We start from the raw sequence: 144,179 nt of genomic DNA on the forward strand, positions 1-144,179 counted from the left end.
GTAAAATTTAATGTGTGGAAACATTTAAAATTCCAGCATTTGAAAGAGTAACTTGGAATAATTTGTCAAATGTTCTACTTTGCAACCAAGACAATTACATATATTATTTTAGGTAACTCAAAAGCCCTTATTCAATAAAATTCACTACCAGAATAATAGTTATTTTTAACTCTTGTAAACAACAAATCCTATATAATAAAAGGTTAATATGCAAATCAACCGAACAGCAGAACGACCGGTCACTATGATGCACACTGACCACCAGGGGGCATATGCTCAACACAGGAGCTTCCTCCTGGTGGTCAGTGCGCTCCCACAGGGGGAGCGCCGCTCAGCCAGAAGCTGGGCTCACGGCTGGCCACAACGGGGGTGTCGGGAGCCTCTCCTGCCTCCACAGCAGTGCTAAGGATGTCCATGGGGAGCAGGCCTAAGCCATCAGTCGGACATCCCCCAAGGGCTCCAGAACTGCAAGAGTGCGTAGGCTGTGCTGAGAGACCCCCCAACCCGAGTGCACTAATTCTGTGCACCGGGCCTCTAGTATAACAATAAATAAAAGCATTGCCCAGCCAGTGTGGCTCAACGATTGAGCACTGACCCATGAGCCAAGATGTCCCCAGTTCAGTTTCCTGTCAGGACACACGTTGGGGGCTCAATCCCTAGTAGAGGACGTGCAGGAGGCAACTAATCAATGTTTCTCTCTCATCAATGTTTCTATCTCTCTATCCCTCTCCCTTCCTCTCTCTCTCTAAAAAAAATCAATAAAAAAATATTTTTAAAACACAAGCACAGGACTGAAATAAGTTATATTCATTAATTGAAGTAAGGCAATGAAGTAGAAGACAAAAATCTGACAAATTATTTACTCTCTGAATTAAGGTACTTAAAAAGAAAACATCTCAAAACAGGCAAACCATAAAGATTTTGACTTATTTCTTTGTGTAGGTCTAACAGACCATAAAATAGAATCTTTTTTAAAATATTTTTTAAAATTTGTAAATTACTTTCAATTACAATTTACATTCAATATTAGTTTGTATTAGTTTCAGGTATACAGAATACTGCTGAGACAAATCATATACTTTACAAAGTGTTCCCCCCAATATTTCAAGCACCCACATGGCACCATACATAGTCATTACAATATTACTGATGATATTTTCTATGCTGTACTTTATTTACATCCCAGTGACTACTTTGTAACTAACAATTTGTACTTCTCAATCCCTTCACTTTATCACCCAGTCCTCCAACCCACCCCCCCCCCCAACCATCAGTCTGTTCCCTGTATCTATGAGTCTATTTCTGTTTTGTTTGTTCATTTACATTGTTCTATAGATTACACATATAAGTGAAATCATATGCTATTTGTCTTTGTCTGCCTGACTTATTTCACTTAGCTTAATATCCTCTAGGTTTATCCATGCTTGCTGTAAATGGTAACCCGTAGGGGATTTTAAAGAGGCGGGGTGGGGCTGGCCCGCAGCCTCCACAGCCAAGTGCAGGCCCAGAGAGGAGACGGCAGGTCCGCTCCCACGGAAGCAGCACGGCTCCCTCCCGCCTCCCGCAGAATCGATGCGGGCCCCTCCTGCTCCTGCGGCTGTGGCGTGGCTCCCTCCTGGCTCCCATGGGCGCCGGCGGCTCACTTCCGCCTCCCGCAGAAGCCGCATGGCTCCCGTGGAAGGTTCATGGCTCCCGTGGAAGGCGCATGGCTCCCGTGGAAGCAGCGTGGCTTCCAGTGGCGCTGCAGCTCCCGCCGGCTCCTGCGGAAGCAGCTGGCAGCCTACTGCACACGATATCGCGCAATGGGCTACTAGTTAAAGATAAAAGGCTACAGAAGATTAGAGGGAGAGCTTATTTCCTTTTGGAATTATGGTAGGTTGAATAATGTTCCTCATGCACCAAAAGATAGCAATATGTTCTAATCCCTAAAATCTATTAAATTTACTCTCTATTGAAAAAAATTTTTCAGATGTGATTAAGGATCTGGATGGGCCCTAAATGCAATTATATGTATTTTTTAAAGATAGAGACAGATTTGGATAAACACACAGAAATGGAGGAGGCAATGTAACTATGAAGACAGAGATTGAAGTGATGCAACCACAACCCACGAAATGCCAACAGTCACCAAATGCTGGCAGAAGCAAGAAACAGATTCTCCCTCAGAGCCTGCAGAGGAGTGTGGTCCAGAACTGTAAAAGAATACATTTCTATTGTTTAAAGCCACCAAGTCTGTAATAATTTGTTACAGCAGCCCTAGGAAACTATTAAAGGGATAATAAAGAAAAGCTTTATGGAGTACATAGCATTTGAAGAATAGAGGTAGGATTTACATATATATGGTAACTGGAAAGAAGGAAAAAGAAAAGGAGGAGGGATTACAGGTGAAAGAAAAAGGCCCCGAGACAGGAAATCAAGGTACTTCAATTATGCAGGCATATATGCTACTTGAAAATAAATAATGATGCAGATCGTTAAAGATCTTGAATGCTAATCTAAGAAGTTTGAACTTTAAGAAATTCATTTGTAGGTAATCAAGATCCTCTACAGTTTGTGCGTGATGGGAGTGGGGGTCTGGGAGGGGGAAATAACGTGATAAATCCTTTGCATACTTATGCCACACTCTTCTTTCACTTTTTATTCATCTCCTTCCACCACAAAGCTTCTGGGTTGGAAATGTGTTTCCCCAGTACCAAGCAAAACTTCTGGCATATTTGTATGATGAATCATAATTGAGAGAATGAGAACACTGCATTTTTTGTTTTAGTCATTACCAAGCATGGTATGATAGAGTTGAACAGAATCCTGAAAAGCACTTGAATCACTTTTACTCTTCAAATGTCTTGTTAAATAGGATATGGGTCTCAAGGTCTGGACATTTCTTACTAAATACTATTCTTGGTAAATATTAAAATGTAGCACAGTATTTTGCAGAGGCAGATATAAAGAGGATGAGCTTGACAGGACCCCAACTCGGGCAGCCCACTGCAAATGAAACGGAATTTTTGGACTGGAACACATGGTGTTCCCCTGGGCAGACTGGTTCCCGGGATTCTTTGTCCGTACAAGTCGAAAAATGAATCCACGGATGGAAGGTGGTATAGCAAAGGTGGAAATTTACTGAAGAACAAGTACAGACTCCCACATGGGGAAAGGGAAAGAATCTCACAGAGGGGGAAAGAGTCCCACTGAGTTCCTTTTTCCTATGGCTTATAAAGACTGTAGATCTCTGTGCCTTGATATCCCCTCAGATTGGTCACTATTCCCTTACTGATTACTATAGTAACTTCTGAGCTCAAAGGTTGAACCTCACATGGGATATGTGAGGTTTTCCTCCCCTCCTTCCTTAGTGTTTTCCTATTCCCTTTGGGCTTTCTTCTTCTCCTTCTGGATGAAGGGCCTCCTTCCCTTTATTTTGTAAATATAGACCTTCTGCTGTTCCCAGCTCCCTCATTCTACGGAAATGTACCTATTGCAGCTTTTCAGCTCTCCTATTCTATAGAAATATACCTTCTGCTGCTCTGCAGCCCTGTGCTTCTTCCATAGTCCCTAAATTTCTAAAATTTCCTAAACCTGTCTTTTTTACCCCTAAAAATTCCTGTTTCACAAAGAAGAAGTCAACATGTATTTAACCAAATGGAGTATGTAAGCAGAGCTAGGACTGTGAATACCCAGTTCCTTTATTTGGTGCAAGTAAATGAAACTACCTAGCAACAACTACACGTTCTTGAATAGAACTCAAAGAGGTGAACCCATTGAGTTCAGTAACTGTCTGATTAGGCTTATTTTATTTTAAAAAATATTAATACTGAAAAATAAGAGATTTGAGCTCTGTGTGATTAACCCTAGAAACTACTTCAAAACCAGGACAGCAATTCTAGCCAAATCCAATTAATTTATGAAGATTGTCTGGAGCAGACTTGAGAAGCAAAAAAAGGTTTATGCCATGATAGATTATCAATGTCTGCTAAAGTGCTGCATTGAGAGTAGATATCCAAATGATTTGTGTTTCTCATTCTCCATTGCTCCAGAAGTTAGTAATTTGATTTCTTTAAAACTTTTCATTTTCATATCCTCTATGTGAAGTATAAGGGGGAAAAAAAAAACCAACCTTCATTTCATTTAGCCCAGCATAGCTCATTAAAGATTTACTGCATGGGGGGACGGAGGAGGGGGGGGGGGGGAGAACCAAGGTTGTAGTGTAAAGGGGATAGAGGGCTGGTCTGCTTCCTGTATTAATGATTTCAGAGTACGACTATTCTGGTTGGAAAGGCAGAGCAGATTCAGCTGCCTTCCTTCTAACTCCAGCACACGATTTAAAATGGTGGTGGAGTAAGTGGATGCTGCACGGACATGCTCCCAGGTCCAAACTGGAAATACAACTAAAATCCAGAAAAACTTACTGAATAATCAAGGTAAGTCTCACTGGAAAGAACCCTGATAACCTAGGACCAAAAGTGACGACCACATAGAGACTGGTAGGAGGGATGGAGGTTCGGAAGGGCTGGCCGGGCTCCCACAGACAGCAGCTGAAGTTCTGGAGAGGTATTTCAGCTGTAGGGGGTTGCCACTGAGACTCTGGGGTCTAATTCCCAAGCTGCCCTCCCCTGCCCAGCAGACAGCACCAGAACTGAGAAGTGCACCCACATAATATCTGCTGTCTGCTAGGGAGCAAAGGCTGGAAATTCAGGCACCCTCTTCAAGGGCCAACGCATAAAATTCCCTGTGGAGCAACACATCTTGTTCTCCGACAGAGGAACAGCTGAGTGGACTGGATCTGGGTGAGCAGAAGCCTGGATCCAGGGCTCTGGGATTAGAGCTCAGAAGGCAGACACCGGGTTTCCTGTGCTGGGCCATTCCCTCAGGATGCAGAGGTAACCCTTCTCACCCAGACAATTGCTACACAGGCGACATTGCCTGGGGGGAAGACAGCTGACCCACCCTACTGGAAAACACTTTGCCCCTTCAGAGACTGAGAACAACAATTAGCCTCCAGGCAAAAACAGTTACCCCACCCTGTTGAAAAAAATTCTTACCACAGCTGTGGATGTTGCCTAAGGGACAATCAAGAGGAATCCTATCAATCTGCAGCCAGAGGCAGTCTCTGGAGGCTTCCAGGCTTTGCCTGTTTTGAGAGGCATAGCAGGTCCTAATACATAGGCACAAACCCAAACAGGCAGCCAAAATGAGGAAACAAAGAAATAACCCACAAATGAAAGGACAAGAGAATTCTCCAGAAGAGATAAATGAAATGGAGATAAGAAATTTACCTGAAACAGACTTCAGAATAATGATAGTAAAGATGCTCCATAGCATGAGAAAAGATATAGCAACTGTGAAAAAAAGAACAGTCGGAAAGAAAGAATGACATAGCACAAATAAAGAACACGTACTGGAAGGAATATTCAGCGGATTAGGGAAAGCTGAGGACTGAATCAGTGAATTAGAAGACAGAGTTGAAAAAAAAATCACTCAATCAGAGAACCAAAAAGAAAAAAACAACTAACTCCAGTACATGTTTTACAAAATACTCAGTAGGGCCTTGGAGAGAAGGAAAACCAGCACATAGGTCAGTGGAATCCCACCTGGGGGGGGGGGTGTTGTAGGGGGATGTAAATACAGAATTCCAACGTTTACATTGGGAGTTTTGAGACTGGACCCTGAGAGGGGAAACATCAGTGGCTGAAAATGAGATCAAAGCTGAAGCCGACTGCACAATCCTCCCTGACCACATGTAGCACCCACACCTCACCTGAGGAGTACCAAAATAATTGCCTTTTACAGTTTTAAAATGTAACTCGTGAAGCAGGATAGAAACACAAATACTACCATACACATTTTGTAATCCTCGTTGCTGTTGTATGGGACGGTAGAAGTTTCCTTTTTGTTTACTGCTGCTCGGATGGCCATTTTTGTAGCCGTCGGAAGGAGTACCAGGGCCAGTGTGGGCTGCTCTTTCCTAAAGCCCTTAAAACACACTGAGGCCCTGAGGATCCAAACCTTCTAGATCTGCTCGCAACCACCAAAATGCGTAGAAAATTCTGGAAACGTTCCAGAGAAGCAAAGACAACACCCCCGCCCTCCACGCCGCACACAAACCCCCCACCCCCACCAGGTGCAGGCGCACTCTGGGGTCTGGAGAACCAACTTACAACAGGTACAGGAAAACCTTGATATAACAGACTAATTCAAATGGACAAATTAGTTTACCTGTTTCTACTTATGCAGACACCTTTGTGAGGTTAAAATTAAGTATGTATACGGGCAGCGGCTCCGCGGTTGGACTCCCAATCCGGCACCTGCGGGTTGTGGCGGGATCTCCAGGCGGGGAGAGGCCTCGAAGGGGGGCGGTGCAGAGGGCGGCCAATCAGTGATCCTCTCTCATCAAGGATGTTTCTACGGTTCTACCTCTCCCCATCTCCCTTCCTCTCTGGAATCAATAACAATCTATTTTTTTAAAAAATTATGTATGAAAAGTTTAATGTCACGGAGAAGTTTTCTACCTGTATTACTGTAATTTTAAATTTACACTGGACGGGTCTAGTAACCGCGTGCACCCACCAGTCACCTGGGTGCTGGGCGCGGCTCCGCCCACGTGCACCTCGGGTCCAGGTGTGAAAGCCTCCCCAGGTGACCACAGAGGCAATCACCGGGCCACTCAGTGTGATCACATGCTAATCATTTGCAGAACATCGTTTACCAGAGGTGGCTTGGATTTAAATATGTAAACTATAGTTGTCGATACGTAATATTTGTTTAGGTCAGTGAAATTACTACTGTTTTTTCCAACATATGGCCTCTTCGCTAAAAATTGTTAAAATAACAGTGAATTAATAACAAAATAATAAGCCGTTAATTTCGTTATAAGCAAATCTTGGTTTAAAATATATAAAAATTAAGAGGGTGTTAATTTGTTCATATGACATAGAGACCACAAATGTGTCTCTTAAATCCGAAGTCCGTTAAACGGAGGTCGGAAACCGAGGGTTGACTGAGCCGAGCAGGTGCGAGAGGATCCGCGATCACCACGCCTTCTCCTGCCGGGAGCGGCCCGGGAGACCCGGGACTGCGTGTGTGATTGCCATCGTTTTTATCTTCAGGACCCTGATCGTCTAGCGTCCCGCTCGGGTTCATTTTCCTCCTCTGCTGTTGGAATTCGCTTTGCTGCTTGGGGATAAAACTTGGTAAAAATTAACACTCTATGCCAGTGATGGCGAACCTATGACATGCGGGTGACACGCGAACTCATTTTTTTGGTTGATTTTTCTTTGTTAAATGGCATTTAAGTATATAAAATAAATATCAAAAATATAAATCTTTGTTTTACTATGGTTGCAAATATCAAAAAATTTCTATATGTGACTCGGCACCAGAGTTAAGTTAGGGTTTCGCTTAGAGGTCCTTTAAGCGGTGGGTCCTGACAGATATGAAAAATAAAACGTCATTATTACAGCGTATACTTAGAATCCGCCAACTCATATACATGTAAAAAAACACTTTAAAATGCACTCTGCTTTTTCCATACTAGGGTCTCCATAAGACCCAGAAGACGTTTTACTGTCCCGTGCCAGTGGGAGTCGCATGTCTACTTATCAGCAAGGACCTGAGGGAAAAAAGGCGCGTGCGCGAGAGGCGGAGTCCCACGACCCTTGCGCGCTCCGGTTGTCTCCGCAGAGGCTGTGGCTCCGGCCTGGGGCAGCCATGGGGAAGGTGAACGTGGCCAAGTTGCGGTACATGAGCCGGGATGACTTCAGGGTCCTGACCGCGGTAAGGCACTCGCGGATCACCCCTTCCCCTGCCCGTCCCGGCCGTGCGTCCTGTTCCCGGAAGTTTCCCGGGAGCGGAGCGTGCTCTGGGCCCTGGAACGCGGCCGAGGTTGGGACTGGGGAAGAGAAGACCAGAGAGCAGAATTTTTCAAAAGCTTTTGTTCGGAAGCCTTGATCGTCTCCCAAGCGAGGACGGCAGAGTCCCCTCTTCTGATTGTGTCCTTCCTTTCTGCTCTCCCGGCGCGGTGGCCGCACGCATCTCCGCGGCCCGGGAAGTCATTCTGACCCCGGACTTCCGACCAGCAGAGAAGAGCTCAAGGCTCCTGAGAATTCATAGCCTTGAGCTCCCCACGCACAGACTCGGGCTCACGGCCTCCTTTCAGATCCATTCAATCCACACATTTGTCGGGTTTTTAGTACACTATTAGGGAATTCATCGGGGCACAGACAAGACAAGGGAGACTGGTCACCAAGTAAACGAATGAGTAAATAACAAGGATAACATCAGACAGTACGTCCTGTGAACAGGATAAAGGGGTAGGAGCCTTTGCTAGGGGCGCGGGAGAACGAGTGCTGTTGTGTAGCTGGAGAAGACCTGCTGCTGCGTGCAAGAGTCTCATCTGTTTACTGGTGTAACCAAACTTTTTCAAGAAGTTCCTGGGGCTCATTGGGTACTGAATGAATGCTTGCTAAGTAAAGAAAAGAGAGGAAGGATAGCAGGAGCTGAAGGAGAAGTAGCTGGAGGCAGAGGAAACCCAGGAGTAAGTGAGACGGCTCTGAGGCGGAAACAGTTTTTAAGGAATGGAAAGGCCAGTGTGGCTGGAACGTAATGGGCAAGAGGCTCAGTGGTTGGGGGTGTAACTGGAAAGGCTGAGGGGCTAATCAGGCTTACTAAAGAATTTGGGATATATTCTAAGTGTAGGGAAGCCACTGAATGTTTTCAAGCAGGGAAATTAAATTAAAAAACTTTTTATGGTCTTAGTTTCTGGCACAGAAAGCAACACATAGATTGGGCATTTGCAGAATAAAACAATACATTTATTTTAAGAGCTGTTACTAAACTCTCAAATGCAAATTCAGAATGAAATTTGGAAGACGCTTTTCTTTTTCCTCCAATAGATTCAATTCAGCTGGACTTTCTCTACCTACTATCACTTCTCTCTCTCTCTCTCTCTCTCTAATTGATTTCAGAGAGGAAGGGAGAGGGAGAGAGACAGAAACATCAATTATGAGAGAGAGTCATTGATCGGCTGTCTCCTGCTTGCCCTACACTGGGGATTGAACCTGCAACCCAGGCATGTGCCCTCACCAGGAATTGAACCGTGACCTCCTGGTTCATAGGTCAATGCTCAACCACTGAGCCATACTGGTCGGGCCCTACTGTCACTTTCTTCTCTACCTCAGCACATTCACTTATTCCCCTAAGGGAGTCAAGAGAAAGAATGTTAGAGGCTGGGAGAGATAGAACAAAGCATGGAAGATGAGTTAAGTGTAAAGTGTGAGGTTTTTGTTGGGGCATCAAAAGGATGCTAGATTTATCTTCTAAAACTTTGTCTCTGCAATATTTAAGTTCTTTTTTGAAGCTCATTAAGGAATGACCTCATTAAATATCATATTTCAGTCTCAGTTGTCTCTGACCAACATTGGTATTAGTGGCACCTCTCGGTCTTCCTTGGCACATCCTCTATCGATAATCATGCTTTCACTGGCTGCCCTTAACCTTTCAATGTAAACTTCCCCCAAAATTCTGCCCCTCAATGCTCCCTTTTCTGCCATTATCTCTTGCTTGATGAGCTCATCTACTTCATGGCTTCATCTCTTACCTTTATCAAATAATTGACAGTTTTTTCCCTCTAATTATGACTTCATTCCTGATTATAGATCTGCTTTTCTAATTTTCCTTAAACATCTTTATTTGAAGGACCTTCCAACACCTCAAACTCATTGTCAACTTTGTCAATCCCCTCTTTTCCCAAGCTCCATTAAATAATTATTACCATTATAATTTTAAAACCTGCTCTTCATCTTCACTTCAGCTTTAATTCATCTCCTTACTTTCCCACTTCCAATGCCAATTCCATATTGCTTTCAAAGATCTTTAGTTCTTTCCTTCTATTACCACTACCTCTTCCCTGTTAATGGCTTCTATTTCCTACGGCTTAGACTGTCATCTTAATTCTCCAATATACCACCTCCAGTGTTTGCTTTCTCTCACCACTTTTCATAGTTCTGCTAGATCAACGGTTCTCAACCTGTGGGCCGCGACCCCTTTGGGGATCGAACAACCCTTTCACAGGGGTCGCCTAAGACCATCGGAAAACACATATAATTACATATTGTTTTTGTGATTAATCACTACGCTTTAATTATGTTCAATTTGTAACAATGAAAATACATCCTGCATATCAGATATTTACATTACGATTCATAACAGTAGCAAAATTACAGTTATGAAGTAGCAATGAAATAATTTTATGGTTGGGAGTCACCACAACATGAGGAACTGTATTAAAGGGTCGCAGCATTAGGAAGGTTGAGAACCACTGTGCTAGATTAATGTTCTTAAAACAACCCTTCATATATCTGCCTTGCCTAAACATCTTCAAGAGTTTCCTACTTTCCTCTGTATAAAATCTAAAACTCCTTTTCTGTATTCACGGCCTTCCATATCTTACTCCAAAGCATTTTCCAGCCTTTCCATGAACTCTACATGCCATCCCATCTGAGCTACCACTGCAATAGCTGTTCCTGTGCTTTGTGTTTTCTTGCCTATGTGCCATATCCAAATCTTTTATTGTCTTTTCCTGGTATTCCCTTGTCTGCTTTTTCTATAATCCTGTATCTCAAAGTCTCAAGTGCTGCTACTTTTTGAAGCTGATCCCTCAGCTAAAAGTATTCTTATTCGGCCCTGAGCTACCTCCTTTTTTACCTTCTAATAGAATTAGACGTGCACATTCTTATTTCCACAGGTAGATAATATATTTTCCAGGGGTGGAGAGTATTTTTATATATTTTTTAATCTTTTACAATACTACATATGATACTTTCTCATTAATTCTTTCTTAATAAATATCTAGAATATCTGTAATTTTTAAAGACAAATATTTGGATGTCAAATATTTTAGTATTTACCACATGTCAGTAACTGTGTTAAGCACTCACATTCTTTTCTCTTAAAGTACATATCATTTAGTAGAGAGGTGGAATATGAATATCAGTGATTATATATCAAATCGTGATTTAACATATATCCAGAGAACATAGTAATTATGTCTCAGAATCGGATGGGGAACTGCATGGTCAGAGAAGTTTGAAGGAGAAGTTAATTTCTTAGCAAAGTTTGATAGCAGCTCTGTGTTGATTATGTTTACATAATAATTCCTTTAATTTCAGGTTGAAATGGGCATGAAGAATCATGAAATAGTTCCCTGCAGTTTGGTTGCTTCGATAGCCAGCCTTAAACATGGTGGTTGTAATAAAGTTTTAAGAGAATTAGTGAAACATAAACTCATAGCTTGGGAGCGAACCAAAAGTAAGTATTTGAGGCACCATTTGTGATTTTTCATTGTAACTGGCTTCCACCAGAGCAAGCCTTCCAGGACACAGGAAGTGGAAGTTGCCAAACCGAAACTTCCACAGTATACTTTTGTGGTCTATTGGTTAGAGCAATCAGAGGGCCCACCCACATCCAAGAGGGTGGAAAAATAGTCTGTACCTCCTGGCAGAGGATTAGCAATTCCAGTCACATAAGAGCAAGCAGGATATAGATATTGACACTGCCATCTTTGGAAAATACCCTCTGCCACAAGATTCTGTAGAACATTACTTCTTAACACTATTTGTGGTGAGGGATGAGTTTCTATTTTTTAGCCTATCGTGGATCTATACTTTCATAAAATAACACTAAAAAAGTCATTACTAGAAAAATGAAACTGATAAAATGTAGGTACAAATTCCTTATTAGAGTTGAAGACATAAAATAATTTGGTCAAATTGATATAAAATTGTTTAACCACTTCATTTCAGTTTCTGTATCTTGTCACAGACTAGTAACATAGACTGGTGTCAGTCTGTGGTCACACTTTGAGTAACACAACTCTAGAGAAGGAACACAAATTATAGGAAGAAATACTAAACTTGTAAAACTGGATAGCTAATCTTTTCCAGCTAAGATTTCCCATGTTTAAATTCTCATGACTTGAACGGATGTGACTTAGTGGTACAATGTAACTAAAATATGGTCTTTCTCATTTGCTTTTCTCTAGCTGTCCAGGGCTATCGGTTGACAAACGCAGGCTATGACTACCTAGCTTTGAAAACACTTTCTTCTAGACAGGTAGTTGAATCTGTTGGAAACCAGATGGGTGTTGGCAAAGAATCAGGTAAGTGCTAATGGTACTATTGAATGCATTTTCATTACCCTGAGTATAGTGGATCATTACTTTGTCATAAGTATTGAAAATTAAGTATACCAAGAATGAGTTTTCCTCTAATAGTTGAAATCTTTGGCAAATATTAATCTGTTAAATTGGATGTTTGTAATAGCTAAAATATATAATAACATAAGGAAGTACTAGAAGACTGAATATCTAAAAACCACAAACTTTTTCTTCACAGCAATATGATCATTAAGGCAAAGTTGGGTATGAATATTATTCATTGAAGCAATTGTAGAAATGAACTTATTTTTGAACAGGAAAATATTATTATTAAGTCACTTCTTGTACATATAGGACACTAAGGAACAATTAGATGTTTTCCCACTAAATTGAGTTGAGCATTGATCTCCTTTAGAAATGATATCCTTGGATGAGGACACATTTGTAATACCTTAACTAATAAAAAAAATGTGGAAAAAAAAAGAAAGAAAAAGAAAAAAAAAACAAAAAAAAAGAAATGATATCCTTTGACACATTGCATCCCTGTTTGTTTGGTTGTAGTAGATATCAAATACATGTCATCATATCATTTTGGATTGTAATTAAATAAAGAAAAATTTGCTGGCTGGTAAGTATTTCTGGTATTTAGGAAAGATAAAATTTGATACCTATAAAATCAGACAAAGTTAGAAATTTGAATTGCTTCAACTTTTTAGCATAAATAATAATGTGTTTTTTTTTTAAATCTTGGCTTTAGATATTTATATTGTTGCAAATGAAGAAGGCCAGCAATTTGCATTAAAGCTTCACAGACTGGGAAGAACCTCCTTTCGAAATCTGAAAAACAAGCGTGATTACCATAAACACAGGCATAACATGTCTTGGCTTTATTTATCTCGTCTCTCTGCCATGAAAGAATTTGCCTATATGAAGGTATTTTTTAAATAATTGTTCATTTTTTAACCAAATAATACCTGAAGCTGAAAAGCTATAGTGACAAGCATCAGTCTGCTGCCCCTATATCTAGCTCCCTACCTCCAGTCCCAATCCTTACAGTCACTTTTAACTCTTACTGATTCGTTTCTGCTGTTTCTCTGGTGATTTCCTAGGTGTTTTTCTAGGTGAAGGTTTCAATTGTTATAAATGTATAAAGGCAACATATAATTGACAATATTAACATGATAGAGTAAGGTAAAATACATTTATGATGTGATAGTCTCACAAGGTGTTATGTGTGAATGTTTATTTAAACTGTACGTATGTCTATATTTGATAACATATCTTCAGTAATATTTAAATTAAACAGAAAATAACATTACATTTTTTTATTACTCAGTGGGATTTATTTGCTATAACATCTTCATTTTTAAAAAAATTAAATTACTAAAAGTCATCTAATGGATGACCACTATTTCCTGGAAGTTTCAGTTCGGTGTTAGTAGGTTATTTTAATTCATGTGCTTTAATGTTTAGTGATCATGAGGGAAAATTCTCAACACAGTATAAATGATACTGATACCATACATGTTATATATTTCTTGTCTTATACTAATGGTTTAATATCCTGCGTTGGTCAATAAGTAAGTAGGCATTTTGGTAGGAATCATTACATAATTTCCCAAAACTATATTAAGTATATTCTCAAGGTGTGTACATGAAGATACAGCAACAAAACTTGATTGTGTTTAAACATGTTCTTAAATACATTAATATTTTCCTAACAGAATAAGATAAAATTGAGCTATAGCTTAAGGGTTAAGCTGCGGTCTTGGGCTATGACAATAGTTAACATTACTATATGCTATTGAGCTGCCAGGGAGTGCTCAAAATCACTTGCTTTGAAGAAAAAATTTTTTTAAGCCAAGCAACCAATTTAAGTATATATTGAGTTTCAGCTGTGTGCCTGTCACTCTATTAAGTACTAGGGTAGGATGGGGTATCAGGCTAGATACCGAAAGAATAACCAATGCAGTCTGTCTTAAAGTTCGGAAGATAACATGAACACACATAAAGCAAAGAACAATTTAAAAATCAAATTATATGTGTTTAGAGAAGGAGGTTTCATAAAGTGAGTGGGAATTGGGTAAAGTTAAGCATGCATATGATTTGGCGGTAAAGAGAAGACAGTAAATCAGTACGTTTTGCAAAGGAACCACTTTGGGTGAAGACAGCAATATGGGTGTAAGCTCTGTGTGTGTAGGTAATAGTCACTGAGGTAACTGTCCTGATTTCACTCCAGAATGCTTATTGGGAAAAGTAGGACTGGTTAAGTGGATTAAAGAGATTTTTGAAAACTAGAAAAAGTTGTTCAGACTAAAATCAGTATTTATAGCCATTGCAGGTTTTTATATTTATTTTTAATTTGTTGAGGTGACATTGTCAACAAAAATCATAGATTTCAGGTATACAACTCCACAATACATTATCTGTACTGTGTATTCACCACCCCAAGTCAAGTAGCCATTGTAGATTTTAAAAACTGAGCATTTGACACAAGCATCTTAGTTTCCTATTGGTACACAGAATAAAGGTTGGGTATGGTGACAAGAGCTAGAACCATTGGAGTAATTGGGTATCAAGGACAAAAGCCTACTTTGAAATGGTAGCATTTCAAATGGCAGAGGTCATAAATCTAACATTTTGAAGAAAGTAATAACAGGACTTTGTAATTAAAGGATAAAAAAAGTTAAGCATAGGAGGAAAGATGGATCTGTGGATGATCTGAAGTAACTTTCTTTGTTTTGTTAATCCTCATCCAAGTATAGTTTTTCCATTGATTTTTTTCAGAGAGTAGAACGGAGGGAGGGAGGAGGAGGAGAGAGAAAAACATTGATGTGAGAGAGACACTTCAATTGGCTGCCTCCAGCATGCGCCCCAACTGGAGCCGGGGATCGAGCCTGCAACCCATGTACTGCTGGCGACCCTTCAGTGCAAGGGCGGATGCTCTAATCACTGAGCACACCAGCCAGGGCTGAAGTAACATTTGACTCCGACTACTACAATGTGTATATATTAGATTTATATAATATTTGGTCTGAAGGAAAGGTCAGTGCTCTATAAACTAAAATGCCTAATCTATTGGAATATTTCATTTCCTAACGTGTCACAAGACAGAGTCCTTCCTAAGTCACAGTATATTTTTATTTGATTTTTTTAAGCGTGTTCCAATAAATGGCAGAAAACAAAAGTGTACAGGATATATCCTAAAGGCAGAGATTTTTTTCACACTCACTTTTGTAGTCCTAGCACAGTGTAAAATATTTAGTAAATGTTCAATAAATGAGTATTTGAAAATGTGAATTAAGTAAACTGGCTTAATTTTTTTTTATGTACAGCTCATTCTGTGCTGTGAATAAGTCATATACAAATAATCATGTGTTGTGTTAACTGTAATTTTGTAAAGGCTTGGATTTTTTTTCTGGTTGTGAGCAGGTATATTTCTTTCATTGTTCCTTAAAAATTATTGACCTCTCCATTAGTTTATACTGTTTGCTATGTTTTAGGCATTGTATGAGAGGAAATTTCCAGTTCCAAAGCCAATTGATTATAATCGCCATGCAGTGGTCATGGAACTCATAAATGGCTATCCTCTGTAAGTATATATTATTATTATTATTATTATTATTATTATTATTGAAACTGTGGGTCATAACAAATGTAAGGTTTAGTTTTTAAAAGTAAAATCTTTTTAAAACTAAATGGAATATTATTTCTGGGAGGTTAGAAATTAACATATTATCAGTAGACTCAGAGGTAAATTGAAAATGCAGTTTCATTAACTATGTATTTTGTTATCTCTATGATTCATTCAACAAATATTTATTACCAATCTAGTATGTGCCAAGCACTGTTCCAGGGTCAGCAGTAAACCAAATCTCTGCCCTCGCAGAGCTTACATTCTGATGGAAGGAGAATATGTAGTAAATAGCTAAATAAGAAAATATAGGGTGGGGCAAAATAGGTTTACAGTTGTTCATATGGAAAATAAATAATAAATAATAATACAAGACTAAACTCTGTGCCCTGGCTGGTGTGGCTCAGTTGATTGAGCATCATCCCATGCACTAAGGGGTCTTAGGTTCAATTTCCAGTCAGTGCACATGCTCAGGTTTCAAGCTCCATCCCCAATAGGGGGCATGCAAGAGGCAGCTGACCTATGTTTCTCTCTCCCTCTCCTTTCCTCTTTCTAAAATCAATTTAAAAAAATTGAAAGAAAAAGAATAAACTGTTTTGGGTACTCACAACTGTAAACCTACTTTTGCTCCATATGTATATATCAGATGGTAGTAAATGCTATGGGTAAAAATAAAGCAGGGTAAGGGAACAAGAAGGACTGAGATGGGTAAAGGAGGCCGCTGTTTTACATGGGGTGGTCAGGGAAAGTCTCACTGATAAGAATCCTGAATAAAATGAGGGGAAACCATGAGGATACCTAAGAAGATTCCAGCCAGAGGGGACAGCAAGTGCATAATCCATGGGGTGGGGGTATTCCCAGAATTTTAGGGAACAGTGAGGATGATGTCACTGTGGCTGGAACTGAATGAGTAAAGGAGAAATTGTAAGTGATAATATCCTAAAGACAGCAGGGGATCACTTGATCTTAGCCAAAAGGCCGAGAAGCGATGACAGCAGGGGATCAGATCACTAGAATTTGTAGGTCATTTCAAGGCCTTTTAATTTTTTTATTGAAATATATTTGACATATGATAAAAATTATGGTATGTTGACTTGATACTTTTATATATTGTAATATGATTGCCATTGTAGTGATATTTAGCACAAGGACTTTAATTTTGATTGAGATAAGAAGCCATAGGACAGTTTTGAACTGAGAATAGATATGACCTAACTAATGTGTTAATAGGACCGCTGGCTGCTCTATTGAGACTAGACTGAAAGGAGATTAAGGACAGATTAAGACGACAATTGTAATCACCCAGTCAAGAGACAGGTAGTTTAGATCAGTTATAGATGTCAAGGTGAAGAAAAGTGGTCAGATTTTGGAGATGTTTTCCAGGAAGAGCCAACATGACTTATTTAGGATTGGATATTGATATGAAGGAAGGTGCAAGTCAAAGGTAATAACTGGGTTTTGGACCTGAATGATGATGTAATTGAGATAAAGCTGACATTTATAGATGAGCTGGAAAACCTAAAGAACAGTGTGAAGTTAGAGGATGGGGCAGACTCAGAGTTATAGTTTGGGATATAGTAAGTTTGAGATACATAATAGTTCAGAGGAGAAATCTAGATTGAAGTCAGTATTTATGGTGTTTAATGCCATGAGCCTGAATGAGATCACCAGGAGTGATTTTAAGTAAGAAATAGGTAAAATAAGAGGCTCTAGGATTAACCTTTGAGGAACTCCAAAATTTAAAGGTCAGGGGGGAAAAAAGAATTAGCAGAAAAGACTAAGAAGAAATGATTAGTGTAGAAAGAGGACAAAGGGCAACCCAAAGAGTTGGAATACCAGGAGTCAAGTGAAGGCAGTGTTTCAAAGAGGGGGAAGAAGTTAACGGGAAAACCAGAAAGGATGAAGACTGAAAATTGACCATTGGATGTAGCAACATAGAAGTCATTGGTAGTCTTGACAAGGACTATTTTATTGGAACAAAGTGGATGAAGAAATGGTTTGTTAGAGTTGGGGGAAAGCACATGTAGAGGAGTTTGGCTGTAAAGAAGATCAAAGAAAGGATGTGACAATGAAAAGACAATACAGAATCGATGCAGGGTGTGGCTTATTTTTTTTTAATAATAGATGGACGCTGTTGTGTCTAAATGCTGATGGTAATGAAAAGAAAACTTCTAGGGAGACAAATGGAAATAATGTATACACACACTTTCATTAAAATCATAAATGAGTACAAATAACTTATTTTATACTTAAAATATTTTCAGATGTCAGATACACCATGTTGAAGATCCTGCATCAGTATATGATGAAGCCATGGAACTAATTGTTAAACTTGCAAATCATGGATTGATTCATGGAGATTTCAATGAATTCAATCTCATTTTGGATAAAGATGACCACATCACCATGATTGATTTTCCACAAATGGTTTCAACTTCTCATCCCAATGCTGAATGGTATATGCTGAAATTGATTGTGAATGTGGGTGTGCTTATCTGTGATGCAGTCATTTTTTATTCATAATTTCCAACTTTGTAATACTGTCATTTGGGTCAATAACTATTTGGAAGTGGCTGATGTCAGTGTCTAAAATTCTGGGTTTTTTAATATTAAATGATATCAAACTACTAAGATATTTCCCCTGAAAGAATCTTATTCCTCATTATTTTAAAGGGGAATGCACTTTGATCCAGTTTTTAAAACCTGCTCATTAGCTTAAGTTGTGTATTAAACATCTGAAGAAACTGCCTGCCTTTATAAACCATTAAAACAATTTGAATTACTCTTATAATCTGACAGACTTTCAAAAGTCAAATGAACCCTTTATTCAAACCAACATTTAGGTGGAAGCCCAGTTTTTAAAACAAACAAAAGTAGGGACATGGAAGGAACCCCATCTTCTCTGCCTTTCTTTCCCCTCTTCTTCTCTATGGTTGCTTCCAAGAGGGCTTCACCAAGCATAACTTAATAATCGTGATGGCCTTAATAAAAGTTATGGATTTGGATTGGACTCAGTTGCCAAACCAATAATATCTCTCATGTCATTTTTAGCTTTTGTTTTATTATTAGAAAATAATTCCCATAAAACCTCATCCCTGACACAGAGCAGAAACACTTTGTATACCATGGTAATTTTATTCCTCACATTGCTTAACCATTTAAACCAGCCAAATTGTGAAATATGACAATATTTTTCTTTATTTGTATTCCTTAATGCAGTGGAGCATAATTCAATTAAGGGTATTTTTTTCTCCTCTCCTTCCAAGTTATAATGTGAGAAGCTTCCCCTTTTCCCCAAAGATAACTGTTATCACTTATGTAATATGAGCAAAGTTTGAGCTTAAACCAGTTTGTGCTCAGTGAAGCTCTTCTTCCTCCTGATTTTTATTAGAAAATATCTACACTTACTCTAGAGAAAGGTCATTTAAAAATAAACTTAAAGAGTATTCCCAACAAAGGTGGTTAATATATCTTTGGATAATGACAAATTACCATTTTATTAAAGTGGTGCAGCATAGTCACACAGTAAAGGAACATCTAGGAACCCACAGAATTAGAGACAGAAATATAACAGATTATGACATTCCAAGTTAAGGGTGCATTATTCTTGAATACATTGTGATTTAATTTGAATTTTTATGGGCAACTAATTGGGAGAAGGAGTTCTGTTAAGCACAAAATATCAACTTAAAAATTAACTTGCCATATTCAGTCAAACATTTAATTAACTCACCCCTAATGCCTTGGCAGGGCCAGACCAAATGATTTTGTGAGCCTTGTATGGCCCTCAGACTGGACGTTCCTTCCCCACCCCTGCAGAGGATACCTGCTGCTCCCAAATTACAGGCCCATAGTCTTCTTCTCTGATATATATATATATATATATATATATATATATTCATCCTATTGCATTATAGGAAAACCTCATGTTGCATTATGGGAAAATCTTGAGTTTTCTAACCATAATGCTATATGCCTTTAACAGCTTATATTTCTTCTTAGTTCCTCTGCTTTTACTTTTAGTACTTGAAACTTTCAAAGATTTTTTTTTCTTTTTTCTTTTAAGTAACATCCTTTTTCATGGTAAGGAGTAGAAGTGTCATAACAACAAATACTAAGGATATTGTCATTGACTAATAAGGAAAAAATGAAAACCTGTATAAAAATTGATTCTTTATTTTGCAGGTATTTTGACAGAGATGTTAAATGCATTAGAGATTTCTTCATGAAACGTTTCAGCTATGAAAGTGAGCTTTATCCGACCTTTAGTGATATCAGGTTTGTACTTTGCATTGCTGAAAACTAGAACTCTGTTAAATACCTGATTTATTTAGTTTTAAAAGTTAATAGTCTCATCTAAAAGATGTTAAGATAGTGAGTGAGCTTTGACATATTGTAACCATTGTTGAGTATCAACTGTGTGGTATATAAATGAAACTTAAAATCTAGAAAATACCTGGTTTTTATCCATCAAGACAATATTACTGAATTTGGGGAAAGAACACACCTAGTTGCTTATAAATTCAAGAACGTTTATTCATTGTAGGAATGTTATGTGAATAATCCATTTGTAAGGGATCAAGCCAAGTGTTTATCAGAATTTGTGTTTTTCCTTTACTCAGAACTGGAGCCATCTGTAATTGATTCATGGAACCTAATTATAAATACGTTCTGAAAGCCAAATCTTCTCATTTATTTTACACTCTTGGTTAAAATACTGTTTTCTAGTTTGGGATGGTTGACATAACTTAAAAGAAGAAATCTTTAGTCCCTGTTGAAAGTTAGTTTATTAAATCAGTAAAAACCAACAAGTTTCTTTGATCTTTCTATTAATATCTATTACTTTTCACAGTCATATTTTATTTGTAAATAACAGCCAGCATATATTTTTTATATTTGTATACTTAAGTAACTTAAGTATTACATTTAGGGCAAAGGAAAATATTTAAAATACATAAATAAACTCACTTAACAATTACAATTTTTTTCAGAGTAATAAATATTTATCTATATCAAGTAGATTTCACCTGAATGCTTGACATTTCTTTTCCTAGGAGGGAGGACTCTCTTGATGTAGAGGTTTCTGCCAGCGGCTACACAAAGGAAATGCAGGCAGATGATGAACTCCTTCATCCAGTAGGTCCAGATGATATTGAAACAGAAGAAGGATCTGAATTTTCATTTTCTGATGAAGAGGTATCAGAAAAAGCAAAGGTTTATAGATCAGAAAATCAAAGTGAACGAAACTCTGTCAATGAATCAGTTGACTGCTGTGGCCGATTGTCTGGAGACCTTGAACAAATAAAGGAAGATGATGTGTCAGAGGAAAGTGCTGATGCACACAATTTTGACATGACTGAATTCAATCAAGCTTTAGAAGAAATAAAAGGGCAGGTTGTTGAAAACAATTCTGTAACTCATTTTTCTGTGGAGAAAAACAGCACTGAAAATGATACCAGGCAAGATGGCAAGAGAGGTCATGGAGGAAGCCCCACGGGCTCTGAAGAGTATGAAGATGAATGCCCTCATCTGATCGCCTTGTCATCATTAAACAAAGAATTCAGCCCTTTCAGGTATAGATTTCTGTTGATTGATTTTTTTTTACTTTAATCTGGAGACCTGTACTTTCTTCGATTCTGGTAACTGAGTATTTTTTCAAATAACGTGGCAGGATTGTATTCTGAGCTGGCTTTTATGTATAAAATGAAAGCAGATAACCCTTTTGTTAAAATTCCAATTAGCCTCTACAATCGACCTGATGCTAGACAGCATATTGATTCAATTTTAAGCAGTCTATACAAACTGATTACTTTCAAAGAATTAATACAGATCTCATTCAGTTGATCATGTTTTAAATGGATAAGTTATTTGAATCTATCCTATCTAATAATAGACAAACATGGTAATTGACCGTACCTTCGCTACACCTCCCATTGGCTAATCAGCGAGATATGCAAATTAACTGCCAACAAAGATGGTGGTTAATTTGCATGCATAGGCGTGAAGCGGCAGAGCAAAGGCTTGAAGGCAGCTCCGGCCAGAGCCGCGAAGGCTTGAAGGCGGCTCCGGCTAGAGCGAAGGCCTGGGTCCCGGGTGCCGGAGGAAGACCGGTGCCGGTAGCCAGGGGAAGGGAAGGCCTATTGCACAAATATTTTTGTGCAACAGGTCTCTAGTATATATATAAAATCCCAAGCGACCGTTAGGACTTGTCGACCAGTCACTATGACGCACACTGACCACCAGGGGGCAGATGCTCAATGCAGGAACTTCCCCCTGGTAGTCAGTGCACTCCCACAGCCAACCTGTCACAGCTAGCCAACCTCCTGTGGTTCCTCCCCCGGCCAGCAGGCCCTGATTGGCTCCAATAGCCAGCCAGGCCTAGGGACCCCATCTGTGCACAAATTCGTGCACCAAGCCTCTAGTATTTTCATAGTTATATATCTAATATTTGCTCTCTTTATAATGAAATACAGTGAATTTTCTCTGGTATTTTGAACCTTCTTCTGTTCTTATTTGTTCATGTAAAACAATGTTATAACGTTATTATGTTCTTTTTCTTTCGAGAACTTTTTTCCTTGCAAATATTAATCAGTCTCAGCATAGATTAGCAAATGATCTAAAATTTAATTTTTAGATTTGGGATAGTTTATCCAGAATCAAATAACTAGTTTAATGAAATATAGTTTTATTTATTTCAAAATAGTAATATGACAATTAAAATTAAATTAGTACATTTATTAGGCATTTCTCAATACATGTTCTGGCTTACATTCTAAGGCTGCCTTTATTGTTAGTCTCATTATGAAGCAAAATAAAGAATATTGTTTTTTTTTCTATATAACTGTATATTGAGACTTAGGATTATTACCCCTTTCATAATAAACATGTAAAACTTAATATTAAGGCTGCAGGGGTCCAGGATTTATAGTAATAGAAGAAAATCTACATAGCTTAAATAGTCTTGTAAGCACAGAATAATTTGTTCTTACTCTCTAAACACATGTTGGGCAAAATTTTTATTCAAATTAAAAGTATAAGGTGTTTCTGAAAAATATTGACTGTTAAGAATTAATATCATCTGAGTTTCTTATACATTAAAACTTTGAACAATGCATAAAACAAATTAGACAGTTCCTACTGGCATCATTGCAGTTTTGTCAAGGAACTATTCCAAGGATTTAGATTGTAAGAGTCATATTTGTGTATAGTTCAATGAAAGGAAAGGGGAAAAAACATAAATTGTGACTGAGTGATAATAAATTTTGATGGCCAAAATAGTCTACCATTTTGAAATTTTGGTAGTGACTATCAGAATGCTGAAAAATGGAAATTGTTAATATATTTGCCTGAGTTGTGGGTAGTTTTACCTTCACAGAAATGTTAAATATAATGGTATTTCTGAGGAATTTTATGTCTTTAAGTTTTATCATCATGTATGGAATGATATAAATTAATGATATAAATTAATCTAATCTAATAATAAACAAAGATTGAAATTGACCATACCTTCGCTACACCTCCCATTGGCTAATCAGCGAGATATGCAAATTAACTGCCAACAAAGATGGTGGCTAATTTGCATACTGCAGGCAGATCCACTGTGCCGCCCCAGCGCGAGATCCGGGCCTGCTGTGTCTTGGGTGGGGTGGACGGGGCGGGCAGGGCGAGTGGCAGCATGATCCGTGAGAGGGCACAGATTGGGCTGAGGGACCCCCCCCCCTTCCCTGCCAGTGCACAAATTTTTGTGCACGGGCCTTCTAGTATATTTATAATTAATTTATAGTTAACTATAAAAATTAACTAGTTGAATTGTGCTGTTTTAATTTTAGAGATGAAGAAAACATGGAAGATATTAATCGATATAGAACAAGAACTCTGAGTGTTACTTCTGTGGGCAGTGTTTTAAGCTGTTCAACAATTCCTCCGGTAACCATTCCCTCAACGTTTACAAGTGTTTATTAGGTCACTACTATAGTCAGATTGCATGTGAAGGTTACATGCTGTTCAAGACAGTTTCAGCATTTGGGCCTCACATGTTAATAGTATAAAATTATAACAAGTACAAATTTAGTAATATAGGAATGATCAAAGCTTTCAGGAAAAGGGCAGCATGTACGTTAGCTTGAATTTGAAGGATAAGATCATAGAAATTTAAATCAAGGGGGACTTGGCAGTCATTGGCAGCCTGTGTCCTAAGTAATAAGAAATCATTTGAATTTATGGTCATTCACTATGAGAAAGCATTCAGCATCTCCCAAAAACTGTATGTAGACTTTTCCATGCGTAACTGCTGCTATCAGGTCATTTCAGCGGTTCTCAACCTGTGGGTCGTGACCCCTTTGGCGGTCGAACGACCCTTTCACAGGGGTCGCCTAAGACCATCCTGCATGTCAGATATTTACATTATGATTCATAACAGTAGCAACATTACAGTTATGAAGTAGTAACAAAAATAATTTTATGGTTGGGTCACAACATGAGGAACTGTATTTAAAGGGCCAGAAGGTTGAGAACCACTGGGTCATTTCGATACCGGAAGTTATGAAGGAACTATTTTTGATATATTTTTACCAGTAATGAATGCTTTCAAACATAATTTTGTGCCGCAAAGACATGCCTCTAGAAAGCAGAGGAACAAGTAGTTTTTATCTTTGTTTTGATTATTTTGGTTTGAGGGTTTTTTTTCTTTCTTTCTTTAAGTTTTCCTGATGGACACTAGGTGGCACTATAGTAATTTTTTTCAAAGAATTGTGACTACTATAATATGTATTTTTGTTAGGAATGTAATTTATTTCATAACAGTTTTGGTTTTTATTGCTGATTTGTATAATACTGTTAGTATTTGGAATTTTAAAAATACATGCTTTTAACAGAAATTTGAAAAATATTAGCACTTTTACTGAATGTTTACTTTCTATCAAAATGGTTAATTATCAGTGATACTTATTATTGAAATCTTTCCAGGAATTGGTGAAACAGAAGGTGAAACGTCAGTTGACAAAACAGCAAAAATCAGCTGTCAGACGTCGATTGCAGAAAGGAGAAGCAAATATATTCACCAAGCAACGGAGAGAAAATATGCAAAATATTAAGTCAAGCTTGGAAGCAGCTAGCTTTTGGGGAGAGTAATATATTTAAGATCTTAAATATTTTTCAAGAATTTACTGTGACCCCTTTCTAAGCCACCTTTAGTCTTATTTGGACCAACGTAGATAAATAAATAAACAGACTCTCTTTCCTGTATAAATTTGACTCGTTCAATACATGTTTTCTAAAGAATAATTATGGTAATACAATTTTCCAAATAATTTTGATGACCGGTACATTTGCTAAAATCTATTTTTCAGAATAATTTTGAATAGCAATATTTGGGTATTTTTTTTTTTAATCTAAATGTAGTTTCTGTTGTTTTTTTTTGTTCTCTACCAAAAATAGGTAGATTTCTTGCTTTCAGATTATAGCTTTAACACTCACTAGTGGAAACAACCTTAGGCAAGCCATATTTCCTTCCCTCTTTCACCATTATCAGTTTTTCTTACTATTAAAATTAGATTTATATGGACCACATGAAGCAATGCACAGAAAATACGCTTTCAGTAAAGTGTGGGTATTAGAATCATAATTTTAATGATGTTTATCTTTCTGAAATGCTGCTTAACTTGATTACATTATAATTAAACCACTGAAAGAATTCACTGCCATCTTTTTTTTATTCTCTAGTATTAAGGATAAGTCAGTAATGCATAATTGTATTTTCTGCTATTAAATTGGTAATGTCATGGGAACAGAAACTTCAAATAATTCCACTACAGCTTTTACAGTTGCCAGTTTTTATGCAGGCCTGAGTAGAAGTAGAAGAGTTAGGGGTATGGGGAGGGGGAAAAAAGGAGACATATGTACTACTATTTGTAATAACTTAAACAATAAAATAAAATTTTATAAAAATGTAAAAAAATTTTTAAAAAGAAGAAGAGTTAGGGGTATGGGGAGCATGGGGAAGTTAAAAGGAAGAGTAAAAATATTCTTTCTAATAGTCTTATCTGGATGGGTCCAAAACATACCATATTTCACTTCAACATTAACAGATGTTTATTGAGTTTAGTCAAGAAAGAAAATACGTGAGACATGGTTTCTCCCTCAAAGACTATAATACAGTGAGACTTGAAGATGGGCGCTTAAGTATACGCATCTGATGGTATTCAAGTCCCTTCAGCATTGCCCAGGAGGCCAGAGGAACATCACCTGCAGCACAAAAGGACCACTAGATGGCAATGTCACTGCACAGTTACCAGACAGGATGTCCTTAAATTATGTGCATCTGTGATTATAAGCTACCAGAAGCAATATCAGCACTTTTTTTTTTTCAAGATTGATCAGGACAGCAGATTTACTTTCACCTTTTCAAAATTAATTTTACTGGCGATTTGCAGAGTAGCAGTGATAAGTTCACTTCAATATAAGTGCAAGAAAATGTCAAATTTCATTTCCTTGAAAAGTTAATTTTGAAAGTACGTAGCTTTGAATTTAAATTTATGTATTTTTTATAATCTGTCTAAAGCATTTTAACAAAATTATATTGACAGCTTAATAGAACCGTACAATATATATTTTGGAATACGTTTTCTCATTCAGAGTGTCAAAGTGAGTTGGGAATAAAACACATGACTTCATCCTGTCAGCTTTACTGAGTTGACTCAGTCAACTTTGGGGTACCTACTACATAAAAAACTTACTACTATTTGAGGGACTTAGAAGACAAAACAGATCTTTCCCTTAATAGCCTAAAATTTTCTGTGGATCACAGTACAAATTAGTCAAATGCACAAATACAAAATTAATCAGGGTTTGAACCAATGACCTTTCGGTGCATAGAACAATACTCAACCAACTGAGTCACACTGGTCAGGGCTGTATCGTGATCCTTAACAAAGTTTTTTTTTACTCCTGGAGTTCCAAATTTAAATCCTAGTTCTACCACTTCTCAAACTTCTGGTACTGTCTGTAGCCTCCTAACCTCACTTTTTGATTTGCAAAGTGACATTTAAAAGTGCCTGTCTTAGGGTTATAAAGATTAAGTGAAATATAACATCAGTAAGAAGTTTAGCACAGAGCCTGATACATAATGTACACTTGCTTATTAGTTGCTAAATGTGCATTATGTATCACATGACTTAAGATTACCAAAAGGGAGATTTCAAAGACATCTTTCCTGTTTTCAAGGTCACTAATATTTCAATTATGATCCTTTTGGTGTTTTGCTTTTTGTTTTTATAGAGAAGAACACATGCTTTGCTTGTAGCCTTGCATCATCTACTGCCCATTTCTGTTAGATAAGCTCTTTTCTTATTGTCTAAAGTTTTACATATGTCTCCTTTTTCCCCAATTGACCCCCTCCCCCATATTAGATAAGCTTTTGCTACAAGACATGTAGTTTATTCTTGTGCTGATTTGTGGTGTTGGTAGCCATTGCTCTGTTCTTTACCGCACAGCTGGCTTTCCCCAGAACCATAAAGATCTTTAGGTACAAACTAGAAGGTTAGTACAGCTGAGGTAATCATTCTTTTAGTTAAGTATGCAGTAAATTTTCTGGGAAAACACACAATTGCCTAATTAAAGAACTCAGCAGATAAACTTGCTGCCCTACAGACTTATCAGCCACTCCCACAGGTTGGAGGGATGAGTTCTTAGGTTGTCAGGAGAGCACTTCCTGAGGTATAGATTTATTTTCTGTCACATTCAATACTCTGGGTGGGCTAAGGCTCATCATTGTTCACCTCGCCTCAGAACATCTTTAGAGAACATCAGATCATGTCTTAGTTTGACCTTGATTTGCTTAATGAAGTACTAGAACCATCTTATGCAACTGTATAAGGCTGGGGATGAGGTAAAGTTCAGAATAGCCATGAGCTAACAGTTGTATAGGGTGTCCCAAAATTCACGCAAGATTTGCAATTCAATTCAATTGCAAATTGCAAATCTTGCGTGAATTTTGGGACACCCTATATAATAACCAGGAGTGTGGGAATAACTCCAAAGCCTACAACACTCGCAAAGACTAATATAGTATATTTTAAAAATTGCAAGTTTTTTAAACCTTAATATTGCAAATAATGATTACATTAAAATTCTATATAACATTTAGAATCAGATTATTGTAGGCTTAATTCTGTAAGTAGAAACATGCCTCATAATACAAATATGTTATTTGGAATGTCACAATATTATTTGCTTCCATTTTTTAAAAGGAACCACTTGAATTTTTTTTTAGAAATCGTTTACTATTGGTAGAAGAGGTTTGGCCTTCATTAAAAGAAAATATATGTTCACACATCAGTTCTCCAAGTGTTTGGTGTTGTATAAAGTGATATCGGGAGGGAGTACACAGATTTTTTAAGGTAAAATTTCTGTTGGCTAAAAGCCCCACTGCTTCTGAAGAGACAGCAATTACACGACAGTACAAGGTAGTACACCACAGAGCCTCCTCTCATTGATCTAGTGCCTAGGAAACTGTAAGGATAAGTGAAAGGCCAGAGTGATTTGGTGAGTTGTCTGGGGGAAGAGGGATTTGGTTAAATAGGAATACTGACAAAGAGAAATGCAGAAAATGCAAAGGACAGAAGTGAATGTAGAATGCTTGTTATGCTGTAGTTGGGAAATGAGTGTTGTGCTACAAGGGACCAAATTAAAGATGATTTTGAAAACATTTTTAAATCTTTAACTTGATGTATCAGGAAAAAGCTATAATCAATTTTGAGCCGTGCAATGATTTGATTTTAAAGGGAGATGGAGTAGAACTAAGGAAACTATCCCTGTCAGACAATGGATTGATGGGAGGGGGTCTAGAGTCTAAAAGGTTTCCCACCCAGTCAGTTTAAAGATTAGGTTAAAACAATCTGGAATATAATCCTATTATATCATTCTGGAGTTATAGAGATTCTTCGCTAACTTGTTTTTATTTTAGAGATGAGAAGATACCTTTGGATATAAAATTACTTGCCCAGAGTCACTAGAGTGAAATAAGGTTGGGAGTGAGTGGGAGGAAAAGATGGAATCGATATGTTCCAGGGAAGTCAATGGTAGGAAAACCAGCAGTCAGGTGCTTTGGATCTTTGGGGCCCCTTCAAAGTCACTCAGACCCACAAACTCCAGGCTGTCGTCCTGGTCCTGAAACAGGGGACAGCCCTCACAACCAGTCCCAGGTTTTGAGTCCTACTCTCCCCAAAGTTTCCTTCCTTTTAGAAAACGAAGTTTGGTTATTTATCCCCCTGCACCCCTATAATAAGCCTTTTTATCTTCTCACAGGCCAAGAAAACCCATCTCAATAAACAGAAGCCCTGAGTGGAACATTGCTGGTTTCTTGTGGGGAGGTGGGAGAAGAGCAGTGCTGGGAGCAGTTCTCTTTCTTTGAGCTCAAGGCTATGGAGGTACCTTGAGAAGATCAGAAAAATATATTATTCTCTAACTTGGTCTTTCTCCAGTTTTCAATATGTGGAAAAATAGGTCTTTCTATGAAGTTTCCTATTCCTCCTTCTTTAAACAAATTTTGAAAAGTCATATTTCTTCTGTGTCAGCAGGATGCATGCTAAGTGCAGTGCTCTGGTGGTGACTACATAGGAAGTAGAATGGAAATTATAGTTTACAGCGTGAAATGGATGGCACAAGGCTTTTATCTTAATGTAAGCATATCCATAAGTGTAGCCTGAATTGAATTAAGAGCCTACCACTGATGCAGTCTTACAGGAAGCTTCATCTAAAATAAATGGAGCTGTGAAATTACTGGCTTACTTGGGCTTAACCTTTCCATCAACTAACCTCAGATTTAAGTCATTTGTTTAAAACCAATAAACATTCTCCCTAGGTTTGTTTTAATCTAATATTAATTTTTTCAGAGTCTAGATTTTCATTTTAATATGCTCATTATTATTGCAAATATTTCAACATCTCATACAATTCATACCCTCAGAAACATGACTTTATCTAAAGAAGGAAAAAGGTAGCTCTGATTAGCTCTTGTAAAACTGAGTGTGTGTCTCATTTCTCAGCATGCCCCCTATTGAAGACGGATCTCATCTCTTTATTTGAGGAGTGGCTCAACGACTCAGCTAGAGTTCAGATACCTCTTTTACGATCAGTCTGATCACTTTATAGCCACAATTTGTATAATATTTTTTCTGAATACCCAACAAAATAAATTGCTGTTCTGGACAGTAGGATCTGGTGGGTGGGTGGGGGTGGTTTGTGAGAAAATGCAGGAAGAGGGAGAGGAAACAATAGTTACATACATTTTTATGAAAGAGAAAATATTGTAAAGGCACTGGCAAAATCCACTCTAAAACAAAAATTTAAACTTTCTTTTTAAAAATACATATAATGCTGAAGTCAACCAGCTATTGTTAAGATAATTAATTTTCACCAAACACATATCTAATGACCCAAAGGCTTAGTATCATCATCTCCAATCTTGTAAATTTGAGCATCCAAATTCTTCCACCTTTAACTGAATTTATCCTGAAAGTGTTAACCTGTATATTAGCTAAGCCTTCCTTAATGATATCTTTGATCTATAAAGTGTTTCTTAAAGAATCAATTTTACTTCTCTTTGGAAAGCAAATACAGTGGCAGACCTGGATAATTGTTTACACAACACAGTCAAGGTGACAGAAACTTATTCAGGATCCCCTTCCACACATAGAAGGCTCAGGTAAAGGAGGGGCTTGCTTTCATGATGCCTTCTGGTTAAGGGTGCTGACTCTGACGCCCTGGCAAGGGAAAAGGGCAGTTCACTCACGGTTTTTATCTGGTGGGAAGAAAAATTATTTCATGAAAGCATTTTATATAGTTTTCTATAAAAAATGAGGAAATGTACATTCTTTAATCTGTAGATAGGATATTGTTAATTTCTAATTATTCATGTTCTTAAATATAGTGAAATATCAATGAACAAATGTCTGAGATTGTTCTTTTATTTATTTTTTTTTCATTTTAAGTTTTTAATGAAAGTTGTATATAATATTACTTTATTCCTGCATCTTCTCAATTGTTTCTTCCTTGTATTTTCCCTTTTCCTTTCCTACTTGGTGAGATTTGGCTTTACGTTCAAGGATCTTTTTGTGGTCTTTGTCCAGCTTTAGTCTAGTGATAACCACCTTGCTGGGGTGAATGCCCACATGAACAGTTGTCCCATTAGCTTTCTCCCGTTACACTCGTTCAATGTACATGACATATTTCTTCCTGTAAACCTGGACTACTTTGCTAATTTGCTGCCCTTTGTAATGTCCTCAAACAACCTGATCCCCGTCATCCTTTCGGATGGGCGTGGACCGAACACTGTACTTCTGTTTCAGCTCTTTGGAAAGAGGAGACGACATGATCTTCCTTCGAATGTGGGAAGGTGCACTGAAATGCCTTTTACGGTTCTTGCTCCAGTCAGAAGTCACAAAGAGGTTGAACTTCATTTTGACCGCTGGCGATCCTACGATGGCCGCCTGAGATTGTTCTTTTATGTTGCCAGTGTTTTTAAATTTGTTTTGTCACCTAATCTGAAGTTGCCTTTCTAACTGACCCTCTATGAGAATACCTTGATTCAAACTTAGGTCCCTTCCCAGTTGAGAGTAAACAAAGTTGATGCTAAGCAGCCATTCATTCCTTCTACTGTCTTTTCCTCGCTGACACTAAACAGTCATTAGTCATTACCTCTGCAAAGTCAGTTTCTCCATGGCCTTTCTTCATCCTCACACTCCACTTGGACCTTCTTTGCCAATCAGCAGTTAGGCCCTTCCAGTTCCCTCCACCCATCTCCCATTGGCATCTGCAGGGAGCTGCTGTCAGTCATTTCCCATTGCTTTTGTAAACTACTTGCTCTCTGTATTAGTTTATTTAACTGCATGAATTCAATTTTTTTTCATTTTGTTTACTTTATCTTAAGTTATTTAGTTTTTAAGAATAAAGGCATTAGTAAGTAATTGAAAAAATTATTTTAGGGAAGATAATCTTCCTAAATCTCATTCATCAGCTCTCCTTCCCTGAGTCACCTGATGCCTTAGAGATGAGTAGTGATAGATTGGCTCAGGCTCAGTGACTGCAGGCATATTCTATGGAGTCTGCATGCCTTATGCTGAAATCTTTGGGATCTGGAGTCTCACAAAACCTCACTGCAGCCTCACCTACTGGCCCCGCTCCTGCTTCACTTAACCTGATCTCTTCTTCCAGGGCGGAGTGGGTTAGCAAGTGGGGAGGCAAGGAGGATGGTGGGAGTTCCTTCCTGTTTTTAACTAAAGATGTTTCTTTGGTGCATTCATTGTTTTCTAACATTCTGGATGTTATTTCAATTAGTGCCCCCTGCCTTCTTATCATTTTGTACCTGAAATGAACTATTCAACAACAAAAATATCATTGCAATGATAAGAATGAATTTTCTTTACCAGCAAAATTAATGTTTCCATAGACTGTTTGTTACATTGTGCACGAAATGGTACAAAACATACCACCTTGATTTCTCATCTCAAAGAGTTCTGTACTTCCTGGAAGCTTGGTGAGTGTGCTATTGCACTGAGCCTTCCCCTTGCACCATGGGATGACAGCTTGATTGCCGAATATGTCAGTTGGGCGCTGTTTCTCATATTTCTGAGTAGTACTCTAACAGGATTTGTAAAAACATCATTTGGTTTTCACTGTAGTCATGTACCCTTGTCTCAATACTTTGATTTTGCTTTTGACACATTCCTACAGATGATTGAGGCTGACATTGAAATCTAACATATGAATTATATGTAGACTCTGTACCAAAATACAGGGTATCCAAAAAAAATGTATACACACTTTAATGGCTGATAGCTCAATTTTGAAAATGAAATGTATTTTAATAAACACTGCCTTGCCCTACCTGGTTTGGCTCAGTGGATAGAGCATTGCCCTGTGGACTGAAGGGTTCCAGGTTCGATTTCAGTCAAGGGCACATGCCCAGGTTGCGGGCTTGATCCCCAGTGGAGACATGCAAGAGGCAGCCAATCAACGATTCTCTCTCATCATTGATGTTTCTATCTCTCTCTCCATCTCCCTTCCTCTCTAAAATCAATAAAAATGTATTTTTAAAAAATAAAATAAATACTGCCTTTATAATTATTCAAAATGTGTGCGTAAATTTTGGGGGGACACCCTATAGACACACTGCCCAGGGATTTCTCAGGTTCTTCCATCAAAGAGAATGATCAGAAACTGCTGAATTTTTCTAGACTGTCTCACAATGGCACTTTAAGATGAGACATCTTTATGGGTAGACAAGGAAGAAAAAGGGTTTCAGAAAACTGCTGAATGAAAGGGCCTCATGAGATCAAAGAAACTATAGTAACAGACTAATGTTGTATAACCTTCCTTCCTAGAATTCTTATTTTCATTTTTTAAAATATAACATTAAAGAACATGATATTTTTATGAGATTATCTTTGCAAAGCTGGTTTTTGGCTCTCTAATTTGCCTTCTTTAGAAAAATCTTGTAGAGGTTGAAGACTGGTTTATTTAATGAATTCTTGCCTTACACTTTAGTTAGCGTTAGTGGTATCTCTGAATCACCCTATAAATTTGTGTCTCTCATATTGATGCATGGATATGCGGCCGACTGGGGGAATAGAAATGATTTGTTTGAAGACTAGTCCAGCTTTTAGGAAATAAATATATGTCTTTCCAGAAAGCTAGAAAACATTTGAGAATATTTGTGCTCATTTGCTATATTAGATCTGAGAGAGAGCATCCAGCTCAACTCCCTAATTTTCTAGATATGGACTCTGAGCCCAGAGAAGTTGAGTGACTTCTTTAAAGTTATTCAGATAACAAAAGTCAAATTCTAGATCTTATATTTCCAAATCTACACTGCACAACCAAATATTTTTATGTAATTGGGATTAAATTTAAGCCCATAAAAAATCCATTTACCAATTGAAATCCCAGCATCAATCATTTCTAATTTTTGTTTTTGTATTATCAGTCTCAGTCCTTTGAGAATTCATATTTTTCATGTTTCCCTAGTGGGAAACTTAAATATTTTGGTTTCCAATTGAATATCACACTGAAAGTACTTACATTCATTTATACTTTGTGTCCAATCAATGTATAACAGTTTGGGGGGTTTTTGTCTACAAAACATCCAATTTCCCTTTAAGTGATAAACTGGTGGCAAAGCTATTGATGATTTTCTATTTGGTACAGCCCATGATAAGTATACTTTGGGACCCTAAATACGTTTCTTAACATCAAGTGCTACTTCTTTCAAGTTTTTTTTTATAATAATAGGTGTGCACTCTGGGGCAGCCTCATGCCTGTTGTGTGTGGCATATACTCGCTGTGGGCATTTGCTAACTGACCGTCATTATAATAATAATTATTATTACAGCCCATTTCTTCGGTTTCCTTTTATTAAGCCCACCACCCTTCTACCAACTAGCTGAAGAAACTGGTCACATGGAAAACATTTTATTTTTATAGACTTTAAAGGACTGGTTGCAGTTAATCATATAATACAACATAATTGTGGAATCTGAAAATTGGAAAGAACACTGGTAAGCAACCTCTTGTGTCTACTCTGGAAAAATATTTTAAATAAAAGTAAAGAAGTCTTCAACAAGTTTTCAACAACTAACGTAGGTTGTAGCCATTAAAATCAGTTCTTTTATATCTGGTCCAAATCCTTATTATCGCACTGGCAGCTCATGACTTATATTTATGTCTCCTGTGGAAAGATGAATGCTGTGAGTGGTATAAACAGAAAAAGAATCTGTTTTCTTAAGATCTTTTAATAACTACCTATATTCTCTTGAACAATATCTTTTTTTTTCTTCTGCAATTTTTCCCCCTTTGGAAATGGCAAAAAATAACATTTTATTAAAAGGAAAATTTGGAACCCATTAAGTTAATGTACTTATGTGAATCTCCTGCAATTTTTAATAGAAGTAATTATTATGAAATGAAAGGAAGTGAATGATATCAGAATTCATTAACGTCAATCTTGGGAATGATTTGCCTTGAAGGATAAATAGGGTAACAAAGTTCCCAGGCAAGCCGAAAGTCAGTCCGTGAGATTTTGTTTGCCACTGCTCATCAGGCTAAAGTGACTATAATTTGGGCCGGGGGATGGGAAGAGTGGGGGAGGGGGACTAAAAACTAGGCTTCCAAATAGATGCTTCTGAATTCAAATAGAGGCATAATCTGGTGCCTGGCTACATTCACAACCTTTATAGCATTTCTTTACCAAATAAGAATTTAGATTATACTGATTCTGAGCTGGAAGCCTTGAGCTGGAATCTCCTTTGTTACTAAGAAAATGTCCTTGAGAAAGAACCTTCTTGCTTCTACATGCCTGAGAACAGCACATTTGAAGATGGGAGACCAAAAGAAATATCCAAGTCAGAAAGCTGCAAGCCATTCAGGCAAAATCTGGTTGGAGAGGAAAGCTGTTCCCACGATTAAGGAGCTTCCCCAGCTAGCCTGTAGGTGGGTGTGTTTAACAGAAGGAAGCAATGGAAACCTGCCTGTCAGCCAGCCTTTAGAGCTAATTAGCTCAGCACACAACAAAGATAAGTGAGCCTGGGAGGAGGGCCCCCTGAGGGGTCTTTAGAGTCTGGGAAATGTCTGATTGGCAGATGTTAAAAGGGATTCTTTAGTAATCCTGTGCATCAATGAGCTGCACAAATTCAGTCCAGGACTCCAAGAATCCAGGCATGAGGACACTGTGCAGCAGGCTCACACAGGCAGACCCAAGATGGACAGAACCTTGGAATCCCTGAGACACATCATTGCCCAAGTCCTGCCTCACAGAGACCCAGCTCTAGTCTTCAAAGACTGTAAGTACTGAAGGGGAAAAGTTGTTTTACTTTTTTTAGAAAATAGTCCTAAACATCTAGTCACATCCTATTTAAATATGATTTCTTCTAAATCTCTGTAGTCGTGTGCTGTGGTCTAGTGATGTTTAACTTGTTCCTGACTTCAGTCAGAAAAATGATTTCATTTCATTTTACCTACAGGGTATTAGTTGCCGGGTTATTTTGTCAGTGATACATCTTGCGAACGGTTTAGAAGTCTCTCTTAAAAATCTAAGGCTCACCTAAGACTTAATGAACTTTTCCAGATGCTTTTGTAAAATAAAGCAGACTGCTACTAAGGTTAAAATTAAAAATAACTTGCATGTGATAATAAAATATATACTTGCTAATCTGTTTAATCTTTAATAACATATATTAGTTATGTTAAATCAAGTATTGTGCTTGTCTGATATTTTTTTGTTGCAAACAAAAGTTAATAAATCACCACTGAGCTCTTAAATTTTGATAACAAATTGTAACACATTAGTTAAAAGGCCAATGAAATTAGTTGTCTTCCCACCTCTGCAACACCCTTCCCTTCTAAAAAATCTAAACAGCTATGGCAAAGTTATTTAAAAATCTTCTTTTAATGATTATGAAAAATAACTCAATCAAGCTTTCCAAATCTGGCAGTACTATTAAACCATTTGTCATGTAACTTTGTTTCTGGAACCAATTTGATTTCCTGCTGCTGCAAAACAGACTATCTTCCCCCTGTATCTTATCTACAGTGGGTTTCATATTACAAAGAGCTTCTGAAATAGAACTTTGCTATGGAACTGCCCAAAAGGTAAAATGCATATGGATTTTTTTTTTCTTGTGCTTCAATAGGTTACAGCTTTCTTCTTTGTAAATCTTGCTATGTTTGTCTCCATCAAAACTTCAATGGTTTGGATTTTTCCTTTCTGATTGCTGAATAATGTTAGTTTCCAGATGTCCTTTTAGTTTATATTTCTCATATGTGTGATGAAGAAAAAGAAATGTTAGGCCATTTTATTCTATACATTTTTCTTCTTAGAAATTAAATTATAACTAATTTTCCCTTTAAGACATAAAATAAAAGATCTTTCTTTCTTTCTTTCTTTCTTTCTTTCTTTCTTTCTTTCTTTCTTTCTTTCTTTCTTTCTTTCTCCTTATATTGTATTCAAACATGTGTCAATAGCTATGTTAGGACTAATAAAATCACTCCCTACCCTAATCTAGCCTGGAGTCTATTCAGGTTTGGTATGTTTCTTTAAGTGAAAAGGGAAGGAAAGAATGTGTGTCTCATACAATAGCCCTGAATTCACTAGTGAAGGGTAAAGGGCTCTTGTCCTGCCCAGAGCTTTGGATAAATTGTGTAAGACCAGGAGGTCTTATGCTGAGGGCTTGGTTAGTGGAAGCAGTAAAAAATACAGGGAAAATTTTTCACTGAGTTCATTGATCATTGTGAATTTAGGAAGTTTAATCTGAAATCATGGCCCACTTTTTAAGATGAATTAACCCCAAAAATTGTTAACAGTTTAGCATAGAGAATAAAACAGAAGAAGGGTTAAAATAAAGCATACATTATGTTCTTTCTGTCATCTAGGTCTTTGCAGAAACTCTTTTATATGGAAAAATAAAGGAATGTCCCATTGTATGTATTTCACTCATTAACATAGAATAGAAATTTGACCAGATAGCATTGCCTGCTTACCCTAGAATGGGCTGCTACTCTGCAACTGACTGCATTGCTTAAAGGTGTGAATATTACAACCCATCCTCTCCCTCAGGTGTTTCTAATCTGAAAAATGACCAAATGAAAGTGAGCCAAGTGGCAGATTTCTGCACCAGGAGTTTTTATAACATCAAAACATCTAGCCACTCACCATGCTCCTGGCATAAACGGGAACAGGCTTACTACTTTCTGGGGCAGGACATCAAAAGTCCGCCTGGGCCTTTGCCATGCCTCGGCAACCTCCCGTGTGCGTGCCAGAGTTTAGCACACGGACTTATTTTCTTTGGCACACCTGTAAGTTGCTGCCACCACCTTCCTGTTTTACACAGCCTATAGAACGCTGCCGCCAGCCTTGAATGGCAGGTTCTGAGCAGCCTCCTCTCCTCATCCCCCACCCTGGCCCAGGCTCTTCCTTGCAGAAGAAAAGGCTAAGCACTTAAGCACATCACTGCCAATTGCTTAAGAAAAATTGTTACCTTACTTTTCCTGCGAGATGAAAAGGCAATCCAAGAATTTTAAAAGCCCAGCACAGTTGAACAAAGGAGCGTTAAAAAAAAAAAAAAGAAACCAACAACACTGTAAACGTGTTTTTCTAAATTTCTTTTCTATAAATGCAAAGGCAGTTTTTTCTCTTTATTCTTTAGAAACACATAATAGAGGGGATATAAATGATCATTTTATTAATTTCTTGCTCTCAGTTGGTTTGTGATTTTTTTTTTTTTTAAAAAGCACTAGTAAATTGAATTTTCTCTTCACATTGGTGAGGAAAAGCACCCAGAGTTTCTGGTCTGAGACCAATGCCCATGGGGATAGTTACAGTCATTTAAATAAATAAGATTTGAATGCATGTCTCAGCCAAGGAGGCCTTCCAAGTGGCATTTTGCAATTCATTAAATCCCTCGTTTGTTTTAGGCAAGGTGTTCATCTGGCTGCTGCTGTCATTTGTTTTTCATTTTCTTTCCTTTACGTATTTTATTCATAAACATAGAATAAAACAACATTTTTTCCCTTTTCCCTATTTTACACCTCAAATGAAAAATAATGGAAAGACATTTTTAAAAGGTGGGCTCTCAATGTGCAGTTTGCTCATTTAAGCTGTCTCTGACTGTTCCCCATACCTGAGTGTCCCCGCTGTGTAACAAGAAGCACCGGGCGTCGCCACACCACCGGACAGATACTGGGCATATCTCCCTGCTGCCTTCCACTCGTGGCTTTCTGCAACAACTCATTTCTTTTCGTGTCATGTGTCACAACCAAAGATGAGCTATCCTAAACACAGCCCCTGTCAGGTCTTTTAAGAGAGTGTGTGTGAGCTTCCTATTTGTTTGCCACTGTTTGACAGTTTCTCACATGCTTTCTCAAAGGAAACCACCGCATGATTTCAAGGTGGCTGCACTGTCAGATTCTACTCTGAGTGTTAACTCTTCAAATTACAAGAACACAGTATGCTTATCTGCCATCTTTGGGACCTTTCTTCATTGATGGTAATGCCAGGATGCCAAGACACGATACTAGGAACATGAATCCTTCACAGTAATGCAGATATTATTGTTGTTTATAGATGAGGGAACTGAGGCTCATGAAGGTTAAGGTGACTTGCCCAAGGTCACACAGCTAGTAAGTGATCGAGCCAGAATTCAAATTCTATCTTCCAACTCCTCACCTTTAGTCACTGCCAGACATTGCCTCTCAGAGGCGTGAAATGATCATGTCATGGCAATATCTTCCAGGAAAACAGGGGGGATTGAAATGAACTCTTCTGGAAGTGTAGAGGGAACCCATTTAATGGGCACATCTGAACAGTATGACAGAGAGTGAAAGGGGAAGGGCATTTTTGAGGAGCGAGAACAGCTTGTCCAAAGGCAGATCAGGCAATACATACAATGCATGGGCCGGGAGGAGCAGGGGAGAGGGAGGCAAGGCTGAGGCAGGTGGAGTCACTCTGGCACGCAGGCAGTCGGGAGCCATTGGAGTTAACAGTGATCCTAGATTAGTTCTGGAAGTTTATGGCTTTCTGTTGCATTGGGGAAAAGATTATAGTGACATCTGTAGGAGGTACACTTCCTGATACTAAGTTGGGAGACAATTACAGCTTTTTCACAGCAAGAATTATTTTACCCGTTCCGGCAAGATGCAAGATTTGTGAATGTAAACATGCCTCTAGGGAGAAACCACATTCACTGTCTGAAGGCCAAAATCAGACAAACTTTCTCAAGCAGATGGTTAAAAAGCTATCTGAGTTGTCATTGAAGCCATGAGAATGTGTTGTTTCCAGTACTGATTTATAAAGTGACATGTTAGATTTCACCAACATGTTTCCCCAAATTGTATAATGAATAAAATAAGATGGACCCGTTACTAAACATTGCACAATTAGAAGGAAATATCTCACATATTTGAGGTGCATTAACTCTTCCATTTGGGGAAACATTTTTCTGCATAAAAGGTCTTATTTATATCAGATAGGTGAATACTTCAAAAAGTATTTCTTACCCTTTGGAAAAGTTAGACCAGACTATAGAGCTATTAAAAACCTCTTAGTAATCATGAGTCTGGCTGTGTGCAATGCGAAAGAACAAGATCCTCAAGAGTCAAGTATTTTCTCCATTTCATGCTTTTTAGTGTAGTTATCTAACTCTATAAATTTAATGGTACATGTGTGTTTTTTGCATTTCACAGAAAAGAATGGAGTAGGATGTAAGGGATGAAGGTATTTGTGCAGTAAAATCTCTACACATATTGCACTGAATTCACCATGTAAAGTATGTCTGGAAGAATATGGTTAAAAGAACCTTCACTGCTCACTAGCTCATTTTAGAGAAATTATTACATCATAATTACAATAATTTGAACTGTGGACATCTGGTTTACTGATGCCAATTTTACTTTAAAAATTTATGCTGAGATAATAACAACTATTTTTATTTGAAAATGCGGATTTCAGTTCAGATATCAGTGGGATAAGCACCCTTCTCCTTTTTTTCAGTAAATACCCATTTGGCAGAGTTTAAATACTGAAAGTCTCAGCCCCAGAGGGAAATTTTTTTAAATGGAAAAAAAACTAAGTGGCTTCTTGAGCACTTAATGGCCATATCTGTCCTAGTATATTTATTTCTCAATGTATAAATAAGATTTAACAGATCAAAATAAAATGTGATTGACATTCATCCGGTGATCAAATCAGGTGCCTCTTCATGGTCTGCTGTCTCTTAACATAGGCTTTTTTTTTTAACAGTTAAGATTTGTTAGCCTGAACTCAAACTTTAACAACTTCTGAAACTCATGTGTTAAGTTACAGCCCATAATAGGATACAGCTGCCCAAGGGTGAGTTTCTAAGTTATGAATTTTCTGTTTAAATGATACGGTTTTACTGATTATGTGCTACAGATTGATTTAAGAAATGTAAGACAACTTTAGAAGCCTTTCATAAAAGAATCTTCTTTATTTAATACACTCCACAGTGAAGTTTTAACCCCAAAGACTCATTTCTTTTCCTCCATGTTCAAATGCTCATGTAAGTTTAGTCTAAGGTAGTTAAAACAATCTTATTTTAAAAGAAAAAGAAATAAAGAGAAGCCTATTGAAAGTTTAATATTGACAAAACAGGCAATTATTACACTCCCTGCAGTTCTCTCCATTCTCTCTCTGGTGTCCATGGAATGCTGTTTGAATTATGGTTTGGGCTTTTTCCCTGTTGCGATGATAATCAGTTGATCCCTATTTTGATCTCATCCTGTTAGGCAGCTGTGGGAACCCATCATTTAGTCACCACTCCTTTGGCGCTTATGGCCTGTACTGTGTAGTTTATATTTCTCTCATGTGGCTCTGCACTGTGAGTTATGGCCTCACTGGCATGTTTTTGTCCACACCTAAGTTGGAAATCTCAGGAGGGCAAAGTCACAGCTTGCAGGTCCATGGAACCCCACAAGGCGCCTCCCATGGAACCAGTACCTACCAGGTGCCCAACAGACCTGTTCTGATTGTTGGTTGGTTGATTTCCTCTTTCACAACCGGAGGAAGATTTTTCCTATTGTCAGGTGCTGTTCTTTATGATGAAATAAACCGTAACGAGACCTTCTAAGTCAGTGGTTCTCAACCTTGGCTGCACATTTAGAATCACCTGGGAATCTTTTTAAATCCTGATTTCTGGGCCTCAACCTCCGGAAATTCTGTTTCTTTGTTACTAATGTTGTGGCCTCACCCCATAACATAGAAACAGAATTTCCGGCGGATGAGGCCCAGAAATCAGGATTTTAAAAAGATTCCCAGGTGATTCTAATGTGCAGCCAAGGTTTGAGACCACTGTTCTAAGTCGTCATCCCCTGACACCTTAATCACAGCCTACTTGCATGCAGGGTTAATTTGACAGTCAGATGAGACTGGAGGGAGCATGGAGTAAGAGGGGGTTCTGAAATAAACACAGCCCTCAGGCGACTTCCCTGAGTGCTGCCTCAGGTTGGCCTTGGTAGAACAGCCTGAATCATCCCACACACCAACCGCATTGGTGCGGTGACTCAGGTTGCCAATCCTCATACCCTCAGGCTCTACCCTCCCTCAACTGTGAGGGACCAAAGGCCCTTCACCATCCTCTTTAGGCCCAAACTCTGTTCCTTGAACATAAACCCTCATTAGATAGCTGTGGCAGGGTTTTGAAGAGCTTTTTTATAACGATTGTTCCCAGGGATGATACGTTATATGTGTACGGCCACATTTGCAAAGATTTGACTATTTTAACTAAACAGAACTGGTCAGTGAAGTAATGTGTTTTGTTCTGTTTTTTTGCTGTTTGTTTGTTTGTTTAGTCCTTGGTTGGTAATCTAAAATCAACAGTCCTACAAAGTCTCTTAAGTACAGAGCATTATCAGGGCCCGATGGAACACGAAAAGATACAGTCTTCCTGATTGGTTAATAGATTACATTAGGCTTTTATTTTACGTAGCTTTTGTGATATACGACATCATCTTACCTATGGTGCACACATACTCCACACGTGGGAACTCAACTTGCTGCTGAGGTTTACTTCTGCTATACTTAATGACTCTTTTTTCATTTGTCTTTGCAACTCCCTCTTGCCCCTTCATATTCTCTCCCCTCTGCCTTTAAAAAATATCACCATGTACTTCCAAAGATACAGAAAAACAAATGTTAATTTAAATTTCTTCCCACCAAAGTTCAGCAACTTTAAATTCTAAAAATGAAAACTAAACCAAAAAGAATGAGATACTTCTTGCATATTTTGGAGAATTTGCTTGACTTTGTAAAACACTTTGTAAAGGATCATGATTCCCTTGAGAAAGTGTTCGGGGTAGAGGATGGGGACCAGAAGAGAAGAAAAAGCCAACAAAAGAAGAGACATCGCTGAAGGAAGGAGTTGGGCACTGGCAGGAGTGTTCCCAAAAGACAGTTTCTCTGCTGGGAGCAAAGCAGGACTCCAAGTGTCTCAGTCCTGCTGTGTGGCTGTGACCACCTTTAGAAAGTGTCTACACAAAAGAAAAAGAGGCCCAAGTTTCCGACACATCGTACCCGACATTCGAGCTGTGTCAGCAAGATTCCATTATGTGGCCAAAACTTGGCAAAGCCTGAGGATGGTTATAAATGATTAGACAGCTGGCTGGTGGTTCACCAAGCCCAGCACACAACACGAAGGTACCCCATTTTGCAGTCCATTTTGCATGAATGGCAAATTGCATCATACCTTGAGCTTAACCCAAATGATTTGGGGGTCCTTTCCTTGTTTTTGTTTTTTTTTTCCCTCAACAAAACTAGAATAGCACATTGGCAAGAACAAGTTTTAGATGATTAAATTGCAAGCATAGAAAGTACTAATTAACTTTAAAATATCATCTGCTAAGGCTAATTTAATTAAAGGTTATATTAAAATATTACAGAACATAAATCCATCTGTTTGGAGGCAAAAAATCAATTTGAAAATATGTTAGTCATCGAGAAAGCCTCTTAATGATGTATCCTTAAATGGTAGCCTTTTCAATTTGTCTTTAATTGTTTTTGGCAGGGTACATTTTACCCAGCTAGGATTTTTTCTCATATAAGGCATAAGGAAAATTGGTTCTTCTTTTCTGATAGATTTATAACATACTTTTATGATTCCTTTTTGCAGACAAATGATTGTCTTCCATGCAGGACTTATATTAGGTAATTGAACTGGGCAATGAACTATAATATTTCTACTTTCTTGAAGCATAAGCAGTCATTAAACATTAAGTTAAAATAAAAGTTAGATACTTTCTGCAGTTTTTGCTAAGAGCAGGTCTATTGCCTTTAACATTCATTAGAAAGTAAAAAAAAATTAGGATAAACATCCATATTTCCAATTTTGAGACATGTACCATTTCATCTATTTTCTGGCTATAATGAAGTTTTGACTTTACTGGTGAGTGATATCAAAAGAGCTTTCTCTTTTCCATCCCTGAACTCTCCACATATTTTGGAAATAAATTAAATAGCACAATGTATACAATTAGAGAATTTTCAGACTTATCGCCTATTTTTAGAAGGTTTAATGATATGGTTTCTAAACCAGGAGTCCACTTCAAAGATGCAACATGCAAGTATATAAGCAGGCCTTTTCATTTCTTCCTTCACCGTCTCTTACCACAAATAATAGCTAACACTCTGGAGCTTATTATATTAAAGCTCTCTATTCTGAGCATTTTCCATTTTGAGCCTTACAGCAACCCTGTGATGTAAGTACTGCATTTACAGACAAACCTGGGGCAGTTAGGTCGGTACCTGACACTGGTAGAAACAGGAATCAAATTCAGGCATTCTGGCTCCTGAGTCCATAATTTTAACCACTGAACAAATTGCCTGCCTGTTGATAAAAGGTGGAGAGACAAGATGTGGTCTGAATTTTATTGTGTTTGAACCAGTGCCTTTACTTGAGGACTCTTCTGTGACATACTCCATAATCCATGGGGCATTTGCATCCACTACATTTGCAGAATTCCCGTATGAAAACATAGATCATGTGTCCCTACCGGCATCTCCATTGTGTTCAGTCTGTGAAAATGGCAAGCGCTGTATCTTTAGGATAAAAGCCTTCTGAGTGCCAGTTATTGATTTCCTTCTCCGATGGGACTCTGTGCTCTTTCCAGGAAGCAAGACTCCCTTGCTTGATTCACCTCCTCCACACTTAAAAGACTTTTTTTTGCCCAAGCTCCTCCCTGAGAAACATGCTTCTTGTGATAACCCAGATGCAAAAGAGCAACCACACGTTCTCTCCAAGTGTCTGGGCCCTTCCTCTTCATGGATGGAACCACCACAGGCAGCATGTCATGTTAGCAAGGGAAAAAACGGCATTCTCTGCTCCTGGTTTTCTCTCCCTTTTGGGTATAGCTGGGAACCCTGGACAATGGGGTTGGTTTTCAATCATTAAAAGGAGCTAAGTCCCCTTACCCGTCTCTTATTAAATCATACTCCCTTCCTCATGGCACCCTTTCCCATCACTCCCTTATACAATCCCTCACTCCCTTATACAGTCACCCCCTTATACAATCCCTCAGCTGAGGCATTAGTAGTTTTCTTACTCTTTTTTGTCAAATACCACCCTCTCTCCTTTGGGAGCACAGTTTCTCTTCTCCTATCCTAGTCTCCATCTCATGTCTCTGAGATGGCTCAGTGTAGGCCCCACTTTTATGCAGATATTTCCTGACCTTTTCAGCCCAAATTCATGTACTTTTTTCATTCTATTGATTTAATTATTGTATCGTCAATTTTTAAGTTTTAAAGTCAATCACTTTAAAATCAATCTCTGTTCTATATTGTAGCACTTTAACATTTTGTTCACAATTGTATTGTGAATATATTATTTTGGGCACTGTGAGACAAGAGTACCCATCATCCCCCATTCGGGATTTTCCTAAGCCCTACCTATTACGAAGGTAAAGCCCCAACTGCCAAGTGGCTAGCTATCACTTGTCTCCTCTGACCAGGCTTCATCCTTCTGCATATACTCCATCGTCTCCAGCTGAAGAATGGCTGCTACCACCACATCCATGCTGTGTGGGCACCATGGTGGTTTATACATGAAACTTGCCATTCCAGAAGGAAGTGCTGATCTCTCCACGAATCATAGTGACTTCACTTACCTTCTGTACGTTCATTCAGTTGCACTCAAACTGTTCGGATATATGGAGTTTTCTTAGATTCCAAATGAATTTAACAACTGCTTCTAGATGAATAGCCCTGTGCTGGATACCAAGGAAGCTCTAGAGAAGAATGAACCAGAGTCCCTGGCCTCTAGACTCTCACAGTCTGCTGTGAGTTAATTTCCAGAAAACTGCTCTACAGGATGAACTATCACAAGGTGTTTCATTCTTCTGGCCAGAAGGACATCCAGCCAAATCTGACTTGAGAGAGTTAGCCTTTGCTGAAGCGGATTGAGGATTCCTGCTAGAGTGAGTCAAAGGGTGGATGGTGAAGGGGTTAACATTGCTGGATGTCTTCATTGGTCTAATGTCTCCTGTGAATCCCTCAATGCTGAACTTTATCATCAGAAAGAAAGCTTGAGGAAGGGGAAAATGAAAACATCATTTATGAGAGACTTGCTTGGGGATCTAATTACCACTCTGAAAAATCTGTCATGAAGAAATTTCAAAACACAGTGAAAAAGAAAATAGCCACACAAAATAGTCTATAAACGGCATAGCAAATTGTCTTGGCGTCAGCACACAAAATATTTAAAACTGCCAAAGAGATTTATCTTAGTCAGCTCGGGCTGATGTAACAAAGTGCCATAGTCTGGGCAGCTTAAGCAACAGAAATGTATTTCTCACAGTTCTTAAGGCTAGGAACTTCAAATTTCTAAAGCTTCGGTACTTAGTGAGAGCACTCTTCCTGGCTTGCAGATGATGGTTGGGAGAGGAAGCTCCGGTGTCTTATTCACAAGAAGGAACTGGATTTTTATGCTATTATTCTTAGAATAACGACATTTTCTTTTAGTGTCCATTGAGACAAAGTAGAAACTTTTGAAAAAGAACTTTACTAAGGTTTGGGAGAAATAATGCCTGACAAAAATGATGTGTTCCAGACTATAGCTTCCTGGCCCTGAGGTGGGGGGCACCAACACACAGACCTGACCTTGACTTCTGCTAACGCCCCCCTGTCAACACCCTCTTCAGTCTTTTGTCATTTCCTCTTGTTTCTCTTGTGGTCTCTCTTAGCCATCTTTCCTTGAAAGAAGGTACTCTACTGGGATGCCTAGTCACAGCCCCCTCTGAGCACATAATCAGTGGGTATATTTGTACCATTGCTTTAAACCAGAGCAAAGTGCTGGCTGAAGATTGGTCATCAGGATACCTGTCCACATACACGCAGACTGCTCATTCCATGTGACAGTGCCAACCTGGAAACATGTCATATCACTTGTACGAAAAAATATTAGCTTTTGCTTCCTTTGACTTTGTAAGAACAAATGTCAGGAAAATAGCCCCTGGGAAAAGCTAAGTGAAGTGATTTTTATGAAGAGCCTCCTATGCCTCCCCTACCAACAGCCTCACAAATGCAGCCTATTTTCCATTCCTCTGACGACATTCAAATACGCAGCTAACATTGTTTATGCTCCTACTATGTTCCAGACATTGTGAGGAAAATGATATAATTCTTCCTCTGAAGAGAACTGTCTCTTTATACATGAAAACAACTTAAATTCCATCATAATTAGGGCGTGTCTCAGGATAAATGAAGAGCATATCTTATACACTTAGGCAAGAACTAGGTTTAAAATCCCAGGTCTAAAATTGAGTAACTGTGTGACTGTACCCTAAGCATCTTGAACTTCTTATCTATAAGTTGTGGGTGATAAAAACCTATTTGCGGGGAACATTGTAAGGATTAAATGAGGAAAAGCATGGTGCCTGGCATATAGTGGGTACATGGTAAAGGAGATGAGAATAATGACTTCTTCCTACAGCAGGACTTCTCAAACTTCAACGTGCATCGGGTTGCCTGGCAACCTTGTTAAGAAAGCAGATTCTGGTACAGTGGGCCTGGGTGTGGCCAGAGATCCTGCCTTTCTAACAAGTTCCCAAGTGATATCCATGCTGTTTCTCAGAGGACTGCAGTTTCTGTAGCAAGGAGTTAGAGATTTTTGTTGTTGTTGTTTTGGTTTTATTTCTTAGGAGTTGATACTGGGGGCAAATCTTAAAAAAAAATGAGTAGGTACCATTAAAGAAGACAACAGACAGTGGAAAGAGGGCACTCCAAGGAGAGAATGGAAATACGGGTCTTTCCAGTAACATAAGAAGCATGGGAGTGTGGAAGCCTGGAAGGTCACTTGAAGAGAGAAGTTTGGAATGAGAAAGAATATCAAGACATAGGGTTTCCCATGCCTTGCCAAGCAGTTATTGATCCTGTAGGTAATGAGGGACTCACGGAAGGATTTAAGAAGCTGTGAGTGATTTGATCAGCTATGAGATTCAGAAAGATTTTCCTGGAAACAATTAGAGGATGGGTTGGATGGGAGGGTGATTGGAATCAGAAGGGTACTGTGATATACTTGGTGAGCTATGAGCCAATGCAGCAAAGGCAGGATAAACTGAGAAGTGGGGACTATGGAAGATGTCAGGATATGGAATTGACAAATCTTGGGCATTTATTTGGCTAGAGAGAGAGGAAATGAAGGTTTCTGCCAGGTTTCTGATTTAGGTGACATCACACTCTAAGTAATTCGGGAGGAAGAGAAGAGTTGATGGAAAAGAAAATAGCTGAGTTTGGGAATATGTTAAATCTGGGCAACATACAAATGGAAGTATTTATTAACAAAGCTGGAGTTACAGGAGAATGTTTGGGAGCTGTCAGTGCATATTATGGTAGATAAAGTTAGGGGGGTGGGTTTTGTCATTGGAGGAGAACAGCAGAGAGAAGTAAAAAAAAAAAAACGAGGACAAGATTGTCATGCAAATCAACATTAGGGGTGGGCAGAAGGAGAGAAACCCACTAGAGAGACAGAAGAAATGATTAGATATAGAGAAGCAGATCAAGAGGACTGCTGTTAGAAAAGCCTAGGGATAGGAGATTGTCTAGAAGAAATTGATCAGTTGTGTCAAATGCAGTTAGAAGTCAAGTAAATAAGGACTGAAAATTAGGAATTGGTGATATTTGCCAGAGTAGTTTCAGTGGGATAAAATAAAGGAAAGCCAGATGGTAGTAGGTTAAAAATGAATGGAAAATAAGAAAACATAGATTATAACATAAGATATTTTTTTCTAGAAGTTTGACCATAATGGGAAAATTTTAATAATTAGTAGCCAAAAATAGCCTCAATATTGAGTGTTTCATTTGATTGATTGATTGATTCATTCATTCATTCATTCATCATCTTAAGCATACTTATGGCAACTGAGAAGGAGTGCATAAAGAAAAAACATCTAAAAAATAGGTCAAGACAATGACTACTATAACAATGCCCAGGAGAAGCAGCACAAATTCATTTGAGACTTGAGGAATTAAGGTGGAAGTGGGCACCTGTGTAGATGAGCCAGTCCAGATAGCACATGCTTGATAGCCCAAGTTTGTTCTGTAACATGAAGGCAGGTTCACTGCAGAGCATTGAAGGTGCAACTGCAGTTCTCTAAACTATGTGGGGCCTATTCTCAAACTTGGGTGGTTTTCTTTAGCAGTTCTTGACCCTCTGCTCATATTTTCTTTGATATTGTCCATGAACCTTGTTGTTGATACTTCAAAAAAATAGAGGAGCCGAAACTGGTTTGGCTCAGTGGATAGAGCGTCGGCCTATGGACTGAAGGGTCCCAGGTTGGATTCCGGTCAGGGGCATGTGCCTTGGTTGCGGTCACATCCCCGGTGGGAGATGTGCAGGGGGCAGCTGATCGATGTTTCTCTCTCATCGATGTTTCTGACTCTCTATCTCTCTCCCTTCCTCTCCGTAAAAAATCAATAAAATATATTAAAAAAAATAGAGGAGCATGTTTTTCATAAATAGAGTATCCTCTGATATTTGGATCTTTGGAATTCCATATAACAAGCTGGACTTCTTCCCTCTGCACTCCATTCATCTGGTTTTGCAGTCGTCCAGAGGAGATAGAAATAGGAAGATGGATTGTGTGTGTGCATGGACATATGTTGCACTCTTTAGAGGTGATGACATACATAAAACCATCAAAGAAATCTTCCAAGGTTGCAGAATGAAAAATGTGAAATCTGCTACTTTTATTCATGTAGAAATTTTACTGAGTACCTACCTTCAAACTCTTTAATTCACATAGCTTTATGTGCCAAAATTCTTGTGTTCATTTCACCTAAATAATCATGAGTCTTCAACTTCCTACTCTAGTTCTCAGCTGAACATCATTCAACAATGAACTTACTTAAAATAGCGGTTAATATGCTTTGGTGACTATCAGAGCAACAGGGCACGGGCTTTGGTTTTAGGCTTCAATCTTCAAGACATCTCTGCTGAATTCTGGAGGTCAAGTGCAAGTAGAAACACAAATCAACCAGTTCAAAATCCTTGTTTTTTTGGGGAATAGGAGGGAAGGAGGGGGGTGAACAGAAGAAATATAATTTATAAAATAAATGTTCTAAATCTATTTTGAATTACATTAACTGGTAGAAAATAGCATTTCAAATATTTTTGAGTGAATGGAAAAGCTCTAGGTGACCAATCTCAATTTGACCACTTCAACTTGTATTTTATATTTTAATTCAATTATCCCCTCTAGTAGTCTTCCATTTTCCCAGTTTCTTTACAAACCACTTCTTAAAAGCTAAACAATGCACAATATAGCTCAATAAAGCAGGGGGGGGGAGGAAAAGAAAGAAAACTAAACACTGCAGTATTTAAATATACACAGGATTTCAATTCCTTAGATGTCTCGATAATTTGCCTGAACTACATACTGTTAAACTGATCTGTGACCTAGGGTGAGGTAAAGGAGTCAGGTGCTCTAGAAACAGTTTAAAAGGGGGTTGTGCAATGTTTTTGCCTCCAAGTCAATGTGACTCTCCTGACTCCCTCAAAAATATCAACGCCCAGCATTTTGAAGTACATCCAGGAAATTCCAGAGAATGTCAAAGGGTATATAGACCCTATGTTACACAAAAAATGCTTTAAAGAACAAAAGTATTATTAATTATTTTTTAAATTCTCACCCAACGATATTTTTTTCCAATGATTTCTAGAGAGAGTGAAAGGAAGGGAGGAGGGGGAGAAGGAGAGGGAGACAGAGACAGAGAGAGAAGAGAGACACATTGATTGGTTGCCTCCCGCATGCATTCTTACTGGGGCTGGGGAACCTACAATAGACTTAGGTGCCCTTGCTGGGAATCGAACCCTCAGCCCTTCTCAGGCCAATGATCTAACCACTGAGCAAAGCTGGCCAGGGCAGAACAAAAAATTATTTAATCTAGAACTTAAGGAAATCAAAAGTGGTTTGTATTAGTATATTTTCATATGCAAGTGAGAGACACCAGTTCAAAACGGTTTAAGGAAAAAGCGGATGTGTTGGTGCAGGAGCTCAAAGTCTGCTGTCAGGACTTAGTCTTTCTCCATCTATTGGTTCTGTCCTTCTCCGCTGGTTTTCTTGTCAACTTGATTCCCCTTTGCTTGGGCAGCAGCACACTTAGCTCCTATCACCCTAGCAACCCTAGTGAAAAAAGAAGAATCTAGTCTTCCAACATTTCCAACAAAATTCCTGGACTTACCGGCGGTAGATGACGTGGCTTTGGTCAAATTCCCACCCTCAGCCCTGGAGAAGACATGGTTGAAGGAAAAGTAGTTGTTTAAGAAAAACCTTTGTGCTATTTCCACAAAGAGAGGAATGAATCCAATGGCAGGCAGGTAAAAACAACAGACGCCCTTCACTGCCTTCAAGTTATGTGGTAGGCTCTCTTGTGGATAAGGGGATAAGCTTCTAGGGGGCCCCAGAAATGAACTTTACAGAAAAGCAGATTTCAGCTCAGTCCCAAAAGGACCTTTTCACAGTCAGAACCATTAGCACTTGAAATAGGCTGCCTCAAGGTGTGCCAAGTACCAGGTCTCTCCACGTGTTCAGGCACAGGCATCTGTCAGTAGCGTTGAGCAGGGAATTCCTGCATTAGGCAGAGCTTTGCCTGCATGACCCGCAAGTTCTACAATTCTATTATCCTTGTTAATTTCCACAATTCAATTTGCAGTACAGGATAAACAAACCAACCTAATTTGATCTGGAAATTCTGCAGGCTATCACAGGTCATTTAATCTAAAACACATGGCTCCAGCCATTACCATGTTTTCTGAAGTCATCTAACAGACGTGGTCCTTAACAAGGTCTCCATGTTATTAGTTTCACTTATGGCTTTTTCCAGCCTCCTGCTTATTACACAATTGCCTTTCATTCTTAAGATTGGGTGGGGAGAAGCATGAAAGACTTTTCTTCTTTCTGCCTTTTTTCCTCTTAAACCTTATAATAGGCGAGTCCCAGTTAAAATTACATTGCTTACATCTTTACCTTCAAATTTGGCTTTCACTTTGCAGGTTTAAGAATCTATGAGAAATGGGAGCAGAGGCCCTGGGTAATTATAGGTCTGGACAAAGTTTATTAAGGCAAATTTTCAAAGAAGAAAGAGTGAGATTTTTAAATTTGATATTAAATTGTAAAGTCAATTTAAAATACTGCAATGTGGTTAGAATTAGAGCACCAAGTCACTTGACCCATACTCATGAAGAAATAAACACATTTGTGTTAAGTAATATTTGTTTCTTTCACAACTAAAAGCACCCCACAAATAAAACTTTGTTTTGCCAGAGTATGTCCATTTTGAATAACTGATATTTTTCTTGTCTTTTTCAGTGAACGTTGTGTCGATGTTGCAGGAATTCTGGGAAAGCAAGCAGCAACAGAGGGCTGCGTTCCCCAGTGAAGGTGTGGTGGTGTATGAGTCACTGCCATCTCCTGGGCCTCCCTTTGTGAGTTATGTGACCCTTCCAGGGGGGAGCTGTTTCGGCAACTTTCAGGTAAGAAGCAACCATACGTTGGTCAGTGAAAGTTAAAATAGAGTAAGCCCTTTAATAAAATGGCAACATTATAAGTTTTCTTGGTTGCAATGAAAAAAAGCTGTGTCATATTCCATTATATATATGTACTAGAGGCCCGATGCATGAAATTCGTGCAAGGGGCTTGGCCCTCGCAGCCTTGGCTTCGTCCAGAAGGTCGTTCTGCTGTTCATCTAATTAGCATATTCGCTCTTTATTATATAGGATATGTATATATATATGAAAATTGGTCAGATATTTCAATTTTTTAAACTGGAAATATTTTACATTAGGGTATCCCCTAATAATTCTTTATGGAAAGTGAATTTTACAGCATTTTATTTGCCTGACAGTTGCTGCCTTTTTCCCAGAAAACATTTTGGAATATACCTTAAAGAACAAAGGAACTTTGGTAAAGTCCTTCCATCATGACCCTTCCACCAGTAGATAGTGTCCACTTTCCTGAATTTTGTAATCAAGTGCTAATCAATCTACTACATGCCAAAGCATGAACCAACAGCAAAGATGAAGATTTACAGGGCTGGGCTCAGGCACTTGTGCTAAGTTCAAATTCTGCCTCTAAATAACTGTTAACCCTTGGGAAATTGATTTAACTCCTTGATCTCCTCAACTTTGAGATGAGAAACAATACCCACAGGATTGGTCGGGAGCCATGAGATATACATGCAATGTGTTTATTTAGGATTCCAATTGTTTTGGTAATTATTGTAAAGACTTCAGGTGGTTAAATCTTTATGATGTTTATGAGGGGTGTAAATGATGATTCATTTCTAGTTGTACACCTACTCACACAAAAACATTGGCCTCATCAACATCTGGTTATCAAGTGTGTGTAACAAATACTCACTGAGTGACTAGGAAGTATCCAGCATCGGGCCAAGTAACGAGGATATGGTTCACACCTTGAGGGAATCAATGTACAAAAACATTATAGTAACTACATAGGATTGTATTTGAGGGTCAAGAAAAGCATAAAGGAAGGAACTTCTCAGTTTACCAGTCACCTTTGTAAGTGCCTTTTTAGTACAGTAAACTATCTCTTAATTTGCAATAACTGGCAAAATGCCTTATTATAGTTTGTGGAAAATGTGAAACTCATAAACATTTAAGTTTCCCTCTTACCTTTGACAAGCAGGAAGCCCAGAGTCAACTTTTCAGTGTATCTCTTTGTAGTGTAAGTCTACAGAATTTAATGTCATGTAATACTTAATATTATTTATATTTCCACCTCTAGTGTTCCTTTGAACGTAGTATGTCTCACTTACTTATTTTATCCTATTACCATGTATCTGTTTTATGCTATTTTACATATTTTGTGGAGCGAGGAGAGAATATAGTTTAAATAAATAGACCCACAAACCTGACGCCTAGGGGAAGCCAAAGAAGGGTTCATGAGGAATGCAATCACAAGCCGAGATCTGCAGTTGAGGGTGTCTTTGCCAGTAGGTAAAGGAGAGGTGACATCATCAGCATAGAGAATGGTGAATGCAAAGGCATGGAGTGACAAAAACCACACACACTTTCAGAATTTTGGGAGTTTTCCTTTGTGGCAGGGAAGTGGTGGGAGATGATGGTCAGATACCCATATCAAACCATAAGGGATCTTCATGCTTTGTAAAGGACAACAGGTTTTATTCTATATAAAATTAGCACTACTCAAGGATTCTGAGCAGGAGAATGGTATATTCACATGTGTTTCAGAAAGTATTCTGGCAGTAGTAAGAGGTAATTTAAGGCTAATTTAAAAACTGCTTTCAAAACTGCTGACCCAGCCAGTCAGTGAGGTCCTGCCTTCTACCTTGAGCAATAGTCACCAGTGGATTTTGACCTCTGGCCAATGAAAGTGAATTGCTTGATGAGAATGATGTGAAAGTGGGTCTAGAAGCCTCAGAACAGAGCTTGTTGTAGCCCCAGACACTTAGACAAGAATGATGGGCAGGGAAGGGGGAAGAAAGGCAGCCACTGCAGAAAGGATTCTCTAACCCGTGTGACTCTGTAGTACCATCATCAAACGTACTAAGGTGAAGCCTGCCCACAGTAAAGTAATAGTCTCCATCAGACTTCCTGTTTCAGGGGAGACTTCCTCGGGAAACAGACCTACTCACCACCGAGTGGGCTTTTGAGAGCCACCTAAACAAATCTATTTCTTTGTCCATGAATGTCAGTGGACTAAAGATCACCAAACATTTGAGGAAAGCTAAAAGAATAAGAGAAAAGTTCAAGGCAAGCAAACAAAAGAACATAAATAATTCAAGTAGTGAAGGACATAAGAGAGTATCACAATGAGTATCCTCAAAAAATTGTGAGAAGATATTTATCCCTAAAATATCCTATATAATAAAAGGCTAATATGCAAATTGTCCCCTTGGGAGTTCGACCACTTGCTGTGACATGTGCTGACCACCAAGGCGCGGCGCAGAATGAAGGAAAAAAGGCCCCGGTCGGCAGCCAGAAGGCTCTGATTGGCCCTGATCGCCAGCCAGGCCTAGGGACCTTACCCATGTACGAATTTTGTGCACCGGGCCTCTAGTCTATGATAAAAGGAGTAAGTAGGGAACAGGAAATTTAAAATATGACTGCCAAATTAGAAGAATAAATAAATAAAAGAGGAGTAAGTAGATAAGTGGACATAGATCACAGCCAAATTAGTAAAGATAACAAAGTAAAAAAATAAATAAAAATAGTAAAGTAAGTCTTCTAGAACTTAGAGCACAAGACAAGAGATTTAAAAAGATAGTACAGGAGACATGGGGATAAATCTGGAGGTAAACATCCTAAATAATAAATAGCTAATATGCTAATTAGACCAAACAGCAGAATGATCTACAGTCTTGACAACCATCCAGACGAAGCCAGGGCTGTGAGAGCCAGCCAAGGCTGCGGGGGCTCCAAAGACCAGCCGAAGCAGCCATGGCTGCAAGGGCTGAGCCCTTTGCATGAATTGGTGCATCAGGCCTCTAGTTAATTTAATATTAGTTCTAGAAAGAGATAAAGGAAATAGCTAGGTAGAAATAAATAATGGAAGCAATTTTCTTTGAGTTAAAGAAAAGCACAGATTTTTATTTTGAAATGGTCAATCATATTCCAAGCAGAACCAGGACAAAAGAATCACTTAGCTCTGTGACTGTGTAAGACTCAGCATTCTGCTTAAAAGATGGACCAGGGGACTTTATTTGATATAGCATTTGTACATTAATATAACCATGTGTTTGTTTTAACATAGACTGAATATACATGAGGGTAGCTTTGGTGGAGTTCATGAAGTAGGGCAAAAACTGACAAACCAGGTCAACAAAACCAAAAACTATTTATTTGAAAAGATAAATAAAGAAGACAAATCTTTGGCATTTCTGAGTAAGAAAAAAACCAACACATATACTACACTAAGCATGAGAAAAGGGATGCAATTATAGGAACATAATATAGGAATACTACATAAACAATTATATTTTTAAACATGAAAACTTAAATGATATTGAAATATCCTGAGAACTCTCTGTATTATCATTGCAACTCTTCTGTAAATCAAAATTCATCTCAAACTAAAAAGTTCTTTTTTAAAAAGACCTCAATAGTTTCCTATTACCTTCTTATTATAGACTAAATTTTGTAATCTGTCAATAAAGATAATACGATTGTCCCTCACATTTTTTTCCAGCTTTATCTCCCTGAATTCCTCTCCTGACACTCAGTGATTCATTCTAACTGTTCTTCATTCTTGCCTTGACCTCTTCTGGCCCCTTACACACTCACACTGTGACCTGCTCGTGAGTGCTGTTGCCACCTTCCCTTCATGTCCAAGCCCTGCCCAACTCCCAGGACTCCACTCAAATGTCACATCCCTCATGGATTTTCCCTGAACCCCGTGCTAGATTTCTCTACTTCCTCTGATTTCCCAAAGCAGTTATATCAGTTTCACTTCTAATATTTTATGGGTTTGTTTTTACCATAGGCTACAGCTACTCATGTGCATGTTCTCTCTCTGTAACAAAATGTAAGTGCCTCGGGGACAGGTCTGTATTCTTATATCTCTATGATGCTAAGCACTGTACTTTGTATATAGTAAGTGCCTAATACATTTTTTTGAATGAGTAGCTAAATGAATGAATGACAAGTCCCAAGAATCAATGAGTTTATATTTGTCCATTTTTACATATTGATTGATATACAAAGTAGCATATACTATTATATACTGTTTAATATATAAATTAAGATATTTCACCTAACTCTGCAAGACAGTGAGCTGAGACGGAAAAGACAGTAACATTAAAGTCAGCTCATATCTGTGGTTAAAGTTTTGCAAGTGGATTAATTTGGAAGTACTGATTTAATAAACCTTCTAGCCTTGGCCAGGTGGCTCAGCTGGTTGGAGCGTTGTCCTGTACACCAATAATGTTGTGGGTTCAATTCCCAGTCAAAGCACATGCCCAGTTTGTGGGTTTGATCACTGGTCAGGGCATGTATAGAAGGTAATGGATGTATGTTTTTCTCTCACATTGATGTTTCTTTCTCTCTCAGGTGTGCTCTCCCTTCCTCTCTCTAAAAAATAAATAAAAACATATTCTTGGGTAAAGATTTTTTTTAAAAATCCTTCTAATTCTCTCTGCATTTAATTTATACATTAGTAACTTTGCCTCAACTCTGTACCCATGACCACGAATAACCAAAATTTGGCCATACTCACACCCAGGTATGCATTATATTTGTTCATATGTAATAAGTACACTTATTATAACTATCTATAATAATAAAAGCATAATATGCTAATTAGACTGGACAGCTGAACAACCTTCCGGACGTCCTCCCAGACGTCCTTCCGGACAAAGCCACAGAGGCAGGGGCTGAGGCAGAGTGGTTAGGGCCAATGAGGCAGGCAGGCGAGCAGTTAGGGGCAATGAGGCAGGCAGGCAGAGGCGGTTAGGGGCAATCGGGCAGGCAGGCAAGTGGTTAGGGGTGATCAGGCAGGCAGAGGCGATTAGGGGCAATGAGGCAGGCAGGCAAGTGGTTAGGAGCGATGAGGAAGGCAGGCAAGTGGTTAGGGGTGATCAGACAGGCAGGGAGGTAGGCCAGTGGTTAGGAGCCAGTGGTCCTGGATTGCGAGAGGGATGTCCAACTGCTGTTTTAGGCCCAATCATGGGATCGGACCTAACCCGGCAGTCAGACATCGCCCAAGGGATTCCGGATTACAAGAGGGTGCAGGCCAGGCTGAGGGACCTTCCCCACTCCCGTGCATGAATTTCGTGCACTGGGCCTCTAGTCTAGAATATAATGCATTTGACAGATCCGTGAATGGATTAGAGGCATCAGAGTAAGACATTCTATGCTCTTGTTTTTGTTTTTGCTACTTTGAGAACTATGAAGTTTTAAATTGTCTCATAAATTTCTACCCAAAATGATAGGACTTCCCTTAGGAAGTACATGCAACATCCTCTTTGTGGTCTTTTAAAAATAGAAAACAAAATGAAAAAACAACTTTTCAGCAGGGAGGAGTCTTGGTGATCTCTCTGATCATTTCAGGGTCTCCTTTTCCTTATGTTTAAATCATCATATTTTAAGGTTCTCAGGAGGATTGTTAACATCCTCGCTTTAAAAGATCCAGAATTTCCTGAATCAAATATGTTTTGAAATTGTGTTTGGGTGATTGACTGCCAAATCTGGCCCCTTAACCCATTTGGCCCTCCAAAATATGATTTGAGAAAGAAAAACCAGGAAGGAAAAAAAAAGAAAAAAAATTTCCCCTAAAGCAATGTCCTTGCACTTTTCTTTGTCAGTTCAGAAACCATCTTAAATGATATTTTCATCATATAACATTTCATCCTGTTTTTGCCAGCATTTGGCCTGTGAGAGCCTACATGCTCATTCCTGCAATGCCTTTAACGTAATCAAATGTCACCCTTGTGCACTGCAAATCATTTCATGATGGATTATTAATGCCAAGACCATGTGCTGAGACATGGAGAAGCCGTTATGCCAGCAGTAGCCTTCTTACTGAGCTGTGGACGTCACCTCCAATGGTGCCAAGTAATTGAAAATACTTGAAGTGTAGTAATGGACTGGATTGCATACTACACTAATCCCTCTAGTTTCATGAAAGCTATAAGAGATTACACTCATTCATTCTTTAGAAGAGTGGTATTCAGACTGTGCTTTCGTTTTCTGGCTAATACAAAGGAAAGCAGTCAAAAGGTTCTGATGGACACAAACCACTGGTTTTCTGCAAAGAAACCTCCTATTGAAGTAAAATGGAAGCTGTGTCCAAGACGACTAATTAAAGAATTTTCCATTAGTCTTGACACCACAGCCCCCCCAAAAACAGAGAACTAGAGGGAAAGAAAACAGCCATAATCCTGTCTTTAACCCATTCCTGCATAAACTACTGTAGTAGAGGAAAAGAAACGTGAATATGTGATTCATTTTTTAATTTCTAAACAACAAATAAAATGACCTATTGATACTAAATTATTTTTCTTTTAGAAAGTTATAATGAAACACATTAATACTAATTGTGTTTTCTATAAAGGAAGCCATCTTCTAATATTACAGGCATTAAGTAGGAATTTGTGCATTTTGGATGTTTTTTCTTAATGCCATTTTTATCTAGGCAGTTAATCCTTCTCTCGTCACATATCATTACCATGACAACTGGCAGGTATTTCCATTTTTTTTTTACAATAGGAGCAACACAAGGGCCATCAGATCAACCTCTGGCTCCCCTCTTGATAAACTAAGAAGGAAAGCTGCTCATGGTTTCAGTAGCTGTTTTGTTTCCAAATCCAAAAGGGGAACTTAATTGAGTGTTTTATCTTATTTTACATTTTATTAAAAGGTTTGTGAGTCAAGTTTTATTTTCAAGCCAGTGACATGGTCTTCCATATAGTCTGCTAGAGTGGTTTGGATTAATGAATTTTATTCTTATTTGGAATAAAAAACAGAAAATCCTTTGGGTATTGTAGTAGACCATGGGATTACTTATGTGCATGAGTTATGGTTGAATAAAAAATGTGTCCCTTGGCTGAAACATGGATGTGAGAGCTCAATTTATTTGAAGGACACTAATTCATTGGGGTGTCATATCTTTTTCACAAGCTTTTGTTGTTAAAATTGCTCCACAATAATAAATACAGGCGCTACACACTGGGGTCAGTACTTAGCCCATTTGTACAATGCCAGACACCACAGGAAAGTGAGATGTAAAATTGCCATAGGCAGCCTGTTGACTGATTTTGTTGCTTGTTTGTTTGCTTTTACCCAATGTTTGGTGTTGCATAGCAGGACTGCACAGCTGGGAGACGTGACATGGAACCCTCACAGCAGACGAGTTCCTTGCAAAGATCTGTTTCTAAAAGGCCTTTAATTCTTATGCCACTTAGTTTTCAAACCAAAGCCTTTGCCTATGAAGAGACCTGGAAAAACTACTTTCAAAGGCTCATACTGGCTAAAAGAAGACTAGGGTGTTTCACTTTTACCTACCACAGTAAGCATACTTCACCTATGTTATCACATATAAAACATATATTTTATACTTTCAGGCATTGAAAGATTCTTCTCAAAGTTCAGGGAAGTAAAAGGATACTTAAATCACAATAAGCTAAGTTTATAAAATTAAGTTTTTCCCAGGAGAGAAGGACTAAGAGAAACTTTGATTAAATCATGGACTTGGCTTAATGGGATTGTAATGCTCTCTTTCTACCAATTATTAACTAAGGCCTCGTTCTAACATTCCATGCCCTAAGAAGTGAGTTAGTTTCTGCCATAAAATTGAGACTGTTACCCTTTACTAATGCTGTATTTCTATTTGAAATCAGCCATGACCTTTTTGTCTCTGTCTCTAGAGTTGTTTATTTGACTCAGATGCACAGCATGCTACGCATTGTAACTTCACTTCTAAAGGAGGTGTTTCTTGGTAGAAATCTTCACAGTAAAGCATCCTAGTTTGTAACTAATGAGACACAAAGATAAGAAGATTAGCTGTAACCCCTTCCCATTTAAAAATCATATGTCAGCTAATGATCAAACAGCAACAATTTGCCCATGAAACTGCCAAGTGCATATTACTTTAAGGAAACCTTATATTTATTCCCCAGCCCTTTATTTTATGTCTTTTCTTATCAAGCACAATGAATACAGGTGCTTGGTGTCCAAAGAGAATAGCGGAGTGTAGAGAAAGGAACACTTGGGAAAGGGCTTCTTGGTAAATAAAGGCTTGAGGCTCTCCATCCGCGTCTCCCAGCTCCTCGAGGCAAATTTTAGGAAGATGCTCACTGTGTCAGGACTTGCTGAATGAGGAAGAAAGGCTGCCTCCATCTTCCCCCAACCCCCCTCCACCCCTCTCCGTGCAATCAGAGCCAAGTCCCTTTACATCAAAGCAACTATAAAAATAAACCAAAACTCTGAGCCCTGATCAATTCATCTTGTCTTCACCTTAACTTGAAAAAAGAAAAGGGAAAAAAGAAAAAAGGGAAAAGAAAAAAACCTCAAGGAGCAAAATACAACATGGTTTTGTAATAGTTACCAGGGCCCTTGGTCTAGGTATGTGTGTAGAATAGCATGTGTGGCAGAGGTAAATGAGGAGGAGGCCAGGTGGTTTGTATTAGAAAAATAACATTCTGACCCGCCATGTGCATGAAACGTTTCTTTCAGTTGACAGGAACTGGTGAGTTTTCTCTGAAAATTGGACTCTCAGACCATTCCCCTCCCCCGTAGCTAGCAAAGAGCCCCCATTCCCTGCATACACAGAACTCCAAATTGTTCCCAACATGACCTATAGAGAAAGACACATGATATTAACTTGGGTGACCTCATTTCACCGGTTGCCCTTTTTTCACATCACCATCTGGAAGGGGGGAAATGTTAATATATCTACAATTAGATAAATTGGAGCACATGCAAATGTTCATGCTTAGACGAGGGCACACAAGGTCTTAAAGAACTGAAAGGGGGACAATTAGCAGCAGGGCCTGGTTTGTGGCATTCTTGGTGCTGATGGCTTGCTGTCAGGATGGAACGGAGGTGTTGGTGACACTGACCAGAGCTGGCAGGCCATACACACACACTCCACAAGTCAGGTCACTTGTTGAGACTTGGACTCTGAGTCACAAACCACCTGAATGACAGACACTACAGCCTAAAGGATTTGGGCAAGAATTCTCACCTCTCACAGAGTCAGTTTATTTGGTTTTGCCACCTGTAAAGTCCAAGCTCAGGAGATCCCCTTGGGTACCATGTGCTCTTGAGCCCAGTGAATGCCGCCTACATAACACTGACTTGCCCTGGAGTCCAGGGAGGACATCTTCAGCTTTGAGTTCCCACGTAGGGACAATCTGTCACACTTGCTATTACATGACTGTTCTTTTTCAAAAGCCTTGCTCTTCATAGACCATTTCTCAACTGCCTGGCTAGCCTTAGTAGGCACTAAGTAAAGTGTGACTACGTGGTTTTATACGTTTTGGATCTGCAGACCTATTTTTTCTTGATGTCTTTAAAATACGAATAATCCTAAGAGGTCTGTCGTATGTTTAAAATGGAGAGATGTTACTTATATCAATGTCTTTTCACCTGCTTTCCTAAAGAAAGCACTACAGTTGGGATGTATGTACAGTAAGCGCTTGGGGTCAGGAAACAGCTGCTCCACGCATGTATCCTACCTATTTTCTAATACAAAACATGGGGAAAATTATTAATTAAATAAGGGCCACGAGGAAAGTAATTGCTCAGAGTATAAATTGTGTTGGTCTGGCTATAAGGTTTTTCTATGAATAGTAACACACATCAATAATTTTAAAGTATTTAAGAAATAATTAACTATAAAACTAGTTTCTTATTATGCATTTCTATTCTTATGACATGTTCATGACTACCAAAATTGTATTTCAATTAACTTCTGTGCATCCTAAAAAATTGACTAGCCACTATTCTATATGGGGGTGGCATATGGCCCAATTAATCTTGGTTGATTACTTTTTCATTGCATAGTGTGGGCACTTTGGAAAATTATCATGGAAGAAATAGAAACTACTGAGCAGAGAAAGAAAATTGAGACCTTAGTTAAGTCGGTAGTGTTTATATACTTCCTAAGGGCCTAAATTTAGAACTGTCATAAAGGATTTTTTTTTCCAGCTTGAACACTGCTTTCCTTGAGATGTTTCCTTGTGAGAAATTAGCATTTTTGATGTTAGCAGCAGTGGATTTACCATTATGGTACTGTGATTTATAATAAGAAATATATATTTGTTCTTCAGCCTGGTTTCTGGCACAGAGCTCCTAAAACCCTTTGTTATTCATAACAAAATCCCTTTCTACCACACCTGAGTTTGTGCCAATAAGGTGACTTTTGGAAAGCCCCTAAAGATGGGGACTGGCGGCTGGGCAACCAACCTTGTGATTAGAGGGTTAGAACTTTCAGCTCCGCCCTCTGACCTCCTAGGAGGGGAGAGGGGCTGAAGATTGGCTTACTCACCAATGGCCAAAGATTTAATCAATCATGCCTACATTATGAAACCTCCATAAAAATCCTAAGGGTGGGATTCGCAGAGTTTCTAGGTTGGTGTACATCTGGAGAGCTGGGAGGATTGTGCCTAGAGAGGGCATGGAAGCTCTGAGCCCCTTCCCACATACCTTGCCCTGTGTATGGTATCTCTTCCTCTGGGTATACCTTTCATAATAAATCAGTAATCCAGTAAGTTGTTTTCCTGAGTCTGTGAGCCATTCTAGCAAACGATGAAGGAGGGGGGTTATAAGAACCTCTCGTTTATAGCTGGTTGATCAGAAATGCAGGTGACAACCTGGACTTGCAGTTGGTGTCTACAGTGGGGACAGTCTTGTAGGACAGAGCCATTGGGACATAGAACCTCTGTTTCCGCATCTGCAAAATAAGGATAACAATAAACCCAACCTCATAGGATTGTAGTAATAACTAAATGTGACAATAAACATAAAGTGCCTAGCTCAGCAATGAGGATTACTATTATTGGGCTCTCCATCACAGTGGGCTTAGAGCAGCGGTTCTCAACCTGTGGGTCGTGACCCCTTTGGCGGTCGAACGACCCTTTCACAGGGGTCGCCTAAGACCATCCTGCATATCAGATATTTACATTACGATTCATAACAGTAGCAACATTACAGTTATGAAGTAGCAACGAAAATAATTTTATGGTTGGGTCACAACATGAGGAACTGTATTTAAAGGGCCAGAAGGTTGAGAACCACTGGCTTAGAGAATTCCTTATTACCTGACATGAGCAAAGCCTTTGTATTAGTCATCTACGGCTGGGTAACAAATTGCCTCAAAACTCAAGTTACCTCACACTGTTTCTGAGGAGCAGGAATCTGGAAGCTCTGGCTCAGGGTCTCCTGGAGGCTGCAGTCAAGCAGTCAGGGACCTATAGTCACCTGAGGCTTGATGGGGCCTGGAGGATCCGTTTCCAGAGTCATGGGCTCCTTACCACGTGTGCCTTCCTGTAGGACTGCTCACAGCATGGAAGTGACTTCCCCAGAGCAAGTGCTCCAAGAGAGAGTAAGTGTCAAGACAGAAGCCACTGTGGCTTTTACAACTTAATATCAAAAGTGACATGCTGTACCTTCTGCCATATTCTCCTGGTAGAGTACAGCATGAGAGGGGCTGCACGAGGGTATGAACACCAGGAGGCAGAGATCCCAGGGGAGGGGGGGCTCTCTCAGAGGCTGGCTACCACTGCCTTACATAGTTTTCCTTAGCAATGCCACAGACATGCTTTTTTTGCTTTAATTTTAGATTAGAGCCAGGAGGCTTTGAAATGATTACAGTGGTTTATAATCTACCAGCAAATGAAAGGCATCTGAGCATCAAGATAAATGTCTGAGTGGGGTCTGCTAGCCACTTGAAAAGCATGTGGTTCCACATGCCTAAGAAATCCACAGCTGACTTCAGTAAAATCCCGGCTATTAAATATTCCAGCTCTGCACTTTCACAAAGTGCAAAGGACAGAAGTTGTCTCTCTCTATTAACAAGTAAGAATGGTTAGCAGATAAGGCACGGTTTGCAAATCTGTATTTATGATTGGAGTCTGGCTGAAAACAGAATAAACCATACGATCTGGGAAGTCTAATTCTAGCAGGAAGTTGCTTTGAAATAACCCCATGCTTCGCTCACTCTCCAACTGATGTCTTTGATGACCGGTTTGGACACGTCAATAAAATGTTCTGTCACTTACTATATGTTATTTTCTTGCAGCTCTTCCCACTGTTTGATGGTAACGCTAACCGTGCCTGTTCTCTCAGCAGAATCCACACTCTGATTCCGATTTGCCAAGCAGATTGCTTTTGGCTAAATGTCCTGCCCACACACAGGTCCTTCAGGTTCGAGAGGCCCCATTAAAAGATCCCTAAAGAAAATACGCGGCCTTGACTGACTTGGATTTGTAGCTCCAGCTCCAAAACTTAGAAGAAAGCGGCTGGTTAACATTATAAACATTTTGAAGTACTTGTCTTTCAGAAATGCAAAGAACCATTGTAAGAAAAGCCCTTTGATGGCTCAGAACGTATTGTATGTGCTTATTATTAATTGGTACACTTTCTCCCCCATTTCAACCGGAGATTCTGTACATTGCAACAATGAAATAAGTAAAGACATGTGTCCACTTTAAAACCTTGCTATTGGTGCGGTCTCCTAGACCTAGTCCTTTCCCGTGCTTTCTGGGTAAAGGCTCCTTCCTTCCCTCAGCCCCTCAGCACTTTGATCTCAGAAGCAGTGCCATTTGGTTGAACTAGTAAGTGTATGTGGTGCCTTTGATCTGGTACTTAGCGGGGCTTATTTAAAATAGATAGCTTCTTTCATCTAAATAGTGTTTACTGGGTCTCTCTCTGTGAAGGACGGTTTCAATTGCTATTAGATAGTTCTAGAAAGTTTCTTAAGAGTGCACAGGTCTGAATCTAAGTTCTGAAACCCCAACGGCAATATTATAGATTTTGGAAAGCAAATTCCTATTAAAATGAGCTGCTGCTATAGATGTCAGGTACTATTTGCAGAAACTTTCTCTGCTTTTTAATGAGGAACTGACTTTCCAAAGAATAATAAACATATCCTATACTTAGACAAAAATGGTAACCTCAAACTGTCTGAACTTAATGTCCAATTATCCCTCTGAAATTCACGTATTAATATATTTTTACATTACTGGATTATGCATAGTACACAGGGTATCTTTAAAAGGGACTTTTTAAAAATAGCAAATATGTATCTTTAATTCTCCTCTTTAAGAGGATTTCTTGAGCATTTTATTAGGTGCATTCGTGATTTGTGTTTAGATTTCCTAGGCAGCATTTAGTTATTCATTCAATAAACTGTGTTGTAGGTCCAGAGACTTAAAGATGACTAAGCCACAGACTCTGCCCTTAGGTTGCTCGCAGCCTGGAGTCTGGGGGCAGGTACTAGCAGGCAATTATGTAACAGTGTGTAAGTGCCTCTCATGGACAGCGGTCCTCCCAGCCCGCCTTAAGAGTGATCAGGGAAGACTTCCTAAAAGAGGTGGCACCCATGCTTTAGTGAGATACTTGCTGACTCAGAACTCAACGTCCCATAAATTCCCAGTCAAGTCCATAATGCAAAGCCATGCCTCACGATTTAATACAGGTGGCCTACACTTTGGGAGAGGTCTAAACCTTGAATGGCTTTGCTTACTGCCTCAAGCTACCCCAAAGTCTTCTTTGGAGAAAAACCCAAGCTGCTTTTCACATACATTTTAGACCTTCAGCTTACTAGTAATTCTTTATTTAGAGGTGATATTGGAAATCTCTTTGTGTTGTTTTTAATTGTTCTTTTTTGTTAGGGTCCTGACACATTAGGAGGAAATCAGAGGGGCCAGGGCCTGACCTCAGGAGGCTTATCTGGATTTGTGGAGTTGGGGAGGAGAGTCTGGGCCTTTAGATGACACACTATTGTGAGTTCGGAGTGTTCCTGGGTCAGTGCAGGGATGGTCAATGTGCTGCAAGCAAACCATAGGGCCTTGACCTTTTCCCAGTGGTGCTACCAAGCCACTGAGGCTGTGAAACTGCAACATGAAGTGGGATCTTTGCTACTTTCTCTGTTTTTTCACATCAGTCACCGAGCACTACTGATTCTGAGAATCATGCATTGTAGGTATCAGGAGCCTTAAAATCAAAGAGGCTACCGTCCCCACTTATTCAGTTAGGAAATAAGCCCAAAGTTCTGGCATCCCAGTCTCACCGTCACTGAGTGGCAGAGCCAGAGGTGCACGGCCACCGTGTTGACCAGGACCTGGGCCTGGGCTTCTCTTTCTGGCTTGTTTTCCTCTAAGAGTCTTGGCATAGGGTCTAGGACCCTGGACAGTTCACAGGAACTGTGGGAGAGAGGCCATCACAGTCTGGGGTCCTCCAACAGGGGTGGGCTCGGGGGACAGTGCAGTTCCCATAGGACTTCATCCCTCTCTCTGGACTCCCAGGGTCCACGCCAAGCCAGAACTGGAATAAGAGTTGTAGTTGGTAAGGAAAGAGACAGAATAGGAAAGAATCAGGATGTATTGAGCAGACTTGTGTGAGCCACAGGAAAGCCAGGCTGGGAAGGAGAGCAATATTACATTTGGGAGAAATGAATATTTTTTCTAATGAGTTACTAATCATGGGCTGCCTATGGCCCCTAACTTCAGGAAGGCCAAATGTTGACGCAAACTGTGTGGACGGAAACCAAGGTGGAAAAGGGGGCCCTCAAGAAAATCAAGGAACTGTTATTAGAGGGAAGGTGGAAAGATAAATGCTGGAAAAGCAAAAACAATAGATTTCGACAGCAGCCCCTTTGTCCTAACCTGGAGGTAAAAGTATAAGACTGGAATGTGCTCATAGAGTGTTACCATGTGTAAGGTAGACTCACTACTTTACCTATATTAACTAATTGAGGCTATTCTCAAACCTATTCCATAGGGACTACTATTATTCCCATTGACAGATGGCAGAACTTGAGTCACCGAGAGGCTAATTTGCCCAGGGTCTTTCAGCTAGCAAGTGCCTGAAGCCAAGCAACCTGACCCCAGAACTTCTGTCCTTAATTACTTCCCAGCTTCCTTACATTTTTTTCTCAAAAATAAAGATTTGAGGAAGGCCCTGATAATGAATATAACTACCTGGCACATAGAAGTAGCCATTATGACTTTTGTGATTATTTATTAACAGTATGTAAAGCCTCTGGTGCATAGTAGCCATTCAATGACTATGAAATAAGACCAAAAACAGCATTTATAGGCCTACCAAGACATTTGCATGGAATCTAGGGCTGAGAGAAAATCTGTATGATCTTCAGGGGATTAGCAATGGATGTGACAGAAGAGGTACAGACAGTAAATATATGAACAGATATGTCTAGAGACCCACTGAGGTAGGGACAAAATGGTGAAATGCTGAATCCTTTAATGACTCCCCTTCTCCTTCCCTTCTCAAGTGCTGCTTAAGTAGAGCCGAGGCCAGGCGGGATGCAGCTAAGGTGGCCCTAATCAACTCCCTGTTCAATGAGCTGCCCTCTCGAAGGATCACCAAGGAATTCATTATGGAGAGCGTGCAGGAAGCAGTTGCCTCCACCAGCGTGAGTACCCCAGGGAAGGGAGGAGCTGGCTGCTCTTAGAATACTGAGGCCTTTGAATCATGGGAGATGCTAAAGTGAGCACATTTTTAAAGAATTGGGCAGATTTAATTTTTATCCATTAAATCATTAATTTTCAGCAAAAAGAACCCTTGGATTGGAAATCACAAAATTGGAACTGGCTCCCTCTTCCTGGACCACAATTAATCAAGCCTTAAATCAAGGCGGATCATTTGATCCACCTTGATTTCTTTATTTGAATATTTTTGCTGTTTGAGGAGCATTGATTTGTTTGAGAGCCTGAGACCACACGCAATTAAATACTGCTTTACTCTAGAGGTAAACTAGCTCATTTCCCCCGAAACTTAACTAATCTTACAAATGATGTGAAGTTCTTAAAAATGCTAACCCCCCAACCCCCATGACTGCTTAGATATGGGGAAAGCTGTATGCCCAATATTTGTTAACTATTAGAATTGTCATGCTTAATCAATTACTTCTTTCAGAGGGCTTTGAAAATGTTTGTAATGGACATAACTAAATACAAAGTGCTTATGAGCAAAACACTTTGTCTTAGAAATTTAGGTAGGATGGTTTCTCCGCGATCCAGGTGTAGGCGAGTTACCCCATGAATTATGTGGAGCTCCTGATCCTTGATACCTCCAAACCATAAGCCATGGAGGAAGCCTTGGGTCCCCACTGTGGTAGTTGTCTCCCTGTATGTCCTCCAAGAGCAGGAAGTTGGCATTGCCAAAGGGGCTAGTCAACTCCTGGCTTGTCTTTAGCATGAATAAATCTGACCTGAGATTTTCATTCTCTGATTCCCTCAATCGGACTGTAAAGGGTCGGTCTTTCTGGAGAAGCTGTTGACAATGAAGGAGACATTATCACACCAGCAGTTACCTTTTTTCTCCTTTTCTTTCCCCTCATAAATGCTCTTATCACACAGAGGAGAGGGAAGGAGGGGCAGAGAGTGGCTGACCAGGCGTGGAGACCTCAGGAGCTCTGTTCCATATCTGCTCTGAGGATGAAAGGAAGCCTTTGTTTCGCTGCCCTGCACATTTCAAGTGCCTTTGAGGAAGAGAAGTTAGAAAAATGATGCCTGATTTCTATGTGTGGAATTTACTCAGGAGCAGGGAGGGGCCCTCAGTGTAAATGTAATTTATCATTTTTTCATGGAAATTTCTAAGGAAAGAAAATATATAAGATTTGCAGGCTTCTGGATGGATTTCCTCTGGGATATTTAAAAAGCCAACATAAATATTTCAGCAGCAGTGTTAATGTTATTGCATTCAAAAGCTATAAATTTGCTGCTATCTGATGTTGGCAGTCCTATGTTCAGCCTCACAAAGTCATTGCCCACCTTCTCAGGAATCCAAGACCAGGGGATATTGAAGGGCAGGCCCCAGACCTTATGTTAGCTTTTTTATTGCCACTCCCCCTAACCAAATTGAAGGAGAATTCCATTTCTACACATCACCCACCCACCTTGATTGCTGGAGATTAAGTGATCCGGAAGTAAAAAAATATAAACCAAGATCCATGTTTCCAGGCTGAACACCAGCATATTATGAAAAGCTCCCATTAAGAATCATGGCAGTAAAATATGAATGGTCCATACAACTGAAGAATTCTTTCCCTGTCAGTTACATAATCTTGCCTGGTTATCATTGGAACCAGAACAAGGTCATCATTTCAAGATTCCAATAACACCTGCAGGCAGCCTAAGTGGGCAACCACTAGAACATTAACGCCACTATCAACAAAACCCTTTGCAAGGGCACAGGAATTTCTGCTTTGGGATAATTATTCTTTTAGTGCGGATATAATCAGCCAACAATTTAATGGAATGCCAGATTCAAATTGATTACAAAATCCTCTTTCCTCTGAATCGTGGAGAGATTAAGGATTTTATGCCAAATCAACTGGAGACTTGGTTGTGGAATACACACCTGCAGTGCCAGGCCAATAGAAGGTACTGTAGGGCCACGGTATTAATTTGTGATCACCCAAAGAAGAGGAGGGAACGTCCATAACACTTCCCTTTTCTGCTTCCTTCCCAAGGGCACCTTGGACGACGCTGACGACCCCAGCACCAGCATCGGCGCCTATCACTACATGCTGGAGTCCAATATGGGGAAGACCATGCTGGAATTTCAGGTGCCTGACTTCCTGCCACTTGTTTATTTTGCTACACAATCTAAAAGCCTGGGAGAAGGCCACTCTTATCATGAACATCCTCTGTCTCCCAGATCTACTTCTGGTTCTGAGCCCAGGCTTTGGAGGGGGCTGGTCCCTTTCAGCCTGGCTGGTCTTCTCACCTCTGAATCTGCTTCCTCATTTGCATATAAATCAGGGAGCATAATAGTAGTGGCATTTCCTCACAGTACCATTATGAGGATCCAATGGGACTATATAGAAAGAGCCCAGAACAGTTCCTGGCATATTGTAAATGATCAATGAAGTTTAACAACCTTTATTATATAACTTTCTGAAGAAGGACTGCTTTATGTCGGAGGCTACTGGGTAGATTCTCTTGACAATTTTATGTAAACTAAAGGTTTCAGATGAGGACAGGGTCGCTTCCCTGCATGAACATTTCAGGGTCCTTGCTGTAGAATAAAAAGGTGGGACTATAAAGGGTACTTCCCTTACCCCCAGCAACAATCTAAAGTCAAACAAAAAAATAATAAAGGGAGGATCATAACACAGGAGAGAGAACACAAACTTTTAAAGACTTGTATGTGAAACTGGCTCTACCACTTTCCACCTGTGAACTGAACTAGCATGAGGTTCAGCTTTCCATGTATAAAATAAGAATTATAATGCCCATTGTATAGGATTTTTGTGGGATTTACATAATATGACATTTATAAAGTGTCTAACATAGTGATTTTCTCAAAGAACCCCATTTTTAAAAGTTTCTCCCCTATCAACTCCAACAAAAAAATATTGCATTTCTTTTGTTATAGAATGAATGCTGCCTGCCTCAGTACTTAGTAGCTTGTATATGATTTAGTATCTATTTTCAGAAAATCAAGAATAATTTTTTTTCATTTTAAACAAATATTTATTGACCCGATATTAAATGGGACATGTTTAAGGAATGTATCCCCTCTGTCTGTGGACAGTTCCCTACACTGTACCGCTGGGTACATGCTATGGCTCACTAGTCTTTTACAATTATTCACACTATAATGGAATAGCAGGCTTGTGCAGAAGCTCAGAATCTTCTTAGACAGTTGTGGTTAGCAGAGCAAAGATCACAGCCAATGGAGAATCTGCCTCATTTTAAACAAGCGCTGAGATGACCTCATCGCTTTCCGTGGAGGTGCTGGGCTCCTCTGGCACTCTAGTCATGGGCTCTTCCAAATAATCACCAGTGACACTCACTGTGGCCTCCTCAGTGGCTTCTTCCACAGAGCTGGAGGTGTTTAATTCCACACCGTGGACAATTCCCAAACTTGTGTATTCTCTAAGTAATCCTCAGTGGTCCGCTCTGCACCATCAGGACATCGGCGACTCTGGGTCAGTGGTTGGTGTTAGTTCAGCCTGTAATTCTGAGTCACTGGAAATGTCTGTGTCTGAGTCAACATCTAGGTGTGGGAGTATCGAGGGAAGAAGCAGACAGAGAGGATGAGGGCTTCTTGATCATGGTGTGGGCTGGGAGCAGCAGGGAGTGCAGGAGGCTGGGCAAGGTGAGGAGGCAGGTGGCACGCCCTCAGTGCCAAGAATGATTTTTGAATGCCATTAAGTTAGTCTGCCAAAGATAGAAGGCAAGATTTTCTTTTTTATTTCTTAAAATTTCATCCAGCTACTATGAAAGGCTATACTAACCACCTTTCAGTAATACTTTAATTACCTTGGTACAGGCTGTGTTTTCCTGTGTGGTCTATGTTGTAAGAGATTTAAATATGTGAAATAATTTTAATCCTGCTGGAAATGCTTCATAAATTCACAGAGGGGAGGTTGGGGACGGATAGGGTACAGAGGAAGGAAGAAGAAGATGTGAGGACAGGAAAAATCCAAAATCCCTCTCCCTAGTAGGGATGCTGGCAACCCAGGAGGAGGGCCTGGAGCACAGACATCCCTTTCTTCCCCACCAGCTCTATTGCCTGCGGGGCCTGCACGTTCCTTGGTGGCCGGGCTTAAATGCATCAGCTTGTTTCTGCACATGATGGGAGTTGACCACAGTCGACCCAGCAGTCAGTACCCCTGGTGGGTAATAGATGTGTGCTTACCCATAGATGACTACACCGTATAAAAACAAGGCTGGTGTCTCCTGACTGCCCGCAGGCTTTCCAGGGGCGCTGTCAAGGAGGCAGGGCGCAGAGGAAACCTGATAGGCTTCTGCTTACCTTCACTTGGGAGGGAAGCCTGGATGCCTGTTTGAGGTAGCCTTGCCTTAGAGAAAACTGCCTGATGTTTGGGGGGAGGGATGGTGACAGCACTAGCCACTGGGTCTTGTCAAGGTCAGGTTCGTGGCCGACTTTGACTGACGCTGGTTAATATATTTATTCTGCAGCCTAATGCAATCCAAGGACGAGTTGTTTATTTACATCTTTGCTAAATTCTCCAGGTTGCTTTTTAAAACCTCATCTCATAAACAAATTTCCTTTTAAATCCATTCTCTTGGGTGGGGAGATGGTGCCCACCTGTTTTTCAAGTTCTCCATTTATAGTGTTTGTTTTTCTTATTTCTGATGAATCACAGAACCAAGCCAGTCTCCCAGACATAGTTCCAGAGAGAAACAGTGTGCATTTCCCCACCTCCCCGCATAGCAGCTGAAGGGCCAGTGTTTCTACCAGGAGGCAATACCAGGAAGCACTGTGAGGACAGAGTCCAGTTGTAGTTGGTTAAAATGGAATGAATGACAAAATGAACCAAGAAAACTGTAAATTTTCCTGAAGAGAAAAAAACACACACAAGGCTTGATTTTTTCCACTTTATTTTAATTTTACTTTGCTGATCAGGACTAGCTACATAATTTATGGGGCCCATGGAAAAATGAAAATGCAGGGCCTTTTGTTAAAAAACTACTAAGATACTTATAAATTATTAAAGGCAGTGGATCACTACGCCAAGCTCGAGATCCTAGGTGACTGCACAGATTGCAAGCTCACAAAGCTGGCCTTGACCATGAGACAGACCCATGAGAAGGGTCCAGACCGGGTAAGAAGAGTTAGGCACTCATTTCAGGCACGAAATTTAAAGGAGTGTCAAAAACCTCAGTAATCAAGATGAGTAGTAGTATAACACAATATTGTATAAAGTCAAAACGTGAAACATTCATGACAAAATGTCAAAATTTTAAATAATGACAGAATTTTAAATAAAAGACCCTGAACTTGCATGACTCACCTTAAGCTTGCTTCACTCACCCAACCCTAGTCCCAACCCAACCTTTAGGCCAGCTGCTTGTTTATCTCTCAAGATGCTCAGAATCCCCAGGTTTCTAGATCAGTCCACAGAACAGTTAGCCCTGCAGGAAAAGTCCTGTGAGGAACAGGACATAGAGCTCATGGAACAGGCTCCCTTTAAAGAGACAGGACTTCGACAGGTAGGAAACAGGTCTGGAAGACCAGGCAGCAAGGAATCCTGGTGAAACAAGGGAGCGGCCCTCTCCTAGCCAGTCTGCAGTCATGCCAGGATTTCCGATGGAACGAATCAATGGGAGGCACACAAAGATTTCCTGGGTTGAGCCCAGGGCTCATGCAGCTTCAGGAAGATCTGAAGATAGTGAATTTGGTCTTATGAGGGGAAATAAAGAATTGGGACAGAAAGAATGTGGGACTATCCACATAATGATAGCAAGATTAATATGTCTACGAGGAGGGCAAGAATTAGATGGGAGCATAATGGAAGAAGGCAGAAAGAAGGTCATTTTCCCTGAAGGATTTTAGAAACAAGAGCAACACTGAGGAAGAGGGGCTTGTGTTACTTGAAGAGGAAAAAAAATGCTTGGTGATGGATCAGAAATTTAGATAAACAGAGCGGGTGAGGAGGGTGACCCTCATCCTGCAGGCAAAAAACAGTTCAAGTCTCTGGGGGTTTTTGAGAGCTGTAGGTTGCCAAGGTATGTAAGAAAGGTCTCTGGTTCTGTTTGCAGCAGAATTTGTGGGTTCTAAAGTCTTAGGGGGATTGCCATATGGAATGACGGGAATTTATCGGGAAAGGAGGTTTGTGTAAGATGAGAGTGAGAGCCTTGTAGGCCTTGGAGGAAGATGTGTTATCAGGCAGCAGTTGTCAGAACATGGAATAAGATCCCTGTTAGAAATAGGCTCTTTCTCAAACTGTGCTACAAGGGAGTAAGGACAATGTCATCAGGGCTATTGAAGCCATGGAATAAACTCAGTGTATCTTCTGGGTTGTCAACTTTACATGAAGACGGGGGTGGGGAACATAGGTGGAGGAGTGGAAGTGGTATTTATTTTCTTCTAAAAAAAAATAAACATTTACCTGGCCGGGTAGCTTTGGTTAAAGCATCCTCCCAATACGCCACGGTTGTGGGTTCTATCCCCAGTCAGGACACATACAAGAATCAACCAATGAGTGCATAAGTAAGTAAACAACAAATAGATGTTGTGAGTGAGGTTAGGCAACACTTGGTTGTGGTTATAGAACAAACCACTCTCACTCTCCAAATTAGCAGAGTGATGTGACGGAGTGAAAGTCTGGAGTGGGGCAGGGAGAAGTGGCGGCGAGCAGGCATGAGAGGGGCAGCCTCCCTGGGACTGGACCCAGGGCCCTGGGCAGGCGGTGGGCTCTGTGTTTGGGGCAGAAGTAATTCTGCTGGTTTGCACATCAGATTTTAATGAATAAAAACAGATAGTTTTGCTTTTACTGAAGTCTCTGGGGGTGCTTACTGTGTAGAAGAACAAAATCCCAAACTGGATCCCAAACTGAAAAGAAGAAACACATTACATTCTAATGGCAATTTTCAACATGATAATAGTGCTATTTGCTCTTCTGCTTACCTTATAGCTTTAAAATTTACCTAATAATCCTAAGATGTCTGAAATCCCAGAATGACTTTGGGCCTCCTGGTTTTCATAATGAGGTAATGACAGTGAAAGTCAGCTTTTTGAATGGGCAGTTGGACATCTAAATGTAGGGTTTTCATAACTGGTTTGCATGACCAGGAAGTTCCTTAATTGTGTTGTTATTTTCTGATCATTATAAGGTTGTGGTTTGTGGTATTAATCCAAAATAAATGTGTCTCTGACCAAAAAGGAAAGAAAAGAAAAGGAAAGGAAAGGAAAGAAAAGAAAAGCAGATAACTTCAGTGGAAGACTGCCAGTTCTAATCACATTAGAGAATTAAAATCATCAGCACGTTTATTCCCTTTAGCTTGCCCTTGATACCGTGCAGGGCAAGGATGAAGCTCATAGAAAGTGTAATGCTGTGCTCAGCACTGGCCATTGGAAACTGTGGGTATAATTTTTTTAATCTTTATTGCTAAAAGTATTACATACATCCCCTTTTCCCCCCCATCGATACCATCCAGCCCACCCCCACCTCCCACCCCAGGCCCTCACCATGGTGGGTGTATTTTAATGTCAGTTCTACTGTATTGTTCATATTTTAAGGAATTTTCTTGACTGAATTTATAAATATTGGAATATTTTTACAGTATTTATAGTTTGCCTATTATATGTTTTATATTTACTTTTTAGTCCTGATTTTTTTTAATTTAATTTTTTCTTTAATATGTAATGTTGTCACATGATTCAAAACTCAAAAGGTGCAAAAGAATGTCAGAGGAAGTTCTCCCTCCCACTCCTGTCCCCAGGCATCCCTGTTCTCTCCCAAGGGGCAACTAATGTTACCCAATTCTTTTGTATCTTGTCAGAACTCTTCTAGGCACTTACAAGCAAATATTTACCGAGATCTCCTATTCTGTTTTTATCAACTAGTAGCACACAGTATACAGGATGTGCACTTTGCTTTTATTTTATTTTATTTTATTTTATTTTATTTTATTTGTTTTGTTTTGTTTTGTTTTAACAATACATCACAGAGATTCTTTACATTAGAACCTAGAGAGCCTTCCCATCCTTTCTTTATGACTGCACCGTATTCAGTGGTGTGAATGTATTGTAGGGGAGGAAAAGTAATTTTCCCTGAACACTTCTGAGTTCTTAGCTAAGACTCCTGTAATAAAAGACAGATTAACAAGAGAAAAACACGTTTATTGACATGTATGCCCCGTGTATACATGAGAAAGACCCAGGGAAAAATGAGTACCTCCTGAGGTGGCATAGAATTCAGGATTAAATACCATCATAATAGGGAAAGAGGAAGGGGATGTAGGTGTTTTAGGGAAAGTAGGTAACTTTAAAGAAAGATAAATGGGCACTTAGAAGAATAAATGTGACAAAGCCTGTGTGGGTGTGGTGCGGACGTCCAGTTTCCTCTTCTGTGATGAGTCTGCCTTCCCAGGTTAGTGAAACTCCCCGGGGGGTGGGGGGGGACTTATGACAACCAGGTGCCTTTTGGAGGATGCGTCTTAGACAGATAAGAGGAGCTCAGAGAGACACTTTCTCTCTCTACATTTGCTGTTTTTCAAGTGCCTTCAGCTCAAAATAATCAATATATCAAAGTGGCATATTCTATGGGGTCATGTCCTAAATTCATATTTTGGGTGGCATATTCTGCTGCCCTTCAATACTTTATTAAGCCATTCATTTAAAAATGAACATTTGAGGTATTTCCAGTTCTCAGGCAATTTCAAAAATTACGATGCCTATAAATTATTCTCAGATTCACTGGTCTATTCAGATAATTTTTAATGTTGAAAGATATTTATAAATTATTAAGCCATTTTGTTGTGCAAATATGGATATAGCAGGGGAGGGAAGGAAGAAGGCTCCAGAAGCCTGGGACTCTGGTGTTTGAAAGTCTCAAAGTGTCCTGACAACCTTGTGTGTCCTATTTCCCTGACATAGTTGGGGGTCAGAGTCACGCCCTGCTCAGCTCTCACTGAGGCACTTTTTTCACGTTTCTGCTTTGAGACTAATGACAGGTGTTTGGGTTTTGTAGGAGCTGATGACCATTTTCCAACTACTACACTGGAATGGGAGCCTAAAAGCCCTTCGCGAAACAAAGTGTTCCCGACAGGTGAGGTTTTACCATCCAGAATGGCCTTGTGTTGAAAAGACAGATCAGATGGCCATGATGTCTCGAGGAGGTTTCCTTTATTTGGACTTTTTCCTGTTAAATTTGGTACTTTGTTTATTAAGTAAGAGTAGAGGACACATGAATAAATATACATAACTATTCTATATAATAAAAGGGTAATATGCAAGTTGACCATCACTCCAACACAAGATGGCCACCCCCATGTGGACGCAAGATGGCCAGCAGGGGAGGGCAGTTGGGAGGGACCAGGCCTGCAGGGGAGGGCAGTTGGAGGCAACCAGGCCTGCAGGGGAGGGCAGTTAGGGGTGACCAGGCCAGAAGGGGAGGGCAGTTAGGGGCAATTGGGCTGGCAGGGGAGCAGTTAGGCATCAGTCAGGCTGGCAGGGGAGTGGTTAGGGGGTGATCAGGCAGGCTGTCAGAGGCAAAAGTGCTTCCTATCCATCCCTCTTGCCCTGAAACAGCCCTCCCCTGCTGGCCTGGTCGCCCCCAACTGCCCTCCCCTGGAGGGCTGGGCGGCCCCCAACAGCCCTCCCCTGCTGGCCATTGTTTAGGCCTAAATGGGCAGTTTGACATCCCTCAAGGGGTCCCAGATTGGAGAGGGTGCAGGCTGGGCTGAGGGACGCCCCCCCCCCCCACATGCACGAATTTCATGCACTGGGCCTCTAGTCCTATATAATAAAAGGGTAATATGAAAATTGACCCTAATGGTGGAACGACCAGAATGACTGCTCGACCAGTCACTATGAGGCATACTGACCACCTCTCGGTCCCTTTCCCCAGCTGGCAGGCTCCGATTGCCCGATGGTGAACGGGATGCCAGGGGTGGGTGGCAGGGGATGCAGGCAGCACCAGGCCAAGGCCCCTGCCATGCCAGTTGCCCCACTCAGAGAGGACAACCCACTGTGAGGGTGGGACAGGCAAGCGGGTGGGAACGGCCAACCTCTTGGTCTCTACCCCCGGCCAGCAGGCTCTGATCGCCCGATGGCAAATGGGGAACTGGGGGTGGGTGGCGGCAGGGGGCGGGGCCAGCTGCAGGCAGCTGGGGAAGATGGCTCTAGAGACTGTACCCGCACATGAATTTCATGCTCCAGGCCTCTAGTGTGTATATATCTATGTATATATAGATATATAGATATACACACACACACACACACACACATATCAGTCCAGTTGAGTCAGGCACTGACCAAATATGCATACTAAGAACATTGACTAGGCATAAGACTGATTTAGATACTTGTACTAAATGCTGCCAAATGAAGGGATCATTGAGACAGACTTGATTTCTAAGGCAACTGTGGAATACACTCCATGTACCTGCCCTGCCTGTTAGAGTGTGCACCCTCCTCCGCTCTGCAGTGCGGAAGGAAACCTGAGAGTGCACCGCGTGGGGACCTCCGCAGTGAGGGGAGGTCAAGTTGATGATAGTAGGACTTTTCTCACAGCCACAAAAGGTCCCCAACGGGCAACAGAAATGCTTGTAAAAGTGGGCAAGCTGGCATCCAATCACCCCAACTTTATGGTTTGGAAATTTCTTCTTATTTTTCAGAGACAGGGTCTCACTATTTCTTTGCTACCTATGAGAAGCACCCTGCCCTCCCTCCCCCCACCCCCCTTTTTAAAGGCAAAGGCAAACTCCTTCCTGTGTACTTAATGGTTTTCACCCACTATCCTCCAAGATTTATCCTTTCTTTACCCACCGTTAGACTTTGAAAGATGGGAGTTTATTTTTAAGAGTTTGCTAACAGGAACTTGCATGAGGAACAAAGCCTCTACTAGTCAGCAAGATGAGGTGGATGTAAGCATTACCATGCACTGCGGCCCCAGGAGCTTTTAGTTGTTCTTTGCGTAGAAAGCCTGGCTTTCAAAATGTCAAGGATGGAAAAGAAATGAGTAGCTGACAATGGCTTTGGTTATTTTTCCTTTTCCTTTGATTTTACAAAAGGCCTTTGAAATATCCGGGGTTCGTTATAAACACTTTTCCATGATTGTTTTTAATTTGTTAAGGTCATAAATAAATACCATATGTTCCTGAAAATAAAAATAAGCAATGCATCCACTCCACAAGATCTTCTTAAAGTGTCTCCATCAAACCTACACATGATGTTACAATGCATTGGCAAATTTTTCACACGAGAATTGACAGTTAGTGACTAATTTTTAGTTGTTTACAGAAGTAAGAGACCATGTACATGAAGGTACCATTATATCAATAATGAGAATGCCTACATTCCATAATACATTTTAAAAGTTATTACCGTCGTTTCTGTGAGAGATTTAGACTGTCATCTTCCTTATGCTAACAACACATTTTCTACCGGGGTCAGACCTCTATTTTGTGAATATTATTGAGTCTTCCTGGTGTTAGTGTTTTGACTCAACCTGGAGTAACTTTGCTTTGCTGTACCAGCTTAGTCCTTCATTTTCTGTAAGAAGTATGTCATGGGACTTGGCTTCAGTTTGTGAACATCAAAGAGGCCTAGTGGTTGGATGTGGAGGAGGGGTGGAGGCAGAGGAAAAGAGGCGTCGGGAGGCCATGAACACAGGTGCCTTTGGTCCTCTTTACTGACACTCAGGACCTTGTCTCTTGGCCCCCAGGAAGTTATCTCCTACTATTCCCAGTATTCGCTGGATGAAAAGATGCGCAGCCACATGGCCCTGGACTGGATCATGAAGGAGCGGGAGTCGCCAGGAATTCTGTCTCAAGAGCTACGAATGGCTCTGAGGGAGTTGGAGGAAGCCAGGAAAGCAGGACAAGAACTACGGTTTTACAAAGAGAAGAAAGAAATCCTGAGTTTAGCTCTGACTCAGATCTACAGCGATCCTGACACTTCCTCACCCAGTGATGACCAGCTGAGCCTCACGGCCCTCTGTGGCTATCACTAGCAAGGCCAGGGTCCAAGTACCAGAGGCAGGCAGAGGCCAGACTCTAACATCAGGAAGCTGATTGAAGGAGGTTTACAGAGGCTTTAGCCCCTATAGCTAATACCTGAAGGCTGTACTAATCCTCCCCACCCATTCCATTCACAGAATCTGAGAGCAGTCAGGCCCTTTTAGGAGGCAGTGTTTTTCATCACACTCACAATAGTTCTACCTCAGAAGGAAAGGATGGAGACAGGTAGTTTGAAAAATATTTGCGAGGGCTTGCTCCAACCTAAGGGCTGGTTGACATGTGACTTGCTAGATTATATATGTTGTTTCAAAGAATGGGTCAGGGTAGCATCCCCCCAAAGAACATCAGTGAGGACTAGGGGGGAAAGCATGATAGCAATTTTCATTAAATAAAAAACATGGATTGGAATGAAATAAAAATATGGATTGTTTAAAAAAAATATTCAAATTTCAGGATTTCTTTCTAAACTTTGTAAGCTAAAAGAGCGTACACTCTACAGGCTGTAATCCAAAACCACAGGGGGGATTTTATCTGGACATCCCACTATCAAAGATCTTGAAATGGTAATAGTATGAAACTACCAAAAAAAATTAATGTGGTTTAAAATGCTCTTGTGATAACTTTTGTTAAATCCACACTCTTCCATATGGGGATAAATATCACTTACAATAGAACCCTCAAGAAGAATTCCTCAAGAATTAATATTCAATTTTTACAAATTCTATAATCAGTCATGTTCATTTATAATTTGCAAATAGATAACTTGAATTGATTTGTTTTTATTTTTGCCACCGCAGCCATATATCTATAATGGAGAAAGTTATTGGGATTTTAAAGGTTGAAACATTTTGAAGAAATCATTAGCATTTAATGATGTTTGCTTTGATTAGTTTCTTATGCATTAGAGAGAAGAAATCTTTAGCTGCCTTTGTTGTTGTTCAAGAACATAAGCTACCAGTAGCTTAATTTATTGTCATTTTTAAGTTTAAGTGACTGGAATCTTCTTTAAAGAAGGGTGAGACATTGCCACTTCTCTTTGAAAAGGGCTTGGGTCAAACAACTGATTAGAAAACCAAAAGCGAATACACACTAAATTTTAGATGGTCACTCAAATTTAAAAATGGCAGTAGTGACGATTTTAAACATGTAGGTATTTCCATATCTATGACATGAAAAGGATTATCTTGCATTGAGTCCAATAATTCAAATGAAAGAAAACTATTTTTTCAATCTTAAATAAAATTTCTTTCACTTCTTATTTAGGCAAGTGCAAACTAACTTTCCTGAAAGCTAAAAATATTATTACTTTAAGCTTACAAAAATATGATACTTTAGCCTTATATCTAAATATGTACAAAAGTATTTAGCACTCCTTAAATCCCCATGAAAACTACTGTATGCTGGTAATATATTTTGGAATTAGCCATAATAATAAAAAGTTAACTTCACATATTACATTTCCCACACCAGGGGAAAATTTACCAACATAACTGCCCTACATTAATGTTTTGAAAAGATGAGAATATATAATATTATATAAATTTTATTTAAAAATTATTGTTTTAACAAAAATTGCATTCCTCCCCATAATGAGGCTAAATGTCACTCACCTAGAAGAAAACTTTATTTCCTTATATTCCCAAAAAGGAATTAGAGTTAGTATTTGTACGTTGAATATATTTTGAGGAAACTTTCTATCTAAAGTAATTTTTTTTATCAAGTCATCACTCTATTATTTGAGAAAAGCCACAATTTCAATGTTGAGTGTAATTAAAGGGAGGTCCACCTTTACTGCATTTGCAGCCTTTGACAATGACCCCCTCAAGCTGACACTATCTAATTAGATGCAGGAACAGGAATCAGCTGGGAAAATATCAAATTTACTTTCTGCCTGTAATCAGAAAACGGCATCCACTATCGGTTTTCCCGGGCTCATCAAAACTGCCCACTCTTCCTGGAATGGCATGGAAGCTACAGCATAAGAAACAAAACTTAGATTCCCCGCTACTGCTGGTCCCTCTAATGCTCATTTATAGCAAATCAACTTGAGCTAAGACATATGGCTGTCAGTACCTCACAGAAACATCGATAACCCTGGCCCAGAGAAGAGCGGGGCTGAAGAGCAACATGTAATATTATTTTTCCTTGTCTACATCCTGTTATCAATAGCACACTGCATTGAAGGGGATCAGAGTGAAGGGTGCTCAGTTTAAGTGCATGGAGCTCTGGGTCCTAACCTTTTGTGGTTATAAACCCTTTGAAAGTCTGATAAAAGTATGGACCTTCTCCTAAAAGAACTAAGGGTATACATTTAAAATTAGACAAATAGTTTCAGAGAGTATGTGGACCTCCTCAAATCTCCATGGATTTCTCTTTCCAAGAAGCCCCAATTTGAACACGTGCTCACAGTCTCATAAACTTTTCAGCAAAAATCTAAACTAGCTCAGACATAGCCCCAAGGAGCCTATTTCTAAGATAAATGCCATCATCCTTAAATATAAAATTGCACTGTATTTAGACAAAAGATACGTTTAATTTTCACAAAATCCAAATACACCCAATTGTTACAAAAAAAATAACAAACATAGCTTAAACTTGTTGCTAGTGTGAGTGTATCAGAATATAACAGATTTAACAAAGTCATTGTTCCTCTAGTGATCAGAATTAGATGGCCATTTGTTTAAAAGCTATAGTCCACTGATAGCATTTGCTGTTGAGTTCATTCACCTATTTCTAGCAATAGATATTCTTGAAATATTGTATCTACATCAACTATGAATCTGATCAGCCAGGTCTCAGGAAAAAGAGAAAGAAGGCATAAAGGTTTAACACTTTCCTGTTTCTTTAGGGAAAGCTTTTAAAGCCTACAAGTGTTGCAAGTGACTTTATCTCTGAAATACTTTAGAGATTTATGACTTATACCATACTATGCCTTTCTTGCTAAAGGACAAAGGAAGTCATACTAAGAATATTTTCATTATCCTTGACTATGTTCTTAGGTAACCACAATTCAAAATATTACCTTTTACATATTGTTTTGTGTGTTTTTTTCCTTTTACATATTGTTGATATATTTTTTTTTTTGCCTTGCAGAAATGCAAATATCAAGAATTCTTCCATGGTGTCCATCATGTTAAAAAGGCAATATAAGGTTGTTTTCAGCCAGGGCTCTAGGAAAGCAAAAGTCATTTTCCCTACCACAGTGGTTCTCATCTTTAGCTGCACGTTAGAAATACCCAAGGAGCTTTTAAAAAATCCTAAATGTCCAGACCGTACCCAGTCCAATGAAACCAGACTCTCTGGAAGGGGGGCCCAGGCATCAGTATTTTTTAAAGCTCCCCAGGGAGTTCTAATGTGCAGTAACGTTGAGAACCATTGCTCTACCCAGGAAGTGCTGGCCCGGAGGCCGGCGGCCTCGCTAGTGGGAGCTATTACTTACTTGGCCCTGGCCCAAACTCAAATGTTGGGCTCTTCTGAGCCAGGTGAGAGCAACTCCTTTTGCTTGGTTAAGAGACTCTCCTGGAGCCCAGAACTAAAGCAGGGCAACTGCGCGCACACACACATACACTTTATTTTTGCAGGTGAACCAAATTCTTCCCCAGGGCCCAGCTTTCTTTCTCAAATATGATACATGAACTCACTGCACCAGAATCAGGGTACAAGTTTAAAAGTACAAGTTCCTGGGCACATACTCCAGACCTGCTGACCAAATTCCAGGGGAGGGTCTGGATTATTTACCACCTCACCAGGTGTTTCTGATCATATTTAAATTTGAGCTCTTTTGGCCTAAAGCTACCTAGCACATTCTTCACTAGCCAGCACCACCCCACCCTTCTGACATAACTAGCCTCTTGGGGAAGTGGTCACAGAAAGGAGTACAGGAGAGGGGAAGGTTGCCTCTCTCCTAGAAGCTAGGAAGAAGCAGAAGGGCGGAGACATGGCTGCCTTTTCTCTCCCCAAAGAGCAGCTCCCACTCTTTTATCACTTTGGCCCCAATATTTGGAATTATTTTTAATCCCTTATAGGAAACCATGAAAATATCTATTAGCTCATGGCTACGGCCACTTTTTCAACCTTATTAAACCCTGGGAGCCTCTCTTCCTGGGAACAAAGTAGGTTGTGGGAAAGGGGAGCGGAAGCTTCCTTCTGAGAGTTGCTGATTCTCTGGTAACTATTGGTTCCAAGGGAAAGTCCCAGGTTTCTATTTGTAAGCAGCTCCCCATCTGAGCAGCAATTATGCTCCACAAGTCCATGTGTGAGCCAATGGGTTGTTCACCCCTGAGGAGGCATTTTTATACAGGAACAAGGTCATAAATGGTGGCAAATTTCCCAGGATGGGGTTGTGTCATGTGGAGCCAAATGAGAACATGGAAGAAGCAGGAAGACAGGAGTATGGGTGAGCAAGACCAGTTCCACGGCCAGCTTGACAACCAGCCTGCTCCATGTGCCCCTGGAGCAAGAAGGTACCTAAAGTATTGATCTAGGGGACCTAACCCAGGTCCAGGTTGTGACTGAGCAGAGGAGGGTAGAACAAGGGGCAGCTGTGGGTCTAGGGCAGTGATGGCGAACCTTTTGAGCTCGGCGTGTCAGCATTTTGAAAAACCCTAACTTAACTCTGGTGCCGTGTCACATGTAGAATTTTTTTGATATTTGCAACCATAGTAAAACAAAGACTTATATTTTTGATATTTTATATATTTAAATGCCATTTAACAAAGAAACATCAACCAAAAAAATGAGTTTGCGTGTCACCTCTGACACGCGTGTCATCGGTTCGCCATCACTGGTCTAGGGCACAGTATTGAAAGACCTCCCTGGCGGCATATTCTGTCTCAAACTGCTTCTCCAGAGAGTCCCTTTGTTTTCTCTTTGTCCCTCATAGATTACCCACTGCCATCACTCGTTGCTTCTTCTGATCACAGTTTCTTTTACTTTCTGACCTACTAAAGAAGAGGTGACTTTTTTTTATGCCTTTACTACAAATCTTTGAAAACTTCTAAGAGTTGTTATCACTGGAGATAGGAACATTCACGTGACCTACAAATGACCGCTACTAAGCTCTCTGTAGTCTGTTTTCACCAGGCCCAATGGGGAGAGACAGGGGCACATGGAGCAGGCTGATTGCCAAGCTGGCCGTGGAACCGGTCTCGCTCACCCATACCCCGGTCTTCCTGCTTCTTCCGTGTTCTCATTTGGCTCCGCATGACACAACCCCATCCTGGTCACAGCTGCCCCAGAGCTCGCCAGTTCTGGGTAATCTGGCTTGAAATCACACACTGGCCTGATCAGTCTGTTCCTCTTAGGAATGTGAACGAGCAACATGGGAGGAATTTTCCAGTTCAAGCTGGGAGCTGAACCTAGAAGAGTCAAGATCATGAATGCTGTGTCTGTGCAGGCTGAAGGGATGAGGCAGTAGGAACCAGAAGCCAGCAGGGTGGCAGAGAGGAAGCTAAGGGGTTCAGATAGCAGATGCAGAGACAAGCAGAGACGCAGGAGAAGGTAAGAGCAGGAGGCTCATAAGGGGATGGTGAGAGCTGCTGGCCCAAATGCCCTGCAATTCGCTTATTCTTCCCCTGAGTGGGTCACACACCTAGCAACCAAAGAAATCCCGCTTTACTCATTGCAGAGAAAAATCCCATTAGATCATTCAGAACTTTTCATCCTATAAGAACAGACCAAAAATACTGCAAAAGGAGGAACCTCAAGTGATAGAAATGCTGCTAAGAAAATTAGATTGAGAACTGGTGACAGAGTTAAGTTTCCCCCCTCTCACTGCCCCTCCTACTCTAATGTAAGGTTTCACCCGTCCGGAGTCCTTCCCAACTCTGAAACACACTTATGTATTATGTGCTAACCATCTTGTCCTTGCTCCCCTACACAGATTTTTCTATGTTCTTATGTTTCATAGGAGGTATGGCCACAGAGGGAAAATAGAATTTTATTTTTAAAAACACAGAATTCATAACCTCAAATAATTGTTGTCTTAAAAAACTATTCACCCAGCTAGTGTGACTCAGTGGTTGAGCATCATCCTATGAATCGGGAGGTCATAGTTCGATTCCTAGTCAGGGCACATGCCTGGTTGCGGGCTCGATCCCCAGTGAGGGGTATGCGGCCGATCAATGACTCTCTCTCATCATTGATGTTTCTATCTCTCTCTCCCTCTTCCTTCCTCACAGAAATCAATAAAACATATTTTTTAAAAATAACAAAACTAGCCCTAACCGGTTTGGCTCAGTGGATAGAGCATCAGCCCGCGGACTCCAGGGTCCCAGGTTCGATTCCGGTCAAGGGCATGTGCCTTGGTTGCAGGCACATCCCCAGTGGGGAGTGTGCAGGAGGCAGCTGGTTGATGTTTCTCTCTCATCGATGTTTCTAACTCTCTGTCCCTCTCCCTTCCTCTCTGTAAAAAATCAATAGATTTTTTTTAAAAAAATAACAAAACTAAAAAAATAAACTAGGCACTTTGGGAAACTAACGTCGCGCTCTGACAATGCTGAGGAGTGCCGTTTTTGCCCAAGACATTCCTGTCACAAGCTCTTCCTTGGGAATGGCCCCTGATTCTGTGTGAACAAAGAAAGAAAAGCCGTCTCTCTTTTGTGGCTGAGAGCACCTTGCGATCCTGAACCGACTGGTTTATTTCAGCACCTCGACAATAAGGCCTAATCCTTAGCCTGCGCTCAACGAATGTTTCTTGGGTAGAAATTTGTCATCGGTGTCTTGGGGCTTCTTACTCCTTGCTTGGTGAGTTAATTCATTCACCAGACCTGGCTCTGTCCTACAGGATTCATCGGGACTCACTTGGTTGTAAGGTAGACACGCAAATCAAACTTACTAGGCTAAAGGGAGTTTATTTACTCGTGACACACAAGAGTCCCAGGATAGCTTTTGCTCCACGTACATCTGGGTCCAGGAGCACACACCAGGGGTTGCTCTCTCTCCTCCTGCAGATGTATACATATGTGCACATACATGTGCATCGTGGCTTGTTTCTCAAATCTGCTTGCTTTTGCGTTGAGTCCATTTTTAGGCAGGCCCTCCCCTCGGAGCAGCAAGACGGTGGCCAGCAGTTTCATGCTTACATCACAGCAGAATGAGAAATTCTCTTCCCAACAGTTCAAATCTGGGATAGTTTTTTTTCCAAGTACATCTGGATCTAGAAGCACAAACCAGGACTTGATCTAACCATTCTGGACCCCAACACTCAAATTCTAGAATTAAGTGGTGGTCAAGTCAGTCCACCCAAAAAACTTAGACCTGGGGGGGAGTAGTCACCCGAGGTAAATACGGGTTCCGTTGCCCAAATGGGGAAAACATGATCATTTTCCGAGACATTTTTAAAACGATTTCTCCTTCGGAGCCTTCAGAAACAGAATGAACAATAGAAGAAATGCAGTCTCCCCAACCATTAGTTAGGGAAAAAAATCTTTGGGTAGGCAACAAACAACAGATGTCCACTATGCATGCATGGTACCATTTCCAAAAATCAAATCTACCCTCAGAGGACAAATTTTGTCACTATTAAGGATGTTCAAAAGAATATTCTTCCCTGAGGGGAAGTCCAAAAGTGTTTCCAGACAAGTCACATCCTGGAGTAAGTGTCCAGGTTCTCTGAGGACGCGCCTGAAGGGGACAGCACTCATGTGTATGTAAGAGCTGCCTGTGCCGAGAAGCCTAATCGCCTGCATTACTCTGCAGTCACACTTCATAGATCTTCCGTGCTGATGAATTGTTGCTGTGAAAGTGAGTCAGGAAATTTCCTCCAGTCGATATCTGGTGGGCCCTGGCTTTCATTATCAGTGGCTGCTTATGCCCCGTAATAGAAAAGAAAACACTTGATCCCAACAATTGAAAAGGGTTGTGGCAAAACTGGGCAGTTCAATAGCCTGGATAGTTTATTTATCCTCCCTGATGACTGAGTGACTTACACACCTAACCGTGTTCCACTCTGGCCCATGAGCCATGACGCAGGCAGTCACAGAATGATTTTGGAAAGAACTTATTCTGAGTCAATCTATTGTGTATCTCCCAGCTATTTTCATGTTTCCATGTAGTGATTTGTTAGATGCTGTTTGAGAGTAAATAGGCCGTAGTTAGTTCAAAATTCATAGGGACATATTGAAAACACAGGTGACCCAATGAAATAACAGGAGAACTGAAAAGTCAATCTGAAACCATAATAAATTAAAACTAAAAAGTAGAAGCTATTTTACCCTTTCCATTAATCTGTTCTCAAAGGATTATTTATCTAGTTATTGTGGCTACTTAGATTTTTAAAAATGTTTTTTGGTCACAAGGCCGTCTAAACAAATAAATCCAATAAATGGGGGAGGGTATTTCAATTCTCTTAGAGTCTGAAACATTTTCTCTTAAATGATGACTCACATAAATGTTTGATAAAGACGGTCCATTAAAGCAGCGAACTCAATGAAGACAAGTCTCCTTCCTGCTGCCTTTCATCCAGAGCAGTCGTATTGGCGTCATATTTTGCATCCTTTTTGTTTCACAGAAATCCAAGGACAGGGTGCCCGCGTCCCAGTCACCAGTTCTTTGAAAAGCCCTATGGGCTCCCCTCTCACTCAGCTGAGAAAAGGCTTCAACAGACTGCATCTCGCCACCTGGGCAACTTCGTCCCAGGTGCTGCAGGTGTCACACACGTTGACAGTAGGATTTACAGGCTCTCAGATAAAAGGTCTAAAAACACACACACACACACACAAAAACTGTCCATTTCTAAAGGCAGTTTCAATTTGTCCTATAGCTAGAAGAGGGAAATGCCAGAGTTAAAGAAGGAACTGGGTTAAGGAAAGGACTCTGGGAAAGGTGGGAGCAAGTCCACAGAGGACTAATCATACCCAATAGCAAACAGCCACTTGCTTCAGCCCCTCCCACTCTAACTCCCTCTCATTTTTCCTTTTCAACCGAGGAGCAAGGAGCGAGGAATTCAGTCTTCAGTGTCCTCTCATTTGTTGTTTATAGTCACATTCGATTCATTTCATCCAAATTACTCTTAATTCACACTTGAGAGTTAAAGTTCTGTGAGAATTAATGGAAGGCAATTTGTGGTAATTAAGGCCTTCTCATTTACATTGAATCCCAATAAAGCTACATTTTGCTCCCGACTGTCTTTCTTTATAACAAACATGCTTCTTATATCCTAAAGGCATCAAAAAGGGGTTACCTTTTGTGTTTCTGGTTAACCTTTACAAAAATGGGGAATTTAGGATAATAGTGTCTGTGCCAAACAATGTCGATTTCGGAATATCGTACTAGAAGTTTGAAGACTGCCCTCATTCCCGCACCAGGCTGAAGAACGGGGGGTTTTCTGGCAGGTCCCATGTCAATTGTGGGACTTGCCTCCTCCACTTAAGAGAAGGATAGTCTCCGGGATCTACACACACAGGATGAAGGGCTGATCTTACTTCCATTAGCCCAGAAAATGAAGGCAGGTTTTTCAGTTTTGAGAAAGATTCAAGCTCAAGAGGCAATTTATAAAAAAAGAAATTCTATTTTCAATCTCACTACTTACCAAACAAGAATATTTCCACCAATCAGACTGGCAAAAAATAAAGGATTCTATATCCACCATTGGTGAGTTTGTGAGGAAATGGATACTCTCACACTGTTTTGATGAGAATGTAAATCAATACAGCCCTTTCCGGAGTCCACGCTATTAAAATTCGGTATGTTCTGTCCCTATCACCCAGCATGTTTCACTTCTACAAATTCATTCTGTAGGAACATTTTTACAAATGTTCAAAGATATGTACTAAAGTATGTTCTTTATTTTATTGCTTCTAATAGTAAACTTTGAAATGCTCATCGGTAGCAGACTAGTTAGTTTCGTGATGCATCTCTCACGGCCCTGTCCAATACGGTAGCCACTCGCCACGTGTGGCTACTGAGCACTTGACCTGTTGCTAGTCCGACTTGAGTACACACTGGATTTTGAAGACTTATATTTCAAAAAGTAAAATATCTCTGATAATTCTTATCTTGAGTGCAGGTTGAAAAGATAACATTGTAGATATATTGAGCTAAATATATTATTAAAATTAATTTTAACTATTACTTTTTACCTTTTTAATGTGGCTACTAGGATATATAATATTGAATACGTGACTCATATTTGAACCTCACATTATATTTCTCTTAGCCGGCATTGCTCTGTATTATGTACTAGTCATTAAAAGAAGGTAGATCGCCGAAACCGGTTTGGCTCGGTGGATAGAGCGTCGGCCTGCGGACTGAGGGCTCCCGGGTTCGATTCCGGTCAAGGGCATGTGCCTGGGTTGCGGGCACATCCCCAGTAGGAGATGTGCAGGAGGCAGCTGATCGATGTTTCTCTCTCATCGATGTTTCTAACTCTCTATCTCTCTCCCTTCCTCTCTGTAAAAAATCAATAAAATATATTTAAAAAAAAAAAAAGAAGGTAGATCTCTATGTACAGATATAAAAAGATACAATATAGATTAATTGAGAAATAATTTTCAAAGCAATACATAAATTGCAAATCCATTTGCTTTTGTTTTTTTAAAAAATTAAGTATTAACCTATGAATCAGGAAGTTGCAGTCAGGGCACATACCCGGGTTGCCGGCTAGATCCTCAGTGGGGGATGTGCAAGGCAGCCAATCAATGATTTTCTCTCATCATTGATGTTTCTCTTTTTCCTTACCCCTCTGAAGTCAATAAAAATATATTTTAAAAAAACTATAATAATAGCAGTGTAATATGCTAATTAGACTGGACGACCTTTTGGACGAAGCTGGGGGAAGGGTGCCAGAGGGAAACCAGTGCTGGCAGCCGGCGGAAGGAAGGCCTACTCTTGCACAAATTTCATGCATTGGGCCTCTAGTTAAGTATAAAAAACAAATTTGGAGGACTATGCCCTAACTATTGTTGGAGAAGTGGGGATTGGGGATGAAGGAGAAACATTTTTTTTACATTATGTCTTTTAAATCGCAGTTTATGTACATTGGGTGGGAAGGGAAATAAAATTTAAAGCTAAAAATTAAAAACAAAATCAAGGGAGAAAAAAAATGACATTATAGTTTTAGTCTTTCATGTTTGTTGACATCTTCATATGTGTTTGTATTGCCTTGGCATTCGTTGGCTATGAAAATCTCTTTTGATGATATATTGCAAAGCCTGAAATTTTTTCCTACTAGAATGTTTTTTACTATTACTATTTGTCATTTGTTTTTACCCTAGTAAAGGAAATAGAAAAAATTAAAAGTAGACAAAATATCTTGTCCTGGTAAACAGCAAATCAGCCGAAACCGGTTTGGCTCAGTGGATAGAGCATCGGTCTGCGGACTGAAAGGTCCCAGGTTCGATTCCGGTCAAGGGCATGTACCTGGGTTGCGGGCACATCCCCAGTGGGAGATGTGCAGGAGGCGGCTGATCGATGTTTCTAACTGTCTATCTCTCTCCCTTCCTCTCTGTAAAAATCAATAAAATATATTTTTAAAAAAAACACCAAAAAAAAACAGCAAATCAGATTTCAGTTTATGAAGAATTCAGTTCTTACAATCTTCCTTCAGGGTTGGCAGCAGTGGACACAAGATTAAAATCCATGTGCACCTCAACATCTGATGCTCCAGGTACCAAAAGGAAGCCCTGGTTGAAAACTTCTCAAGCTGGGAAGGTCTTCACATTTTATGAAAGTAAATTTAGAGGAAGGAAAAGATTTAATAAACATTAAACTACTTTAAAAAATATATATTTACATATCTCTCAGATGTGTTCATATTATTCTGTGTTCTATTCTAGTCATTTAATAATATGTATTACCATATTTCCCAAATTTATCTTGAGTAGTATTTCAGCATATTTAGATGACAAGTTTATTTACTCTTCAGGGGAATTTTTATTATCTTTAGTAGCACCACTCTGAACATATTTTTTAAGCATGATTTATTTTCTCTAAGTGCAGCTCCTCTAAGTATTCCTGACCTCTTTTTTAAAAAAATTATCTTGAGTACATTTTTATGACAGATTTTTACTATAAGTGGTCTCAACTCTTTGTCTGAAACCAAATGAGTAAATGTTTTTTACTGTTTGTTTGGGGTTTGTTTTTTTTTTACTAAAAGGGAAATTAACTTGACAAATGGTTTGAATATTTTAAAATCCTTAACACATAAAAATACTTAATACACATTACCAGAGTACTCCCCCAAATTAGAAAACCAATTACTATGTAGTAATGTATGTGGTCCAATTGTCCCACAATACCACCTTCCACGTTCTTAAGCTTTAGAATTATTGTTCTGCTATGTCAAACCTATAAATGCGCTCCACTACCAAAAAAAAGTGTTATATTTCAAAAGCAGACCTGTCATCTGACCGAGAATCTACTCAGGTAAAAAACTTTCTTTGTTTTCAATTATTCGATTTGCACTAATAAATTTTACTCAATTAAATAAGGAAAAACCTTGGAATGTTTAGAGATGCTTAGAGATAGGAGGCAATTATATAGAAGTAATGCATGTTTTTACAAAGTGACTGTTATCGTCACTGTTAAACACAAAAATATACAAGGAGCAAAGGGAAAGTGTGTGATTCCACTGAACAAATCAAGATTAGCAGCAACTTTATACAAAGTTGAAGAAGGCATAGTCCTTGTAGAAAGTGGCTGTATAAATATGTTATAATAAACCCCCCTGCCTCTGTATATCTGCCAAATGGCGAATTCATACAAACATATTCTAGTTCTCTGTTTATGAAAAGTGTATCTTAAAATACGCAAACCAGTCTCTGAGTCTCCCCCACATCCCTTCACGGCCATACACTAGAACTAGGATTTGTTGCTACCCAAACGAAGGAAAGATACAAAGACACGCACGTATTAACTTCTGCAGGTCCCATCCCCTGGAGGACAACGCTGCTCCCTTACAACCGGCTGCAGCAGAGGAACACTTGAAGCTTGTAAACGCCCCATTCAAATCGTACTAGTGGTTCCCTTTCCCTTTCTCTGTGCCTTTCTTCATCGTACCAATCCATTTGGTTATGCCACTGAATATTTTTGTTTCTATGTTTTGGTTCCTACAACACTATTATGTTATGTTTTGGAATCATGTAATACAGATGTTTCATATTCTGTAACAGCCCTTGTGTGTTCTTCCCCACTTATATATAATGTCCCCTCTGACTACCAAGGAAAGAGAGGTGGGGCCGGAAAGAAGAAAGGGACCTAAAAGGAGAAAGGCTCACATGGTGCCCATGTGCTGGTTCTATACTGAGGATGTCTTGAACCAACATATCATTAAACAAGTGAGCGCCTTCATCCTCACAACAGAAGCCTTGACAAAACCCACTTGGCACGGCAGGAGAGCAAGGGCACACAGCTGTAACGCCTCACTGTCAGAAGAGGGACAGTTTGCGGTAAAGGTGAAGTTTTAAATCTGTTAACACCAAGGAACAAAGACAACTGTGAGAATTTCCTCCCACTCTCCTCTCTGGTTTCCCCTGGTACAAATGAGCTATGTTTCTCTGATTAATTAGACCTTGAGCACTTAAAACAATAGTGTTTTCTATATTTAGGAGAGTTATTCCAGTTTACCCAAGTAATTAGAGAGCGTCAACAGTTGGATGCCTGAGCAGTTCAAATTGAGCAAACCCTGGTATAAGAAAATCTGAGAGATTTTCTATCAGCAGAGGATGTTCATTTCTCAGCAGATTTTACTTTATGCAAATATTGTCTAGCATATGAACTAAATGTCATTATCTGTCTGCACAATAACCTATATAATCCTCCTCTTTACTATCTAAATTATTATTTGTATATATACTTGCAAAAGAGTTTCTACCACCTGAACACTTGAAGGAATTAATTATATTAATAAAGATAGAGATGATTTTAAAAGACATATTTAGGTCAAATTGAAAACAAATAATCTATTTCATTTAATGATAGATTAATAAAGGAGGAAAACTAGATTAAAAAGCAAGAATGATCAAATAATCATCTATAGCTTAGTTCTACAGTATCATAAAACATCATTAATTCAGATTGAGCTCATTTTAAATGTATGATATATGAATGTTTAGTGTCTTTTATTATAATCTACTTATATTTTCCCAATTAGACACAGTTAGAGATTCTCGTATGAATCTATTTTGTATATCCTTATATGTACCTATTCTCCTGCCCAACTAAATTGCCACATAACACACTTGTTAATCATGGCAAATTTAGATTCTACAATGCACATTTTAAAGTTAATTGGCAAGTAACCTTATTTTACTTGTAGAATACATTTTACCAAAAAAATACATATGTGCCTTTGTTTGGATTCCTGATTTTAAGAGTACCTACATGGTCCTTTATATGGGTCCATTTGTTTAGGTCCAAATCAGTGATACAAATACAGTTTCTGGTTTAGTAAGTCTGGGGTGGAGCCCAAGATTCTGTATTTATAACAAGTTCCCATACTGCTGACCTGAGAATAATATTTGGAACAGGAATGTTGTCAACTATGACCTTGTCAAATCTCACGTTCCTGGGCTGTGTCGTGGTACATGGGCCATGCTATTACTTTTCTAGCACAAATGTAAGCTGTGCAGGAAGTAACATTAAGATTCCTGTGAAGATTTGATGTGATCATCTGACTCTTACTCTGACAATTATTAGCAACATTTAGTGGCCCGTTAAAATTCCTTGGAATCCTAAGACTTGTGCGAGTGGCTGGTCTCCTGTCCAACCCATTCCCATCATCAGTGGAGAGAAGCAGGGTTACATGATAATTTCAGTCCTTTCCGATTCATTACACAGCTGTGCTCAAGAACTCAGAGGACGTAGAAGCCAGTGTAAAAATAGGCTTCTGTCCTCTGGGAGACATTGTCCTCAAAGCTACTGCTATAACCTCAACCTCTCAAGACCAGGACCCAGGAGCTGCTGTTGGCGAACAACTGTGCTTTTGAAGCCAGCACACAAGAGAGAGAAAACATCTTGCAAAAACTCAGGAGCACCATGGGTCTATGGCTAGCACTAAGGAAACTAAAATATTTTTAATACATATTCATTGAGCTAAAGTACATGATTTCAAATTAATTATCATATCTTAATTTTCACAACTATCCAGTGAGGTAACTTTCCTATCCCTGTTTTTTAAGTGAGAAAAAATGAGGTTTGAGAGTTTTCCATGACTTACCCAAGGTCACACAGATAATATAAAGTAGATCTGGGATTTGGCTTCAAGCCCATTATGTTCTCTCCACTATAAAATCTTAACGTCATATCAGTCTACCCAGGACCTACACAGTCAGCTGGACTTAGATTTGCGCCCCAGCTCTTGTACTTACTGGCACATAACCACAGGCAAGTTGGTTACATTTTTTAAGACTCGGTTTTTTAATATTCAAATTGGGAATAATATCTCCCTTTCAGGTTTTTTGTGCAGATTAAATAAGATTCATTTAACCAGATTAATTTTAGGACCTTGAGAATTATGTAAGGCACATGACAGGTACCAGATAAATCACAGCATTAAAAAAATATCTTATAGTCTCATCACGATTACCAGAGCCAAGAAGACTTACTAAAACTTCAGGTTGGGCTAAGAGTGCACACACTCCTTCCTAGTCTCCTATCTTATCTCAGAGTTCCCCATACCTCTGTATTAATATAGATGATGTTTTATTTATTTATTTTTAAAACATATATTTTTATTGATTTCAGAGAGAAAGGGAGAGGGAGAGAGAGATAGAAATATCAATGATGAGAGAGAATCATTGATTGACTGCCTCCTGCACGCCCCCCACTGGGAACCGAGCCCGCAACCCAGGCATGTGCCCTTGACCAGAATCAAACCCGCGGCCCTTCGGTCTGCAGGCTGATGCTCTATCCACTGAGCCAAGCCGGCTAGGGCAAGATGATGTTTTATTAAAGTGACCTACTTATGTGATCTATTTCCCTTCCAACTATAAACCCCACCATGGCGTATTCATATGTGTACCTCCAGTCCTTTGGAACATGGAAGGCATGCAATTCATGTATATTGACAAATTATAGCACAATAGAAGAGAACTTTTTTAAATATATTTTATTGATTTTTTTACAGAGAGGAAGGGAGAGAGAGAGTTAGAAACATCCATGAGAGAGAAACATCGACCAGCTGCCTCCTGCACATCTCCCACTGGAGATGTGCCCGCAATCCAGGTACATGCCCTTGACCGGAATCAAACCTGGGATGTTTCAGTCCGCAGGTCTATGCTCTATCCACTGAGCCAAACCGGTTTTGGCACAATAGAAGAGAATTTTTTTAAAAAAAATATATTTTATTGATTTTTTACAGAGAGGTAGGGAGAGGGATAGAGAGTCAGAAACATCGATGAGAGAGAAACATCGATCAGCTGCCTCCTGCACACCCCCTAACTGGGGATGTGCCTGCAACCAAGGTACATGCCCTTGACCGGAATCAAACCTGGGACCCTTGAGTCCGGAGGCCGACGCTCTATCCACTGAGCCAAACTGGTTAGGGCAGAATTTTAACCTGAGTGGCTAACTAGCTCAAGAAAGTCAGCACGTTCCTCTGGAGTCTGGCTGAAAGGAACTACTTATTGAATAATACAGTGACAGGCACACAAACAAAACCTATTCTCACGGAAGGAGCTCAAAATACAGTGGGAAGCCAAGCCTGTGCACAGGACCATATAAGAGGATCATGCTACATCAGTGACACAGGGAAGATTCGATGGGAAAGCAGAAGGGGCAGGTCTAGGAAGGATTAAGGAAGGAAGTTCAGCTGATGGTGAGCTGTGTTGAAGAGTAAGCAGGAGTTTGCAAGGCAAAGTGTAGAAGGTGTGGAATAAGAAAAGGGTATCAATGGAAACATTGTGCAAAAATAGAGAGATAGGAGAAAGCATGGAGCTTTGGAAGATAGCAAATATTTCAAGGTTATTGGCTCATGAATATCTCCTCTATCAAATGTGAGCTCCCCAAAAAGCAAAAAACCTGATTTCCTACCTAACCTATTGTATGTATTTAATGGCATATAGTAGATATTCCAGAAATAATGATTGGGTGAAATAAATAAATGAATAGATCAGTGAAAATTCTTAATACCTACAGTTAAGCTAGAGTAAGAAGACTGGTCTTGAATTGGCTCACACATTGCTATAGTATTTTCAGTGTTTTAAATCAGCAAAAGCCTAGACTCAACCCCAAGTTTCCAGAGCATGCATTTACATCTATATAAATCACTTAGCCACCTGGCCTCTGCATGGGCTACTATAGCACAGTACCATAGACAGGGTGGCTTAAAAAATGAAAATTTATTCTCTCATGGTTCTGGAGGCTGGGATGTCTCGAGTCAAGGTGCTAGTAGATTCTGTGCCTGGTGAGAGCCCTCTTCCTAGTTTGTAGATGACCACCTTCTTGCTGTGTCCACACGTGGCCAAGAGAGGAAGCTCTGGTGTCTCTTCTTCTTATAAGAGCACTAATCCCATCATGGGTCCCACCCCCAAATCCTCATGTAAACCTCCCACCCTGGCCGGTGTGGCTCAGTTGGTTGGGCATTGCTCCAAGCACTGAAAGGTTGCAGGTGCGATTCCTGGTCAGGGCATATGCCTGGGTTGTGGGCTCAATCCCTGGTAGAGGGTGTGCAAGAGGCAGTCAGTCGATGTTTCTCTCTCTCCCTCTCTTTTCCTCTCACTCTAAAATCAATAAAAAAACAACCACCTAATTAGAATGACATTGTTGTGGTCCTTGTGATGTTACTATCTCACATGTCCTTGCAGGCTCTTTGTTTCTGTACAACATGGCATCTGCCTTTTCCTCTTCTCCTGCTCTATTGTTCTGTGTTTGATGTCTTCCGTGGCTGCTGCTACCAAAAGCATGGACGGTCCTGCCAAAAATGGTAATGCCACCAGTGATGGCCACACCTGCCAAAGGCACAACTGCTCCTCCCAATGCCAGGGAATTCCAGCCAGCAAAGAGACAGGCCGGCTCCTGTATCTTCTCAATTTAGATTGAGGGTGGTCCAGGCTGTCCAGGCTCTCCGGGCCTCTTCTCTGCTCATACAGCAACACCAGAATTTCTCTCTACCCCTCAGGCTGCAAAGCTGTGCCAATTTGAGCTCTGGCCACCTTAGTAGACATTCAGGAAATAGCTCTTCTGGTTTTTACTCAATATTTTTGAAGTCTTTCTTCCAAAGACAGAGGCATGAGTCCACTGGTGCTGAATATTAAATACCTCTCTTCAACACTGATCTGTTGACTTTGGATCAAAGCTCTTCCTAACCTGTCTTTTCTATTAGAGGAGACTTGTTTACCTTCCTGAGTCATCCAGATTGTGGCTGAATCCTGTGCAAACTCAACTGGCTCAAGTTGGGATTCCTGCTACAAGAAGCTCCTTGCAGGCCAAGTCCATGCTTCTTTTGTGCTCTTTATACTCCACTCTATTATACTGGACAAATGTTAATACTTGATCATAGTTCTTAAATTAAAAACTGGTGGCATAAGGACACATGGTGCTTATGCACTACAGGAAAACAAAAGCAACTCCTTAAAAATACTACGTGTTTCAGTTCTACTGCAAGCAGCCTGATTCTGTATGCCCCGCTCAATACTAGTACTGTGTCTGGATGCAGCCAGGCCTCTACAAATGCATATTAAATAAGCAGCTATTTTTAAAGTTTCCTGTGAACCAAAACAAATAAATCTCACCTATGGAGGGTGTGGGGCATGATCTCAGAAGAATGACTGTGAAGATTTCCAGTACATAAAAAATTGAACCTTAAAGACAATGGTGTTCACTTCCCCATTGGCATCCTTAAAAAGGAAACATGATATGGCATGAAAGACAACAGAAAGAGAACAAAGGAAAGTACTAGATGGTTTTCAACCATGCTTCCCCTTACTCTAGCCCTGCTTCTCTCTTGGCAATTTCTTGAATATTCCAGGAGTGTTCCCCTCTCAGGATCTTTGCAGTTGCTGTTCCTCTGCCTGGAATACACTTGTCTCAGATAATTCACAGGTGCTGCTTCCTGCCTTCATTCAGTTCTCTGATGTACCATTGGCCTTTTCTGGCTAGCCTTTTTTTTTTAAATTGATTTCAGATTGGAAGGGAGAAGGAGAGAGAGATAGAAACATCACTGATGAGAGAGATACATTGATCAGCTGCCTCCTGCATGCTCACCACTGGGTATCTAGCCTGCAACCTGGGCATGTGTCCTGACCTGAATCAAACCATGACCTCCTGGTTCATAGGTTGAGTCACAACCACTGACCCACACCAGTTGGGCCTGGCTACCTTTTAAAACTTGAGCACCCTCCTTACTTCCTGTCCTGTTACCTTGCTTTATTTTTCTTCATAGCATTTAATTACCACTTGGCATTATATTATTGGCTCATTTCTTTCATCTGGGGTATTAGGTGCTTAAGAGCAGGAACTGTGTTTGCTTTGTTCACTGCTCTGTCTTTAGTATCTGACACATAGTAGGTGATTCATAAATAATGTTTAAATTAATTGTATTGGAATATGGATTTTGATGCAAGGTACTATTAATCATAAATATGATTAAGTAAATATTTTTTTAAACAAATCAGACTTCTACTTCTGGTAAAATGGAGTAGTTTGCAAGGCATTGATGTGAAAAGGGAGCAGCAGAACATGAAAAGTAGACTGCTATTCTGCTGCATTTTCCCAGGGGACATTTGCTGGTTTCAGAAATGGACAAGAGGCTGAAAATAGGAACTTTTGGTGGCCAAAGGGAAGCTTCTGGGGTTAAAGAAACCAGCAGAACTTTGTAAAGCTCATAAGGCAGAAGCAGTGTTAAAGATTCACAGACCAGCATCCTGGTGAAAAGGGAAGGGTAAAGAATTGGGCCTAAAATATGACCTGCTTTTCCTTGACAACATTTGCTTGATATTTTGGAGAGTTGAAAGGAACTGCTGAGTTTTGCCAGGCTGAGGCAACACGGATTAAGGTTCAGTCTCAGAAGCTGACGGGACAAAGATTAGGGAAAGTCCTTTGTGAACAAAGTAGTCTCTAAGAGTCGCTTTCCAACCTTGCTGCACATTGAAATAATGTAGACATTTAAAAATTTTTTAATTTAATTTTTTAATTATTATTTTTAATTGAGTTTATTGGGGTGGTATTGTTTAATAAAAATATACAGGTTTCAGGTATACACGTCTACAATACATAATCTGCATATTGCATTGTGTATTCGCCACCCCAAGTCAAGTTCCATTTATCCCCCCTTTATTCTCTTCTACCTCCCTCCACCCTGCTTCCCCTTGGCAATCACCATACTGTTGTCTGTGTCCATGAGTCTTTCATTTTTTTCTTTGCTTAATCCCTTCTCATGCAGCCCCCAATCCTCTCCCCTCTAACTCAAAGCAATAAGAAATAAAAGATAATGGGCAGGAATCCCAATTATAACCATACTGTTGTAGGTATTACATATATTTGCAGCACTGTCTCCTTCAAAGCTCAGAATGTGTTTTCCCGTTGTAGTTTTCAGTAACAACCACACTGGTCTGTAGAGAGAGGCGCCCGGTGCTGCTGGCATGTCAGTGCTTCCCGGGACCTGGGCACACTGGGCAAGTCTCCCGGGTTCCATTCATGAGCAGGCCCCAGAAAATGACTGACACAGAACAGTTGCTGTTACCGGTAGGTTAAGACATGGACTAGTTCCAGAGGAAAAGAAAGGCTTTCTCACACCCATCTTTCAAAGTAAAGTAACTGAATAGCTTTAAAAATAACAGCAACAAACAATATATCACCAAAAACCAGGTATCAACTGAAACAATAAACTTCTTTACTCTCTCAGTGGGTGGGAGTCAAAACCAGCTGTCAGACTCGCATATCTGCTTCTTTTCCATTTTTAATTCAATTTTCCCTTCAAATGAATCATGGTATGGTCTTGGTTGCTCTGAGTAGCAGAGAAAAAAGCCAGAAAAAGCAACTGCTGCATATAGATATCAGTACAAGAAAAAAACCTTGGACAATCTGTCTCCTTTCCAGACTTCAGTCCCACCCCCTCACCCCCTACCCCCCACCCCCACCCCAGTCTGCCTTGAAATTTCATTCTTCTGCAAATATGCTCCTTTTCCCTTTTTGCCACAGGAACCATTCACCAAAACAAAACATGGGATAAAATATATTCCAAGCTGAATTAAAACCATTAGCCCCTTGAAAACTCATTCCAAGGAAGAGAAAAGGAACAGGCAAATTTATTAGGTGCCAAGAAAGGATGTTGGTTACCTGGGAATTCAGTTCAACTTTAAAGGCTTTTTTAATTAAATTATTTAATGAGTTGAAAGAAGAGAAGGAACAAAGGTTAGAAAATGAGTGTACATGTTTTCAGTCAGGAACAATGAAAGCGAATGAACCCAGGTTTTCAGCGCTATTGTTTTTCATGGGTCCTACTTCAAAATTCGTGCTGGAAGTCTAACAAAATTAAAACTCCCAGGATAAGGGTGCCACGGACACAGGGAGGGGACAGGGTTAGGGAGAGTGCATCGAGAAGGCTCTTTGAAGTTGGGTGGGCAGGGAGTGTAGAAAAGGGCATAACAATGAAGAACAAAGATTTAGATTCCAAATAAGGTCACTATAGAAAGGGTATACCCTAACTCTTATATTTAATGTGCCTTTAGAGTACATTAACTGTCTTGTTTTGATAAATAATAATAACAATGCTATAATGTACCCTATAGTTTACAAATTTAATGGGGGAAACTTGGAAGAAGCAATGGGTAAAAATGAAAAACACATTCTCCCATTTCTACTTTTTTTCCCCTTTTTTCTTAAAGGTGGTCTTTCCCTGTCCAAAGTGTAATCATATGTGAAACTCCATCATTTCCCCTTTTGCCTTTCCAACCCCAACATGCTTCATTATAGTCACCATCATGCCATTCATCTGACGTCTTTCACTAACTACCACAATTTAGTAGGTGTTTGGTATTCCTGAAGGTAGTGTTTTTCATTAAAAGACACATTCAAGCTGGTTCTCTAGACTCAGTTGAAGCAAGGGCTTGGTAATGAATCTATTATTTAAATTAATAAACAGTTCTGGGACACTGTTTTAAAACATTTATCTTATTTTAGAATTAAAGAAACACAGTTTGGTCTGTTTTTCTTTTAAAAAAAGTTTTACTCGCTTTACAGCACAGTTATTTGCATTTTTTCTTCATCCACAACTGACTAGATTGAAAAAAAAATAGCAGGAGATGTAAAAATGAAGAAAGAAAAGAAATAACAACATGTTAAGGCTTTTTCTTTTCTTTCTTTTTGGAACTGAAAGAAAGAAAGAGAAAGAAAGAGAGAAAACCACCAGGCCTGATTAGTTCAACATTTGGGGGCAAAGAGACATTGTGTATAATGTCAGTAAAGTCACATCAGCAAGAGACCCCAGGACACCATGGGAGGGAATGTTTATCAGACAAATGTGTCTCCAAGGTTCTTGTGCTGGGAGGCACCTTTCCCACCCCTTCCTGTTTGCATTCCTCAGGGTCAGATTTCAGCGGAGGGGATGGAAATTAAATAAAGGTGCATTGGAAGAGACATAATTAGTCCTTAAATCATAGGATCTCAGATTCGTGAAATTTCATTGAAAATTTAGCTCGAAGCCTTTTAAAAAATGCCTATGGGGCAACTTCTTCAGATTTTCTCCCAAGAATTTAATGTTTAGCATACACAAGTAATTATTACTCAATAATGCTCTTTTGTTCTGAGCTAAGAATTCCTGTGAGCAGTGTTTTCACCTGTGGAACAGAAGAATTCACAGAAATACACTCACCCAGCTGTGTTCCTCTGTGAAGTTTGCTTCAGGTTTTCTCTCAGAGCATCCAACACTTCCCCTGGTTGTTTCTTGCAATGGTTCACATTGGCAAACACGTCACTGAACAGCACAGTGTCAATCCCAGAGCACCCTCGGATGGCAGGCCCCTTTTATAAGAACCACCCTGTGAGGAAAAAAGGATATAATGTGAGGAAAGCCTCAACTAACTTTGAGGGGAGCATAGATTTCAACTTGTAGCATGTTTAGGGTCTACTAACCTTGTGGAATAGCTTAAATATGTGCTAGTTTCTCCCCCCTCACCTCTAAAAAAGCAAAACAAAACAAAAAAAACACAGGAGAAGGAGAAATAATCTATCACAGTCTACTGAGAATTCAGGTCTGGTTGTGGAAAAGAAAGCATAGTTTGCAGGAAAAATCCTGAAAATCCTTATAAAGAGTTAGAGCTAGAAGTTCTCAGATTCTTTCTGTTTGAAAGCCACTAACTGGATTGTGAGGAATCCATGAAGGCATGAATGAAATTCACACTGCAGACCCACAACCCAGCCCAAGACTCCAACATGGCAGCCCCTGATGAACAGCTGGAGGCGCAGTCCGGGCAAAGGGGCCCTCACACGAGCTATACCTATGAGATTTAGGACCATACATGACTGATGTTTCTGGTGGGTGTTAGTTTGCTGTGTGTCTAAATAGATCACAGATGATTTTAATAAAGTATTCTGTAATTATAATTAATGAGAATTTACTTCAAATCTCTTGCTAAATATAATTTTATAAGCCAAAACTGTAAGTCATTAGCAGCACAGCTTTGGCTTCTTCAGCACCCAAGGAAAACTAGGTTGCAAGAGGAGGCTCTTGGGCAATAAAATAAACTGTTACCTATGATTTATAGAATCATCACGTCCATATGGCAAAAGGAATCTGTCTCAGGGAGCCTGTGACACAGAGTGTCAGAAAACACTCCAAAGCTCTGAACTGGCTGCCGTTTATTGTATGTTAATCTCCTGTGAGTTTCCACAGCTCACTCAGCCAGGCACTGTGCGGAGACCCAAGGAAGCAAGCACGTGCCATTTTTATTCTTGGCCCTGCCCTGGCCTGGCCTGCCCTGGGAGGAGGCGGGGTGCTGGAGACCAAGATCAACAGTAATTGATATAAATGTGAGGAGTCTGGCAGAAGGCTGACCAGGACTCCTTTTGATATTCACAGGGTGAATATCTACATTTTATTACCTGCTGCTGACTCAATGGCCTAAAGCAAACTCCCCCAAAACCTGACAATCTTACTGTTTACTAAACATAACCATTGATATATGTCTGTTTGCATTCCTAAAGGTAATTGTGTATTCTAGCTAATAAAAGCAGCTGGGAAAGGAGCAACAGGAGAACTTGACTGCTATAGTTAAGTTTTCCTCTGGTTCCCCGGTATTAAAAATAATATTTCATCTTGTGTATCATTGGTGCGTCAGCTCTTCCTCCAAGCCTTTAAACCCGCGAAAGCCACGCTGGCTGTGGACTCTCACAGTGGGGCTCTTCAGAGAGACACAGCAGCTTGGCCAGAGGGGAAAGCTCATGGATTGTGAAAAACATTTACTACTGAAGAAGATACGGGAGCAAACACCACTACCAACAAGAGCTGGGTGGGCCAAGGGGAAAGGGCATGGGTGTATCGCCCACCTCATAGGAGTATAGTTACAGCAACATTCCCAACAGGGAGCCACAGTGTACCAGGAAGCGTTCAGCTGCAGGTAAGAAAAACCATCCCAGTTACTTCAAGCAGAACGGGGTTAATTCAGGGAATCATTGGGATAGCTAGAAGAATAGACTCTAGGCTGGGCTCTCAGGAACGACTTTCAGAATAACACTGCAGAACTGGCCTGCTGTTGCCCCAGCTACAATCAGAGAGCTGTTATGACAACTGCTGGCTCCAGGACCATCCTGCCTTACTTGAGATCTAGGAATCAAGAAGCTGCCTCTTGTACATCCCAGAAGCAGCCTGCCCCACGGTGAATCCAGGGACTACAAGTCATCACCAGAACTCTTGGCTTCAGAGGCATTCTGTCCTCTCCATCTGGACAAGCTAAAATGGGTGCCCAGTCCCCCCTGCCTCACTCCTGACTTCACTCAGTTCTGGACTCAACCTTGCACTAATGCAACGAATTGATGCAACCTCTTTCCCGTGACAGGGGATACAGAAAATGTAGTGTTTAGCTTTCTTAACCAGAGAGTTCTAAATATGGGTAATGTGTACCGTCAATCTCCAGAATAGAATACAGAGCACGGCATTTTGGCAACTTAATTGATCATTGGCCCTTGTTTGCAGCGACTACCTTGCAGGACTGGGCTAGAACTGTGGCTCCCAATTTCTGGCTCTGTGCCCACGCCTTATCTCTGCAGAAGAAAATAATATGTTGTTTCATATTCAGGCTTTTACCATAGCTATCTTAGCTAGAATTTAATCATACTCATAAATTGTATTTGCTATCGAGTTACATTAAAAGTAATATTTTTCTTTTAGGTAAACAGATGACTTAAAGATGATTTCATCACAACTATGTGTGCATTTTTAAATGAATGGAAAAATTATCAGAATAAAATGCCCTCAGAACAATGTCCTGTATATTTTATTCTAAATACTGATTAGCTAGTATATAGTGATGGTATGAATGTTTAAAAAAATAATAATAATAGGAGGAAAACATACCACTGTTATTTAGATTTTTACCGTGTGTTCAGACCATTTTCCTTCATGGAAATTTTTATAGAATGCCTGACTTTGTGGACAATTCCTGGACACGGTGAATTGTCTTTAATTGACAGGGAGCCTATCAGCAGGACACCTAACTACTTCCTCAGGTAGGTCGCTCAGGCATGAAACAGGACCCTGGGGACAGGCTCACCTCCTTCACCTGAAATTCCCTTAAACATTTACAAATATCAGTCAAGTGTGAGCCAAGTCCTTGGCTCTGCCAATGTCAAGGCACTTAGGTCCCTTGGGCAAAAATTGCCAACCTTAATGGGTTCCAGCTGTCTCATGGTTGAATGCCTGCTCCGCCAGCCTGCAGGCTGCCCTGGCATTTCAAAGGGCTCCTAGCAGGCTCTGTCACCCATGCAGAAGGCAAAGCTGGCCTTTGAACATGTGGCCCTGCCAGGTTGACGTGCACTACCCCCAGGAGAAAGCAATAGCTTCCTTATGGCTGCCTGGCCAGGCAGAGGGCTGGAGCTCAGATTACCTGGATCACTCAGGAGGCCGGAAAGCAACCCGGGATCAGCTTGAGCAGGGTGCGGATTTCAGCCACCCAAGCAGCCAGGGGAGTACCCCAGGCAGCGTAGAGTTTTTCTTCTGCAAATCTCGGTAGTTCTTGGGACTTTTGCACTCCAACATATTATGAGGTGGGAATCCTGTGGATATTTGGACTTCACAGAGAAATGGTCTGCATTTGATATTCCCTGCACATAAATAGATGTGTGTGTTTCTAAGGCAAGAACATGATTTTTTATGCAAATTATGTCCAGTTAATCACCAGGATTTCTTTGTTGTGATAATAGGGAGACAGATTCTCTGCACATAGCGCATCAGGTGAACTAGCAGACTTCACTCCCTTCAGACTTAGAGAAATGGCTGAGTTTATTAGAAAGCTGAGATAGACATTCTTATGTCAGAAAAAATATTTGTTCCAATTTACTAAATCATTGTAAGTTTCTAAATGAAAAACATGTATGTTTACAAGTTTCAATAAAATGATCCCAAGGTAAAAAATTCAAAGTTAAGCCATCTGTTCTATAGGTCTCAAAATGTCAGTCACGGGCCATATACTGCCTGTAGAATGTTTGCTTTGGTCTGCATGATGCTTTCAGAAATAAACTCTGCTTTAAGAAAACGGAGTCAACATCTAGAAATCAGAAGCTAGTACTTTTTTTTAAATGGGGACATCAGAGGTGTGTAGTGTTTAAGCCAGAAGCTCTGGCAAGACTGACCAGACCCTTCCCAGGAAGGAAGTGAATAACTGAATTGCTAGGTTCAGTCAATGAGGCATGTGAGCTAAACTGAAAATAGACAGATTAATGGAGAAAAGCCACACAAATTGCATTGATGTTGATTTTTTTTTATGTGCACAGGATCTTTTACAGAAAAGAAGGGAAAACCCAAAGAAGCAGTTAGACTTGGGGGCTTATGTACCATTTCAACAAAGGACAAAAAACTGTGACGTGATTAGACAAAGAAAAGGGGGTTTGGGGTACTAGGGCCAATGAATTGTGGGAAAGTGAGTAGGAACTACATGGGGGGGACTAGTGGAAGTGAAGGTTACCTCAGTAAGGTTTGCATATCACACTCATGTGCAGGCTCCGATTTTCAGTGACGAGGGCCACGCGCCTCGCTCTGGTACAGGAGAGGAGGGGATTTATGGCTGCTTTTAGTCAGAAAGGAGGACAGCAGAGAGTTCATGCACCTACTATTTCTCCATTGCCTTCTGCTCAAAATAATCAACATGCCAAATTGCATAGTTTGGGGTGTCATATCCTGACCCCCTTCACAGCAAAGAAACTTTTATAACTGACCAGTGCTTTGCACAGATTACATTCTCTGACTACCATGCAATGAGGTGAAAAATCAGTAACAAAATAGCCCAAAATAGCTCCTACTTTTAGAAATTATATATATAATAAGTCATGGATCACAGTGTTGTGGCAAATGGCCCAAGAGAACGACAGCCGGCGCCCAGAGGAATCAGGAAAGTTACCTTCATTACACAGCGCTGCTAGTCCAGGGGATTTTGATCCAAAGCCTGAACTGACAATGTGTGGAGGTTTTGATATATATATCTTCTTGTGGTGGGCCCCTCGAGGTAGGCTTTGTAGCTCCGCCCAAGTCAATTAGAATGGGGAAGTAAGATTACTGTTTAACTAGATACTGAACGAGGCTGTAAGCCCCCAAAGTTGCCCCATTTTCCTTCTCAACAGAAGAAATCATAATGGAAATCAGAACACACTCAGAAATAAAAGTAATAATAACAGACCTTATATCAACACTCAGGGCATACCCAGTCCCTTGTTCAAGTTTCATCAGTTATGCCAATTAAAAGATTGGGTTTCTTTTCTTTTGACACTTTGAGTCTTTTGCTTAAAACATAATAGCCAATTTGTACACTACTCTCTTTAGGGACAGTTCATAAAAAATTGATCACTTTTCAGTGACATACTTTGTATTCAGAGTCAATTATTGTTTCCTGAGGAAATTTATTTATTTATTAAAGGACTTTTTTTTTTAAAGTAGCAACCACCAGTTAGTTTAGAGGATAGATCACAAATATGGGAGTAAAAGGTATAATATCTTAGTTTTGTGGTTATTTTTGACATGGACAGACTCTCATCTGGATTCCCCACACTCTGTCTCACTTCTGATGGGAAGCTCCTAGAATTTGCTTCTAACTGTGTTGTCTCTTTGAACAAAGCCTGACATCCCCAGCCTCCTCCTCAAACGTGGCTCTGCAGAATTATCTTCTGCCCCTGTCACCCCACGAGTGAGGAGTCTCTAGCAATAAATTATTTCTGTTAATAAATCCCCATGAATTGAATTAAAAACGAAACCAACCAACTAAATGCATGAATGTTTTGTTTTTTAAAAAATGGAGAAAATCCCAATGTTTTCATCCTGGTTCTATCCTCTTTCTTCTCGAGTTCATGTTCCTGAAACAACTCATAATGCCTTTCACTGAGAGAAAATAAAAATATGTTGTGCGACCATCTGCAAAGCCCTCTTGTACTGGCTGTGAAGTGATGCTGAAGTGATGCTCTTGTATTTCGTGGTTCTCCCCACGGAGGACGGTTCCCGAGTGCCTAGAACACATCCTACAGGTGCTTGATATTTGTTTTAGATTCCTTTCTTCTAAATTTTCCCAGTTGAGCTTATTTGTCTCCCTGGTTGACCTGTCATGAACGGACTGAGAAAAAGTAAATACTTAACACAGGAATTAGAAGAGCTATTTGGAAAATCGGCTGGTCTTGATTGGGCTTCTCACTGAATGCTCCCATGCATGGGCACAGAGAATTCCCATTCATAGCAAAGCCCATTAGCTCTTTTGATGCGGATGGAAAACTGCTGTAGATTAACAAGGCAATCAACCATGAGAACCACGGTGCTGGAAAAGCTATTTTTTAAAAAGCACTAGGTTTTGTTTTATAAAACCAGAAGAATGAGATCCTAGTTGTTTTTGCAAGCCTTGAACAACTTATTTCGCCTCACTTGGTCTTTGTTCCCTCATTTGTAAAACGGGGAGGAGGCAGGAGGGAAGTATGTTAATCTACCTCTAAGCTCACAGGGAGAGTAAAAAACTCTAGGATTGTGAGAATCCTACCGCTACACAAGCACTTTGGAACAATAATTACAATAACAGCAGCTGCCCTGGCATAACACTGTGCCCAGGGAATTCTGCAGAGTGGCCTTCATGCAGCCCCGGGCGATGGGCCCTTGACAACGAGGTGACACTCCTTTAACTGCATCGCACCATCAGTTCTGTGGCCACCAGCTTTATTTTAATTTTTAGTTTTCTGTTAATAAATCTCCATGAATTGAATTAAAAACCAAACCAACCAACTAAAAGCACGAATGTTTTAGCTTTAAGTGGAGAAAATCCCAATGTTTCCACCCACATCCACCCCCTTGTACCTTCTTGTGATCTTGGAGCTTCTCCCTCAGGACTTCTTGGTCACATTTTTCACAGTGGACTTTCCCAAGATGCTTCTGTCGAAAGTGATACTTCGGAGCCCTGGGACTGAGAAATCACTCCTGCAGCTTCACAGTTGAAGGTATTAAGAGCCCACATCCTTTCCCAACGAAGTATTGGATTTAGATCCTATTGATGACTAAAACCAGAAGAGAAGCTAGTCCCTCAGTTAACTAGAATAAAGAAGATGCTACTTCTGTATGTGAACTTGTGCTCCATCGCACAAATGTTTGCTATGAAACTTATCCCTCACTACCATCCAATAGGACATCGTGACAGTATCTGCTTACTAGTGGATCAGCTGCTTCTAACCTGAGTTTATAAACATCAGGGTTTTAAAACCAATAAAAACCAATGCTAAATTGTGTGTGTAGGTATGTATGTATGCAAATTTTTCTAAAAAGGGTTTCACTAGACCACCAACTTACACCATACACAAAAATAAACTCAAAATGGATAAAGGACTTAAACATAAGACAGGAAACCATAAAAATATTAGAGGAATCCACAGGCAGCAAAATCTCAGACATATGCTGAAGCAATATCTTTGCCGATACAACTCCTAGGGCAATGGAAACTAAAGAGAAAATAAACAAATGGGACTACATCAAAATAAAAAGCTTCTGTACAGCAAAAGAAACCATCAACAAAACAACAAGAAAGCCCACTGCTTGGGAGAACATATTTGCCAATGTTATCACCGATAAGGGTTTAATCTCCAACATTTACAGGGAACTCATAGAACTTAACAAAAGGAAGATAAACAATCCAATAAAAAAAATGGGCAACGGACCTAAATAGATACTTTTGAAAGAGGACATACAGAAGGCCAAGAGACATATAAAAACATGCTCAAAGTCACTAATCATCCGAGAGATGCAAGTCAAAACAACAAAGTGGTACCATCTCACACCTGTCAGAATGGCTATCATCAACAAATTAACAAATGACAAGTGCTGGCGAGGATGCAGAGAAAAAGGAACCCTTGTGCACTGCTGGTGGGAATGCAGACTGGTGTAGCCACTGTGGAGAACAGTATGGAGTTTCCTCAAAAAACTAAAAATGGAACTCCCATTTGACCCAGTGATCCCACTTCTAGGAATATATCCCAATAAATCAGAAACACCAATCAGAAAGGATATATGCACCCCTATGTTCATAGCAGCACAATTTACCATAGCTAAGATTTGGAAACAGCCTAAGTGCCCATCAGCAGATGAGTGGATTAGAAAACAATGGTACATCTACACAATGGAATACTACGCTGCTGTAAAAAAGAAGGAATTCTTACCATTTACAACAGCATGGATGGAACTGGAGAGCATTATGCTAAGCAAAATAAGCCAGTCAGAGAAAGATAAATATCACATGATCTCACTCATTTGTGGAATATAATGAACAACATAAACTGATGAACAAAAACAGATCCAGAGACAGAGAAGCATCGATCAGACTGTCAAACCTCAAAGGGAAGGTAGGGGAGGGTGGGGGTAAGGTGAAGAGATCAACCAAAGGACTTGTATGCATGTATATAAGCCTAACCAACGGACACAGACACCAGGGGTTGAGGGCATGAGTTGGGGGGAGGGGGCAATGGGGGGGGGGTAAGGACACATATGTAATACCTTAATTAATAAAGAAAAATAAAATAAAATAAATAAATAAAATAAAAAGAGTTTCAAATGGGTCTGTGACCTAAGAGATGTTCATCTCTGCTGATCTAGATATTACCTTTACTCAGGGACTCCCTCAGAGTCGTTGTTTCTTCCATTTTTATCACTCAATAAATTTTCCATTTTTGAGAAAATCATGAGTGATGATTTACACATAGCTTTTGAATTACTCTCTTGACATTTTTTTAAGTAAAGTGATTAAGACACACAAAAAAGCATACATTTGTACCAAGAAACTCAGCCTGAAAGATGGTGATTCTAATCTCCAGCTGGCTGCTTCTGAAACTGTTTTTTTCTTGTTGCCAGGTAACTCTATCTGCATTTGTAATAAATTGTCTGAAGCTTAGAGCTCCTTCCTCCGAGGTAAAAATTGTGGGATTTGTAGCCACTAGTTTCTTAGCAAGTGATCAGATCCAATTTTCTAACGGCAGTCACTCACCCATTATTTTGCAGTTATTGTAGCAAATTACCACAAACTTCAGTGGTTTAAACACATACAATTTATCTTACAGTTCTATGGTCCAGAAATCTGAGATGGGTTTCGCCAGTTATTCACAGCCTGGGCAAGGCTGCATCCCTCTCTGTAGGCTCCATAAAGTGCACTTCCTTCATTTTTGCAGCCTTTAGGGGGGGCCCACATTCATTGGCTGGTGGCCCCCCTCCTTTATCTTCAAAACCAGCAAAAACAAGTGGATTCCTGCTCACCTGGCATCACTTTGATCTCCTCTTCTGTCTCCTTCCTCTTTTAAGGACCCTTTCGATGCTATTGGGCCCAGCTAGAAAATCCAGGATAATCTCCTAATTTTAAGGTCAACTAATCAACAACCTTAATGCTATCTGCAAACTTCCAGTACAATGTTGCATACAAATAGTGAGCATGGACATCTTTGTCTTGTTCCTGGTCTTAGGAGGAAATCTTCCAATATTCACCATTAGGTGTGATATTAGCCATGGGTTTCTCATACATGTTCTTTAGCAGATTGAGGAAGTTCTCTTTCATTCCTTCTTTGTTGTGTGTTTTATCATAAAAGTGTATTGTTTTTTATCAGATACTTTCCTGCATCTGAGATGATCATGTTGCTTTTATTTTGTATTCTATGATGTATCCTTGATATGATGTGTTACATTAACTGATTTTTTTTATATTAAACCAACCTTGCATTCCTGGTATAAATTCCACTTGGTCATGATGTATAAGCATTTATATATGTTGTTGGATTGAGTTTGCTAGTCTGTAGTTGAAGATTTTTGCACCAACATTTATAAGATATTGGTTTGTAGTTTCCTTTTCTTGTGATGTCTTCTGCCTCTACTATTTTCTAGGTACAGAAATTATTTCTTATCAGTAGTAGGAAAGGGGATAAAAGTGATACACATGGAGTTGAGGAACTGGGCAGCTCCATGCATTTGAGATGTTAGAAGCTTTGATCCACCTGCTTCTCTCCACCTCATCCCCAGCCACTGGCTGGCCTGCATGAGGCAAGGGAGAGGCTCCACTGCTCCAGGATGTTTCTCACTCTCCCACGAGGGTCTTCCCAAGCAGACCATTAGTGTGCATGGAGCATCAATAAGCTGAGTATTCTAAATCATGAAGCACCTGTCTCAAAATGGCATCACCTTGAACCAACACTTGTGAAGACTGGAGCTGCAAATATCACAGAGAGGTTTGCCAGACTGCCTTTTCCCACGGAAGTCCAGTGCCCAATACTATCAAATACTCACCCCACTTACTAAATTTGTCTGGTCTGAATGCCCCTTTGATCGTTTTCTGACAACCATCTGCAGAGCTTGCCTGGTAAGGAGTGAAAGGACATTTTCCTGGAGCAGCTGTCGGCTGAGAAGGCTGAGCTGCAGTTCTCTTCTGTGCACTTGGGGTAATGTCTCTTGAGACCACATTTCCTGGTGAACCAACAGTCATGACTTCAGCCTCAGTCTGGGGTGAACAGGCTTGTGGGCTCATTCAGGAAGGTAAACATGCAACACACATGAGGACTAGCATTCATCCTGCCGACCCCACATGGACCCTGCTCACTGATCCTACAGGAGATTCTTGCCTGCAGGGACTTGGCACTACTTTTCCTCTCCTGGGGTGAGAGGGCCTCCAACCAAGCCCATGCACTGCCTCCTTCTGGCTGCCCTGGGAAAGTACCACCTTCCAGAGTTCCTGCTGCAGCAAGTCTTGCTCAGGGACAACTAAACTTCCTTGGTGGTCATTGAAGATTTCGAGGCTGCCTAAATCGACAACTTTACAGGAAGTAAATTAACATCTTGCCTCTTATCATTCACTTAGAAAGTAATACCTGTGTGGTTACTCGGTGAGGATCAAAAGCCCTCTATTCCCAATCAGTGACACAAGCATTAAATGTGGGCACTTAAGCAGCATCTGTTGCAAGGCCCCTATTCCTCACATTGCACTGCACATCCAAATGAGCCAACAAAGAATTGTGGCTGGGGAATGAGTGCCCAACCCCAGCCCACTCAAGGCAGTTGCTGTTATGAAGTGGCTGCAGCACTACCAGCCTCGTAGCTTACAACCTCCCACTGTGACACCCTTTACTTCTGTTCCTCATAAGGCAAATGCCCTCAATGATCTACCACCCACCACGCAGGCAGTGTTTATAAAACCCAGGTGGCATTCTCCCAGCTGCAGCCAGCTGCTCACATTACAGTCAAACCTCATGGACCCACCTAGCACAGGGCCTGGGGAATAGTAGAGGATTGCAAATATTTATTGAATGAATGACCCATGAAAAACATCTTAAAAGTATGGCCTAGCTTCCTTCTTCTACTGGTTCAATTTATGGCTGTTTTTCTCTCACCCAAAGCCAGGATGTGCTCAGATACTATAAGCCAATTTTTCATATTAGGTTAGAAAAACAGGAGGAAATTGGTTATCAACCTAAAGAGGTACATAGTTCCCTTTTATGAGAACAACGTGTTTCTTTGAAATGAACAGTTGATAAGCTGCCTGGAGTGAGGGGTGAGACTCCAAGGAAGATGTCCAAATAGCAAAAGGCCACAGATTGGTCCTAAACCATGGGGCCAGCTGCTAACTACAGGCCATTGGTCTCACTGAGTTCCTGGTGCACTTGGCCATGTGCATCTGAATGTAGGAGACATTTCAAGTTCAGGGGAATATCTAGGAGCAAGAATGAGCAGTCAGCAAGGTGTGTGCGTGCACACTTTGGATAAAATAGGTAGGTGAACAGATCCCCCAGAAATGGTGAGATAAAAGAAAAGGCTCTGGAGAAGGAAAATATTAAGTGAAGATGAAGCTTGTTGTAGCATGTAAGAGTAACTTCCCTCTCACACTCCCCTCTGTGAGTTTCAACGACTTTTCTGTTGAAAATCAGGAAAGGACAGCAGTCTGCACCCATGGTCTAGGACAGCGATTTTCAACCAGTGTGCCTCAGCACACTGCTGTGCCATAAGAATTGTAAAAACATGCCATCCATACCTGCCTATTTAATCAGGGGCACTGACCTCTTTTCCCTCAGATTGTCAAATAAAAACATAAAACAATAGCGAACACAACAATAGCCCATCTGGTGTTAATAGTTTCTCCCTATTTTTTTTTTTTGTCAGATCGGCACAAAGTATGCTTTTCGGTGTGCCGCAGAATTTTAGCAATCAGTTTATGTGTGCCATGAGATGAAAAGGTTGAAATCACTGGTCTAGATTCTATGGCCTACCTGAGGACAGAGGGCCCATCTCAGGCTGACTTCAACCACTTTAGAAAAATGGTTCATTTCACCTTCTACCTGTAGTTGTTGGATATTGATGTTCCTTCCATCCAGTTCTTCACCCATTACAGCACATTACTCACCATTAACCCACCTCCCTCCTTCCTGAAGTCCCCTTTGGGGTGAGAGAAATCTGTCTAAACCTCCCTGACATGAGTTCTCTTCCACCTGAGACAGGCACTTCAACACAACCTACTCAGTGTACTAGTGAGCATACAGGAAAGGCCACTCTTTTGGGATTACGATATCTAGATGATTCACACCATCAAGTTTAAAAGTGAAATGTTGGGACAGTTTAATTTAGCTTTACAGTCCACATGAAAATAATGAAACAACACTTTCGATAGTACGTTCTAATCCTCGTGTCTCCAAGGAAACAGTCTCCTGCAGGTAACTGCACATCATTAGGCTCAAAGGTAACACACACAAATTGTTTCTACTACAAACACATACACAAACTTAACATGTGACACTATGGAGGTCTGAGGTAAGGCACAACCTCTGGTGCCCTCGCTTTCTCTGTAAAATGAGGGCGTTAGACTAGGTCATTTGCAGGGTTCCTTCTAGCACTCAGAGAGCCTATATTTGGCCAATTTCTCAGTGTCATAGGTGTAGGCAATGTTTTCTAGCTAGAAGTGAGACTTGGACATGTGTGATTCTTTTGCATATTTCAGGCAAATGGAAAGGAAAGGAGTATTTACCAAGCACCTGTGAAGTACCAGGTCTTTCTCATAGAACTAATTCCTCATGTGTTTACTGCAAGGTGTATAGTATTACCCCTGCTGCAGATTAGTCAGGTCCAGGGCTTTTCCCTGATGACAACCAATGTCCTTTCACCTTCAACTTAAGATAGTGAGTGTTCCCTGGTTTCACTGGCTTAAGAAGTTATATCTTAGATTTATTTAGGAACTTACGGTAATTATTACTGCATCAATTGGCTACTCAAGTGACATGAGTATTTCCAAGAATCACATCAGCTACAGAGTAAATAATTGCCCTAGATGGAGTTCATCTGTTACTGAGCCCCTGCTCCATGCAACCACTGAATGTTTTAATCCCCACCCCCCACCCCAGGGGACATCTGGCTATGTCTGGAGACATTTTTAGTTGTCACACTGGGGGCTGGGGGTTGCTATTTGCATTAGAGGCCAGGGATGCTGCTAATCATCACACAAGGCATAGGAGCCCAAAATGTCACAGTGTGAGAAACCTTGAGTCAGCGTGCGGTAAGGATACTGGGGTACTGGTAAGGTAGGAAACAAGTTATGAAAGACAATAAAATATGGTCGTTGTCCTGGTAGAGCTCATAATCTGAGACAATACCTCCTTTATATACAGGGGTGGGCAAAAGTAGGTTAAATTATCGGCCATCATTACCTAAAAGATAAATCATAATTGAGGATACGAAATAATAACAATAAGACAAATAATACAAATAAGCAATACAATAATAAATAATACAAGAATAAACTATTTTTCACGTACTCACAATTGTGAATCTACGTTTGCCCACCCCTGTAAGTTTTTTTCATCCAAATAGTCCACACAATATTTATATTTAAATACTTTTATTTTCATTTCACACAAAAAGCAACAGTGTTTGCAGTACACATGCCTTTCAGTCAGTGCTGGTCATATGCAAAACAAGTTATCAGAAGTATAAAGAAAAATAAGCTTTTTCCCTTTACAAGTAATACAACACAATTTGCATATATAATGTTTTATATATATATATATATATACACACACATACTATTTTCAAAAACATCCACAAAAGACAGATTATGATATAAATTTAGAATTCCACCTACAAGCCAGATTCTAGGAATTGGAGATCTCCATAGGTGTTTTAATACAAAAATGTAATACCTTTACAAGTTTCCAAGTGATTACTTTTCAAAGTGTTTGAAAGAGACTATTCTTTACAGCGACATGGAACACTTGGCTTGAGTCAAGACAGCTGTAAGACTAAGTTTTGTCTTAATGTGCGTTTTGCTGATTAATGCAAATGCTCCAATTATTTTGGAATTCTTATTTTACACACACGCACGCACACACTGGTGTATTATTGTACTAATGGTTTATATAGTTCAACTTCTGGAGCATTTCAGTCAGCTAAGCCATGACCTTTACTTTCTTTGAAGTATTTTAAATTAAAAGCTGTTCAGAAACATCACTAACTACCATGACTAACTCTAAAAAGGTGCCCCTTCTTTTTTATTTATGATCAAAGTTAAATGTGTCATGAATAAGCTCTTATATTTTTTCTACAACAGCAGGTATAAGTAACAGCAAAGTGTAGGCTAATTTTCAACACTAGAGCCTGAGAGTTTGACGTGATAAATAAAATCTCTGAAATTTTCTAGGAGTCCTATCACTCAATGTTTCTAAAAATGTAATAGCAATATGGCAACTCTTCAGCATTATATTCATTATAAATTGCACAATAAACCAATGATGCCCAGAAGCGTGAAGGAAGGAGCAAGGGAGGAAGAAAGGGAAGAGAGGGACAGAGGGTGGATTTTACACATGTGTTTTCTTTGATACAGACAAATGTGGAGTCCTATTTACTTTGTGGTGGATGAAGAGTCAATGTGATGTACGCTTGAGGATGGTGAAAGCAAACATACAGGTCTGAATGCATGAAATGTATGCAAAAGCATACAGCTAATGAGGCAACACTGGCTTACATTTTTCAGTGCACTTGCAGAGAACATCTAATGGTATAGGCACTGAAGAAAAAAGGAAGGAAGAACAGGAATGATCCAGCTAGTGGAGAACTGAGGAGGAAGGTGTCGCCACACAGAAGAGCTCTGGGTAGGAAAGGACCAACTTGCCCTTCCACATACACGTGGGTGCTGAAAGATAGAAGGGCTTGTCCCACAAATTATTTTTGGGTTAGTTTTTGGGTTATAAAACTATTGCCCATTTTTTCATTCACCAGAACCATGGCAATAACTCAAAAGTTTCATTCCAAAAACCAAAATAATTTTTACTGGGTACACAAGAAAATGCTATTGATGGACTGCAACAGACTTCTGTAGATGAATAGGATTCCAGACTTAAAAGAAGCTACTCTCAAGGCACTTTTATTGGCTTACCAGTCACTGAAAGATTAACCAGCAATAAACTTTAAACATACTTTCACTTAGTACTGTCCTCTTGCCTTTCTGGGATTTCCAATGTTCAGGTCCCTTCCCACCATTTCATTCAGTTTGAATGAAAGTAGGAAAAGCGGAAACTGATTAGCCATGTCCAAGTGTCTTCTCCCATCTTATTGGCTACATGCCCATTGCCATTAGTGACATCACCACAATGCAATGCCTTCAAGTCAGAGGCAGGGACTTGGTGAAACTTTATTTTTGTTAGGTATATTCAGAGCTCTTCAAGGGACTAAGTAGTAAAGGAAAATTATTAGAAAAAAAGCAAATTCTGTATATCTGTGTATATTTACATCTTTAAAGGCATACATGCTGGAAAATAAAACAAACTAACCACAAAACAACAATTATACTAGCTACAGCTAACCGAGGAAATCTGTGGGAAAGGAGGAAATGATCTGTCAATTTATGAAACTCAATTTTCATTAGGCCCCTACATAGCCATGCAAAGGACTAAATACAAATGAAATAACAAAGAAATAAAAACATATTTATATGTATTAAAAATATTCCCCTGCTGAAAATATAAATCTCTCCAAAAGAAACAAGTCAGTAAACAACACACAACTATTCTAGTCACTATTGCCTACACAGGCAATAAGGGGCCGGGGAGGGGAGATCTGTCATACACTGATCCTCAGTTTTCATTTGTACCTATACATTCATGCAAAGGACTAGGTACAAAATCAGTAATATGTACATATATATATTAATGTTCATACCCCACCCTTTCCCCCAACCCTACCCACTTAAATAATCCCTCCCCCTAAAAACCAAACCCAAATTATAAAACTATTGCCTGTGCCGGCAGTGAGGGAAGGGGCGTAGAGGAGATTTATCATAGGTTTGGACCTCCATGTTTCATTATGTACCTAGAGTCCCAGGAAAGGACTGAGTACTAAATGAAATAATACACAAATGTAGCAAATACTTATATACATTAAAAATGCGCACACACACACACACACACACACACACACACACACCACCCCCCTATCCCTCCAAAAAAGTACCCAAACATCTATTCTTCTACCATTGCCCACCAGGCAATGATGGAAGGGGTATAGGGAAGATATTTCATAGAATCAACCTCAACTTTCATTAAGTACCTTAATAGTCATGCAAAGAACTCGATTCAAAATGAAGTGAACAAAGAGGCAAAACATTTATATGCAATTAAAAATTTATATATCTTGCCCAAGAAGCCAATTCCCCATTAAAATCTCAAACAATAAGCAAAAAAACAAACAAAAACAAAACCCAAACCCTACAGTATTCTCATGAACACAGGCTATAGGGTAAGGGAGAAAAGATTTACTACACCTCTGGATCTGGGCCTCTGCATTACATTTGATACCTACAAGTCCAAACAAACATTTACACACACACACACACACACACACACACACACACACAGCCAACCCAGAAATCCCCTATAACCCTGCAAGGGAAAAAAGCAAACCCCCAAACCTCTGAACAACTATACCACTAGTCATTGCCTCGACAGGCAATAAGGGAAGGGGAGAAGAGGAGGTTTTTTTTTCATAGAATGAACCTTAATTTTCATCATGTACCTAAGTTGTTCTTGGAAAGGTCTAGGTACAAAATGAAATAACAAAAAAGAGCAAAAACATTTATATACATTTTTAAAAGTACATATTACCACCATCCCAGGGGAAGGAGTGGTAGAGTAAAAAAATAATCTAGGCTACTCTAAAACTATTGCCCACAGAGGCAATAAGGAAAGGGGAAAAGAGGAGATTTTCATACATCCGGACCTCCACGTCTCATTCGGTACCTACACGTCCAAGTAAGGGACGGGGTACAGAATGCACTAACACAACACAGTAACAAACACTATATATACAGTTGTTAAAAGGATATATCCAGCCCTTAGTCCCTTCCCACCCCCCAAAACTTCAAAAAAAAAACACACACAAACTACTTTAAAATTGTTGCCTACAGAGATAAAAAGGGAAAGGGAGAATAGGAGATTGCTATACATCCAGAACTCCATGGTTCATTAGGAACCTACATGTCCAAGTGAAGGATTGGTGCCCAATGAAAATGATAATAAGAAAGTACAAAGCATTTATCCCAATAACCACAAAAGAACCCTGAAACTAACCAAGTACTAACAGCCATTGCCCACTCGGGCAATATGAAAAGGGGAGAAGAGGGACTCATACATCCGGACCTCCATGGGTCATTAGGTACTTTCCAGTCTGGGCAACCAATGAAATAATACAACACAGTAGTAAAAACAGGTATATACAGTAAGTACACATCCCTGCCCATCTTTCCCTGCGCGCCCCCCCCCCCCTCCAACAACTACACTACTAGCCATTGCCCACATAGGCAATAAGGGAAGGGGACCAGAGGAGACTGTCATACATCCGACCTCCACATGTCATTGGGTACTTAAATGTCCTTAAATGTCCTATGAGAAAGGACATTGTACGAAATGAATTAATAGTACAAAGTGGTAGCAAATTTATTTAGATACAGTAAGTACATACCCCATTCTCTCCTACACCACAATACAAAGCAAACTACTCTATTAGTTACTGTCCCAAGAGGCAATAAGGAAAAAAAATCCTGTCATTCTCTGAAACTGTTTCATTAAATATATAATGCATCCATGCAAAAGAACATTTATAAAATGAAAAATAAATAAGTAGCATAGCATTTATGTACACCTGAAAGAATGATATACATCTCCCCCTATACCTAAGCCTAGATCAAAACAACAGCAACCACTACTCTATTAGCTATTGTCCATGCAGGCAACAAGGAAAGGGGTAAACGGAACATTTGTCCGACTTCTGGATCTCCACGCTTCATTATCCATGAGAAGGATGAACGAAATACAAAATGAAACAACACCCACAAAATAGCAGCAAAAACATTTTGTACAAAATGAAAGGATATAAAAACACATCAAAACCACCTATGTACATATTTCAAGTATATACCCCCAAAAAGCCACTGAAAGAAATCAGTCAACACTACTCTACTAGCGATTGCCCATGCCGGCAATAAGGGAAAGGGAGAAGAGGAGATTTATCATACTTCTGGACCTCCACTTTTCATTTGGTACTTACTTGCCAATACAGAGAATGAAGCACACAATACAAGAATGCAAAAAACAGCAAAATTATATACATTATTTTAAAAAATAAAAATGGGGCTGAGGGGAAGCTCTTTAAAAAGAGTTAATTCCAATAAAAACACTAAAAACAAAGGCAAAGGGGAGAAGAAGAGCTACCTCATACCTAGGAAATTCAGGTCTTATTCTGCAAACTTAGCCCAGGAACTGCTATGCTTGGTGATGATACATCTCCTGAGATGCATAGGCCTTCCCGGCAGCCCCATGAAATGCAAAGGCATTATGGGAATGGTCAGCAATCTGACTGCAGATTATGGTTCCAGGTGCTTTAGTCTGAGTAGAATGTTTTTAAAATCCAACTCGGTAACAGGCTATCAGTAATCCAACAAACTCAGCACTTAATTTTCATTTCTTACTGTACAATATTCAGAAAGCATTCTATTCTGTACCCAGTAAGACTGATGCAGCTCAACATCCTCTATGTACCCAGGGCTCTTCGGCCAGCTCTTTTGTTCCTACAATGGACAAGTGCAATAAAATGAAAACATGAATGGCAAAGAATATTAGAGTCAAGTGGAACCTGTGATAGCAAGAAAGTTCATGAACACTGAAACAATGACAGAGAACACTTAAATTCACTTAAAGAGATTTATGTAAATCAGTAAGATGGAAGAAGGCGCAGGCTTATGGTAGAGGCTGACACTCCTTGCAGTTTAATACTTCTAATCACTTGATATTAACAGAACAAACTGGACTCCTTGGATTTCTACTTCCATAGCCTAAGTTTTGTGTTCTCACAACTCCAGATATTCCATTCTATGTGTCCTAAGGATCAAGATGTGTCTTTGACATTACATTCAAGCAAACTGTCTCTCTGCAATGAATATAATACTTGTTAAACAATTGTATCATGGACCTATGTGCTTATATAAAAAAGCATATTGTGGCTAACTGCTGTGCTTCAGTCTACTTGACTTCTCAGAAATTCAGTGGCCAAGATAAAGTTTTTGGGGAAAAACTTCAAAAGCTACAATTATACTTACTATACTACATGTTTTACTTAACCTTATGTTCCTGATTTAGGTTAATTTTTAGATGTCTCATATAGATTGATTAGCATAACAATGAAAATTACGGAATTCTGTGGGAAAACTTGAGGTAAGACCTACTAAAACTGCAAATAGTCTGAGGTGAGGCCCACAAACACAACTATAAATAGTAGGGATCCGGTTTCATGGGAATGAACGGCTTTTGAGTACAAAGATAGCAATGGTATATGAGTTACCTCTTTCTTAGCTGAAGTTTTGATAAGGTTTTACTTATAATAATAACACACACCCCCATACCACACACACACTCTCACAGGAAAAAATGATATAATTCAGGACAAGATCTGCCATATGCAGTTAACACATGATACAGGAGCCATGTGAAGATGGGCAGATAAAACTGAAGCATCTTAACTGAATTTGAGAAGTAGCAAAATTTAAACTCTGTATCAAAGTGGAATTTAGTAATATAACATGGTAAAAAAAACAACCCAGCAACAACAAAAAACCTCAAAAGTTTAATATTTTTCCCCACTCTAGAAATATAAAAACTCACTAACTTTCACTATCAACTAAATTATCATTCATTTACTGAAGCACAAGAGGAATAAAAACCTACAGCTACCCCAGTTTCAATAAGACATCTTCAGATGATGCTGTGATTCTCAGGATATAATGTTTTCTATTCTAAAACAGACAGATAAATATTTAGAAAAGACTAAATTGGGTGAAAACATACTAGGAGTAAAGAAAGCTATATTTCAGTTTGCCAGCCTTTTAAATTTTGTTATATAAAAATATTTTCATAAAATAAAATATAGTTTTATACACAATCCCACGTTTTCACTTTACACTTGCTGAATAAAAAAAGGTGACCTTTCCCATTGTCTGATTCTGTGGAGTGTTTTTAAGTGCTTGAAAATGGGTATTATCCTCTTTTTACAAATATGTTTTCAAACACAATATAAAGTACAAGAATTATTTGGAAGAAAGCTTTTCTCCTAAGAATCAAAGAAACACCATAATCTAAATATAAGTCTGCAGAGCTCACAAAATTCAAGTACAGTATTTCTCCTTTAGAAGGAGTAAAAATGCCATACAGTTTTGGATTTCTCCTTTCCTTCCTTCCTTCCTTCCTTCCTTCCTTCCTTCCTTCCTTCCTTCCTTCCTTCCTTCCTTCCTTCCTTCCTTCCTTCCTTCCTTCTTTTGACATTCCCTTTAATTTGCTAGTTTGGCCATGGTAAAATAAAACTATGATTTTTCAACTAAAGAAAAGTACTGTATTTGATAGTGGGGAAAAATTCAAAGCCCACCATATTCCATATGAATCAAGTTACTCCTTTCTCACATTCTCTCATTCCTTTAAGGTACTATGGTGAACTTCAAATAAAAATGTTCAATTTCTCCAAGGCCCTACTTTAAAATGTTTCTAATGTGCTACTCTATCATATAAAATGAAAAACCCACCCATGGGTATGATTCAGAGAGAAAGTGTCTAAAATCTATCATGCCAAAAGGCATCTAAAAACAACCTATATTTTTAGTAACAGTGATAAAGTAATGATAAAAGACACCAGTATAACAAAATGTTTGCCATAACTGTGAAAATACTTATTTATATAAGGTATATCTAGGGCAGGGAATGGTAGAGGTGTACAGATATGGAGAATATTGAAACTTATGAATAAAATAATTATAATTAAAGCTATCTTAGTTTGAAACATTTTCCTAAAAGATGAAAAAGAAAATGTTAAACATTGGGAAAATATAATCTTTTGGCCTTGTTATTTAGCTTTTTAATATAACAAAAATTTAAAAATTCTGTAGCACCTAGCTATTCTGCAGAAAAAAATATAATAGTTATAGTAGATCTTATTTAAAAATTTTCCAGGAAATAAAGGATTAATCAAAACCCCAAATCAAAGTAGACCTGCACACCTGAGATGAGCTCTCTACAGTTGCATGCTTCATCGACTTCACTGATTGCCATACTTTTTGAAGTGTTACCACATTCAACAACTCTATCAACAAGAAGCAACAAATGGCTCACAAACCAGCAGCCTGCAACGATGGCTGGCGGCTCCCATGGTAGGTCTTTCCTTGTTTCACTGGGCCAGTACTTTACCGATACTGAGAAATAGAACAGAATTCCAAGCCATTTTATTCCCCATTTGGGTATCTTCAAAGTATACACATTACTTGTTGTTTTTGTAGATGGTTGGCATATAAGTGAATGTAATTTTGTAATAAATAACTACGTACTGCCCAAAGATGTTTCAGAAAGACCGATGGACCCTGAGCGAACTACAACTCCTAAGAGTGCAAACAACTCAGCAGCGATCCTTGGCTTCACCTTGGCTTTTGCAAAAGTTAACAAACAGAGCCCAAGTTAACAAGCTCTCTGACGGGTGACAAAATGAGGTGCAGTTGTGCCTGCTACAGCCACCACGTCAGAGTTTTAAGGTTCTTCTCCATCCACTGGATATTCAACTGAATGACTTCCAAAGCCTCCTGGACACAACGAAGCTGAAAGGTTGCCTCTGACTGATTTTCAAAGAATGCCTGGACCTGTAAGTTGCACACAGAAATATTTCAAAAGAAGAAAATAACAGTTAATCTCAGGTAACTCTGAATATCCTTTTCAAATAAACTTTCACTTAGTTCTGGCTGTGTTGATGTCTTAAAAGTAGAGACAAAAAGTATTTTAATATCCAGGGTAGTTATATCAAGTTACTAATCAAGTATGGTTAAACTGGGGTAATTTTAAAAATGCAATCTCCTTACTCCCATAAGGATGAGTTTTTCAAATATAAAATAAAATAGCCAAGTAATAGTAAGTGAGATAAAGTCTAAAGTTAGGCTTGGTGCCCAACTTTTACCCTTGAAGTTGCATTCTTCACAACAATCTCATTACCACTTAGAAACTTGGCATATACTGGTCTTAATTACAAAATTATTTGTGTCAAGGAGACAAGGGGATATTGTTGAGAATGGAATCAGAGTTTTTCCTCACCAGAATTGTTTCTCATTGCTGTATATCCACCCTTTAGACGCATCCCAATGCAGAATCATTAGCATTGATGAAGGCAGAGGAGGGACAGGAATTGGCATGAAAAGCCACCATCTGACTTAAACTGAGCAGCCTGAGAGGAAAGGTATACCCCATCTCTGTTAGCAGCATTTTATACAACTAACCTCCGACAAATGTGCCTTCGTTGAAAACAGGTGAGTTGATCCAGCAACAATACTTTGTATGGTATAGGAACCCAGATGGAACCTGAAGAAACACAAATACAAGAGCAAAAAGAGCAAAAAGTGAGGCAGCTGTTGGTAAGCTAAGTTCCCGAGTGCAAAGGAAATGCTTTCCTGAGAGCTACGTATGCCAAGGCAGAGTCGCGTCCCTCTGCTGGGAACAGCAGCTCCAGAAGTTGGGAGAAGTCCTACATGCACTTACTGCCTGTGGGAAGGAAAGGTGGGCACAAAAGGCAGGAGCTGGCAATACCCAGATAAATTATTAACCCATTTGAAATCATAGCAAACATCCTGAAATGTAATTATTGCTTTAAAAGAAAAAAACCCTATCTGTGCTGTTCACCTGGGTGTGAGTTCTGAACTGATCCCTTGGCAATGAAGAGGTATTTTTCAACACACATAACTAAACCGCTCTTCTGATTTAGCCCGTGCCCATGCTAAGCTAAGTGACCTGGAGTCGGGCATGGCTAGGCTTGATTAGTACCCAAATGTGATTCACATTATGGAATTATGCTTACAAATGTGAAAATTTCTGAGTGTTTTGGTTAAATGTTACTGAAGCACTTTCCTCTCACAGCAAATCATAAGGCCTGTGAACCAATACAACATTGGGAATAGTTTTCAAGTGCAGAGACTGGAAACACTAGGATCTGGAATTCTGACACTTACTTCTGTACAAGCTTGTTCCAGTTCTCTTTGACGAAGTCCCATGCCAGGAGGTGTCCAGGGAAATGTCGGCCCACTGTTCTTATGACAAATGACAGCTTTTGTGTTCGGATGGTATCTCCACTGAGGCTAGTTTTCATTAACCTGAAAAGCGAACAGATTTAGCTTCCAAAATAACAATTCATGATGAAGTGATGACTGAACTTAGATTAGTGCTGGTCTCCTAATTAAAGCTCTGTAGCAATTCAAGGGATATCACTTTTGGGTTAGTCTAAGATTGATCAATAGATTGAAAACTTGTCATTTTTTTAAAATGAAGAAAGAATTCACCAATGAGATAAGCACTTCAATATACTGTGACATAATAATACATACTTCTTGATATAGTAAAGACATTTGAGAAATAAACCCTGGTAGAATTTATAATTCTGAAGACTGATTTTTTTTTCCTATTAAAAACCTTAACAGAAAAAAAAAATGATTTTAATATAAGGTATATTATTACTCTTTAAAAACTGGGCTGTTTAAATAATATGAAAATGAAGACACATTTCAGAATATACTCTTGATATTGATAGTTATTATTTATTAATATTTCATATGTACCAGGTAATGTTTTAAATTGCTGACACAACACTTGAAAAAAGGTAATTATTACCTATGCCCACTCTGTAAGAAACCGAGGTTATGTAATTGCCCCAGTTACACTGCTAGTAAACACTGCAGCCTGGCATCTGAACACAAGCAGTTCTCATCTACTGCGCTATGAAATCTGTGTATATAGAGAAAACACATTTCCCCCCCAAAATGCAGCAATACTTTTTTAAAAATATATTTTATTGATTTTTAACAGAGAGGAAGGGAGAGGGACAGAGAGTTAGAAACATCGATGAGAGAGAAACATCGATCAGCTGCCTCTTGCACACCCCCCACTGGGGATGCGCCCGCAAAAAGGTACATGCCCTTGACCAGACTCGAACCTGGGACCCTTGAGTCCGCAGGCTGATGCTCTATCTACTGAGCCAAACCGGTCAGGGCGCAGCAATAGTTTTAATAGAAAGAAAACCCAAGTGCTCATCAAGCTGTGATGGGTTAAACAAATTGTGATGGAGCCCTACTATGGAATGCTATGCACCCATGCAAACAAATGAAGTAGGCTTTATGAACTGACATGGCAAATCTCAGAGAAGATCATTGGCTGAAAGGACCATCACAAAACACTGGGGATAGTATAAACTATCCTAATATATATAAAAAGCCAGGTGCCGTCACCACTGGACGGATGACCAAACAGCAGACTAGGGAGCTGAGGGAGTGGGAGCTGTGGGCCCAAATGACCAAAGGGCAGGTCCGGCTCTCACTGCGTGGCGGAGCGGGGCTGTGGAGGCTGAGGAGCCTCGGGGCAGGGGGCTGTGAGCACGGAGCTTCCCGGGGTGACAGAGGTGGAGAAGCATTGCGGGGCAGGGGCGGTGGACTCAAGGTGGAGGAGCGGGGCGGGGGCTGTGAGCGTGGAGGTTCACGGGTCAGGGGCCACGGAGGTGTCACAGGGCGGTGGAGGCGGGGCAGGGGTTGTGATCATGGAGCTTCTCGGGGCAGTGAAGGAGTGTTGCAGGGCAGCGCTGGGCCTCTAGTGTTGATATATAAATATACAGACCAGGATTGACACTGTTAGCAGAGAGAACAAGAATGGAAGTAAGGATCCTATGAGAGAATCATATGAGAGATACTTTCATGTTTTATTCCATTTTCTTAGATAGTTTAAATACTTTATAATGGGAATTTATTAGTATGTTATTTGTTTAAAACAAAATTATTACAAATTTAGAACAAACTTTTCTCTGTTTGCTTGGATCAGAGGCTGGCTACTACGTTAAGGAAAATAATTATTTACAGCGCATCCTTTGGAAAGTAGGTGTGGGCCGGTGCTGATGACATCTCTGGGACACTCTTAGGATTTATCTGAATATATTTATACAAGAGAAGCAGTAACACATCAATGCCTCCCTCTGACCTTCCCAGCGCTGACCCTCAAGCTCCTTTCATATTTCCCTTGGTTCCCGGTGCTCCTCTGCCCCACCACTGCTGGCTCCTGGGTCAGGAGGCCCTGCTCACTGCCCTTCTTTCGCCTGTGAAACTCCCATTTCCAGGTTTTGTCAGGTCAATATTAGAAAGGAAATGTCTGACAAGTTCATATGAAAGTAGCGCCTATACGCTTTTACATAATACCTTTTTCTGTAGTGTTTGCATTTTCAAAATGACAGCTTGGACAGAGCAATGCCTTGACCAGGAGAATGAAGCACTAACTGTGGAATGAAGACAACATGCCAAGGGGGCGAAGCCATGTTTAAGCAGAAAGTAGGTGGGTGCTGGGATTCTGGGCAAAGCACCTTCTGCCTATCGGTCCAGTTCCTGAGCTGAAAGCCAGCACATGCGGGCTCTTTACCCCATTGACCAAGTCAGGTCTGGCCTGCGAGTAAAAGAAGGAAAAGGGAGATCCCAGAGGAAATGAGCTCTCCACCCGTGCAGCACAATGCTTTCATACTTTTGGTTTCTACATGTCCTATTCCTTGGTTGGTTTCATACCAGTAAAGTTTCCGTACATCCTCTGAGCTGGCAAGAGCTTCAAGTATTTTATTCTTCTCTGCTTCAGAGCCTATAGAGATGTACTTGCTTAAGAGGAACGACCAGCCGCTCTCAGTCCTTGCTCCGACTTTGAACACAGCAGTCATGACATCAGTAGGTAGGCTGTAAGAGAGGTACTCAAATGTGAGAACAAAAACATCCTAAATTCAAAGGTAAGGAAATGACTAGTGGTGATGTTTTAGGGGTCAGAACAGAGCAGTACAAAAGAGTCTTCACTGTACAACTAACCAATAGTGAAAAAAATAGTTAATTTAGTGGCTGCTACTTTCCTAGTTGGTGGGACTAGAAGAAATATGACTTCAATTTAATACAATAACTATTTGCTGAGCATCCACAAAGAACCAAGCAGGTGACTGGCTGGATAATGGAGAGGGGAAGAAAGAGACACAGTCTCTGCCTCTAGGAACTCGCAGGCTATCACAAAGCACAGAACAAGAAATATATTCATTACAATACAGTGTGTTAAGTTCCATGGTAGATATATGGAGCGAGGGATGAAAAGAGGGGAGAGAACATAGTTTTCTGCCATTATTAAAATCTCTTTATCTGATGCTTGAATCTTTTTCCATAATGCCCAATAGGGAACCTAGAGAGAACCGATCATCATCAAACTGTTTTTACTAATTGCTAACTCCACCTGCTATGTTTTATTCCTAAATTAAAAGAGACTCTTTGACACCTCACACCCATTAGGATGGTTGCTATAAAACACACACAGACAGACAGACACACACACACACACAACCCAGAAAATAACAAGTGTTGGTGAGGATGTGGAGAAATTGGAAGGAACCCTTGTGCATTGTTGGCGGGAATGTAAAATGGTGTAGCTGCTATGGGAAATAGTGTGTCAGTTTCTCAAAATATTAAAAACAGAACGACCATATGATCCAGCAATCCTACTTCTGGGTATATATTTGAAATAACTGAAAGCAGGGCTTCAAAAACATATATGTACATCCATGTTCATAGCAGCATTATTGGTAAGAGCCAAAAGGTGGAAGCAACCCAAATATCTATTAGTGAATGAATGGGTAAGCAAAATGTGGTATATACAAACAATGGATTGATTATTCAGCCTTAAAAAGGAAGAAAATTCTGACACATACCACAACATGGATGAAGCCTGAGGACATGTTAAGTGAAACAAGCCAGTCACAGAAAAACAAATACTGTATGATTTCACATAAATGAGGCATTTAGAGCAGTACAAACTCATAAAATAGAAAGGAGAACGGTAGTTTCCAGGGGCTTGGGGGAAAGGGAAGGCGGGGACTTATTTGGGTAAGAAGTTTCGGTTTTGCAAGATAAAGCTCTGGAGATTTGTTGCACAACGAGGTGAATATGCTTATACTACCAACTTATACATTTAAAATTTGTTAAGATAGGAAATTTTATGTTACATGTAATTTACCACAAGAAAAAAAAAGTCTTATTTGAGAACATAAGTGCCTAGAGTTCACACACATTAACACTCAGTTTTATAACATGTATGACCCAGGATGAAAAGATCCTGCTTTTAGTACATGATGTGAAGTAAAGAGGAGGAAGAGAGTTCATCTGAGTAAAAGCACACCTCACCTTAGAGTTCCATTGGATGCAACCCACTCGTCAAACAGCTTCAAGGCAGTAGTGCTGCAGTTCTCTAGGTTGTGGACGCAGGCAAATTCTAGCAAGGCTGACCGCAACTCTCGAGCAGATGGGGAGCCATCATCAGTCCAATTTTGCTGCTGAATTTGGCTTTGAAGCAATTTAGATACCCTGGCCTAGAAAGACAAAATAGATTACAATGGAATAATAATAATTAGGACGACCAGGAAAATCAGGAGAACTAGATCTCTTTTTCCCAACATTTACCCAAGAAGAAAAAGAGGGAGAGGGACAGAGATATTACTTATTAAATATCAACTGCCCACAAATAGCTGAGATGAACCATTCAATGACACAGTTTATACAAAAGGCTGCTATAGCCAACAGGGGCTTTTAATGACATAACACAGAAAGAATTAATGGCTTCTCTGCAGTAAGGAACCTTTCTCCAGTGTATACTCAGCAAGAAGTTATTTTCCTGACCCAAAGTACCAACTGCTAGAAGGAAGTTGGAACTTCCTGACCTCGTGACTTTAGAATTCATAAATCGAAAAAGCAGTGTGAGAGAAAAATATAGTTCTTTACTGTTTAAATGTTTCTAAATCTAATATTAAATAAATACTTCAAATATTGATGCTGTAACAAATTAATCTAATTAGTGAGAAAATGAGTACTATAGGAAAGTATAGTTGTTTATTGTTATTTTCTCTCCCAATATTTATAAAAAAAAATTCTGAACCTACAGAAAAGCTACAAGAATAGTACAATAAACACCCATATGCTAGATTCACTGTTTTTTAATACTCTTACATTGGCTTTGTTTCTATGTGCATGTAACACACATACATACATATATATTTTTATGGTTTTAGCTGAACCATGAGAGTAAGTTACAGATATCATGATATTTCATTTATAAATACTTTAGCATACAACTCCCAGAAATAAGAACATTCTCTATTATCATTCTGAAAGAAATTCAGTTATTCACTAATACTATCCACTATTTCAGTCCACTGTTAATAGTTTCTTCTGAATAAAATGTCATTCTTAAATGTATACTTATGGTATTAAGAAATCAATATAGCTATTTCTTTTTCATCTCTCCCACAACAAAAGTGTAAAAGCTGTTCATAGTATATGGAAATATTTCAATGTTGCTAGCTGTGGTACATGGGGAGGGGTGAGGACACACGGGTTTTTAAAAAATCATCGTATAAAATATGCATGCATGAATGCTACTAAAAGGAACACAAATTTTAATATAAAATGCTTAGAGGTATTTTTTAGAAAACCTCCTGGCTGTAAATAAGAAGAAACAAAATAAAAAAATTTACAGCCACATCCTGCCCACAGGGTCTCGGGCAAGGGCAGTTCTTCTTTCCACTGGTTCTTCTTTAACAGCATCACCCTTATCACGTCTCATCTCAAGTAGTCAAGTACCACAGATGACCACATACAAAAACTCAACCCCAGAAAAGTAGTTCAAGTTCTTCATAGAGCATTATATTCTTACAGAGTACCACTGTCAATACTTAAAATGAATCCTAGGCAGAGACTTGTAAACTGCGAGGCTATTTTCTCAGAAGACCTCTGAATAAATCTCTTGTGGAACTATGAGAATGGAATCAAGAATCTGTGCAAGGAGGACTCAAAGTGTGTGATGACATGATAACTTGCTATTGTTTGCTTGCTTCAAAAGTAATAAAAAGGAGAACAGACACCTTGTGGAATGTCTGAGTAAGCTTGTGAGTCATTGGGAGGATATGAAGTGGAAACATAAAAGCGATGCAGACCCTCCTGGATACACATGACCACTTTGGTACATGCTGTCTTCACTGGCCTGACCTCAACAGCATCACAATAGAAAACCATCCCAAGTGACTAAAGCAAAAAAGAAACTTAAAAGCTACTCATAACTGTCAAATAAAAACAAAGAAGGGATGAGAAAGAAAAAAAAGTCACATGCTTGAAATACTATTTTAAAGAGTTCAGTGGAGCCTGGCTGGTGTGGCTCAGTGGTTGAGCATCGACCCATGAACCAGGAAGTCATGGTTCGATTCCCTATCAGGGCACATGCTCGGGTCACAGGCTCAATCCCCAGTAGGACACGTGCAGGAGGCAGCCCTTCAATGATTCTCTCTCATCATTGATGTTTCTATCTCTCTCCCCCTCTCTCTTCCTCTTTCTGAAATAAAAAACATTAAAAAAAAGTTCAGCAGAGAAAAATGCCAATGCTCCTTGAGAATTAACTAAAACATAAAGAAGCCAGTACAAAAAAATGTCGTTGGAAAGGACTCAAGGCAAGAGGAACATGAACCTTGAATAGGCTAATTCCTGAGCAGTTACTCCACTGGAATTACATGGCGAAATTTTACTAGTTATTCCCTGTTCACCAAGAAGAATACCAAATAGTTGATTTGAAATATATTTCAAATGATAACATAATAGAGTAAAAGTAAAATATTTCCTTTTTAAAAAAGAATTAATTCTTTTTTAGAAAATTTCAGGTTATATTTTTAGTATTAACAAACCATAACAAGTGCTTTGAATTACCTTTGCTTCTACAAATAAAATTAAAACTATTTTTTTCCATGGTCTAAATTAATTTTTGAAATTTAAACTCATTAAACATTAGAATCCCATCCTCTGATTCCATAAAATGAAAATGGCAAATGGGGAGAGGGAATGTAGATGCTACGCACAGTTTAAGGAGTTAAACCTTTTGAATATTTTTCTCCTCTGACACTTAAGTAGGGTTATACAAATTACAAACATTGGATATGTGATAAAATAAAACAACAACATAAAATGATTTAAAAAATAAAACAGGGATAGATGCTGGCACTTATGCTATGTATTACATTTTGATTTACTACTTTAATTTTACACTGATATGCCCAGGGAGTTCTTTCGTGGGTCAACTGAGCTTCTAAAAAGTGAAGTGTCAGCCTCTATTGCAAAAGGTTATCCCACCAATCCCTCATACATACAAGAATGACAGACTTATAAGTGATGAGACAGGAATACAGCTAGGATCAGATGTTAACATCATATGTGAACAATCTAACACAATTCAAGTGTGCCTCCAGCCCCTACCCATCACAACACCACAGCATACATCACAAAATGTGATATATGGGTATGTGCTACGTAGGTATGTGCAACCTATACAACAAAATGACAAATAAATGTACATTCTGCTCTGGCGACAATGACATAAAAATTAGACACCAGTCCTAATCATAAATACTACTGAAGATTGGATGCAAAGACTCAGAAATGTCTGCCATTCCAATCTCCGACTACAGTGGGTCAGACTTCATATTTTGAGAGTTTTGATGCTACAAGAATGTCCTAAAATTTGAATAAGAATTTTAAAGAGACAGTTTCTCCCTCTGGATGAACTGAAACTAACCTTTTAACTAACCATCAAGCATATGCAATCTCCAGCAGTAAAAGGGCCTGTGGTCTTCCAAACACATACTCAGCCTCCCATCCTTGCCTTCTGGACTCCACTCTGAAGTATGTTCTTAATAAGCACATACCTGCCCAGCACACTGGAAGTCATCATCAGGAATCAAGATGCGGAGTTACTTGATTAGGAAAATATTCAAAAGGCTTAACTCCTTGAATTGTGTTTTGCATCTATAGTCTCAGCACAGGGCTAGCTTGAGGTAAGTTATCAAGTGCTTCCTGACACTGGGCCTCAACAGAGTTAAGGAGAGAGGCAGAGGAAGAGTAGCTTCTGGGCAGCTTCAGAGTAGATAGATATTCCGCCTTCTCTTAGAGTACATTCAGTACCAACACTGTTCTTTAATACCGAAAAGAAGTGAGTAACATATACTAATATGGCTACCTATACTGGGTTGAACAGTATGCCCCCAAAAGTCATGTCTGACTGGAACCTGTGTCTGTGGCCTTATTTGGGACCAGGATTTTTGCAGATGTAAATAAATTAAGAGGAGGTCATACTGGATTATAGTGAGCCCAAACCTAATTAATGATGGGTGCCCTTGCAAGAGGAAATTCAGACAAAGAAACACAGGAAGCATGCCATGTGAAGACAGAGGCAGAGATTGTAGTAACGCAATTACAACCTAAGGAATGCCAAGGATTGCTAGCAAGCCCCTGAAGCTGAGAGAGACACATGGAATAGATTCTCCCTCAGAAGAAACCAAACTTACCCTAATAACACTTTGATTTAAGGCTTCCAGAACTGTGAGAAAATAAAGTTCTGTTGTTTTAAGACACCCAGTTTGTAATAATTTATTCCGATGGCCCTAGGAAACTAATATATTACCCCAAATAGTGCTGATTTGATATGGCACTAATAACCCCAAAGTAGTTATAGAAATTCTATAATAAAAAATGTATACAATGAAGTACACTGGTGCTGGATCACTTAGATATCCATATTGAAAAGAAAGTAATATTTATGTTTACCTCACACCATATACAAAAATCAATTCCAAATGGATCATAAATCTACACTAATAAAAGAGAAACATGGTAATTAGCGTACGACCGCTACCCTTTTCATTGGCTAATCAGTGAGTATATGCAAATTAACTGTCAGCCAAGATGGCGGCCGGCAGCCAGGCACTGAAGCGAGCATGAGGCTTGCTTGCTGCAGTGAAGGAGGACTCCAACGTTCCCCGCCTCACTTGCCGGCCTCTCAGCTGCAACTCTAAGCAACTATGTACTATGTTGCAAATAAGAAGCTAAACAAAACCCCAGAAACCAGCCGGACTGAAACCCAGCCGGACCGAAACTTTGTATCGATGTTTTCAGCAGCGAGGCCTCAGAGCTAAAGCTGGCCCAAAATAAAAAAAAAAAGAAAAGAAAAGAAAAGAAAACAAGGAGCGGTTGGGAGCTTCAGTCACTCGCCAGCTGGAAAACAGCCCTCAGCCCCTCACCCAGACTGGCCAGGCACCCCAGTGGGGACCCCCACCCTGATCCAGGACACCCTTCAGGGCAAACCAGCCAGCCCCTACCCATGCACCAGGCCTCTATTCTATATAGTAAAAGGGTAATATGCCTCCCAGCACCGGGATCAGCGGAGCAGCGAGGCTCCCGGCACCGGGATCAGTGTGACAGGGGGCAGCGCCCAAACCCCCTGATCGCCCTGCGGCTCTGTGTGTGACGGGGGGGGGGGGGGGGGAAGGGGGGGGCACAACCTCCCTATCCGCCCTGCTCTGTTTGTGACAGGGGAAGGCGCCCCAACCCCCTGATCAGCCCTGCTCTGTGCCTGATAGGGGGGAGCTCCCCAATCCCCTGATTGCCCTGCGGCTCTGTGTTTGATAGGGTGCAGCACACCAACCCCCTGATCGGCCCTGCTCTGTGTGTGACAGGGTGCGGCACCCCAACCCCCCCCCCCCCCCACGGGGCCTGGTCTGTGTGTGAAAGGGGAGAGCCATAACCTCTCCATCGGCCCTGCCCCGAGGGGGAAAGGGGGGGGGCCCCAACCCCCTGATCGGCCCTGGTCTGTGGGTGATAGAGGGTGGCGCCCCAACCCCCCTCCATGGGCCTTGCTCTGTGTGTGACAGGGTAGAGCCATAACCTCCCCATTGGCCCTGCCCTGAGTGTGACAGGGGGCGGTGCCCCAACCCCCCAATCAGCCCTACCCTGAGCGTGACTGAGGGTGGCATCGCAACCTCCCGATCCGCCCTGCTCTGTGCATGACGGGGTGGCGCCCCAACTCCCCAATTGGCCCTGCTCTGAGCCTGACCAGGGGCTGCACTTAGGGATTGGGCCTGCCCTCTGCCACCCGGGAGCAGGCCTAAGCCAGCAGGTCGTTATCTCCCAAGGGTTCCCAGACTGCTAGAGGGCACAGGCCGGGCTGGGGGACCCCCCTACCCCCCTCCGAGTGCACAAATTTTTGTGCACCAGGCCTCTAGTCTAAATATAAAAGGTAAAAAAAAGTTTTCAGAGGAAAACTTAGGAGAATATATTGGACTAGGCAGATTTCATACCTTAAAATTAAGAATTTATGTTAATTAAAAAAATCATTAAGAAAGTGAAAAAGCAAGCCAGAGTAGGAGAAGCTATTTAGAAGATATTTGCAAATATACATGATAAACAAAGGACTCAGAAATAGAATATATAAAGAAGTCTTAAAAAAAAAAAGAAATCTTACATATCAATAAGAAAAAGGCAGACAATCCAATAGAAAAACAAATGAAAGACTTGGGTTCAAGAGAGACTATCCAGCCCTGGCCGGGTGGCTTAGTTGGTTTGGAGCATCGTTCCGTACACCAGGTGATGGGCTTGATTCCCAGTCAGGGCACATACCCGGGTTGCAGGTTCGACCCCTGGTCGGAGTGGGTGAGGGAGACAACTGATCAATGTTTCTCTCTCACATCTATGTTTCTCTCTCTTTCCCTTCCTCTCTCTAAAATTCAATTTAAAAAAAGAGAGAGAACACCCAATGGTCAATTAACATATCAAAAGGAATTCATCTTCACTTAGGGCAGTGGTTCTCAACCTTCCTAATGCCGAGACCTTTAATACAATTCCTCATGTTGTGGTGACCCCCAATTTCATTGTTACAAATTGAACATAATTAAAGCATAGTGATTAATCACAAAAACAATATGTAATTATATATGTGTTTTCCAATGGTCTTAGGCAACCCCTGTGAAAGGGTTGTTTGACCCCCAAAGGGGTCACGACCCACAGGTTGAGAACCGCTGACTTAGGGAAATATAAATTAAAGCCAAAATTACAATACTATGGTGCACCCATCCAAATGGCTAAAAGAAAAAGGTTACTATTAATATAAGTGTTGACAAATAATAGATCCAGAATAGACCTTGAATTCTTATACACTGCTGATGGAGTGTTAAATTGGTGTAACTCTGAAAAATGATTTGGTAGTACAGCATTAACCATGCATATGTTTTGATTCAGGAATTCCATTTTCCAGACACATACCCCATTGAAACTCATCAAAGACATGTATAAGAATATTCATAGCAACACTGTTTATAATAGCTCCAAACTCCAAACAACCCAAATGTCCATCTACAGTAGCTGAACTGGCTAACAAATGGCCAATTTCTTTAATAAACTAATAGAAGAAAGTCTGTGTCAGATTATAACTTTGCCCCAAAGAGACCAATAAGTTAGCTATATACTTCTTGGAAATGCACATCAGTACTATAAAAAATACTGTTACTAACATTTTAGGTATAAAAGAAATCTCATATAGTAAGTTGACAATTTCATTTTCAAGGAAGTAACTAGATGTGGGTCTATAATTTTAAACTTTAAGCACATGGTCTCCAAGCTTTTCAATCTGTTTTAATTTAAAATCTGAGTTTAAAAGAGAATGATAGCAAAAAAGAAAAAGCTTTGATATTTCCCAACAAAAAGGTATCATTGGAAAGATGACATTGTTAGAATACAAATTAGTTTAAAATATACCAACGTAAGGCAAAGAAGAGGTTTTGAAGTAAAACCAATGTGGGTTAGAATCTCAGCTTTATAATTGACTGGGTAAGTGACTTTGGGGAAGTTATTTAGTCTCCTCATTTATCTCATGAAGGTAGAAATATCCATTTGGCATTGTGTGAGGATCAAACAAGGTAATCAACACTAAGCACTAAGCATGGTGTACAGAATATAATAAACACTGACATGTACTTGTTTCTGGAGTGTCTCGCTCATTTATTCATTCCACATTTACGGAATGCCACTATGGGCTGGGGCACATTCCAGGAGCTGGTTTTTATTAAGGCTGGCAGTTAAAGCCTTATGAAATAGGAGAATGATAAAAATCTATCAATTAGAAGAAACCTCAGAAATCATCTAACTTAAGAATCTCACTTATGGGTAGGGCTGGGGCTGGTTCCTTTGGAGTCAGATCAGAAACTTGTGAGGGACGGTGTTTTTCAAGCTCCATATGGCCCACCTGCCCTACATTCCCTTCCCCCACTGAGAATCATGCCTGTGATAAGAACTCATCATAAGGGGTACACAGTAGATCAGTAAAAGTGGCAGAAAGGAGATTGTTTAAAAAAAAAAGATTTAATCCAACCCCTTCCTTTTACCAGTGAAGACACCAAAACCCTAAAAGACTTAATCTAATTCCTGGTCCAATACTTTCTTCCTTTTCCTGAAAGCTGCCTTTTACTTGGTCCCTGGAAAACCTGACTAGTTTACAAAGCAAACCCTGTGGTCAGAATGTGCTGATTTAGAGAAGTGGATAAAACAAAGGATGCATCACTCCCTTCCAAGCTTTTAAAGACTCAGCCAACAGTTTAACACTGAAAATGTCTAAAATAACGACTGTTAAGATCAGGCAACTGTTTTTTTTAAAAAAAGGTAAAACAGATTCCAATACCAAGACTCCCTTACTGCTTTGCAGAGAAATACCAGCATCCTCATCCATAAGACAGGTATCAGAAGGGCTCCTAAACAATAATCCCAATACAAACATGACTGTCATTTAATATTGACTACTAGGATATTAATGGGAGCACTGCTTTTCAAAAGGGTCCATTTAAAGCATTTACTATATAAAAATTTGAAAAGAAAAAGTTTCTTTTCATGTGACAGCAGTATGAGAAATCTATATGTTGATATTCAAACAAGACCACATCATGCTAAGCCTTTATCAACTCTTCATGGTAAGCAATGATATTTTGATTAAAAATAAAGATTTCTTGGAAAGTGAAGAAAATGGAATTTCATTCCTTTTTAAGCCTATTACTGAATAACCACATTAAAAGCAATTAACAAAGAGAAGCTGGCAAAAAAGGCAGACTCACCACCAGTCTTGAGGCCAGATCCATATAACCTAGTTTTTCAAGGAGGTTATAGATGAGGCCTGTCTGAAACAGGGTTTCAGTGATGGGTGCAGTATGGGTCTCATTTCCAAGATAACCAATCAAATCAAAGGCCTTCCGAAGAGGCACTTTGCCTAGCCTAAAGGGTAAAAGAACAGAAAAAGTAAACATGCTGAGAAAGGCAGATGAATTGTATGCATGCTGAGAAGTTTTATGGTCAGATGGTGTCTTGAAGACCTAAAATTTAAGCTTAGAGTGTCATTCTGTAAAGTTAGACTAAATATGATTACCTTTGATTAAGTTCATGTGTGTGACCCAAGGTTAAAGACACATTTCAGAAAAAAAAGATAAATAATTGCTCCGTTTTTATTCCATGTCACCTGTAAATTGCTAACTCAGGAATTATGACATCTTAGATGAGAAATGATTCAAAGTACTAATTTTATTTGCTTTTTAAATTTCTTATATTTACCAGGTGAGCACAGGTGGCATAAGGAGAATTTAAAAAAGAAAGAAAATTATTTATATGGGAATTTATTTGTCAAACTTGTTAAAGTGAGGTCCACTATTAATTTATGCTGAGTACATCCTTAAAATCAACCATTTTATAGAAATCATAACAATGATGGCTGAGATAATATAATGTCATTTCATTAAAAAAAAAAAAAAAGAACCAAAATAGGAAGGTCAAGAGCAGTCAGAAGGAACACTTTTGAATATTCCTTGTGTTTCTAGATCCATTAAAAACCTAAATTGGTAATATTCCTATTCTGAAGGTTCTCTATACACAAGGTCTCTGCCATTCTTGGCTTTGGGATTCCAGTAGCACACGAGGTGATGGAGGAGGCAAGTGGTACATAAATAAGGAGGCTCCAAATATAAGAACTGCCCCTCAAACTAGTGAGTAAGCACTAAGCATCACACAAACCAAGTGCTGCTTGAAAAGAATTCTATCAATAAGTAAAACAAAGCCTGAACTACATCAACTTATTCAGCAATATGGGTCGTGCTTGTTGGCATCTATATTCTTGAAATGTTATGTAAATCTTGTTACTTAACTGTTCAATATTTGTAGCTAATTTTTCACTATAGATTATAAAGTCCCTCAAGGCAAGAACTATGCCTGACATTTTCCAGTTCCTCCAAAATGACGTTTACCTAACAGGCAATACATGATACATGCTGGTTCTTTTGAACTTTTTTTCTAAAGTGTTCTTTTTCTCAATATCACTTGTTTAAAAAACAAACAAACAAAATAAAACCAAAAATACTCTACCCTGCAAGTTCAAAGATGTTGTTGATGAGGTTGGCTCGGTCTTTGTCACTCAGGACATAAGGATTTATTTTCAACTGTTTGATTAGTGCATCCCAATCATCATCTGCATAATGTACAATATAATAGCCAGTCATGTTTGTATTGACTTTGATCCACTGTACTTCTTCTGTAAGACTGATGACATCTAATACAGATAAAAAAATGAGAGAGAGAGAGAGAGAGAAAGAGAGAGAGGGAGAAGGGTAATAGGGTAAGAAAAAAATTAAACAAATGCTTTGTTTCAAAGTTAATATGGTATATTTTTATATTTAATTATCCTACTAAGAAACTAAAACTCTGCCTTTTAATGCTGTTATTTTCACATTAACAAAGATTACCACTCACTCATTTAATAATTACTGGTATTTATTTAATGGTGAACAAGGTACTTATGTCTCTTCTCGCATAGATCTTACAGTTTACTGTAACCAGGTAGGTAGAATTCATATAAATGTTATTGATGGAAAAAGAAAATATGATATTCTATGGAAGTACATAGAAGAAATGCTTCATTCCCTAGGGAAGTTAGGAGATTTCCTGGAAGAAATGACTGTTAAGTTGAGACTTCAAGATATATAGATGTTAGCTAGGTAAAGAGTGTTCAAGACCCAAAGAGAAAGTATACATGGTGTCCATGCACTGAACTGGCTCCCAAGTTCATTGTGGCTAAAGGAGAGAAGCAGGGAGAAAGGGAAAATGTGTGTGGGGTGGGGCAGCAGGGGAAGATCAAGAGAGAACTACATAAAATGTGTTCCATTGCAGCCTTTGTCTTTATGATAGCAAAGGAAGAACAAATAAAGCCATTTTAAAAAGTCACATAATTCAAATCTAGCAAAATAAACTTTAGGGAAGGATTAATGTCTCAACACGCACAAATAAAAAATAACTGAGTGAAAATAATAGAAAAGTGATTTGCATTTTTTTGGTCCAAACCATTACATATATAAATGCTGACAGAATTGTTAGAAATTTATATGGAATGATTTCAATTAATTTATAATTAATAGGGAGGAACAAACTATATGACTACAAAAAGTATTACTACAAAAGCTAACTACAAAATATATGTAATAAATTTTAAAGTCCTTAAAAATACTAATCAAGAAATGTCCTTTGAAGTTGCAACAAGGACATGATTTTAATATAACAGTTGAGGGTATACTTCTAAGTGCCTTAAGGTTTACTATTTATTAGAATACTAGAGGCCCAGTGCACCAATTCATGCATGGGTGGGGTCTGGCGGGGGGAAGGGTGTGTGCAGGAGGCAGCCAATCAATAATTCTCTCTCATCATTGATGTTTCTATCTCTCTCCCTCTCCCTACCTCTCTGAAATAAAAATATATTTTAAAAAAATTATAAGAGAACTGGTGCAGCCACTGTGGAAGACAGTATGGAGTTTCCTCAAAAAGTTAAAAATGGAACTCCCATTTGACCCAGTAATTCCACTTCTAGGAATATATCCCAAGAAACCAGAAACATCAACCAGAAAGGATATATGCACCCCTATGTTCATAGCAGCACAATTTACTAAGATTTAGAAACAGCTTAAGTGCCCGTCAGCAGATGAGTAGATTAAAAAACTGTGGTACATCTACACAATGGAATACTATGCCGCTGTAAAAAAGGAACTTTTACCATTTGCAACAACATGGATGGAACTGAAGAGCATTATGCTAAGCGAAATAAGCCAGTCAGAGAAAGATAAATATCACATGATCTCACTCATATGTGGAATATAATGATCAACATAATTTGATGAACAAGAATAGACCGATCTAGAGACAAATGGTAGGGGAAGGGGGGTTAGAGAGCAACTAAAGGACTTGTATGCATGCATATTAGCATAACCAATGGACACAGACACTGGGGCAGTGGGGGCTTGCTCAGGGTGGGAATGGCTGGGGGGGGCGTCAATTGGGGGAAAAGGAGAAATATGTAAAACTTGAGACAATAAAAAAACCCTCAATGAAATAAAAAAAATTATAAGAGAAAGAGGAATAGAGAGATAAGAAAAATAATCTAAGCTCAGATAATAATAGCACTTTGGGGTCTATTTCCTGCCAAGATTTTTCCTATACACAATTTAATTAATGTAATATTCCATACTATGGATCTATATATATGCATTCATTTTTATACTTCATTTTCATTTATCAGATTCCACCCCCTGCCATTTTTCCTATGCAGTATTCAAATATCTTCATAATAAGTCTATTTCAAGACCTACCATAGTTTAGGAGTTTCCTATTTGGAAACAATTAGGCTGTTTTAAAATTTTCACTATCATAATAATGCTGTGTGAAGGTTTTTGCACATATATTTTAGAAACACACTTAAATCCTTTAGTGTATGACATCTTAGGGTCTATCAACTTCAAAAGCATGAATTATTAAAATTTATCAGATCAGATTCTCTTAATATTTTATTTATTCTACTGAAACTACAAAAGATGTTTAAGATGGAAAAGACTTACATTCTGATTTTGTCTTAACATGACATATCTCAGACAATGTATTTTTCATTTAAAAATTCCATACTAATTTCTGTTTTATTGCTAATATAGCAGAAAAATCAATTATATTAATATAGTCTATTCCTTTTTCTAGAGCAGAATGAAGTTCTAAGGAATAACTGTGATGGCAACAGTAGCTGCTCCAAGTTGAAGACATTTTTAACAAAACTATGACTAAAGAAATTAACTTTATCATTAGCTAATGCAAAAATATCAACACTCACCAGGTCACCAAACACAATTTTCTATAGATCTTTTATCAAGAAAGGACCTTGGGGAGGAATGAAGAGCTCCAACTCTCCCTTTCTCTTAAAAGGAGGCAAGTAATGACAAGTATGGCATTTTTCCCACTGGATGGATGCGAGAAAATATTGAGAATCTGGCCGATAAGCAAGCAACTTGCGTGTTGTAAACCTAGCCAAGTCCAAATGGTAGAAAGGAGAAATGCAGCTGGGAGTGTACTTGAAATTATTACTGTCATCTCGATGACAGAATATAAAGCAGTACAGCCAACAGCACAGAGAGGAGAGCTATCATATAAAGAGTCAACATGTTCGTCTTTTTCAGGTCTTCTGAATGATCCAGAATAGAGATCCTTAAAACCACGGGTATCAAAAAATAATAGCTTTGCTCACAAGGGAGGTAACTATGTCCTGTAGCTCAAATGTGGATGCGGCTACCCTCATATGTTTTTAATTTATTATAATCATTAACAGATTAACAGTTCAATTTTCACAATCCATTGAGTAGTAAAAAAGAATGAGCAATTCCAATGTTAAATGGCAGAAGCCCAGATGAAGTAATCTAATATTGATTTTAAAAAGCCATGTGTCCATGAGTTATGAAAATCAACTACTGTTTTATAAAGAAACATTACAGCACAAAAACAAAAATCATGTTTTTACTAGAAAGTCACAAAATTTCCTGTGTAGTTTGCTCCAGAGGACTAGCACGAGACATACGACATACGGCTGAACTGCATCCCCTCTTGTTCAAAAGCATTCCTTTCTGCAAAGCTCCTTTCTTCTCCTTTATTTTATTAGCGGGGGTTGGGGGGGGGGGGGCGAGAGTAGAGAAAGGCACATGATAAATATCTTAATTCTATGATTTTCCTTCTTCTTTTTTCCAGTTGCCTCTCACTACAATGACATGTCTTTTAATTTTGGGGAAATATTTCTGGCACAGTGATATCCTTTTAGAAACATGAATGTTTCAAGTTAGATTTCGTATAAAAACTTCCTATAGTTAAAGAGCTTAGAGGTCTGAGTAA

General features: G+C 39.7%; 3 protein-coding genes and 1 pseudogene across 7 annotated transcripts in view; 2 read left to right on the top strand and 2 right to left on the bottom strand.

Annotated features, from left to right (window-relative positions):
• The first annotated feature begins 7,620 nt into the window (after window positions 1-7,620).
• RIOK2 (RIO kinase 2) lies at window positions 7,621-25,087 on the top strand. 4 transcript variants are annotated; one of them, XM_006081193.3, is made up of 10 exons: window positions 7,621-7,767; window positions 11,160-11,298; window positions 12,032-12,148; window positions 12,903-13,078; window positions 15,649-15,737; window positions 18,044-18,235; window positions 19,965-20,057; window positions 20,834-21,352; window positions 23,609-23,705; window positions 24,744-25,087. In XM_006081193.3, the coding sequence occupies exons 1-10, from the start codon at window positions 7,702-7,704 to the stop codon at window positions 24,906-24,908; spliced, it is 1,653 nt and encodes a 550-aa protein (XP_006081255.1). In that variant the 5' UTR covers window positions 7,621-7,701; the 3' UTR covers window positions 24,909-25,087. The 4 variants fall into 4 exon arrangements, with proteins under 4 accessions (XP_006081255.1, XP_023605501.1, XP_014322867.1 ...); XM_023749733.1 differs by lacking the exon at window positions 19,965-20,057; XM_014467381.2 differs by lacking the exon at window positions 23,609-23,705 and having other exon boundaries at window positions 24,744-24,887.
• A 5,661-nt stretch (window positions 25,088-30,748) lies between these two features.
• LOC106699429 lies at window positions 30,749-31,254 on the bottom strand (annotated as a pseudogene).
• Window positions 31,255-35,308: 4,054 nt separating this feature from the next.
• On the top strand, window positions 35,309-80,374 carry LIX1 (limb and CNS expressed 1). The gene is made up of 6 exons (XM_006081194.3): window positions 35,309-35,611; window positions 52,137-52,300; window positions 67,764-67,904; window positions 69,966-70,061; window positions 76,944-77,021; window positions 79,641-80,374. Exons 1-6 carry the CDS (start codon window positions 35,530-35,532, stop codon window positions 79,926-79,928), a joined length of 849 nt encoding a protein of 282 aa, XP_006081256.1. The 5' UTR covers window positions 35,309-35,529; the 3' UTR covers window positions 79,929-80,374.
• Window positions 80,375-120,803: 40,429 nt separating this feature from the next.
• Window positions 120,804-144,179, bottom strand: part of LNPEP (leucyl and cystinyl aminopeptidase) — a 91,482-nt gene continuing 68,106 nt past the window's right edge. For both annotated transcript variants that reach the window (XM_014467607.2, XM_023749756.1), the window contains exons 12-18: window positions 140,358-140,541; window positions 139,064-139,220; window positions 130,281-130,465; window positions 128,640-128,801; window positions 126,060-126,200; window positions 125,334-125,415; window positions 120,804-124,706 (exon numbers count right to left, since the gene is read on the bottom strand). In XM_014467607.2, the coding sequence (XP_014323093.1) occupies window positions 124,575-124,706; window positions 125,334-125,415; window positions 126,060-126,200; window positions 128,640-128,801; window positions 130,281-130,465; window positions 139,064-139,220; window positions 140,358-140,541 (1,043 nt within the window). In that variant the 3' untranslated portion in view covers window positions 120,804-124,574. The remainder of the gene's footprint in view (window positions 124,707-125,333; window positions 125,416-126,059; window positions 126,201-128,639; window positions 128,802-130,280; window positions 130,466-139,063; window positions 139,221-140,357; window positions 140,542-144,179) is intronic.

This window comes from Myotis lucifugus, unplaced genomic scaffold (genome assembly GCF_000147115.1).
Source record: "Myotis lucifugus unplaced genomic scaffold, Myoluc2.0 scaffold_0, whole genome shotgun sequence".
NCBI classification, from domain to species: domain Eukaryota; kingdom Metazoa; phylum Chordata; class Mammalia; order Chiroptera; family Vespertilionidae; genus Myotis; species Myotis lucifugus.

Excerpts from the sequence above, each read along its gene's own strand:
- RIOK2 (XM_006081193.3), top strand. The coding sequence starts at position 7,702 with ATGGGGAAGGTGAACGTGGCCAAGTTGCGGTACATGAGCCGGGATGAC. Across the intron at positions 11,299-12,031 it reads AGCTTGGGAGCGAACCAAAA|CTGTCCAGGGCTATCGGTTG; the intron begins GTAAGTATTTGA and ends GCTTTTCTCTAG. Across the intron at positions 20,058-20,833 it reads CCGACCTTTAGTGATATCAG|GAGGGAGGACTCTCTTGATG; the intron begins GTTTGTACTTTG and ends TTCTTTTCCTAG.
- LIX1 (XM_006081194.3), top strand. The coding sequence starts at position 35,530 with ATGGACAGAACCTTGGAATCCCTGAGACACATCATTGCCCAAGTCCTG. Across the intron at positions 70,062-76,943 it reads AGACCATGCTGGAATTTCAG|GAGCTGATGACCATTTTCCA; the intron begins GTGCCTGACTTC and ends TGGGTTTTGTAG. Across the intron at positions 77,022-79,640 it reads AAACAAAGTGTTCCCGACAG|GAAGTTATCTCCTACTATTC; the intron begins GTGAGGTTTTAC and ends CTTGGCCCCCAG.